Source organism: Bufo bufo, chromosome 1, assembly GCF_905171765.1.
Source record: "Bufo bufo chromosome 1, aBufBuf1.1, whole genome shotgun sequence".
In the NCBI taxonomy this organism is placed as follows: Eukaryota; Metazoa; Chordata; class Amphibia; order Anura; family Bufonidae; genus Bufo; species Bufo bufo.
Genome location: NC_053389.1, coordinates 838305152 through 838449330, shown reverse-complemented (window position 1 = coordinate 838449330; position 144179 = coordinate 838305152). Strand labels below are relative to the sequence as shown.

The 144179-nt window shown below is 48.8% G+C and overlaps 1 protein-coding gene across 2 annotated transcripts; it reads right to left on the bottom strand.

Moving 5' to 3' along the window:
- Window positions 1-44591: 44591 nt before the first annotated feature.
- Window positions 44592-126883, bottom strand: TFR2 (transferrin receptor 2). Of its 2 annotated transcripts, XM_040415350.1 has the most exons (18): window positions 126769-126883; window positions 122255-122429; window positions 119868-120054; window positions 102192-102332; window positions 102001-102109; window positions 88150-88272; window positions 88001-88078; window positions 86417-86556; window positions 77379-77554; window positions 77180-77299; window positions 76990-77072; window positions 76846-76909; window positions 73744-73811; window positions 71127-71203; window positions 70595-70679; window positions 53420-53647; window positions 51982-52122; window positions 44592-45348 (listed from the first exon to the last, which is right to left on the bottom strand). In XM_040415350.1, exons 1-18 carry the CDS (start codon window positions 126832-126834, stop codon window positions 45115-45117), a joined length of 2295 nt encoding a protein of 764 aa, XP_040271284.1. In that variant the 5' UTR covers window positions 126835-126883; the 3' UTR covers window positions 44592-45114. The 2 variants fall into 2 exon arrangements, with proteins under 2 accessions (XP_040271284.1, XP_040271285.1); XM_040415351.1 differs by lacking the exon at window positions 51982-52122.
- Window positions 126884-144179: the final 17296 nt, after the last annotated feature.

Here is a 144179-nt window from a genome sequence, read left to right as displayed (position 1 = left end):
TTCATCCTCCTGCCGCACATCGTCCACTCCTCCATCTATCCGCCACCCTCATACATAATTATCCTCCTGCCGCACATCGTCCACTCCTCCATCTATCTGCCCCCTCATACATAATTATCCTCCTGCCGCACATCGTCCACTCCTCCATCTATCCGCCCCCCTCATACATATTCATCCTCCTGCCGCACATCGTCCACTCCTCCATCTATCCTCCTCCTCATACATAATTATCCTCCTGCCGCACATCGTCCACTCCTCCATCTATCCGCCCCCCTCATACATATTCATCCTCCTGCCGCACATCGTCAACTCCTCCATCTATCCGCCACCCTCATACATAATTATCCTCCTGCCGCACATCGTCCACTCCTCCATCTATCCGCCACCCTCATACATAATCATCCTCCTGCCGCACATCGTCCACTCCTCCATCTATCCTCCTCCTCATACATAATTATCCTCCTGCCGCACATCGTCCACTCCTCCATCTATCCGCCCCCCTCATACATATTCATCCTCCTGCCGCACATCGTCAACTCCTCCATCTATCCGCCCTCTCATACATATTCATCATCCTGCCGCACATCGTCCACTCCTCCATCTATCCGCCCCTCATACATATTCATCCTCCTGCCGCACATCGTCCACTCCTCCATCTATCCGCCCCCTCATACATATTCATCCTCCTGCCGCACATCGTCCACTCCTCCATCTATCCTCCTCCTCATATATATTCATCCTCCTGCCGCACATCGTCCACTCCTCCATCTATCCTCCTCCTCATATATATTCATCCTCCTGCCGCACATCGTCCACTCCTCCATCTATCCTCCTCCTCATGCATATTCATCCTCCTGACGCACATCGTCCACTCCTCCATCTATCTGCCCCCCTCATACATATTCATCCTCCTGCCGCACATCGTCCACTCCTCCATCTATCCTCCTCCTCATATATATTCATCCTCCTGCCGCACATCGTCCACTCCTCCATCTATCCTCCTCCTCATATATATTCATCCTCCTGCCGCACATCGTCCACTCCTCCATCTATCCTCCTCCTCATGCATATTCATCCTCCTGACGCACATCGTCCACTCCTCCATCTATCTGCCCCCCTCATACATATTCATCCTCCTGCCGCACATCGTCCACTCCTCCATCTATCTGCCCCTCATACATATTCATCCTCCTGCCGCACATCGTCCACTCCTCCATCTATCCTCCTCCTCATACATATTCATCCTCCTGCCGCACATTGTCCACTCCTCTATCTATCCGCCCCCCTCATACATATTCATCCTCCTGCCGCACATCGTCCACTCCTCCATCTATCCGCCCCCCTCATACATATTCATCCTCCTGCCGCACATTGTCCACTCCTCTATCTATCCGCCCCCCTCATACATATTCATCCTCCTGCCGCACATCGTCCACTCCTCCATCTATCCGCCCCCTCATACATATTCATCCTCCTGACGCACATCGTCCACTCCTCTATCTATCCGCCCCCCTCATACATATTCATCCTCCTGCCGCACATTGTCCACTCCTCCATCTATCCGCCCCCCTCATACATATTCATCCTCCTGCCGCACATCGTCCACTCCTCCATCTATCCTCCTCCTCATGCATATTCATCCTCCTGACGCACATCGTCATACATATTCATCCTCCTGACGCACATCGTCCACTCCTCCATCTATCCGCCACCCTCATACATAATTATCCTCCTGCCGCACATCGTCCACTCCTCCATCTATCCGCCCCTCATACATATTCATCCTCCTGCCGCACATCGTCCACTCCTCCATCTATCCTCCTCCTCATGCATATTCATCCTCCTGACGCACATCGTCCACTCCTCCATCTATCCGCCCCCCTCATACATATTCATCCTCCTGCCGCACATTGTCCACTCCTCCATCTATCCGCCCCCCTCATACATATTCATCCTCCTGCCGCACATCGTCCACTCCTCCATCTATCCGCCCCCTCATACATATTCATCCTCCTGACGCACATCGTCCACTCCTCCATCTATCCGCCACCCTCATACATAATTATCCTCCTGCCGCACATCGTCCACTCCTCCATCTATCCGCCCCTCATACATATTCATCCTCCTGCCGCACATCGTCCACTCCTCCATCTATCCGCCCCCTCATACATGTTCATCCTCCTGCCGCACATCGTCCACTCCTCCATCTATCCGCCCCTCATACATATTCATCCTCCTGCCGCACATCGTCCACTCCTCCATCTATCCGCCTCCTCATACATATTCATCCTCCTGCCGCACATCGTCCACTCCTCCATCTATCCGCCACCCTCATACATAATTATCCTCCTGCCGCACATCGTCCACTCCTCCATCTATCCGCCCCCCTCATACATATTCATCCTCCTGCCGCACATCGTCCACTCCTCCATCTATCCGCCACCCTCATACATAATTATCCTCCTGCCGCACATCGTCCACTCCTCCATCTATCTGCCCCCTCATACATAATTATCCTCCTGCCGCACATCGTCCACTCCTCCATCTATCCGCCCCCCTCATACATATTCATCCTCCTGCCGCACATCGTCCACTCCTCCATCTATCCTCCTCCTCATACATAATTATCCTCCTGCCGCACATCGTCAACTCCTCCATCTATCCGCCCCCCTCATACATATTCATCATCCTGCCGCACATCGTCCACTCCTCCATCTATCCGCCACCCTCATACATAATTATCCTCCTGCCGCACATCGTCCACTCCTCCATCTATCCGCCACCCTCATACATAATCATCCTCCTGCCGCACATCGTCCACTCCTCCATCTATCCTCCTCCTCATACATAATTATCCTCCTGCCGCACATCGTCCACTCCTCCATCTATCCGCCCCCCTCATACATATTCATCCTCCTGCCGCACATCGTCAACTCCTCCATCTATCCGCCCTCTCATACATATTCATCATCCTGCCGCACATCGTCCACTCCTCCATCTATCCGCCCCTCATACATATTCATCCTCCTGCCGCACATCGTCCACTCCTCCATCTATCCGCCCCCTCATACATATTCATCCTCCTGCCGCACATCGTCCACTCCTCCATCTATCCTCCTCCTCATATATATTCATCCTCCTGCCGCACATCGTCCACTCCTCCATCTATCCTCCTCCTCATATATATTCATCCTCCTGCCGCACATCGTCCACTCCTCCATCTATCCTCCTCCTCATGCATATTCATCCTCCTGACGCACATCGTCCACTCCTCCATCTATCTGCCCCCCTCATACATATTCATCCTCCTGCCGCACATCGTCCACTCCTCCATCTATCTGCCCCTCATACATATTCATCCTCCTGCCGCACATCGTCCACTCCTCCATCTATCCTCCTCCTCATATATATTCATCCTCCTGCCGCACATCGTCCACTCCTCCATCTATCCTCCTCCTCATATATATTCATCCTCCTGCCGCACATCGTCCACTCCTCCATCTATCCGTCTCCTCATACATATTCATCCTCCTGACGCACATCGTCCACTCCTCCATCTATCTGCCCCCCTCATACATATTCATCCTCCTGCTGCACATCGTCCACTCCTCCATCTATTCGCCCCCCCCTCATACATATTTATCCTCCTGCCGCACATCGTCCACTCCTCCATCTATCCGCCCCCTCATATATATTCATCCTCCTGCCGCACATCGTCCACTCCTCCATCTATCCGCCCCCTCATACATATTCATCCTCCTGCCGCACATTGTCCACTCCTCCATCTATCCTCCTCCTCATACATATTCATCCTCCTGCCGCACATCGTCCACTCCTCCATCTATCCGCCCCCTCATATATATTCATCCTCTTGCCGCACATCGTCCACTCCTCCATCTATCCGCCCCTCATACATATTCATCCTCCTGCCGCACATTGTCCACTCCTCCATCTATCCTCCTCCTCATACATATTCATCCTCCTGCCGCACATCGTCCACTCCTCCATCTATCCGCCCCCTCATATATATTCATCCTCCTGCCGCACATCGTCCACTCCTCCATCTATCCGCCCCCTCATACATATTCATCCTCCTGCCGCACATCGTCCACTCCTCCATCTATCCGCCCCCCTCATACATATTCATCCTCCTGCCGCACATCGTCCACTCCTCCATCTATCTGCCCCTCTCATATATATTCATCCTCCAGCCGCACATCGTCCACTCCTCCATCTATCTGCCCTCTCATACATATTCATCCTCCTGCCGCACATCGTCCACTCCTCCATCTATCCGCCCCCCTCATATATATTCATCCTCCTGCCGCATATCGTCCACTCCTCCATCTATCCGCCCCCTCATACATATTCATCCTCCTGCCGCACATTGTCCACTCCTCCATCTATCCTCCTCCTCATACATATTCATCCTCCTGCCGCACATCGTCCACTCCTCCATCTATCCGCCCCCCTCATACATATTCATCCTCCTGCCGCACATCGTCCACTCCTCCATCTATCCGCCCCCTCATACATATTCATCCTCCTGCCGCACATCGTCCACTCCTCCATCTATCCTCCTCCTCATACATATTCATCCTCCTGCCGCACATCGTCCACTCCTCCATCTATCCGCCTCCTCATACATATTCATCCTCCTGCCGCACATCGTCCACTCCTCCATCTATCCGCCCCCCTCATACATATTCATCCTCCTGCCGCACATCGTCCACTCCTCCATCTATCCTCCTCCTCATACATATTCATCCTCCTGCCGCACACATTCCTCCCCCATATTTACGCCCATATTCACGCCTCCTCCTAGCTTTGTCTCTCCCATAGGAGGGGTTTTCTATGCTAAGTAGCATAGTGATCTGCCTCCATTCATTAGAAAGCTCCATGCCCGGTGACGCCACCAGACCGGAGGGACGTGGCTTAGCGCCTAGTTACCGTCCCTCCGTGCGCTCTGCATAATGACTTAGGCTGACGGTGATGTCCCTGCGAAGCGGAAGAAGAGGCTTTGCTCGCCTGCAAGGGACCCGGTACGTCACTGATCTTACAATAATAGTCACTACTGGCCAATAATTTGCTGTATCAAAACGGGGCTTCAGAAATGTGTGGCTCAGGTAGGACATGCATGTGTGAAATATGTATGTCACTCTAGTACTTTTACACCAATGTCCCCAATCCCGGACAACCCCTTTAAATGACCACAATAGCAACACCTGGAGGTTAGAGGTATGGCCAGTATCAGAAACAACACAGACAGGATCCACAAGGAAACCTGTCAGATCAAAGCACGTGTTGCCAGTCTCACCGATTGTCACGGTACCTTCTGTGACAGAGGTTAGAAGATCGGAGAGGCTGCACGTGAGGCTAACAGTCGTGGTTTGGTAATGACCCCACCTCTTGTCAGGTGCAGCCCGTGGTCATTACTGCTTCCCTACTTAGTTTGGTCTCACACTTCATACCATGCGGTTGACATTCTCTGCTTGGATTTGGAGGAGTTGGTGTGTGGACCTTCCTGCTCATCCATTTTCTACAAGATAAGTTGTACTGCTCTTTGTATTTGGTTGTTCCCCTGTGCTTGTTGTTACTAGGCCTCAGGGAGACGCTGCTTCGTTCACCTGGGAAGGAGCCAGTAGTCTCATTCCCTGTCACTACCTCTAGGGCATTTCAGGGCTCCTAGGGTCTAGGTTCCGGCGTATGTATTTTCCCACCTTCTTACTGACAGGAGTCAGGGCCAGGTTTAGGGGCTTCCTAGGAGGTGACCGTACCCCTCTCCCTAGCCTTGAGGCCTAGTTCTGTGTCCCTCCCCTGTATTCGTGACCCACTGTCGCGCGGACGTCCGTATGTCACGGTACATCTGTAACAATACCCTGCTGCAGACCCCAAAATAAAGGGGGCCCCACCCTGTATGATTGCTGACCAACAACACCAGCAGCTTATACTGTGTCAGTCTTCGCACACTCGCATTACATTCTGTAGGTGTTCTACTTTCATTTTCTCATGGTGTACAATTACACACAATGTATACAGTATATGACATCTCCACCTTCACCCGTGTGTCTGGTGTATAACATGTCAGGCTTCACCCGTGTGTCTGGTGTATACCATGGCTATGTTCACCTAAGTGTCCAGTGTATGATATGTCCACCTTCACCCGTATGTCAAGTATTTGACATGTCAAGCTTTACCCGTTTGTCCGGTGTATGACATGACTAGCTTCACCCGTGTGTCCGGTGTAGGACATGACCAGATTCACCCGTGTGTCCGGTGTATGACATGACTAGCTTCACCCGTGTATCTGGTGTATGACATGACCAGTTTCACCCGTGTGTCCGGTGTATGACATGACTAGCTTCACCCGTGTATCTGGTGTATGACATGACCAGTTTCACCCGTGTGTCCGGTGTATGACATGACTAGCTTCACCCGTGTATCTGGTGTATGACATGACCAGTTTCACCCGTGTGTCCGGTGTATGACATGACTAGCTTCACCCGTGTATCTGGTGTATGACATGACTAGCTTCACCCTTGTGTCCGGTGTATGACATGACCAGCTTCACCCGTGTGTCCGGTGTATGACATGACTAGCTTCACCCTTGTGTCCGGTGTATGACATGACTAGCTTCACCCGTGTATCTGGTGTATGACATGACCAGTTTCACCCGTGTGTCCGGTGTATGACATGACTAGCTTCACCCGTGTATCTGGTGTATGACATGACCAGCTTCACCCGTGTGTCTGGTGTATGACATGACCAGTTTCGCCCGTGTGTCCGGTGTATGACATGACTAGCTTCACCCGTGTGTCCGGTGTATAGCGCGTCCAGCTTTACCCGTGTGTCCGGTGTATGACATGACTAGCTTCACCCGTGTGTCCGGTGTATGACATGACCAGCTTCACCCTTGTGTCCAGTGTATGACATGACTAGCTTCACCCGTGTATCTGGTGTATGACATGACCAGCTTCACCCTTGTGTCCGGTGTATGACATGACTAGCTTCACCCTTGTGTCCGGTGTATGACATGACTAGCTTCACCCGTGTGTCCGGTGTATGACATGACTAGCTTCACCCGTGTGTCCGGTGTATGACATGACCAGCTTCACCCGTGTGTCCGGTGTATGACATGACTAGCTTCACCCGTGTATCTGGTGTATGACATGACCAGTTTCGCCCGTGTGTCCGGTGTATGACATGACTAGCTTCACCCGTGTGTCCGGTGTATAGCGCGTCCAGCTTTACCCGTGTGTCCAGTGTATGACATGACTAGCTTCACCCTTGTGTCCGGTGTATGACATGACTAGCTTCACCCGTGTGTCCGGTGTATGACATGACCAGCTTCACCCGTGTGTCCGGTGTATGACATGACTAGCTTCACCCGTGTATCTGGTGTATGACATGACCAGTTTCGCCCGTGTGTCCGGTGTATGACATGACTAGCTTCACCCGTGTGTCCGGTGTATAGCGCGTCCAGCTTCACCCGTGTGTCCGGTGTATGACATGACTAGCTTCACCCGTGTGTCCGGTGTATGACATCTCCACCTTCACCCGTGTGTCTGGTGTATAACATGTCAGGCTTCACCCGTGTGTCTGGTGTATACCATGGCTATGTTCACCTAAGTGTCCAGTGTATGATATGTCCACCTTCACCCGTATGTCCAGTATATGACATGTCAAGCTTTACCCGTTTGTCCAGTGTATGACATGACCAGCTTTACCCGTGTGTCCGGTGTATGACATGACTAGCTTCACCCGTGTATCTGGTGTATGACATGACCAGCTTTACCCTTGTGTCCGGTGTATGACATGACTAGCTTCACCCGTGTGTCCGGTGTATGACATGACCAGATTCACCCGTGTGTCCGGTGTATGACATGACTAGCTTCACCCGTGTATCTGGTGTATGACATGACCAGTTTCACCCGTGTGTCCGGTGTATGACATGACTAGCTTCACCCGTGTATCTGGTGTATGACATGACCAGCTTCACCCGTGTGTCCGGTGTATGACATGACTAGCTTCACCCGTGTATCTGGTGTATGACATGACCAGTTTCGCCCGTGTGTCCGGTGTATGACATGACTAGCTTCAACCGTGTATCTGGTGTATGACATGACCAGTTTCACCCGTGTGTCCGGTGTATAGCGCGTCCAGCTTTACCCGTGTGTCCGGTGTATGACATGACTAGCTTCACCCGTGTGTCCGGTGTATGACATGACCAGCTTCACCCTTGTGTCCAGTGTATGACATGACTAGCTTCACCCGTGTATCTGGTGTATGACATGACCAGCTTCACCCTTGTGTCCGGTGTATGACATGACTAGCTTCACCCTTGTGTCCGGTGTATGACATGACTAGCTTCACCCTTGTGTCCGGTGTATGACATGACCAGCTTCACCCGTGTGTCCGGTGTATGACATGACTAGCTTCACCCGTGTGTCCGGTGTATGACATGACTAGCTTCACCCGTGTATCTGGTGTATGACATGACCAGCTTCACCCTTGTGTCCGGTGTATGACATGACTAGCTTTACCCGTGTGTCCAGTGTATGACATGACTAGCTTCACCCTTGTGTCCGGTGTATGACATGACCAGCTTCACCCTTGTGTCCGGTGTATGACATGACTAGCTTCACCCTTGTGTCCGGTGTATGACATGACTAGCTTCACCCGTGTGTCCGGTGTATGACATGACTAGCTTCACCCGTGTGTCCGGTGTATGACATGACCAGCTTCACCCTTGTGTCCGGTGTATGACATGACTAGCTTCACCCGTGTATCTGGTGTATGACATGACTAGCTTCACCCGTGTGTCCGGTGTATGACATGACTAGCTTCACCCGTGTGTCCGGTGTATGACATGACCAGCTTCACCCGTGTATCTGGTGTATGACATGACCAGCTTTACCCGTGTGTCCGGTGTACGACATGACTAGCTTCACCCGTGTGTCCGGTGTATAGCGCGTCCAGCTTTACCCGTGTGTCCGGTGTATGACATGACTAGCTTCACCCGTGTGTCCGGTGTATGACATGACCAGCTTCACCCTTGTGTCCAGTGTATGACATGACTAGCTTCACCCGTGTATCTGGTGTATGACATGACCAGCTTCACCCTTGTGTCCGGTGTATGACATGACTAGCTTCACCCGTGTGTCCGGTGTATGACATGACTAGCTTCACCCGTGTGTCCGGTGTATGACATCTCCACCTTCACCCGTGTGTCTGGTGTATAACATGTCAGGCTTCACCCGTGTGTCTGGTGTATACCATGGCTATGTTCACCTAAGTGTCCAGTGTATGATATGTCCACCTTCACCCGTATGTCCAGTATATGACATGTCAAGCTTTACCCGTTTGTCCAGTGTATGACATGACCAGCTTTACCCGTGTGTCCGGTGTATGACATGACTAGCTTCACCCGTGTATCTGGTGTATGACATGACCAGCTTTACCCTTGTGTCCGGTGTATGACATGACTAGCTTCACCCGTGTGTCCGGTGTATGACATGACCAGATTCACCCGTGTGTCCGGTGTATGACATGACTAGCTTCACCCGTGTATCTGGTGTATGACATGACCAGTTTCACCCGTGTGTCCGGTGTATGACATGACTAGCTTCACCCGTGTATCTGGTGTATGACATGACCAGCTTCACCCGTGTGTCCGGTGTATGACATGACTAGCTTCACCCGTGTGTCCGGTGTATGACATGACTAGCTTCACCCGTGTGTCCGGTGTATGACATGACTAGCTTCACCCGTGTATCTGGTGTATGACATGACCAGTTTCGCCCGTGTGTCCGGTGTATGACATGACTAGCTTCACCCGTGTATCTGGTGTATGACATGACCAGTTTCACCCGTGTGTCCGGTGTATAGCGCGTCCAGCTTTACCCGTGTGTCCGGTGTATGACATGACTAGCTTCACCCGTGTGTCCGGTGTATGACATGACCAGCTTCACCCTTGTGTCCAGTGTATGACATGACTAGCTTCACCCGTGTATCTGGTGTATGACATGACCAGCTTCACCCTTGTGTCCGGTGTATGACATGACTAGCTTCACCCTTGTGTCCGGTGTATGACATGACTAGCTTCACCCGTGTGTCCGGTGTATGACATGACTAGCTTCACCCGTGTGTCCGGTGTATGACATGACTAGCTTCACCCGTGTATCTGGTGTATGACATGACCAGCTTCACCCTTGTGTGAGGTGTATGACATGACTAGCTTTACCCGTGTGTCCAGTGTATGACATGACTAGCTTCACCCTTGTGTCCGGTGTATGACATGACCAGCTTCACCCTTGTGTCCGGTGTATGACATGACTAGCTTCACCCTTGTGTCCGGTGTATGACATGACTAGCTTCACCCGTGTGTCCGGTGTATGACATGACTAGCTTCACCCGTGTGTCCGGTGTATGACATGACCAGCTTCACCCTTGTGTCCGGTGTATGACATGACTAGCTTCACCCGTGTATCTGGTGTATGACATGACTAGCTTCACCCGTGTGTCCGGTGTATGACATGACTAGCTTCACCCGTGTGTCCGGTGTATGACATGACCAGCTTCACCCGTGTATCTGGTGTATGACATGACCAGCTTTACCCGTGTGTCCGGTGTACGACATGACTAGCTTCACCCTTGTGTCCGGTGTATGACATGACTAGCTTCACCCGTGTGTCTGGTGTATGACATGACTAGCTTCACCCGTGTGTCTGGTGTATGACATGACCAGCTTCACCCTTGTGTCCGGTGTATGACATGACTAGCTTCACCCGTGTATCTGGTGTATGACATGACCAGCTTCACCCTTGTGTCCGGTGTATGACATGACTAGCTTCACCCTTGTGTCCGGTGTATGACATGACCAGCTTCACCCGTGTGTCCGGTGTACGACATGACTAGCTTCACCCTTGTGTCCGGTGTATGACATGACCAGCTTCACCCGTGTGTCTGGTGTATGACATGACCAGCTTCACCCTTGTGTCCGGTGTATGACATGACTAGCTTCACCCGTGTATCTGGTGTATGACATGACCAGCTTCACCCTTGTGTCCGGTGTATGACATGACTAGCTTCACCCTTGTGTCCGGTGTATGACATGACCAGCTTCACCCGTGTGTCCGGTGTACGACATGACTAGCTTCACCCTTGTGTCCGGTGTATGACATGACTAGCTTCACCCGTGTATCTGGTGTATGACATGACCAGCTTCACCCTTGTGTCCGGTGTATGACATGACCAGCTTCACCCTTGTGTCCGGTGTATGACATGACCAGCTTCACCCTTGTGTCCGGTGTATGACATGACCAGCTTCACCCTTGTGTCCGGTGTATGACATGACCAGCTTCACCCTTGTGTCCGGTGTATGACATGACTAGCTTCACCCTTGTGTCCGGTGTATGACATGACTAGCTTCACCCTTGTGTCCGGTGTATGACATGACTAGCTTCACCCTTGTGTCCGGTGTATGACATGACCAGCTTCACCCTTGTGTCCGGTGTATGACATGACTAGCTTTACCCGTGTGTCTGGTGTATGACATGACTAGCTTCACCCTTGTGTCCGGTGTATGACATGACCAGCTTCACCCTTGTGTCCGGTGTATGACATGACCAGCTTCACCCTTGTTTCCGGTGTATGACATGACTAGCTTCACCCTTGTGTCCGGTGTATGACATGACTAGCTTCACCCTTGTGTCCGGTGTATGACATGACTAGCTTCACCCTTGTGTCCGGTGTATGACATGACCAGCTTCACCCTTGTGTCCGGTGTATGACATGACTAGCTTCACCCTTGTGTCCGGTGTATGACATGACCAGCATCACCCTTGTGTCTGGTGTATGACATGACTAGCTTCACCCGTGTATCTGGTGTATGACATGACCAGCTTCACCCGTGTGTCCGGTGTATGACATGACCAGCTTCACCCGTGTGTCCGGTGTATGACATGACTAGCTTCACCCTTGTGTCCGGTGTATGACATGACCAGCTTCACCCGTGTGTCCGGTGTATGACATGACTAGCTTCACCCGTGTGTCCGGTGTATGACATGACTAGCTTCACCCGTGTGTCCGGTGTATGACATGACTAGCTTCACCCGTGTGTCCGGTGTATGACATGACTAGCTTCACCCGTGTGTCCGGTGTATGACATGACTAGCTTCACCCGTGTGTCCGGTGTATGACATGACTAGCTTCACCCGTGTGTCCGGTGTATGACATGACTAGCTTCACCCTTGTGTCCGGTGTATGACATGACTAGCTTCACCCTTGTGTCTGGTGTATGACATGACTAGCTTCACCCTTGTGTCCGGTGTATGACATGACCAGCTTCACCCGTGTGTCCGGTGTATGACATGACCAGCTTCACCCTTGTGTCCGGTGTATGACATGACTAGCTTCACCCTTGTGTCCGGTGTATGACATGACCAGCTTCACCCTTGTGTCCGGTGTATGACATGACTAGCTTCACCCTTGTGTCTGGTGTATGACATGACTAGCTTCACCCTTGTGTACGGTGTATGACATGACTAGCTTCACCCTTGTGTACGGTGTATGACATGACTAGCTTCACCCGTGTGTCCGGTGTATGACATGACCAGCTTCACCCTTGTGTCCGGTGTATGACATGACTAGCTTCACCCTTGTGTCTGGTGTATGACATGACTAGCTTCACCCTTGTGTACGGTGTATGACATGACTAGCTTCACCCTTGTGTACGGTGTATGACATGACTAGCTTCACCCTTGTGTACGGTGTATGACATGACTAGCTTCACCCTTGTGTCCGGTGTATGACATGACCAGCTTCACCCTTGTGTCCGGTGTATGACATGACTAGCTTCACCCTTGTGTCTGGTGTATGACATGACTAGCTTCACCCTTGTGTACGGTGTATGACATGACTAGCTTCACCCTTGTGTCCGGTGTATGACATGACCAGCTTCACCCGTGTGTCCGGTGTATGACATGACCAGCTTCACCCGTGTATCTGGTGTATGACATGACCAGCTTCACCCTTGTGTCCGGTGTATGACATGACCAGCTTCACCCTTGTGTCCGGTGTATGACATGACCAGCTTCACCCTTGTGTCTGGTGTATGACATGACTAGCTTCACCCTTGTGTCCGGTGTATGACATGACTAGCTTTACCCTTGTGTCCGGTGTATGACATGACTAGCTTCACCCTTGTGTCCGGTGTATGACATGACTAGCTTCACCCTTGTGTCCGGTGTATGACATGACTAGCTTCACCCGTTTCATTATGCTGTAATAAAGACTGATTTTATTGTTTTCTGCTCGGATTTGCCTTCTTTTGGTCTGATGATTGAGGGGCACAGTTCCGAGTTGAACTACTTTGCCCTAAATATATTTTTTCTTGTTTTTTACAGGAAACAGTCAAGACTTCTACCCCAAAAGGTACAATCATCTCTGCCATGTATGTGCTATGGTATAGCTGCCCCTATAGCATCTATATAGTGGAGCACATAGGAGCAGTCTCTCAGGTATTCCTGTCAGACCTCTGTTATAGGGTGCGGGGGGTCAGTATATACAGTATAGCTGCCCCTATAGCATCTATATAGTGGAGCACATAGGAGCAGTCTCTCAGGTATTCCTGTCAGCTCTCTGTTATAGGGTGCGGGGGTCAGTATATACAGTATAGCTGCCCCTATAGCATCTATATAGTGGAGCACATAGGAGCAGTCTCTCAGGTATTCCTGTCAGATCTCTGTTATAGGGTGCGGGGGTCAGTATATACAGTATAGCTGCCCCTATAGCATCTATATAGTGGAGCACATAGGAGCAGTCTCTCAGGTGTTCCTGTCAGACCTCTGTTATAGGGTGCGGGGGGTCAGTATATACAGTATAGCTGACCCTATAGCATCTATATAGTGGAGCACATAGGAGCAGTCTCTCAGGTCTTCCTGTCAGACCTCTGTTATAGGGTGCGGGGGGTCAGTATATACAGTATAGCTGCCCCTATAGCATCTATATAGTGGAGCACATAGGAGCAGTCTCTCAGGTATTCCTGTCAGATCTCTGTTATAGGGTGCGGGGGGTCAGTATATACAGTATAGCTGCCCCTATAGCATCTATATAGTGGAGCACATAGGAGCAGTCTCTCAGGTATTCCTGTCAGACCTCTGTTATAGGGTGCAGGGGGTCAGTATATACAGTATAGCTGCCCCTATAGCATCTATATAGTGGAGCACATAGGAGCAGTCTCTCAGGTATTCCTGTCAGACCTCTGTTATAGGGTGCGGGGGGTCAGTATATACAGTATAGCTGCTCCTATAGCATCTATATAGTGGAGCACATAGGAGCAGTCTCTCAGGTATTCCTGTCAGACCTCTGTTATAGGGTGCGGGGGGTCAGTATATACAGTATAGCTGCCCCTATAACATCTATATAGTGGAGCACATAGGAGCAGTCTCTCAGGTATTCCTGTCAGACCTCTGTTATAGGGTGCGGGGGTCAGTATATACAGTATAGCTGCCCCTATAGCATCTATATAGTGGAGCACATAGGAGCAGTCTCTCAGTTATTCCTGTCAGACCTCTGTTATAGGGTGCGGGGGGTCAGTATATACAGTATAGCTGCCCCTATAGCATCTATATAGTGGAGCACATAGGAGCAGTCTCTCAGGTATTCCTGTCAGACCTCTGTTATAGGGTGCGGGGGGTCAGTATATACAGTATAGCTGCCCCTATAACATCTATATAGTGGAGCACATAGGAGCAGTCTCTCAGGTATTCCTGTCAGACATCTGTTATAGGGTGCGGGGGGTCAGTATATACAGTATAGCTGCCCCTATAGCATCTATATAGTGGAGCACATAGGAGCAGTCTCTCAGGTATTCCTGTCAGACCTCTGTTATAGGGTGCGGGGGTCAGTATATACAGTATAGCTGCCCCTATAACATCTATATAGTGGAGCACATAGGAGCAGTCTCTCAGGTCTTCCTGTCAGACCTCTGTTATAGGGTGCGGGGGGTCAGTATATACAGTATAGCTGCCCCTATAGCATCTATATAGTGGAGCACATAGGAGCAGTCTCTCAGGTATTCCTGTCAGACCTCTGTTATAGGGTGCAGGGGGTCAGTATATACAGTATAGCTGCCCCTATAGCATCTATATAGTGGAGCACATAGGAGCAGTCTCTCAGGTATTCCTGTCAGACCTCTGTTATAGGGTGCGGGGGGGTCAGTATATACAGTATAGCTGCCCCTATAGCATCTATATAGTGGAGCACATAGGAGCAGTCTCTCAGGTATTCCTGTCAGATCTCTGTTATAGGGTGCGGGGGGTCAGTATATACAGTATAGCTGCCCCTATAGCATCTATATAGTGGAGCACATAGGAGCAGTCTCTCAGGTATTCCTGTCAGACCTCTGTTATAGGGTGCGGGGGGTCAGTATATACAGTATAGCTGCCCCTATAACATCTATATAGTGGAGCACATAGGAGCAGTCTCTCAGGTATTCCTGTCAGACATCTGTTATAGGGTGCGGGGGGTCAGTATATACAGTATAGCTGCCCCTATAGCATCTATATAGTGGAGCACATAGGAGCAGTCTCTCAGGTATTCCTGTCAGACCTCTGTTATAGGGTGCGGGGGTCAGTATATACAGTATAGCTGCCCCTATAACATCTATATAGTGGAGCACATAGGAGCAGTCTCTCAGGTCTTCCTGTCAGACCTCTGTTATAGGGTGCGGGGGGTCAGTATATACAGTATAGCTGCCCCTATAGCATCTATATAGTGGAGCACATAGGAGCAGTCTCTCAGGTATTCCTGTCAGATCTCTGTTATAGGGTGCGGGGGGTCAGTATATACAGTATAGCTGCCCCTATAGCATCTATATAGTGGAGCACATAGGAGCAGTCTCTCAGGTATTCCTGTCAGACCTCTGTTATAGGGTGCAGGGGGTCAGTATATACAGTATAGCTGCCCCTATAGCATCTATATAGTGGAGCACATAGGAGCAGTCTCTCAGGTATTCCTGTCAGACCTCTGTTATAGGGTGCGGGGGGGTCAGTATATACAGTATAGCTGCCCCTATAGCATCTATATAGTGGAGCACATAGGAGCAGTCTCTCAGGTATTCCTGTCAGACCTCTGTTATAGGGTGCGGGGGGTCAGTGTATACAGTATAGCTGCCCCTATAGCATCTATATAGTGGAGCACATAGGAGCAGTCTCTCAGGTATTCCTGTCAGATCTCTGTTATAGGGTGCGGGGGGTCAGTATATACAGTATAGCTGCCCCTATAGCATCTATATAGTGGAGCACATAGGAGCAGTCTCTCAGGTATTCCTGTCAGATCTCTGTTATAGGGTGCGGGGGGTCAGTATATACAGTATAGCTGCCCCTATAGCATCTATATAGTGGAGCACATAGGAGCAGTCTCTCAGGTATTCCTGTCAGATCTCTGTTATAGGGTGCGGGGGGTCAGTATATACAGTATAGCTGACCCTATAGCATCTATATAGTGGAGCACATAGGAGCAGTCTCTCAGGTATTCCTGTCAGATCTCTGTTATAGGGTGCGGGGGTCAGTATATACAGTATAGCTGCCCCTATAGCATCTATATAGTGGAGCACATAGGAGCAGTCTCTCAGGTATTCCTGTCAGACCTCTGTTATAGGGTGCGGGGGGTCAGTATATACAGTATAGCTGCCCCTATAGCATCTATATAGTGGAGCACATAGGAGCAGTCTCTCAGGTATTCCTGTCAGACCTCTGTTATAGGGTGCGGGGGGTCAGTATATACAGTATAGCTGCTCCTATAGCATCTATATAGTGGAGCACATAGGAGCAGTCTCTCAGGTATTCCTGTCAGACCTCTGTTATAGGGTGCGGGGGGTCAGTATATACAGTATAGCTGCCCCTATAGCATCTATATAGTGGAGCACATAGGAGCAGTCTCTCAGGTATTCCTGTCAGACCTCTGTTATAGGGTGCGGGGGGTCAGTATATACAGTATAGCTGCCCCTATAGCATCTATATAGTGGAGCACATAGGAGCAGTCTCTCAGGTATTCCTGTCAGATCTCTGTTATAGGGTGCGGGGGGTCAGTATATACAGTATAGCTGCCCCTATAACATCTATATAGTGGAGCACATAGGAGCAGTCTCTCAGGTATTCCTGTCAGACCTCTGTTATAGGGTGCGGGGGGGTCAGTATATACAGTATAGCTGCCCCTATAGCATCTATATAGTGGAGCACATAGGAGCAGTCTCTCAGGTATTCCTGTCAGATCTCTGTTATAGGGTGCGGGGGGTCAGTATATACAGTATAGCTGCCCCTATAGCATCTATATAGTGGAGCACATAGGAGCAGTCTCTCAGGTATTCCTGTCAGATCTCTGTTATAGGGTGCGGGGGGTCAGTATATACAGTATAGCTGACCCTATAGCATCTATATAGTGGAGCACATAGGAGCAGTCTCTCAGGTATTCCTGTCAGATCTCTGTTATAGGGTGCGGGGGGTCAGTATATACAGTATAGCTGCCCCTATAACATCTATATAGTGGAGCACATAGGAGCAGTCTCTCAGGTATTTCTGTCAGACCTCTGTTATAGGGTGCGGGGGGTCAGTATATACAGTATAGCTGCCCCTATAACATCTATATAGTGGAGCACATAGGAGCAGTCTCTCAGGTATTCCTGTCAGACCTCTGTTATAGGGTGCGGGGGGGTCAGTATATACAGTATAGCTGCCCCTATAGCATCTATATAGTGGAGCACATAGGAGCAGTCTCTCAGGTATTCCTGTCAGATCTCTGTTATAGGGTGCGGGGGGTCAGTATATACAGTATAGCTGCCCCTATAGCATCTATATAGTGGAGCACATAGGAGCAGTCTCTCAGGTATTCCTGTCAGACCTCTGTTATAGGGTGCGGGGGTCAGTATATACAGTATAGCTGCCCCTATAGCATCTATATAGTGGAGCACATAGGAGCAGTCTCTCAGGTATTCCTGTCAGACCTCTGTTATAGGGTGCGGGGGGTCAGTATATACAGTATAGCTGCCCCTATAGCATCTATATAGTGGAGCACATAGGAGCAGTCTCTCAGGTATTCCTGTCAGACCTCTGTTATAGGGTGCGGGGGGTCAGTATATACAGTATAGCTGCCCCTATAGCATCTATATAGTGGAGCACATAGGAGCAGTCTCTCAGGTATTCCTGTCAGACCTCTGTTATAGGGTGCGGGGGGTCAGTATATACAGTATAGCTGCCCCTATAACATCTATATAGTGGAGCACATAGGAGCAGTCTCTCAGGTATTCCTGTCAGACCTCTGTTATAGGGTGCGGGGGGGCCAGTATATACAGTATAGCTGCCCCTATAGCATCTATATAGTGGAGCACATAGGAGCAGTCTCTCAGGTATTCCTGTCAGACCTCTGTTATAGGGTGCGGGGGGTCAGTATATACAGTATAGCTGCCCCTATAGCATCTATATAGTGGAGCACATAGGAGCAGTCTCTCAGGTATTCCTGTCAGACCTCTGTTATAGGGTGCGGGGGGTCAGTATATACAGTATAGCTGCCCCTATAGCATCTATATAGTGGAGCACATAGGAGCAGTCTCTCAGGTATTCCTGTCAGACCTCTGTTATAGGGTGCGGGGGGGGTCAGTATATACAGTATAGCTGCCCCTATAACATCTATATAGTGGAGCACATAGGAGCCGTCTCTCAGGTATTCCTGTCAGATCTCTGTTATAGGGTGCGGGGGGTCAGTATATACAGTATAGCTGCCCCTATAGCATCTATATAGTGGAGCACATAGGAGCAGTCTCTCAGGTATTCCTGTCATATCTCTGTTATAGGGTGCGGGGGGTCAGTATATACAGTATAGCTGCTCCTATAACATCTATATAGTGGAGCACATAGGAGCAGTCTCTCAGGTATTCCTGTCAGACCTCTGTTATAGGGTGCGGGGGGTCAGTATATACAGTATAGCTGCCCCTATAGCATCTATATAGTGGAGCACATAGGAGCAGTCTCTCAGGTATTCCTGTCAGCTCTCTGTTATAGGGTGCGGGGGTCAGTATATACAGTATAGCTGCCCCTATAGCATCTATATAGTGGAGCACATAGGAGCAGTCTCTCAGGTATTCCTGTCAGACCTCTGTTATAGGGTGCGGGGGGTCAGTATATACAGTATAGCTGCCCCTATAGCATCTATATAGTGGAGCACATAGGAGCAGTCTCTCAGGTATTCCTGTCAGACCTCTGTTATAGGGTGCGGGGGGTCAGTATATACAGTATAGCTGCCCCTATAGCATCTATATAGTGGAGCACATAGGAGCAGTCTCTCAGGTATTCCTGTCAGACCTCTGTTATAGGGTGCGGGGGGTCAGTATATACAGTATAGCTGCCCCTATAGCATCTATATAGTGGAGCACATAGGAGCAGTCTCTCAGGTATTCCTGTCAGATCTCTGTTATAGGGTGCGGGGGGTCAGTATATACAGTATAGCTGCCCCTATAGCATCTATATAGTGGAGCACATAGGAGCAGTCTCTCAGGTCTTCCTGTCAGACCTCTGTTATAGGGTGCGGGGGTCAGTATATACAGTATAGCTGCCCCTATAGCATCTATATAGTGGAGCACATAGGAGCAGTCTCTCAGGTATTCCTGTCAGACCTCTGTTATAGGGTGCGGGGGTCAGTATATACAGTATAGCTGCCCCTATAGCATCTATATAGTGGAGCACATAGGAGCAGTCTCTCAGGTATTCCTGTCAGACCTCTGTTATAGGGTGCGGGGGGTCAGTATATACAGTATAGCTGCCCCTATAGCATCTATATAGTGGAGCACATAGGAGCAGTCTCTCAGGTATTCCTGTCAGACCTCTGTTATAGGGTGCGGGGGTCAGTATATACAGTATAGCTGCCCCTATAGCATCTATATAGTGGAGCACATAGGAGCAGTCTCTCAGGTATTCCTGTCAGATCTCTGTTATAGGGTGCGGGGGGGTCAGTATATACAGTATAGCTGCCCCTATAGCATCTATATAGTGGAGCACATAGGAGCAGTCTCTCAGGTATTCCTGTCAGACCTCTGTTATAGGGTGCGGGGGGGCCAGTATATACAGTATAGCTGCCCCTATAGCATCTATATAGTGGAGCACATAGGAGCAGTCTCTCAGGTATTCCTGTCAGACCTCTGTTATAGGGTGCGGGGGGTCAGTATATACAGTATAGCTGCCCCTATAGCATCTATATAGTGGAGCACATAGGAGCAGTCTCTCAGGTATTCCTGTCAGACCTCTGTTATAGGGTGCGGGGGGGGTCAGTATATACAGTATAGCTGCCCCTATAGCATCTATATAGTGGAGCACATAGGAGCAGTCTCTCAGGTATTCCTGTCAGACCTCTGTTATAGGGTGCGGGGGGTCAGTATATACAGTATAGCTGCCCCTATAGCATCTATATAGTGGAGCACATAGGAGCAGTCTCTCAGGTATTCCTGTCAGATCTCTGTTATAGGGTGCGGGGGGTCAGTATATACAGTATAGCTGCCCCTATAGTATCTATATAGTGGAGCACATAGGAGCAGTCTCTCAGGTATTCCTGTCAGACCTCTGTTATAGGGTGCGGGGGGGTCAGTATATACAGTATAGCTGCCCCTATAGCATCTATATAGTGGAGCACATAGGAGCAGTCTCTCAGGTATTCCTGTCAGACCTCTGTTATAGGGTGCGGGGGGTCAGTATATACAGTATAGCTGCCCCTATAGCATCTATATAGTGGAGCACATAGGAGCAGTCTCTCAGGTATTCCTGTCAGACCTCTGTTATAGGGTGCGGGGGGTCAGTATATACAGTATAGCTGCCCCTATAACATCTATATAGTGGAGCACATAGGAGCAGTCTCTCAGGTATTCCTGTCAGACCTCTGTTATAGGGTGCGGGGGGGCCAGTATATACAGTATAGCTGCCCCTATAGCATCTATATAGTGGAGCACATAGGAGCAGTCTCTCAGGTATTCCTGTCAGACCTCTGTTATAGGGTGCGGGGGGTCAGTATATACAGTATAGCTGCCCCTATAGCATCTATATAGTGGAGCACATAGGAGCAGTCTCTCAGGTATTCCTGTCAGACCTCTGTTATAGGGTGCGGGGGGTCAGTATATACAGTATAGCTGCCCCTATAGCATCTATATAGTGGAGCACATAGGAGCAGTCTCTCAGGTATTCCTGTCAGACCTCTGTTATAGGGTGCGGGGGGGGTCAGTATATACAGTATAGCTGCCCCTATAACATCTATATAGTGGAGCACATAGGAGCCGTCTCTCAGGTATTCCTGTCAGATCTCTGTTATAGGGTGCGGGGGGTCAGTATATACAGTATAGCTGCCCCTATAGCATCTATATAGTGGAGCACATAGGAGCAGTCTCTCAGGTATTCCTGTCATATCTCTGTTATAGGGTGCGGGGGGTCAGTATATACAGTATAGCTGCTCCTATAACATCTATATAGTGGAGCACATAGGAGCAGTCTCTCAGGTATTCCTGTCAGACCTCTGTTATAGGGTGCGGGGGGTCAGTATATACAGTATAGCTGCCCCTATAGCATCTATATAGTGGAGCACATAGGAGCAGTCTCTCAGGTATTCCTGTCAGCTCTCTGTTATAGGGTGCGGGGGTCAGTATATACAGTATAGCTGCCCCTATAGCATCTATATAGTGGAGCACATAGGAGCAGTCTCTCAGGTATTCCTGTCAGACCTCTGTTATAGGGTGCGGGGGGTCAGTATATACAGTATAGCTGCCCCTATAGCATCTATATAGTGGAGCACATAGGAGCAGTCTCTCAGGTCTTCCTGTCAGACCTCTGTTATAGGGTGCGGGGGGTCAGTATATACAGTATAGCTGCCCCTATAGCATCTATATAGTGGAGCACATAGGAGCAGTCTCTCAGGTATTCCTGTCAGACCTCTGTTATAGGGTGCGGGGGGTCAGTATATACAGTATAGCTGCCCCTATAGCATCTATATAGTGGAGCACATAGGAGCAGTCTCTCAGGTATTCCTGTCAGATCTCTGTTATAGGGTGCGGGGGGTCAGTATATACAGTATAGCTGCCCCTATAGCATCTATATAGTGGAGCACATAGGAGCAGTCTCTCAGGTCTTCCTGTCAGACCTCTGTTATAGGGTGCGGGGGTCAGTATATACAGTATAGCTGCCCCTATAGCATCTATATAGTGGAGCACATAGGAGCAGTCTCTCAGGTATTCCTGTCAGACCTCTGTTATAGGGTGCGGGGGTCAGTATATACAGTATAGCTGCCCCTATAGCATCTATATAGTGGAGCACATAGGAGCAGTCTCTCAGGTATTCCTGTCAGACCTCTGTTATAGGGTGCGGGGGGTCAGTATATACAGTATAGCTGCCCCTATAGCATCTATATAGTGGAGCACATAGGAGCAGTCTCTCAGGTATTCCTGTCAGACCTCTGTTATAGGGTGCGGGGGTCAGTATATACAGTATAGCTGCCCCTATAGCATCTATATAGTGGAGCACATAGGAGCAGTCTCTCAGGTATTCCTGTCAGATCTCTGTTATAGGGTGCGGGGGGGTCAGTATATACAGTATAGCTGCCCCTATAGCATCTATATAGTGGAGCACATAGGAGCAGTCTCTCAGGTATTCCTGTCAGACCTCTGTTATAGGGTGCGGGGGGGCCAGTATATACAGTATAGCTGCCCCTATAGCATCTATATAGTGGAGCACATAGGAGCAGTCTCTCAGGTATTCCTGTCAGACCTCTGTTATAGGGTGCGGGGGGTCAGTATATACAGTATAGCTGCCCCTATAGCATCTATATAGTGGAGCACATAGGAGCAGTCTCTCAGGTATTCCTGTCAGACCTCTGTTATAGGGTGCGGGGGGGGTCAGTATATACAGTATAGCTGCCCCTATAGCATCTATATAGTGGAGCACATAGGAGCAGTCTCTCAGGTATTCCTGTCAGACCTCTGTTATAGGGTGCGGGGGGTCAGTATATACAGTATAGCTGCCCCTATAGCATCTATATAGTGGAGCACATAGGAGCAGTCTCTCAGGTATTCCTGTCAGATCTCTGTTATAGGGTGCGGGGGGTCAGTATATACAGTATAGCTGCCCCTATAGTATCTATATAGTGGAGCACATAGGAGCAGTCTCTCAGGTATTCCTGTCAGACCTCTGTTATAGGGTGCGGGGGGGTCAGTATATACAGTATAGCTGCCCCTATAGCATCTATATAGTGGAGCACATAGGAGCAGTCTCTCAGGTATTCCTGTCAGACCTCTGTTATAGGGTGCGGGGGGTCAGTATATACAGTATAGCTGCCCCTATAACATCTATATAGTGGAGCACATAGGAGCAGTCTCTCAGGTATTCCTGTCAGACCTCTGTTATAGGGTGCGGGGGGTCAGTATATACAGTATAGCTGCCCCTATAACATCTATATAGTGGAGCACATAGGAGCAGTCTCTCAGGTATTCCTGTCAGATCTCTGTTATAGGGTGCGGGGGTCAGTATATACAGTATAGCTGCCCCTATAGCATCTATATAGTGGAGCACATAGGAGCAGTCTCTCAGGTATTCCTGTCAGACCTCTGCTATAGGGTGCGGGGGGTCAGTATATACAGTATAGCTGCCCCTATAACATCTATATAGTGGAGCACATAGGAGCAGTCTCTCAGGTATTCCTGTCAGACCTCTGTTATAGGGTGCGGGGGTCAGTATATACAGTATAGCTGCCCCTATAGCATCTATATAGTGGAGCACATAGGAGCAGTCTCTCAGGTATTCCTGTCAGACCTCTGTTATAGGGTGCGGGGGTCAGTATATACAGTATAGCTGCCCCTATAGCATCTATATAGTGGAGCACATAGGAGCAGTCTCTCAGGTCTTCCTGTCAGACCTCTGTTATAGGGTGCGGGGGTCAGTATATACAGTATAGCTGCCCCTATAGCATCTATATAGTGGAGCACATAGGAGCAGTCTCTCAGGTATTCCTGTCAGACCTCTGTTATAGGGTGCGGGGGGTCAGTATATACAGTATAGCTGCCTCTATAGCATCTATATAGTGGAGCACATAGGAGCAGTCTCTCAGGTATTCCTGTCAGACCTCTGTTATAGGGTGCGGGGGGTCAGTATATACAGTATAGCTGCCCCTATAGCATCTATATAGTGGAGCACATAGGAGCAGTCTCTCAGGTATTCCTGTCAGACCTCTGTTATAGGGTGCGGGGGGTCAGTATATACAGTATAGCTGCCCCTATAGCATCTATATAGTGGAGCACATAGGAGCAGTCTCTCAGGTATTCCTGTCATATCTCTGTTATAGGGTGCGGGGGGTCAGTATATACAGTATAGCTGCCCCTATAGCATCTATATAGTGGAGCACATAGGAGCAGTCTCTCAGGTATTCCTGTCAGACCTCTGTTATAGGGTGCGGGGGGTCAGTATATACAGTATAGCTGCCCCTATAGCATCTATATAGTGGAGCACATAGGAGCCGTCTCTCAGGTATTCCTGTCATATCTCTGTTATAGGGTGCGGGGGGTCAGTATATACAGTATAGCTGCCCCTATAACATCTATATAGTGGAGCCCATAGGAGCAGTCTCTCAGGTATTCCTGTCAGATCTCTGTTATAGGGTGCGGGGGGTCAGTATATACAGTATAGCTGCCCCTATAGCATCTATATAGTGGAGCACATAGGAGCAGTCTCTCAGGTATTCCTGTCAGACCTCTGTTATAGGGTGCGGGGGGTCAGTATATACAGTATAGCTGCCCCTATAACATCTATATAGTGGAGCACATAGGAGCAGTCTCTCAGGTATTCCTGTCAGACCTCTGTTATAGGGTGCGGGGGGTCAGTATATACAGTATAGCTGCCCCTATAGCATCTATATAGTGGAGCACATAGGAGCAGTCTCTCAGGTATTCCTGTCAGACCTCTGTTTTAGGGTGCGGGGGGTCAGTATATACAGTATAGCTGCCCCTATAGCATCTATATAGTGGAGCACATAGGAGCAGTCTCTCAGGTATTCCTGTCAGACCTCTGTTATAGGGTGCGGGGGGTCAGTATATACAGTATAGCTGACCCTATAGCATCTATATAGTGGAGCACATAGGAGCAGTCTCTCAGGTATTCCTGTCAGACCTCTGTTATAGGGTGCGGGGGGTCAGTATATACAGTATAGCTGCCTCTATAGCATCTATATAGTGGAGCACATAGGAGCAGTCTCTCAGGTATTCCTGTCAGACCTCTGTTATAGGGTGCGGGGGGTCAGTATATACAGTATAGCTGCCCCTATAGCATCTATATAGTGGAGCACATAGGAGCAGTCTCTCAGGTATTCCTGTCAGATCTCTGTTATAGGGTGCGGGGGGTCAGTATATACAGTATAGCTGCCCCTATAGCATCTATATAGTGGAGCACATAGGAGCAGTCTCTCAGGTATTCCTGTCAGCTCTCTGTTATAGGGTGCGGGGGTCAGTATATACAGTATAGCTGCCCCTATAGCATCTATATAGTGGAGCACATAGGAGCAGTCTCTCAGGTATTCCTGTCAGACCTCTGTTATAGGGTGCGGGGGGTCAGTATATACAGTATAGCTGCCCCTATAGCATCTATATAGTGGAGCACATAGGAGCAGTCTCTCAGGTATTCCTGTCAGACATCTGTTATAGGGTGCGGGGGGTCAGTATATACAGTATAGCTGCCCCTATAACATCTATATAGTGGAGCACATAGGAGCAGTCTCTCAGGTATTCCTGTCAGACATCTGTTATAGGGTGCGGGGGGTCAGTATATACAGTATAGCTGCCCCTATAACATCTATATAGTGGAGCCCATAGGAGCAGTCTCTCAGGTATTCCTGTCAGACCTCTGTTATAGGGTGCGGGGGGTCAGTATATACAGTATAGCTGCCCCTATAGCATCTATATAGTGGAGCACATAGGAGCAGTCTCTCAGGTATTCCTGTCAGACCTCTGTTATAGGGTGCGGGGGGTCAGTATATACAGTATAGCTGCCCCTATAACATCTATATAGTGGAGCACATAGGAGCAGTCTCTCAGGTATTCCTGTCAGCTCTCTGTTATAGGGTGCAGGGGTCAGTATATACAGTATAGCTGCCCCTATAGCATCTATATAGTGGAGCACATAGGAGCAGTCTCTCAGGTATTCCTGTCAGACCTCTGTTATAGGGTGCGGGGGGTCAGTATATACAGTATAACTGCCCCTATAGCATCTATATAGTGGAGCACATAGGAGCAGTCTCTCAGGTATTCCTGTCAGACCTCTGTTATAGGGTGCGGGGGGTCAGTATATACAGTATAGCTGCCTCTATAGCATCTATATAGTGGAGCACATAGGAGCAGTCTCTCAGGTATTCCTGTCAGACCTCTGTTATAGGGTGCGGGGGGTCAGTATATACAGTATAGCTGCCCCTATAGCATCTATATAGTGGAGCACATAGGAGCAGTCTCTCAGGTATTATGTCAGACCTCTGTTATAGGGTGCGGGGGGTCAGTATATACAGTATAGCTGCCCCTATAGCATCTATATAGTGGAGCACATAGGAGCAGTCTGTCAGGTATTCCTGTCAGACCTCTGTTATAGGGTGCGGGAGGTCAGTATATACAGTATAGCTGCCCCTATAGCATCTATATAGTGGAGCACATAGGAGCAGTCTCTCAGGTATTCCTGTCATACCTCTGTTATAGGGTGCGGGGGGTCAGTATATACAGTATAGCTGCCCCTATAGCATCTATATAGTGGAGCACATAGGAGCAGTCTCTCAGGTATTCCTGTCAGACCTCTGTTATAGGGTGCGGGGGGTCAGTATATACAGTATAGCTGCCTCTATAGCATCTATATAGTGGAGCACATAGGAGCAGTCTCTCAGGTATTCCTGTCAGATCTCTGTTATAGGGTGCGGGGGTCAGTATATACAGTATAGCTGCCCCTATAGCATCTATATAGTGGAGCACATAGGAGCAGTCTCTCAGGTATTCATGTCAGACCTCTGTTATAGGGTGCGGGGTGTCAGTATATACAGTATAGCTGCCCCTATAGCATCTATATAGTGGAGCACATAGGAGCAGTCTCTCAGGTATTCCTGTCAGACCTCTGTTATAGGGTGCGGGGGGTCAGTATATACAGTATAGCTGCCCCTATAGCATCTATATAGTGGAGCACATAGGAGCAGTCTCTCAGGTATTCCTGTCAGACCTCTGTTATAGGGTGCGGGGGGTCAGTATATACAGTATAGCTGCCCCTATAGCATCTATATAGTGGAGCACATAGGAGCAGTCTCTCAGGTATTCCTGTCAGATCTCTGTTATAGGGGTGCGGGGGGTCAGTATATACAGTATAGCTGCCCCTATAACATCTATATAGTGGAGCACATAGGAGCAGTCTCTCAGGTATTCCTGTCAGATCTCTGTTATAGGGTGCGGGGGGGGTCAGTATATACAGTATAGCTGCCCCTATAGCATCTATATAGTGGAGCACATAGGAGCAGTCTCTCAGGTCTTCCTGTCAGACCTCTGTTATAGGGTGCGGGGGTCAGTATATACAGTATAGCTGCCCCTATAGCATCTATATAGTGGAGCACATAGGAGCAGTCTCTCAGGTATTCCTGTCAGACCTCTGTTATAGGGTGCGGGGGTCAGTATATACAGTATAGCTGCCCCTATAGCATCTATATAGTGGAGCACATAGGAGCAGTCTCTCAGGTATTCCTGTCAGACCTCTGTTATAGGGTGCGGGGGGTCAGTATATACAGTATAGCTGCCCCTATAGCATCTATATAGTGGAGCACATAGGAGCAGTCTGACAGGTATTCCTGTCAGACCTCTGTTATAGGGTGCGGGGGGCCAGTATATACAGTATAGCTGCCCCTATAGCATCTATATAGTGGAGCACATAGGAGCAGTCTCTCAGGTATTCCTGTCAGACCTCTGTTATAGGGTGCGGGGGGTCAGTATATACAGTATAGCTGCCCCTATAGCATCTATATAGTGGAGCACATAGGAGCAGTCTCTCAGGTATTCCTGTCAGACCTCTGTTATAGGGTGCGGGGGGTCAGTATATACAGTATAGCTGCCCCTATAGCATCTATATAGTGGAGCACATAGGAGCAGTCTCTCAGGTATTCCTGTCAGACATCTGTTATAGGGTGCGGGGGGTCAGTATATACAGTATAGCTGCCCCTATAACATCTATATAGTGGAGCACATAGGAGCAGTCTCTCAGGTATTCCTGTCAGACCTCTGTTATAGGGTGCGGGGGGTCAGTATATACAGTATAGCTGCCCCTATAGCATCTATATAGTGGAGCACATAGGAGCAGTCTCTCAGGTATTCCTGTCAGACCTCTGTTATAGGGTGCGGGGGGTCAGTATATACAGTATAGCTGCCCCTATAGCATCTATATAGTGGAGCACATAGGAGCAGTCTCTCAGGTATTCCTGTCAGACCTCTGTTATAGGGTGCGGGGGGTCAGTATATACAGTATAGCTGCCCCTATAGCATCTATATAGTGGAGCACATAGGAGCAGTCTCTCAGGTATTCCTGTCAGACCTCTGTTATAGGGTGCGGGGGGTCAGTATATACAGTATAGCTGCCCCTATAGCATCTATATAGTGGAGCACATAGGAGCAGTCTCTCAGGTATTCCTGTCAGACCTCTGTTATAGGGTGCGGGGGGTCAGTATATACAGTATAGCTGCCCCTATAGCATCTATATAGTGGAGCACATAGGAGCAGTCTCTCAGGTATTCCTGTCAGACCTCTGTTATAGGGTGCGGGGGGTCAGTATATACAGTATAGCTGCCCCTATAGCATCTATATAGTGGAGCACATAGGAGCAGTCTCTCAGGTATTCCTGTCAGACCTCTGTTTTAGGGTGCGGGGGGTCAGTATATACAGTATAGCTGCCCCTATAGCATCTATATAGTGGAGCACATAGGAGCAGTCTCTCAGGTATTCCTGTCAGACCTCTGTTATAGGGTGCGGGGGGTCAGTATATACAGTATAGCTGCCCCTATAGCATCTATATAGTGGAGCACATAGGAGCAGTCTCTCAGGTATTCCTGTCAGACCTCTGTTATAGGGTGCGGGGGGTCAGTATATACAGTATAGCTGCCCCTATAGCATCTATATAGTGGAGCACATAGGAGCAGTCTCTCAGGTATTCCTGTCAGACCTCTGTTATAGGGTGCGGGGGGTCAGTATATACAGTATAGCTGCCTCTATAGCATCTATATAGTGGAGCACATAGGAGCAGTCTCTCAGGTATTCCTGTCAGATCTCTGTTATAGGGTGCGGGGGGTCAGTATATACAGTATAGCTGCCCCTATAGCATCTATATAGTGGAGCACATAGGAGCAGTCTCTCAGGTATTCATGTCAGACCTCTGTTATAGGGTGCGGGGGGTCAGTATATACAGTATAGCTGCCCCTATAGCATCTATATAGTGGAGCACATAGGAGCAGTCTCTCAGGTATTCCTGTCAGACCTCTGTTATAGGGTGCGGGGGGTCAGTATATACAGTATAGCTGCCCCTATAGCATCTATATAGTGGAGCACATAGGAGCAGTCTCTCAGGTATTCCTGTCAGACCTCTGTTATAGGGTGCGGGGGGTCAGTATATACAGTATAGCTGCCCCTATAGCATCTATATAGTGGAGCACATAGGAGCAGTCTCTCAGGTATTCCTGTCAGATCTCTGTTATAGGGTGCGGGGGGTCAGTATATACAGTATAGCTGCCCCTATAACATCTATATAGTGGAGCACATAGGAGCAGTCTCTCAGGTATTCCTGTCAGATCTCTGTTATAGGGTGCGGGGGGGTCAGTATATACAGTATAGCTGCCCCTATAGCATCTATATAGTGGAGCACATAGGAGCAGTCTCTCAGGTCTTCCTGTCAGACCTCTGTTATAGGGTGCGGGGGTCAGTATATACAGTATAGCTGCCCCTATAGCATCTATATAGTGGAGCACATAGGAGCAGTCTCTCAGGTATTCCTGTCAGACCTCTGTTATAGGGTGCGGGGGTCAGTATATACAGTATAGCTGCCCCTATAACATCTATATAGTGGAGCACATAGGAGCAGTCTCTCAGGTATTCCTGTCAGACCTCTGTTATAGGGTGCGGGGGGTCAGTATATACAGTATAGCTGCCCCTATAACATCTATATAGTGGAGCACATAGGAGCAGTCTCTCAGGTATTCCTGTCAGATCTCTGTTATAGGGTGCGGGGGGGTCAGTATATACAGTATAGCTGCCCCTATAGCATCTATATAGTGGAGCACATAGGAGCAGTCTCTCAGGTCTTCCTGTCAGACCTCTGTTATAGGGTGCGGGGGTCAGTATATACAGTATAGCTGCCCCTATAGCATCTATATAGTGGAGCACATAGGAGCAGTCTCTCAGGTATTCCTGTCAGACCTCTGTTATAGGGTGCGGGGGTCAGTATATACAGTATAGCTGCCCCTATAACATCTATATAGTGGAGCACATAGGAGCAGTCTCTCAGGTATTCCTGTCAGACCTCTGTTATAGGGTGCGGGGGGTCAGTATATACAGTATAGCTGCCCCTATAGCATCTATATAGTGGAGCACATAGGAGCAGTCTCTCAGGTATTCATGTCAGATCTCTGTTATAGGGTGCGGGGGTCAGTATATACAGTATAGCTGCCCCTATAGCATCTATATAGTGGAGCCCATAGGAGCAGTCTCTCAGGTATTCCTGTCAGACCTCTGTTATAGGGTGCGGGGGGTCAGTATATACAGTATAGCTGCCCCTATAGCATCTATATAGTGGAGCACATAGGAGCAGTCTCTCAGGTATTCCTGTCAGACCTCTGTTATAGGGTGCGGGGGGTCAGTATATACAGTATAGCTGCCCCTATAACATCTATATAGTGGAGCACATAGGAGCAGTCTCTCAGGTATTCCTGTCAGCTCTCTGTTATAGGGTGCAGGGGTCAGTATATACAGTATAGCTGCCCCTATAGCATCTATATAGTGGAGCACATAGGAGCAGTCTCTCAGGTATTCCTGTCAGACCTCTGTTATAGGGTGCGGGGGGTCAGTATATACAGTATAACTGCCCCTATAGCATCTATATAGTGGAGCACATAGGAGCAGTCTCTCAGGTATTCCTGTCAGACCTCTGTTATAGGGTGCGGGGGGTCAGTATATACAGTATAGCTGCCTCTATAGCATCTATATAGTGGAGCACATAGGAGCAGTCTCTCAGGTATTCCTGTCAGACCTCTGTTATAGGGTGCGGGGGGTCAGTATATACAGTATAGCTGCCCCTATAGCATCTATATAGTGGAGCACATAGGAGCAGTCTCTCAGGTATTATGTCAGACCTCTGTTATAGGGTGCGGGGGGTCAGTATATACAGTATAGCTGCCCCTATAGCATCTATATAGTGGAGCACATAGGAGCAGTCTGTCAGGTATTCCTGTCAGACCTCTGTTATAGGGTGCGGGAGGTCAGTATATACAGTATAGCTGCCCCTATAGCATCTATATAGTGGAGCACATAGGAGCAGTCTCTCAGGTATTCCTGTCATACCTCTGTTATAGGGTGCGGGGGGTCAGTATATACAGTATAGCTGCCCCTATAGCATCTATATAGTGGAGCACATAGGAGCAGTCTCTCAGGTATTCCTGTCAGACCTCTGTTATAGGGTGCGGGGGGTCAGTATATACAGTATAGCTGCCTCTATAGCATCTATATAGTGGAGCACATAGGAGCAGTCTCTCAGGTATTCCTGTCAGATCTCTGTTATAGGGTGCGGGGGTCAGTATATACAGTATAGCTGCCCCTATAGCATCTATATAGTGGAGCACATAGGAGCAGTCTCTCAGGTATTCATGTCAGACCTCTGTTATAGGGTGCGGGGTGTCAGTATATACAGTATAGCTGCCCCTATAGCATCTATATAGTGGAGCACATAGGAGCAGTCTCTCAGGTATTCCTGTCAGACCTCTGTTATAGGGTGCGGGGGGTCAGTATATACAGTATAGCTGCCCCTATAGCATCTATATAGTGGAGCACATAGGAGCAGTCTCTCAGGTATTCCTGTCAGACCTCTGTTATAGGGTGCGGGGGGTCAGTATATACAGTATAGCTGCCCCTATAGCATCTATATAGTGGAGCACATAGGAGCAGTCTCTCAGGTATTCCTGTCAGATCTCTGTTATAGGGTGCGGGGGGTCAGTATATACAGTATAGCTGCCCCTATAACATCTATATAGTGGAGCACATAGGAGCAGTCTCTCAGGTATTCCTGTCAGATCTCTGTTATAGGGTGCGGGGGGGTCAGTATATACAGTATAGCTGCCCCTATAGCATCTATATAGTGGAGCACATAGGAGCAGTCTCTCAGGTCTTCCTGTCAGACCTCTGTTATAGGGTGCGGGGGTCAGTATATACAGTATAGCTGCCCCTATAGCATCTATATAGTGGAGCACATAGGAGCAGTCTCTCAGGTATTCCTGTCAGACCTCTGTTATAGGGTGCGGGGGTCAGTATATACAGTATAGCTGCCCCTATAACATCTATATAGTGGAGCACATAGGAGCAGTCTCTCAGGTATTCCTGTCAGACCTCTGTTATAGGGTGCGGGGGGTCAGTATATACAGTATAGCTGCCCCTATAGCATCTATATAGTGGAGCACATAGGAGCAGTCTCTCAGGTATTCATGTCAGATCTCTGTTATAGGGTGCGGGGGTCAGTATATACAGTATAGCTGCCCCTATAGCATCTATATAGTGGAGCACATAGGAGCAGTCTCTCAGGTATTCCTGTCAGACCTCTGTTATAGGGTGCGGGGGGTCAGTATATACAGTATAGCTGCCCCTATAGCATCTATATAGTGGAGCACATAGGAGCAGTCTCTCAGGTATTCCTGTCAGATCTCTGTTATAGGGTGCGGGGGTCAGTATATACAGTATAGCTGCCCCTATAGCATCTATATAGTGGAGCACATAGGAGCAGTCTCTCAGGTATTCCTGTCAGACCTCTGTTATAGGGTGCGGGGGTCAGTATATACAGTATAACTGCCCCTATAGCATCTATATAGTGGAGCACATAGGAGCAGTCTCTCAGGTATTCCTGTCAGACCTCTGTTATAGGGTGCGGGGGGTCAGTATATACAGTATAGCTGCCCCTATAGCATCTATATAGTGGAGCACATAGGAGCAGTCTCTCAGGTATTCCTGTCAGCTCTCTGTTATAGGGTGCGGGGGTCAGTATATACAGTATAGCTGCCCCTATAGCATCTATATAGTGGAGCACATAGGAGCAGTCTCTCAGGTATTCCTGTCAGACCTCTGTTATAGGGTGCGGGGGGTCAGTATATACAGTATAGCTGCCCCTATAGCATCTATATAGTGGAGCACATAGGAGCAGTCTCTCAGGTATTCCTGTCAGATCTCTGTTATAGGGTGCGGGGGGGTCAGTATATACAGTATAGCTGCCCCTATAGCATCTATATAGTGGAGCACATAGGAGCCGTCTCTCAGGTATTCCTGTCAGATCTCTGTTATAGGGTGCGGGGGGTCAGTATATACAGTATAGCTGCTCCTATAGCATCTATATAGTGGAGCACATAGGAGCAGTCTCTCAGGTATTCCTGTCAGACCTCTGTTATAGGGTGCGGGGGTCAGTATATACAGTATAGCTGACCCTATAGCATCTATATAGTGGAGCACATAGGAGCAGTCTCTCAGGTATTCCTGTCAGACCTCTGTTATAGGGTGCGGGGGGTCAGTATATACAGTATAGCTGCCCCTATAGCATCTATATAGTGGAGCACATAGGAGCAGTCTCTCAGGTATTCCTGTCAGACCTCTGTTATAGGGTGCGGGGGGTCAGTATATACAGTATAGCTGCCCCTATAGCATCTATATAGTGGAGCACATAGGAGCAGTCTCTCAGGTATTCCTGTCAGACCTCTGTTATAGGGTGCGGGGGGTCAGTATATACAGTATAGCTGCCCCTATAGCATCTATATAGTGGAGCACATAGGAGCAGTCTCTCAGGTATTCCTGTCAGACCTCTGTTATAGGGTGCGGGGGGTCAGTATATACAGTATAGCTGCCCCTATAGCATCTATATAGTGGAGCACATAGGAGCAGTCTCTCAGGTATTCCTGTCAGACCTCTGTTATAGGGTGCGGGGGGGCCAGTATATACAGTATAGCTGCCCCTATAGCATCTATATAGTGGAGCACATAGGAGCAGTCTCTCAGGTATTCCTGTCAGACCTCTGTTATAGGGTGCGGGGGGTCAGTATATACAGTATAGCTGCCCCTATAGCATCTATATAGTGGAGCACATAGGAGCAGTCTCTCAGGTATTCCTGTCAGACCTCTGTTATAGGGTGCGGGGGGTCAGTATATACAGTATAGCTGCCCCTATAGCATCTATATAGTGGAGCACATAGGAGCAGTCTCTCAGGTATTCCTGTCAGACCTCTGTTATAGGGTGCGGGGGGGGACAGTATATACAGTATAGCTGCCCCTATAACATCTATATAGTGGAGCACATAGGAGCCGTCTCTCAGGTATTCCTGTCAGATCTCTGTTATAGGGTGCGGGGGGTCAGTATATACAGTATAGCTGCCCCTATAGCATCTATATAGTGGAGCACATAGGAGCAGTCTCTCAGGTATTCCTGTCATATCTCTGTTATAGGGTGCGGGGGGTCAGTATATACAGTATAGCTGCTCCTATAACATCTATATAGTGGAGCACATAGGAGCAGTCTCTCAGGTATTCCTGTCAGACCTCTGTTATAGGGTGCGGGGGGTCAGTATATACAGTATAGCTGCCCCTATTGCATCTATATAGTGGAGCACATAGGAGCAGTCTCTCAGGTATTCCTGTCAGCTCTCTGTTATAGGGTGCGGGGGTCAGTATATACAGTATAGCTGCCCCTATAGCATCTATATAGTGGAGCACATAGGAGCAGTCTCTCAGGTATTCCTGTCAGACCTCTGTTATAGGGTGCGGGGGGTCAGTATATACAGTATAGCTGCCCCTATAGCATCTATATAGTGGAGCACATAGGAGCAGTCTCTCAGGTATTCCTGTCAGACCTCTGTTATAGGGTGCGGGGGGTCAGTATATACAGTATAGCTGCCCCTATAGCATCTATATAGTGGAGCACATAGGAGCAGTCTCTCAGGTATTCCTGTCAGACCTCTGTTATAGGGTGCGGGGGGTCAGTATATACAGTATAGCTGCCCCTATAACATCTATATAGTGGAGCACATAGGAGCAGTCTCTCAGGTATTCCTGTCAGATCTCTGTTATAGGGTGCGGGGGGTCAGTATATACAGTATAGCTGCCCCTATAGCATCTATATAGTGGAGCACATAGGAGCAGTCTCTCAGGTCTTCCTGTCAGACCTCTGTTATAGGGTGCGGGGGTCAGTATATACAGTATAGCTGCCCCTATAGCATCTATATAGTGGAGCACATAGGAGCAGTCTCTCAGGTATTCCTGTCAGCCCTCTGTTATAGGGTGCGGGGGTCAGTATATACAGTATAGCTGCCCCTATAGCATCTATATAGTGGAGCACATAGGAGCAGTCTCTCAGGTATTCCTGTCAGACCTCTGTTATAGGGTGCGGGGGGTCAGTATATACAGTATAGCTGCCCCTATAGCATCTATATAGTGGAGCACATAGGAGCAGTCTCTCAGGTATTCCTGTCAGACCTCTGTTATAGGGTGCGGGGGTCAGTATATACAGTATAGCTGCCCCTATAGCATCTATATAGTGGAGCACATAGGAGCAGTCTCTCAGGTATTCCTGTCAGATCTCTGTTATAGGGTGCGGGGGGGTCAGTATATACAGTATAGCTGCCCCTATAGCATCTATATAGTGGAGCACATAGGAGCAGTCTCTCAGGTATTCCTGTCAGACCTCTGTTATAGGGTGCGGGGGGGCCAGTATATACAGTATAGCTGCCCCTATAGCATCTATATAGTGGAGCACATAGGAGCAGTCTCTCAGGTATTCCTGTCAGACCTCTGTTATAGGGTGCGGGGGGTCAGTATATACAGTATAGCTGCCCCTATAGCATCTATATAGTGGAGCACATAGGAGCAGTCTCTCAGGTATTCCTGTCAGACCTCTGTTATAGGGTGCGGGGGGGGTCAGTATATACAGTATAGCTGCCCCTATAGCATCTATATAGTGGAGCACATAGGAGCAGTCTCTCAGGTATTCCTGTCAGACCTCTGTTATAGGGTGCGGGGGGTCAGTATATACAGTATAGCTGCCCCTATAGCATCTATATAGTGGAGCACATAGGAGCAGTCTCTCAGGTATTCCTGTCAGATCTCTGTTATAGGGTGCGGGGGGTCAGTATATACAGTATAGCTGCCCCTATAGTATCTATATAGTGGAGCACATAGGAGCAGTCTCTCAGGTATTCCTGTCAGACCTCTGTTATAGGGTGCGGGGGGGTCAGTATATACAGTATAGCTGCCCCTATAGCATCTATATAGTGGAGCACATAGGAGCAGTCTCTCAGGTATTCCTGTCAGACCTCTGTTATAGGGTGCGGGGGGTCAGTATATACAGTATAGCTGCCCCTATAACATCTATATAGTGGAGCACATAGGAGCAGTCTCTCAGGTATTCCTGTCAGACCTCTGTTATAGGGTGCGGGGGGTCAGTATATACAGTATAGCTGCCCCTATAACATCTATATAGTGGAGCACATAGGAGCAGTCTCTCAGGTATTCCTGTCAGATCTCTGTTATAGGGTGCGGGGGTCAGTATATACAGTATAGCTGCCCCTATAGCATCTATATAGTGGAGCACATAGGAGCAGTCTCTCAGGTATTCCTGTCAGACCTCTGCTATAGGGTGCGGGGGGTCAGTATATACAGTATAGCTGCCCCTATAACATCTATATAGTGGAGCACATAGGAGCAGTCTCTCAGGTATTCCTGTCAGACCTCTGTTATAGGGTGCGGGGGTCAGTATATACAGTATAGCTGCCCCTATAGCATCTATATAGTGGAGCACATAGGAGCAGTCTCTCAGGTATTCCTGTCAGACCTCTGTTATAGGGTGCGGGGGTCAGTATATACAGTATAGCTGCCCCTATAGCATCTATATAGTGGAGCACATAGGAGCAGTCTCTCAGGTCTTCCTGTCAGACCTCTGTTATAGGGTGCGGGGGTCAGTATATACAGTATAGCTGCCCCTATAGCATCTATATAGTGGAGCACATAGGAGCAGTCTCTCAGGTATTCCTGTCAGACCTCTGTTATAGGGTGCGGGGGGTCAGTATATACAGTATAGCTGCCTCTATAGCATCTATATAGTGGAGCACATAGGAGCAGTCTCTCAGGTATTCCTGTCAGACCTCTGTTATAGGGTGCGGGGGGTCAGTATATACAGTATAGCTGCCCCTATAGCATCTATATAGTGGAGCACATAGGAGCAGTCTCTCAGGTATTCCTGTCAGACCTCTGTTATAGGGTGCGGGGGGTCAGTATATACAGTATAGCTGCCCCTATAGCATCTATATAGTGGAGCACATAGGAGCAGTCTCTCAGGTATTCCTGTCATATCTCTGTTATAGGGTGCGGGGGGTCAGTATATACAGTATAGCTGCCCCTATAGCATCTATATAGTGGAGCACATAGGAGCAGTCTCTCAGGTATTCCTGTCAGACCTCTGTTATAGGGTGCGGGGGGTCAGTATATACAGTATAGCTGCCCCTATAGCATCTATATAGTGGAGCACATAGGAGCCGTCTCTCAGGTATTCCTGTCATATCTCTGTTATAGGGTGCGGGGGGTCAGTATATACAGTATAGCTGCCCCTATAACATCTATATAGTGGAGCCCATAGGAGCAGTCTCTCAGGTATTCCTGTCAGATCTCTGTTATAGGGTGCGGGGGGTCAGTATATACAGTATAGCTGCCCCTATAGCATCTATATAGTGGAGCACATAGGAGCAGTCTCTCAGGTATTCCTGTCAGACCTCTGTTATAGGGTGCGGGGGGTCAGTATATACAGTATAGCTGCCCCTATAACATCTATATAGTGGAGCACATAGGAGCAGTCTCTCAGGTATTCCTGTCAGACCTCTGTTATAGGGTGCGGGGGGTCAGTATATACAGTATAGCTGCCCCTATAGCATCTATATAGTGGAGCACATAGGAGCAGTCTCTCAGGTATTCCTGTCAGACCTCTGTTTTAGGGTGCGGGGGGTCAGTATATACAGTATAGCTGCCCCTATAGCATCTATATAGTGGAGCACATAGGAGCAGTCTCTCAGGTATTCCTGTCAGACCTCTGTTATAGGGTGCGGGGGGTCAGTATATACAGTATAGCTGACCCTATAGCATCTATATAGTGGAGCACATAGGAGCAGTCTCTCAGGTATTCCTGTCAGACCTCTGTTATAGGGTGCGGGGGGTCAGTATATACAGTATAGCTGCCTCTATAGCATCTATATAGTGGAGCACATAGGAGCAGTCTCTCAGGTATTCCTGTCAGACCTCTGTTATAGGGTGCGGGGGGTCAGTATATACAGTATAGCTGCCCCTATAGCATCTATATAGTGGAGCACATAGGAGCAGTCTCTCAGGTATTCCTGTCAGATCTCTGTTATAGGGTGCGGGGGGTCAGTATATACAGTATAGCTGCCCCTATAGCATCTATATAGTGGAGCACATAGGAGCAGTCTCTCAGGTATTCCTGTCAGCTCTCTGTTATAGGGTGCGGGGGTCAGTATATACAGTATAGCTGCCCCTATAGCATCTATATAGTGGAGCACATAGGAGCAGTCTCTCAGGTATTCCTGTCAGACCTCTGTTATAGGGTGCGGGGGGTCAGTATATACAGTATAGCTGCCCCTATAGCATCTATATAGTGGAGCACATAGGAGCAGTCTCTCAGGTATTCCTGTCAGACATCTGTTATAGGGTGCGGGGGGTCAGTATATACAGTATAGCTGCCCCTATAACATCTATATAGTGGAGCCCATAGGAGCAGTCTCTCAGGTATTCCTGTCAGACCTCTGTTATAGGGTGCGGGGGGTCAGTATATACAGTATAGCTGCCCCTATAGCATCTATATAGTGGAGCACATAGGAGCAGTCTCTCAGGTATTCCTGTCAGACCTCTGTTATAGGGTGCGGGGGGTCAGTATATACAGTATAGCTGCCCCTATAACATCTATATAGTGGAGCACATAGGAGCAGTCTCTCAGGTATTCCTGTCAGCTCTCTGTTATAGGGTGCAGGGGTCAGTATATACAGTATAGCTGCCCCTATAGCATCTATATAGTGGAGCACATAGGAGCAGTCTCTCAGGTATTCCTGTCAGACCTCTGTTATAGGGTGCGGGGGGTCAGTATATACAGTATAACTGCCCCTATAGCATCTATATAGTGGAGCACATAGGAGCAGTCTCTCAGGTATTCCTGTCAGACCTCTGTTATAGGGTGCGGGGGGTCAGTATATACAGTATAGCTGCCTCTATAGCATCTATATAGTGGAGCACATAGGAGCAGTCTCTCAGGTATTCCTGTCAGACCTCTGTTATAGGGTGCGGGGGGTCAGTATATACAGTATAGCTGCCCCTATAGCATCTATATAGTGGAGCACATAGGAGCAGTCTCTCAGGTATTATGTCAGACCTCTGTTATAGGGTGCGGGGGGTCAGTATATACAGTATAGCTGCCCCTATAGCATCTATATAGTGGAGCACATAGGAGCAGTCTGTCAGGTATTCCTGTCAGACCTCTGTTATAGGGTGCGGGAGGTCAGTATATACAGTATAGCTGCCCCTATAGCATCTATATAGTGGAGCACATAGGAGCAGTCTCTCAGGTATTCCTGTCATACCTCTGTTATAGGGTGCGGGGGGTCAGTATATACAGTATAGCTGCCCCTATAGCATCTATATAGTGGAGCACATAGGAGCAGTCTCTCAGGTATTCCTGTCAGACCTCTGTTATAGGGTGCGGGGGGTCAGTATATACAGTATAGCTGCCTCTATAGCATCTATATAGTGGAGCACATAGGAGCAGTCTCTCAGGTATTCCTGTCAGATCTCTGTTATAGGGTGCGGGGGTCAGTATATACAGTATAGCTGCCCCTATAGCATCTATATAGTGGAGCACATAGGAGCAGTCTCTCAGGTATTCATGTCAGACCTCTGTTATAGGGTGCGGGGTGTCAGTATATACAGTATAGCTGCCCCTATAGCATCTATATAGTGGAGCACATAGGAGCAGTCTCTCAGGTATTCCTGTCAGACCTCTGTTATAGGGTGCGGGGGGTCAGTATATACAGTATAGCTGCCCCTATAGCATCTATATAGTGGAGCACATAGGAGCAGTCTCTCAGGTATTCCTGTCAGACCTCTGTTATAGGGTGCGGGGGGTCAGTATATACAGTATAGCTGCCCCTATAGCATCTATATAGTGGAGCACATAGGAGCAGTCTCTCAGGTATTCCTGTCAGATCTCTGTTATAGGGTGCGGGGGGTCAGTATATACAGTATAGCTGCCCCTATAACATCTATATAGTGGAGCACATAGGAGCAGTCTCTCAGGTATTCCTGTCAGATCTCTGTTATAGGGTGCGGGGGGGTCAGTATATACAGTATAGCTGCCCCTATAGCATCTATATAGTGGAGCACATAGGAGCAGTCTCTCAGGTCTTCCTGTCAGACCTCTGTTATAGGGTGCGGGGGTCAGTATATACAGTATAGCTGCCCCTATAGCATCTATATAGTGGAGCACATAGGAGCAGTCTCTCAGGTATTCCTGTCAGACCTCTGTTATAGGGTGCGGGGGTCAGTATATACAGTATAGCTGCCCCTATAACATCTATATAGTGGAGCACATAGGAGCAGTCTCTCAGGTATTCCTGTCAGACCTCTGTTATAGGGTGCGGGGGGTCAGTATATACAGTATAGCTGCCCCTATAGCATCTATATAGTGGAGCACATAGGAGCAGTCTCTCAGGTATTCATGTCAGATCTCTGTTATAGGGTGCGGGGGTCAGTATATACAGTATAGCTGCCCCTATAGCATCTATATAGTGGAGCACATAGGAGCAGTCTCTCAGGTATTCCTGTCAGACCTCTGTTATAGGGTGCGGGGGGTCAGTATATACAGTATAGCTGCCCCTATAGCATCTATATAGTGGAGCACATAGGAGCAGTCTCTCAGGTATTCCTGTCAGATCTCTGTTATAGGGTGCGGGGGTCAGTATATACAGTATAGCTGCCCCTATAGCATCTATATAGTGGAGCACATAGGAGCAGTCTCTCAGGTATTCCTGTCAGACCTCTGTTATAGGGTGCGGGGGTCAGTATATACAGTATAACTGCCCCTATAGCATCTATATAGTGGAGCACATAGGAGCAGTCTCTCAGGTATTCCTGTCAGACCTCTGTTATAGGGTGCGGGGGGTCAGTATATACAGTATAGCTGCCCCTATAGCATCTATATAGTGGAGCACATAGGAGCAGTCTCTCAGGTATTCCTGTCAGCTCTCTGTTATAGGGTGCGGGGGTCAGTATATACAGTATAGCTGCCCCTATAGCATCTATATAGTGGAGCACATAGGAGCAGTCTCTCAGGTATTCCTGTCAGACCTCTGTTATAGGGTGCGGGGGGTCAGTATATACAGTATAGCTGCCCCTATAGCATCTATATAGTGGAGCACATAGGAGCAGTCTCTCAGGTATTCCTGTCAGATCTCTGTTATAGGGTGCGGGGGGGTCAGTATATACAGTATAGCTGCCCCTATAGCATCTATATAGTGGAGCACATAGGAGCCGTCTCTCAGGTATTCCTGTCAGATCTCTGTTATAGGGTGCGGGGGGTCAGTATATACAGTATAGCTGCTCCTATAGCATCTATATAGTGGAGCACATAGGAGCAGTCTCTCAGGTATTCCTGTCAGACCTCTGTTATAGGGTGCGGGGGTCAGTATATACAGTATAGCTGACCCTATAGCATCTATATAGTGGAGCACATAGGAGCAGTCTCTCAGGTATTCCTGTCAGACCTCTGTTATAGGGTGCGGGGGGTCAGTATATACAGTATAGCTGCCCCTATAGCATCTATATAGTGGAGCACATAGGAGCAGTCTCTCAGGTATTCCTGTCAGACCTCTGTTATAGGGTGCGGGGGGTCAGTATATACAGTATAGCTGCCCCTATAACATCTATATAGTGGAGCACATAGGAGCAGTCTCTCAGGTATTCCTGTCAGACCTCTGTTATAGGGTGCGGGGGGTCAGTATATACAGTATAGCTGCCCCTATAACATCTATATAGTGGAGCACATAGGAGCAGTCTCTCAGGTATTCCTGTCAGATCTCTGTTATAGGGTGCGGGGGGTCAGTATATACAGTATAGCTGCCCCTATAGCATCTATATAGTGGAGCACATAGGAGCAGTCTCTCAGGTATTCCTGTCAGACCTCTGTTATAGGGTGCGGGGGGTCAGTATATACAGTATAGCTGCCCCTATAGCATCTATATAGTGGAGCCCATAGGAGCAGTCTCTCAGGTATTCCTGTCAGACCTCTGTTATAGGGTGCGGGGGGTCAGTATATACAGTATAGCTGCCCCTATAGCATCTATATAGTGGAGCACATAGGAGCAGTCTCTCAGGTATTCCTGTCAGACCTCTGTTATAGGGTGCGGGGGGTCAGTATATACAGTATAGCTGCCCCTATAGCATCTATATAGTGGAGCACATAGGAGCAGTCTCTCAGGTATTCCTGTCAGACCTCTGTTATAGGGTGCGGGGGGTCAGTATATACAGTATAGCTGCCCCTATAGCATCTATATAGTGGAGCACATAGGAGCAGTCTCTCAGGTATTCCTGTCAGACCTCTGTTATAGGGTGCGGGGGGTCAGTATATACAGTATAGCTGCTCCTATAGCATCTATATAGTGGAGCACATAGGAGCAGTCTCTCAGGTATTCCTGTCAGACCTCTGTTATAGGGTGCGGGGTGTCAGTATATACAGTATAGCTGCTCCTATAGCATCTATATAGTGGAGCACATAGGAGCAGTCTCTCAGGTATTCCTGTCAGACCTCTGTTATAGGGTGCGGGGGGTCAGTATATACAGTATAGCTGCCCCTATAGCATCTATATAGTGGAGCACATAGGAGCAGTCTCTCAGGTATTCCTGTCAGCCGTCACCTATATCTGGTAAGGAGACGACTGGGATTCCATGATGTGTAACACAGAACTGACGGGGACACATGCGCAGCCAGGATATGTTGTGCCGTAGTCTAGCGCAGTGCATTGTGCGGCGTCACCCTGGGACCTGTGCGTAATGTCTCTCCTCTTTTATCAGCCAGTAGGAGACTCATAAAACGTAAAAATGTCACCTGTTCCTGCTGTGACACCGAGCGTCACCACAGCAATCTGAAGAGAAACGTATACAAAAGATGACTCCATATTGATGCCGACGGGTGAGTAGTGGGGTCAACGTGGCTGCCTGACCACCCACTGGAGCATTATCTGGAGAGGGCACCCTGTGCTGGATATCTGACTCTCCTCTTTCTTATCTCCCAGATCGTCAGGAGCTGTGGAAGATGAAGGAAGGCGCAGGAGGAGCAGACCGCTGTGCAGCAGAGGCCTTCCTATTGTTTAGGTTACCACTCATGTTCATGTAGTGTAATACAGAGGGTTTTCCCACCGTTGTATTCTGTTTAGTGGTGAATGGTCTGGTCACTGACACTTTCCTCCAGTCATTAAAGAGCAGCTCTGCTGGGTGACCATCTAGTGCCGCTCTTCCATGGTCTGCTCCGGAGCCCCCTGGACCTTTAGGATGGTCACTGAGGAGCAATTACGGGAAGGTGAAAATAGAAACCAATGGGGTCATTTATTTATCTTAATAACCCTGGTGTTTGACGCGCCTAGATTATGAAGAGGCGCCGGCCTCTACAACACGTCGGCGCATCCACCACCGGCCTAAATCTTTACCAGCTCCTTTGTTAATGTAAATTTAATTCATGTTCTATGCCTTTAACAGGCCTAGAAAATGAGACGATCTGGCCGGCTTTATATAACAAAGTATCTTGTGGTCGGATCTTCAGACCAAATCTCAAGTAGAATATGCTGCCGGGCACGTAGGTTTGAGAGTCAGAAAACCTGTTAATCTCCAGGGAGTCACCAAGTCGAACTGTGTAGTGGAGGCTACAGAAGACAATACTCCTTAAGAACATGACATGAGGTTGTGGAGGCACCAACACGAGACATCTGAAGGGTGGAATTCCTGGACCCATCCTGCCTTCTGTCCGTGATTGAGTCTGCTGTAACTCCTCTCAGTGACCACTTCAGCCATCCTTTAATGGTCACGTCCTCTCTAGCTGGTTCCATCAGTGTCTTCTGCACAGAGCCAGGTACCTTGTGGATCCAGGACAAGAACAGTTCAGGAGGTCCAGTCTCGGTGCTGGAGCAGTAGATTAAATGGTCCCAGAGGTTGTCGATGGACGCCTACATAGAAATAAGGGTCTCAAGTCATGTAATCGAAGCACTCAAGCTTTAATGGAAAACGTGAGGACATAATAACATTAGAAATCTCAGTTCTACTGAGCACTGTCAGTGATAAACCGTGATAACGAGATCAGCAAGGCGAAAGCAGTGGCCACATTCACCAACAGAAGCAGCAAGTTTATCTTAAAGGGGAATCCCTCCTCCTCACATGCCATATAGACATGTCAGAACACCTTGGTGGGCGTCCATAAGACTGAACGTTCACCATCTCCCACATCTATGGGCTAGGGATCTAGGCAGAGAGCTCAGACCCTTCAGCTGCTGTTTGGAGAAATTGCTACGAATCAATGGGTGTGGAGAAGATTCCCCTTTACATGGCGTCAGACAATGAAGTGGTAACAGTAATTTATAGCGAGCCCTGTCGCTGATAGGAATTACTTCATCATTTCTGGCACCTGCTATAGCCAGAGCAAGAACATTTATGGTGTGCCCCGTAACTCATTAACACAACGAGGCTGAAGAGTCATCATTAATGGTCACATCTTGGGATCTAGAAACTTCTCTGGACCTCCCACACCTCCCCACTTAGAGCATTTGCAGCCCCCTCCAGGGTCCAGGTAAAGAGGGCGATTTGCTTGTGCAGCTCATTGTCATCAATATCATTCTGGGCCCGGTTGAGGTGCTCCAGCAAAGCCTCAAGGGTGTGCTCCCCCCGGCCAAGGAGGATGTGGCGATATGGAGAATTGACAGCGGATACGTACTGCGACAGGAAGTAAAACTCCACCTACAGAAGGCGAAAAGACAGAGAATATCAGATATGGAGCAGAAAAGAGCAACAAATCGTAGCCAAGAAGTAGAATATACCCAGACAGAGGTCATTCATAATCCCTCCACAGAAGTCACCCACCCTCATAAATCTCCAGAGAAGTCACTCATCCTAATAATGTCCTCAGAGATGTCACTCACCCTCATAATGCCTCCACAGAAGTCACCCACCCTCATAAATCTCCAGAGTCATTATCATAATGCCCCCACGGAACTCACCCTCATAATGCCTCCAAGGAAGTCACTCACCTTCATATTGTCCTCACAGAAGTCACTCACTCTTATAATGTTCCCACAGAAGTTACTCACCCTCAATGTACTCACAGAAGTTACTCGCCCTCATAATGTTCCCACAGAAGTTACTCCCCCACATAATGTACTCACAGAAGTCACTCACCCTCATAATGTCCCCAGAGAAGTCACTCCCCCACATAATGTACTCACAGAAGTCACTCACCCTCATAATGTCCCCACAGAGGTTGCCAACCCTCAAAATCACCCCAGATAAGTCACTCACCATCATAATGTCCCCAGAGAAGTCACTCAGCCCCAATAATATCCTCACAAAAGTTACCCACCCTCATAATGCCCCCACAGAAATGACTCACCCTCATAATGTCCTCACAGAAGTCACTCACCCTCATAATGTTCCCACAGAAGTTACTCACCCTCATAATGTTCCCACAGAAGTTACTCATCCTCATAATGTCCCCACAGAGGTTGCCAACCCTCAAAATCACCCAAGATAAGTCACTCACCCCCATAATGTCCCCAGAGAAGTCACTCAGCCCCAATAATATCCTCACAGAAGTCACCCACCCTCATAATGCCCCCAGAGAAGTCACTCAGCCCCAATAATATCCTCACAGAAGTCACCCACCCTCATAATGCCCCCACAAAAATGACTCACCCTCATAATGTCCTCACAGAAGTCACCCACCCTCATAATGCCCCCACAGAAATGACTCACCCTCATAATGTCCTCACAGAAGTCACTCAATCTGACAATGTTTCCACAGAAGTCACTTACCTTCATACTGTCCCCACAGAAGTCATTCACCCTCATAATGTCCCCATATAAGTTACTCACCTTCATAATATCCCCAGAGAAGTTAACTGACCTTTATACTGTCCCCATAAAAGTGATTCACCCTTATAATGTCCCAACAGAGTTACTAACCCTCATATTGTCCCCAGAGAAGTCAATTTGCCTTCATACTGTCCCCAAAGAAGTCACGAACCCTCATAATGTACCCACATAAGTTACTCACCTTCATACTGTCCTTACAGAAGTGACACATCCTCATACTTTCCCCACAGAAGTTACTGAGCTTCATAATGCCGCCACAGAGGTTACTCACTCTCATAATGTCCTTCGAGAAGTCACTCACCCTCACAATGTCTCCAAAGATGTTGCTTACCCTCATAATGTCTGTGAAGGTTCTCATTTATTCAGGTCATGGTATATCTGTAAAGAATAAATCAAGGCAACTGGACTTACTGTAGATTTCTTGAAAACGTTTCACTCGTTCTTCCAACGAGCTTTCTAAATTCTGAGTGACTGTACAAGAATTCTCTGGCCATAAATATGTAACTGAATCAACAACTGGTAATTATACCCAGCATGGGGTCAGAGGTCATTATACCCAGCATGGGGTCAAAGGTGTTGATTCCATTATCCTAATTGGAGTCAGTAGGTGATAATGACCTCCCAGAAAAAGGTGTCAAGACAGCATTGTATGTGGCAGACAATAGATATCTAACCCCCGCAAACCCCCCCCCCCCCCGCCTCTATTCAAGCTTGGCTCCTCCATTTTTACGTAGATGGACTCCATGGACTCCTTCACACCTCGTTTGTACCAATCAGCCTCCTTATCCAAAACACGTTCCTGACTGTCTTCAAAAGGTGTGACCTGTTTCTTTTAAATGTAAGTACACGGCTGAATCTTGACCAGAGGTTTTGGCTCTTCTATGCTGAGCCATACGCTGATGTAGTTGTTGTTTTGTTTCGTCGATATACAGTTCTGAGCATTCCTCATTGCACTCGACTGCGTACACAATGTTGTCCATCTTGTGTTTAGGCGTTGGGTCTTTTGGGTGAACCAGTTGTTGCCTCAGTGTGTTGCTTGAATAGAGGCGGGGGGGGGGGGGGGGTGGACATCTATTGTCTGCCACATACAATGCTGTCTTGACACCTTTTTCTGGGAGGTCATTATCACCTACTGACTCCAATTAGGATAATGGAATCAACACCTTTGACCCCATGCTGGGTATAATGACCTCTGACCCCATGCTGGGTATAATTACCAGATGTTGATTCAGTTACATATTTATTCCTAGAGAATTCTTGTACAGTCACTCAGAATTGAGAAAGCTCGTTGGAAGAACGAGTGAAATGTTTTCAAGAAATCTACAGTAAGTCCAGTTGCCTTGATTTATTCTATACAGAAATACCCTCATAATGCCCCTACAGTGGTTACTCACCCTCATAATGTCCTCACAGAAGTCACTCATCCTCACAATGTCCCCAGAGAAGTTAGTCACGCATATAATGTCCCCAGAGATGTTACTCACCCTCGTAAGGTCCCCACAGAAGTTACTCACCCTCATAATGTCCGCACAGAAGTAATTCCCCCTTATAATGTCCTCACAGAAGTCACTTCCCCTCATAATGTCCTAACAGAAGTCACTCACCCTCATAATATCCCCACAGAAGTTACTCACCCTCATAATCTCCCCAGAGAAGTCACTCACCTTCCTAATATCCCCATAGAAGTTACTCACCTTCATAATGTCCACATAGAAGTCACTCACCCTTATAATGACCCCATAGAAGTTACTTATCCTCATAATGACCCCTCAGAAATTAATCAACCTCATAATGTCCCCACAGAGGTTACCCACCCTCATAATGTACCCATAAAAGTCACTGGCCTTATAATGTCTCCAGAGAAGTCACTCCCTCTCATAATGTCCTAACAGAAGTTACTCACCCTCATTATGTCCCGACAGAAGTCACTCACCCTCATATTGTCCCCTGAGAAGTCACTCACCCTCATATTGTCCCCTGAGAAGTCACTCACCTTCGTAATATCTCCACAGAAGTTACTCACCTTCATAATATCCACACAAAAGTCACTCACCATCATAAAGACCCCACAGAAATTACTCATCCTCATAATGTCCCCACAGAGGTTACCCAGCCTCAAAATGTCTCCACAGAAGTCATTCACCCTTATAATGTCTCCAGAGAAGTCACCCACCTTCATAATGTCCCCAGAGAAGTCCCCCACCTTCATACTTTCCCCACGGAAATTACTCACTGTGATAATGCCCCCAAAGAGGTTACACACCCTCATCATGGCCCACAGAAGTTATTTATCCTCTATATATGTCCAAAGAACTCACTCACCCTAATAATATCCCCAGAGAAGTCACTCAGCCTCATAATGTCCTCAGAGAAGTTACTCACCCTTTTAATGTCCTCACAGAAGTCACTCACCTTCATGATGCCCCCACAGAAGTTACTTACCCTAATAATGTCCTAACAGAAGTCACTTATCCTCATGTCCGCAGAGAATTCACTCACTCTTATAATGTCCCCAGAGACGTTACTTGCCAACATAATGCTGCCACAGAGCTTAAAAACCCTCACAATGTTTCAAGAGAAGTCACCCACCCTCATAATGTCCCCAGAGAAGTCACTCACCTTCATAATGTCCTCAGAGAAGTTACTAACTCTCATAATGTCCCCAGAGACATTACCAACATAATGCTCCCACAGGTTACACACCCTCATAATGTCCTCACAGAAGTCACTTACCCTCATAATGTCCACACAGAAGTTACTTACCCTCATAATGTCCTCACAGAAGTCACTTACCCTCATAATGTCCTCACAGAAGTCACTTACCCTCATAATGTCCTCAAAGAAGTCACTTACCCTCATAATGCCCCCACAGAAGTTACTCACCCTAATAATGTCCTAACAGAAGTCATTCACCCTCATAATGTCCTAACAGAAGTCATTCACCCTCATAATGTCCTAACAAAAGTAATTTACCCTCCCCAGAGAAGTCACTGACTCTCATAATATCCACAGAGAAGTTACTCACTGTAACGGACCGTTTCAGCAGACAAGGGGTTAAAATCCGTTTAGGCGATATGCCCCTTTCTGAGAGACAGGCACAGCTACTGCAGGACACCAAATTCCCGAACTGGATACAAAATAGCACTCCAAACTGGAACCTCACGAATAGCTGCTAGCAGACGAACAGGAAAAGCATACAATCCTGGCAATCGGTCTTCTAACAGCATACAGTGAATCCCCCCAATAACGAGACAAGGCTCCGTGTTGAGGGTCAAGCAGTGGTCTGACTGTACTTCACGTACAGCCTCTTTTATTCATAAACCACAAACATAGTACTGCCCACAGGGGTTTGAAATACAACCAATCAGTAATTAACAACACATACAATGTAACTACAGCAACCAATCGTTCACGCCCCCAGAGGACCAGAATGAAGACTGTGACATAGGACAACATATCCCCACAATGCATCATGGTCTCCTCCTCTCTGTCCGGAGACAACCTGAGGAGCAATCCAATTATCTCTGAGGACAAAGGGAGATCGCCAATACACATGTGAGGACAATAGGACAGACATCACCCTTTAAACACACAATGGGACAATGGCACAATAGAAACACACCCGCATATTCCTCCCAAGCTGACAAGTTACACTTATTATAAATTGTTACAACTTTGTGAGTTTACATTGGCCATACATATAACTTACATCAATTTAAACAGTATAACTTGGGGACAAACCTATCCAAAATTCACTTGAATCGGTTCAGGGGTTTAAAAGTTAGTATATGGCCCATAATCCAGGGGCAAGAGGCCAGTAGCCAGTCCTCTCCAAAACCCAGTGGCGAGGTTGGTTTCGCCACACTCACCCTCATAATGTCCGCACTGAAGTCACTCACCTTCATAATGTCTGCACTGAAGTCACTCACCTTCATAATGTCTGCACTGAAGTCACTCACCCTCATAATGTCCCCAGAGAAGTTTCTCACCCTCATAATGTCCCCACTGAAGTCACTCACCTTCATAATGTCCGCACTGAAGTCACTCACCCTCATAATGTCCGCACTGAAGTCACTCACCTTCATAATGTCCGCACTGAAGTCACTCACCCTCATAATGTCCGCACTGAAGTCACTCACCCTCATAATGTCCGCACTGAAGTCACTCACCTTCATAATGTCCGCACTGAAGTCACTCACCCTCATAATGTCCGCACTGAAGTCACTCACCCTCATAATGTCCCCAGAGAAGTTTCTCACACTCATAATGTCCCCACTGAAGTCACTCACCCTCATAATGTCCCCAGAGAAGTTTCTCACACTCATAATGTCCCCACTGAAGTCACTCACCCTCATAATGTCCGCACTGAAGTCACTCACCCTCATAATGTCCCCAGAGAAGTCACTCACCCTCATAATGTCCTAACAAAAGTAATTTACCCTCCCAGAGAAGTCACTGACTCTCATAATATCCACAGAGAAGTTACTCACCCTCATAATGTCCTCACAGACGTTTCTCACCCTCATAATGTCCGCACTGAAGTCACTCACCCTCATAATGTCCCCAGAGAAGTCACTCACCCTCATAATGTACTAACAAAAGTAATTTACCCTCCCCAGAGAAGTCACTGACTCTCATAATATCCACAGAGAAGTTACTCACCCTCATAATGTCCTCACAGACGTTTCTCACCCTCATAATGTCCCCACTGAAGTCACTCACCCACATAATGTCCCCACTGAAGTCACTCACCCTCATAATGTCTGCACTGAAGTCACACACCCTCATAATGTCCCCACTGAAGTCACTCACCCTCATAATGTCCCCAGAGAAGTCACTCACCTTCATAATGTCCCCACTGAAGTCACTCACCTTCATAATGTCCGCACTGAAGTCACACACCCTCATAATGTCCCCACTGAAGTCACTCACCCTCATAATGTCCCCACTGAAGTCACTCACCTTCATAATGTCCCCACTGAAGTCACTCACCCTCATAATGTCCCCACTGAAGTCACTCACCTTCATAATGTCCCCACTGAAGTCACTCACCTTCATAATGTCCCCACTGAAGTCACACACCCTCATAATGTCCGCACTGAAGTCACACACCCTCATAATGTCCGCACTGAAGTCACTCACCCTCATAATGTCCGCACTGAAGTCACTCACCCTCATAATGTCCCCAGAGAAGTTTCTCACCCTCATAATGTCCGCACTGAAGTCACTCACCCTCATAATGTCCCCAGAGAAGTTTCTCACACTCATAATGTCCCCACTGAAGTCACTCACCCTCATAATGTCCGCACTGAAGTCACTCACCCTCATAATGTCCCCACTGAAGTCACTCACCTTCATAATGTCCCCACTGAAGTCACTCACCTTCATAATGTCCCCACTGAAGTCACTCACCTTCATAATGTCCGCACTGAAGTCACACACCCTCATAATGTCCGCACTGAAGTCACACACCCTCATAATGTCCGCACTGAAGTCACTCACCCTCATAATGCGCACGTTGAAGAACTGGATGACCTTCTCATTGTGGAGATCCGACTGGCTGATGGCTTTCTTCAGTCTTTGTGTGGCTCGCATGTAATCGCCCCGGGCAGAATACAGCCACTCAAGAGAGAGACCCCGAGACTGCAAGAGAGAAGTCCCCACTACATGATGGAAATGGCACTGACGCTCGAACAACTACATTCTTCAGAACTACAAGTGAGGGCTCTTCCACACGAACAGGTTTTTGGTCCGCATTTCGCAGATCCGCAAAACACGGATCTCGGCCGAGCGCATGCCATCACTTATTTTTTAACATCTGTAGAAATGTCCTATCCTTGTCAGCATAACAGACGAGGATAGGACATGTTCTACTGTATTCATGGCCATATAACAGACGAAAATAGGACATGTTCTACTGTATTCATGGCCGTATAACAGACGAGGATAGGACATGTTCTACTGTATTCATGGCCGTATAACAGACGAGGATGGGACATGTTCTACTGTATTCATGGCCGTATAACAGACGAGGATAGGACATGTTCTACTGTGTTCATGGCCGTATAACGGACGAGGATAGGACATGTTCTACTGTGTTCATGGCCGTATAACAGACTAGGATAGGACATGTTCTACTGTGTTCATGGCCGTATAACAGACGAGGATAGGACATGTTCTACTGTGTTCATGACCGTATAACAGACGAGGATAGGACATGTTCTACTGTATTCATGGCCGTATAACAGAAGAGGATAGGACATGTTCTACTGTATTCATGGCCGTAGAACAGACGAGGATAGGACATGTTCTACTGTGTTCATGGCCGTATAACAGACGAGGATAGGACATGTTCTACTGTATTCATGGCCGTAGAACGGACGAGGATGGGACATGTTCTACTGTATTCATGGCCGTAGAACGGACGAGGATGGGACATGTTCTACTGTGTTCACGGCCGTATAACAGACGAGGATAGGACATGTTCTACTGTGTTCATGGCCGTATAACAGACGAGGATAGGACATGTTCTACTGTGTTCATGGCCGTATAACAGACGAGGATAGGCCATGTTCTACTGTGTTCATGGCCGTAGAACAGACGAGGATAGGACATGTTCTACTGTATTCATGGCTGTAGAACAGACGAGGATAGGACATGTTCTACTGTATTCATGGCCGTAGAACGGACGTGCGGATGCGGATCGGATGCAGACAGAAATTGTGGTCGCATTCATGAGGCCTAAATGTAATGTGAGCCCAGACGGAGGAGGCCGGAGGCACATGTGGTCAGATATTCTGTGGCCTCCTCAGTGGGACGTCAGTAGGGACACTTATGGTAGGAACGGGGAGGACAGAACGGAGGGGTGATGCCCTTCTGCCCCACCACCCCTGACAATCTGCCCTCACTTTTGGCTAAATTGTGGCCTCGTGAAACCCACCTTCAGCTTCTTCTCATGTGTCTGCAGGGTTATCAGGTGCTTCAGCAGGACATCCTTATACGCGGTGTAATCCAGGGGGAGAATGTGATCATGGGAGAGTTTAATCAGAGAAAGTCCAGCCACCTGTGCCACGCAAAGAGCCACCGACGGAAGCCGACCGTACATGACCTGGTTCAGACTGTCATATGTGTCCTGCTTCGTGTCCAGGAATTTATATGGCTGCGAGTTCTAGTGGACACGAGAAGAAAACCTAATATACTGCAGTGCTGTGTGTGCGTGAGGACTGTGCAAGAATAGTAAATACAGGATAGGATGGAGGTGTAGAGTAGAGGAGTGTGTGTGAGGACGGTACAGGAATAGTAGATACAGGAGGAGGTGTAGTGTAGAGGAGTGTGTGTGAGGACAGTACAGGAATAGTAGATACAGGAGGAGGTGTAGAGTAGAGGAGTGTGTGTGAGGACGGTACAGGAATAGTAGATACAGGAGGAGGTGTAGTGTAGAGGAGTGTGTGTGAGGACGGTACAGGAATAGTAGATACAGGAGGAGGTGTAGTGTAGAGGAGTGTGTGTGAGGACAGTACAGGAATAGTAGATACAGGAGGAGGTGTAGAGTAGAGGAGTGTGTGTGAGGACGGTACAGGAATAGTAGATACAGGAGGAGGTGTAGTGTAGAGGAGTGTGTGTGAGGACGGTACAGGAATAGTAGATACAGGAGGAGGTGTAGTGTAGAGGAGTGTGTGTGAGGACGGTACAGGAGTAGTAGATACAGGAGGAGGTGTAGTGTAGAGGAGTGTGTGTGAGGACGGTACAGGAATAGTAGATACAGGAGGCGGTGTAGTGTAGAGGAGTGTGTGTGAGGACGGTACAGGAATAGTAGATACAGGAGGTGTAGTGTAGAGGAGTGTGTGTGAGGACGGTACAGGAATAGTAGATACAGGAGGAGGTGTAGTGTAGAGGAGTGTGTGTGAGGACGGTACAGGAATAGTAGATACAGGAGGAGGTGTAGTGTAGAGGAGTGTGTGTGAGGACGGTACAGGAATAGTAGATACAGGAGGAGGTGTAGTGTAGAGGAGTGTGTGTGAGGACGGTACAGGAATAGTAGATACAGGAGGTGTAGTGTAGAGGAGTGTGTGTGAGGACGGTACAGGAATAGTAGATACAGGAGGAGGTGTAGTGTAGAGGAGTGTGTGTGAGGACGGTACAGGAATAGTAGATACAGGCGGAGGTGTAGTGTAGAGGAGTGTGTGTGAGGACAGTACAGGGATAGTAGATACAGGAGGAGGTGTAGTGTAGAGGAGTGTGTGTGAGGACAGTACAGGAATAGTAGATACAGGAGGTGTAGTGTAGAGGAGTGTGTGTGAGGACAGTACAGGAATAGTAGATACAGGAGGAGGTGTAGTGTAGAGGAGTGTGTGAGAGGACGGTACAGGAATAGTAGATACAGGAGGAGGTGTAGTGTAGAGGAGTGTGTGTGAGGACAGTACAGGAATAGTAGATACAGGAGGAGGTGTAGTGTAGAGGAGTGTGTGTGAGGACGGTACAGGAATAGTAGATACAGGAGGAGGTGTAGTGTAGAGGAGTGTGTGTGAGGACAGTACAGGAATAGTAGATACAGGAGGTGTAGTGTAGAGGAGTGTGTGTGAGGACGGTACAGGAATAGTAGATACAGGAGGTGTAGTGTAGAGGAGTGTGTGTGAGGACAGTACAGGAATAGTAGATACAGGCGGAGGTGTAGTGTAGAGGAGTGTGTGTGAGGACAGTACAGGAATAGTAGATACAGGAGGAGGTGTAGTGTAGAGGAGTGTGTGTGAGGACAGTACAGGAATAGTAGATACAGGAGGAGGTGTAGTGTAGAGGAGTGTGTGTGAGGACGGTACAGGAATAGTAGATACAGGAGGAGGTGTAGTGTAGAGGAGTGTGTGTGAGGACGGTACAGGAATAGTAGATACAGGAGGTGTAGTGTAGAGGAGTGTGTGTGAGGACGGTACAGGAATAGTAGATACAGGAGGTGTAGTGTAGAGGAGTGTGTGTGAGGACGGTACAGGAATAGTAGATACAGGAGGAGGTGTAGTGTAGAGGAGTGTGTGTGAGGACGGTACAGGAATAGTAGATACAGGAGGAGGTGTAGTGTAGAGGAGTGTGTGTGAGGACGGTACAGGAATAGTAGATACAGGAGGAGGTGTAGTGTAGAGGAGTGTGTGTGAGGACGGTACAGGAATAGTAGATACAGGAGGAGGTGTAGTGTAGAGGAGTGTGTGTGAGGACTGTACAGGAATAGTAGATACAGGAGGTGTAGTGTAGAGGAGTGTGTGTGAGGACGGTACAGGAATAGTAGATACAGGAGGAGGTGTAGTGTAGAGGAGTGTGTGTGAGGACGGTACAGGAATAGTAGATACAGGAGGAGGTGTAGTGTAGAGGAGTGTGTGTGAGGACAGTACAGGAATAGTAGATACAGGAGGTGTAGTGTAGAGGAGTGTGTGTGAGGACGGTACAGGAATAGTAGATACAGGAGGTGTAGTGTAGAGGAGTGTGTGTGAGGACGGTACAGAAATAGTAGATACAGGAGGTGTAGTGTAGAGGAGTGTGTGTGAGGACGGTACAGGAATAGTAGATACAGGAGGTGTAGTGTAGAGGAGTGTGTGTGAGGACGGTACAGGAATAGTAGATACAGGAGGTGTAGTGTAGAGGAGTGTGTGTGAGGACGGTACAGGAATAGTAGATACAGGAGGTGTAGTGTAGAGGAGTGTGTGTGAGGACGGTACAGGAATAGTAGATACAGGAGGAGGTGTAGTGTAGAGGAGTGTGTGTGAGGACGGTACAGGAATAGTAGATACAGGAGGAGGTGTAGTGTAGAGGAGTGTGTGTGAGGACAGTACAGGAATAGTAGATACAGGAGGAGGTGTAGTGTAGAGGAGTGTGTGTGAGGACGGTACAGGAATAGTAGATACAGGAGGAGGTGTAGTGTAGAGGAGTGTGTGTGAGGACGGTACAGGAATAGTAGATACAGGAGGAGGTGTAGTGTAGAGGAGTGTGTGTGAGGACGGTACAGGAATAGTAGATACAGGAGGTGTAGTGTAGAGGAGTGTGTGTGAGGACGGTACAGGAATAGTAGATACAGGAGGTGTAGTGTAGAGGAGTGTGTGTGAGGACGGTACAGGAATAGTAGATACAGGAGGAGGTGTAGTGTAGAGGAGTGTGTGTGAGGACAGTACAGGAATAGTAGATACAGGAGGAGGTGTAGTGTAGAGGAGTGTGTGTGAGGACGGTACAGGAATAGTAGATAGAGGAGGAGGTGTAGTGTAGAGGAGTGTGTGTGAGGACAGTACAGGAGTAGTAGATACAGGAGGTGTAGTGTAGAGGAGTGTGTGTGAGGACAGTACAGGAATAGTAGATACAGGAGGTGTAGTGTAGAGGAGTGTGTGTGAGGACGGTACAGGAATAGTAGATACAGGAGGTGTAGTGTAGAGGAGTGTGTGTGAGGACGGTACAGGAATAGTAGATACAGGAGGTGTAGTGTAGAGGAGTGTGTGTGAGGACGGTACAGGAATAGTAGATACAGGAGGTGTAGTGTAGAGGAGTGTGTGTGAGGACGGTACAGGAATAGTAGATACAGGAGGAGGTGTAGTGTAGAGGAGTGTGTGTGAGGACGGTACAGGAATAGTAGATACAGGAGGAGGTGTAGTGTAGAGGAGTGTGTGAGGACAGTAAGAGGATACAGGAGGAGGTGTAGTGTAGAGGAGTGTGTGTGAGGACGGTACAGGAATAGTAGATACAGGAGGAGGTGTAGTGTAGAGGAGTGTGTGTGAGGACGGTACAGGAATAGTAGATACAGGAGGAGGTGTAGTGTAGAGGAGTGTGTGTGAGGACAGTACAGGAATAGTAGATACAGGAGGAGGTGTAGTGTAGAGGAGTGTGTGTGAGGACGGTACAGGAATAGTAGATACAGGAGGTGTAGTGTAGAGGAGTGTGTGTGAGGACGGTACAGGAATAGTAGATACAGGAGGAGGTGTAGTGTAGAGGAGTGTGTGTGAGGACGGTACAGGAATAGTAGATACAGGAGGTGGTGTAGTGTAGAGGAGTGTGTGTGAGGACGGTACAGGAATAGTAGATACAGGAGGTGTAGTGTAGAGGAGTGTGTGTGAGGACGGTACAGGAATAGTAGATACAGGAGGTGTAGTGTAGAGGAGTGTGTGTGAGGACGGTACAGGAATAGTAGATACAGGAGGAGGTGTAGTGTAGAGGAGTGTGTGTGAGGACGGTACAGGAATAGTAGATACAGGAGGAGGTGTAGTGTAGAGGAGTGTGTGTGAGGACGGTACAGGAATAGTAGATACAGGAGGAGGTGTAGTGTAGAGGAGTGTGTGTGAGGACGGTACAGGAATAGTAGATAGAGGAGGAGGTGTAGTGTAGAGGAGTGTGTGTGAGGACAGTACAGGAGTAGTAGATACAGGAGGAGGTGTAGTGTAGAGGAGTGTGTGTGAGGACGGTACAGGAGTAGTAGATACAGGAGGAGGTGTAGTGTAGAGGAGTGTGTGTGAGGACAGTACAGGAATAGTAGATACAGGAGGAGGTGTAGTGTAGAGGAGTGTGTGTGAGGACGGTACAGGAATAGTAGATACAGGAGGAGGTGTAGTGTAGAGGAGTGTGTGTGAGGACGGTACAGGAATAGTAGATACAGGAGGAGGTGTAGTGTAGAGGAGTGTGTGTGAGGACGGTACAGGAATAGTAGATACAGGAGGAGGTGTAGTGTAGAGGAGTGTGTGTGAGGACGGTACAGGAATAGTAGATAGAGGAGGAGGTGTAGTGTAGAGGAGTGTGTGTGAGGACGGTACAGGAATAGTAGATACAGGAGGAGGTGTAGTGTAGAGGAGTGTGTGTGAGGACGGTACAGGAATAGTAGATACAGGAGGAGGTGTAGTGTAGAGGAGTGTGTGTGAGGACAGTACAGGAATAGTAGATACAGGAGGAGGTGTAGTGTAGAGGAGTGTGTGTGAGGACGGTACAGGAATAGTAGATACAGGAGGAGGTGTAGTGTAGAGGAGTGTGTGTGAGGACAGTACAGGAATAGTAGATACAGGAGGAGGTGTAGTGTAGAGGAGTGTGTGTGAGGACGGTACAGGAATAGTAGATACAGGAGGAGGTGTAGTGTAGAGGAGTGTGTGTGAGGACGGTACAGGAGTAGTAGATACAGGAGGAGGTGTAGTGTAGAGGAGTGTGTGTGAGGACAGTACAGGAATAGTAGATACAGGAGGAGGTGTAGTGTAGAGGAGTGTGTGTGAGGACGGTACAGGAATAGTAGATACAGGAGGAGGTGTAGTGTAGAGGAGTGTGTGTGAGGACAGTACAGGAATAGTAGATACAGGAGGAGGTGTAGTGTAGAGGAGTGTGTGTGAGGACGGTACAGGAATAGTAGATACAGGAGGAGGTGTAGTGTAGAGGAGTGTGTGTGAGGACGGTACAGGAGTAGTAGATACAGGAGGAGGTGTAGTGTAGAGGAGTGTGTGTGAGGACGGTACAGGAATAGTAGATACAGGAGGTGTAGTGTAGAGGAGTGTGTGTGAGGACGGTACAGGAATAGTAGATACAGGAGGAGGTGTAGTGTAGAGGAGTGTGTGTGAGGACGGTACAGGAGTAGTAGATACAGGAGGAGGTGTAGTGTAGAGGAGTGTGTGTGAGGACGGTACAGGAATAGTAGATACAGGAGGTGTAGTGTAGAGGAGTGTGTGTGAGGACAGTACAGGAATAGTAGATACAGGAGGAGGTGTAGTGTAGAGGAGTGTGTGTGAGGACGGTACAGGAGTAGTAGATACAGGAGGAGGTGTAGTGTAGAGGAGTGTGTGTGAGGACGGTACAGGAGTAGTAGATACAGGAGGAGGTGTAGTGTAGAGGAGTGTGTGTGAGGACGGTACAGGAGTAGTAGATACAGGAGGAGGTGTAGTGTAGAGGAGTGTGTGTGAGGACAGTACAGGAATAGTAGATACAGGAGGTGTAGTGTAGAGGAGTGTGTGTGAGGACGGTACAGGAATAGTAGATACAGGAGGTGTAGTGTAGAGGAGTGTGTGTGAGGACGGTACAGGAATAGTAGATACAGGAGGAGGTGTAGTGTAGAGGAGTGTGTGTGAGGACGGTACAGGAATAGTAGATAGAGGAGGAGGTGTAGTGTAGAGGAGTGTGTGTGAGGACGGTACAGGAATAGTAGATACAGGAGGAGGTGTAGTGTAGAGGAGTGTGTGTGAGGACGGTACAGGAATAGTAGATACAGGAGGTGTAGTGTAGAGGAGTGTGTGTGAGGACGGTACAGGAATAGTAGATACAGGAGGAGGTGTAGTGTAGAGGAGTGTGTGTGAGGACAGTACAGGAATAGTAGATACAGGAGGAGGTGTAGTGTAGAGGAGTGTGTGTGAGGACGGTACAGGAATAGTAGATACAGGAGGAGGTGTAGTGTAGAGGAGTGTGTGTGAGGACGGTACAGGAATAGTAGATACAGGAGGAGGTGTAGTGTAGAGGAGTGTGTGTGAGGACGGTACAGGAATAGTAGATACAGGAGGAGGTGTAGTGTAGAGGAGTGTGTGTGAGGACGGTACAGGAATAGTAGATACAGGAGGAGGTGTAGTGTAGAGGAGTGTGTGTGAGGACGGTACAGGAATAGTAGATACAGGAGGAGGTGTAGTGTAGAGGAGTGTGTGTGAGGACTGTACAGGAATAGTAGATACAGGAGGTGTAGTGTAGAGGAGTGTGTGTGAGGACGGTACAGGAATAGTAGATACAGGAGGTGTAGTGTAGAGGAGTGTGTGTGAGGACGATACAGGAATAGTAGATACAGGAGGAGGTGTAGTGTAGAGGAGTGTGTGTGAGGACGGTACAGGAATAATAGATACAGGAGGAGGTGTAGTGTAGAGGAGTGTGTGTGAGGACGGTACAGGAATAGTAGATACAGGAGGAGGTGTAGTGTAGAGGAGTGTGTGTGAGGACGGTACAGGAATAGTAGATACAGGAGATGTAGTGTAGAGGAGTGTGTGTGAGGACGGTACAGGAATAGTAGATACAGGAGGAGGTGTAGTGTAGAGGAGTGTGTGTGAGGACAGTACAGGAATAGTAGATACAGGAGGAGGTGTAGTGTAGAGGAGTGTGTGTGAGGACGGTACAGGAATAGTAGATACAGGAGGAGGTGTAGTGTAGAGGAGTGTGTGTGAGGACGGTACAGGAATAGTAGATACAGGAGGAGGTGTAGTGTAGAGGAGTGTGTGTGAGGACGGTACAGGAATAGTAGATACAGGAGGTGTAGTGTAGAGGAGTGTGTGTGAGGACGGTACAGGAATAGTAGATACAGGAGGAGGTGTAGTGTAGAGGAGTGTGTGTGAGGACTGTACAGGAATAGTAGATACAGGAGGTGTAGTGTAGAGGAGTGTGTGTGAGGACGGTACAGGAATAGTAGATACAGGAGGTGTAGTGTAGAGGAGTGTGTGTGAGGACGGTACAGGAATAGTAGATACAGGAGGAGGTGTAGTGTAGAGGAGTGTGTGTGAGGACGGTACAGGAATAGTAGATACAGGAGGAGGTGTAGTGTAGAGGAGTGTGTGTGAGGACGGTACAGGAATAGTAGATACAGGAGGAGGTGTAGTGTAGAGGAGTGTGTGTGAGGACGGTACAGGAATAGTAGATACAGGAGGTGTAGTGTAGAGGAGTGTGTGTGAGGACGGTACAGGAATAGTAGATACAGGAGGAGGTGTAGTGTAGAGGAGTGTGTGTGAGGACGGTACAGGAATAGTAGATACAGGAGGTGTAGTGTAGAGGAGTGTGTGTGAGGACGGTACAGGAATAGTAGGTACAGGAGGAGGTGTAGTGTAGAGGAGTGTGTGTGAGGACGGTACAGGAATAGTAGATACAGGAGGAGGTGTAGTGTAGAGGAGTGTGTGTGAGGACTGTACAGGAATAGTAGATACAGGAGGAGGTGTAGTGTAGAGGAGTGTGTGTGAGGACGGTACAGGAATAGTAGATACAGGAGGAGGTGTAGTGTAGAGGAGTGTGTGTGAGGACGGTACAGGAATAGTAGATACAGGAGGAGGTGTAGTGTAGAGGAGTGTGTGTGAGGACGGTACAGGAATAGTAGATACAGGAGGTGTAGTGTAGAGGAGTGTGTGTGAGGACGGTACAGGAATAGTAGATACAGGAGGTGTAGTGTAGAGGAGTGTGTGTGAGGACAGTACAGGAATAGTAGATACAGGAGGTGTAGTGTAGAGGAGTGTGTGTGAGGACAGTACAGGAATAGTAGATACAGGAGGTGTAGTGTAGAGGAGTGTGTGTGAGGACGGTACAGGAATAGTAGATACAGGAGGTGTAGTGTAGAGGAGTGTGTGTGAGGACGGTACAGGAATAGTAGATACAGGAGGAGGTGTAGTGTAGAGGAGTGTGTGTGAGGACGGTACAGGAATAGTAGATACAGGAGGAGGTGTAGTGTAGAGGAGTGTGTGTGAGGACGGTACAGGAATAGTAGATACAGGAGGAGGTGTAGTGTAGAGGAGTGTGTGTGAGGACAGTACAGGAATAGTAGATACAGGAGCAGGTGTAGTGTAGAGGAGTGTGTGTGAGGACGGTACAGGAATAGTAGATACAGGAGGAGGTGTAGTGTAGAGGAGTGTGTGTGAGGACAGTACAGGAATAGTAGATACAGGAGGTGTAGTGTAGAGGAGTGTGTGTGAGGACGGTACAGGAATAGTAGATACAGAAGGAGGTGTAGTGTAGAGGAGTGTGTGTGAGGACGGTACAGGAATAGTAGATACAGGAGGAGGTGTAGTGTAGAGGAGTGTGTGTGAGGACGGTACAGGAATAGTAGATACAGGAGGAGGTGTAGTGTAGAGGAGTGTGTGTGAGGACGGTACAGGAATAGTAGATACAGGAGGAGGTGTAGTGTAGAGGAGTGTGTGTGAGGACGGTACAGGAATAGTAGATACAGGAGGAGGTGTAGTGTAGAGGAGTGTGTGTGAGGACGGTACAGGAATAGTAGATACAGGAGGAGGTGTAGTGTAGAGGAGTGTGTGTGAGGACGGTACAGGAATAGTAGATACAGGAGGAGGTGTAGTGTAGAGGAGTGTGTGTGAGGACGGTACAGGAATAGTAGATACAGGAGGAGGTGTAGTGTAGAGGAGTGTGTGTGAGGACGGTACAGGAATAGTAGATACAGGAGGAGGTGTAGTGTAGAGGAGTGTGTGTGAGGACGGTACAGGAATAGTAGATACAGGAGATGTAGTGTAGAGGAGTGTGTGTGAGGACGGTACAGGAATAGTAGATACAGGAGGAGGTGTAGTGTAGAGGAGTGTGTGTGAGGACGGTACAGGAATAGTAGATACAGGAGGTGTAGTGTAGAGGAGTGTGTGTGAGGACGGTACAGGAATAGTAGATACAGGAGAAGGTGTAGTGTAGAGGAGTGTGTGTGAGGACGGTACAGGAATAGTAGATACAGGAGGAGGTGTAGTGTAGAGGAGTGTGTGTGAGGACGGTACAGGAATAGTAGATACAGGAGGTGTAGTGTAGAGGAGTGTGTGTGAGGACGGTACAGGAATAGTAGATACAGGAGGAGGTGTAGTGTAGAGGAGTGTGTGTGAGGACGGTACAGGAATAGTAGATACAGGAGGAGGTGTAGTGTAGAGGAGTGTGTGTGAGGAGGGTACAGGAATAGTAGATACAGGAGGTGGTGTAGTGTAGAGGAGTGTGTGTGAGGACGGTACAGGAATAGTAGATACAGGAGGAGGTGTAGTGTAGAGGAGTGTGTGTGAGGAGGGTACAGGAATAGTAGATACAGGAGAAGGTGTAGTGTAGAGGAGTGTGTGTGAGGACGGTACAGGAATAGTAGATACAGGAGGAGGTGTAGTGTAGAGGAGTGTGTGTGAGGACGGTACAGGAATAGTAGATACAGGAGGAGGTGTAGTGTAGAGGAGTGTGTGTGAGGACGGTACAGGAATAGTAGATACAGGAGGAGGTGTAGTGTAGAGGAGTGTGTGTGAGGACGGTACAGGAATAGTAGATACAGGAGGTGTAGTGTAGAGGAGTGTGTGTGAGGACGGTACAGGAATAGTAGATACAGGAGGAGGTGTAGTGTAGAGGAGTGTGTGTGAGGACAGTACAGGAATAGTAGATACAGGAGGAGGTGTAGTGTAGAGGAGTGTGTGTGAGGACAGTACAGGAATAGTAGATACAGGAGGTGTAGTGTAGAGGAGTGTGTGTGAGGACGGTACAGGAATAGTAGATACAGGAGGAGGTGTAGTGTAGAGGAGTGTGTGTGAGGACGGTACAGGAATAGTAGATACAGGAGGTGTAGTGTAGAGGAGTGTGTGTGAGGACGGTACAGGAATAGTAGATACAGGAGGTGTAGTGTAGAGGAGTGTGTGTGAGGACGGTACAGGAATAGTAGATACAGGAGGAGGTGTAGTGTAGAGGAGTGTGTGTGAGGACGGTACAGGAATAGTAGATACAGGAGGAGGTGTAGTGTAGAGGAGTGTGTGTGAGGACGGTACAGGAATAGTAGATACAGGAGGAGGTGTAGTGTAGAGGAGTGTGTGTGAGGACGGTACAGGAATAGTAGATACAGGAGGTGTAGTGTAGAGGAGTGTGTGTGAGGACGGTACAGGAATAGTAGATACAGGAGGAGGTGTAGTGTAGAGGAGTGTGTGTGAGGACAGTACAGGAATAGTAGATACAGGAGGTGTAGTGTAGAGGAGTGTGTGGGAGGACGGTACAGGAATAGTAGATACAGGAGGTGTAGTGTAGAGGAGTGTGTGTGAGGACGGTACAGGAATAGTAGATACAGGAGGAGGTGTAGTGTAGAGGAGTGTGTGTGAGGACAGTACAGGAATAGTAGATACAGGAGGAGTAGTGTAGTGTAGAGGAGTGTGTGTGAGGACGGTACAGGAATAGTAGATACAGGAGGTGTAGTGTAGAGGAGTGTGTGTGAGGACAGTACAGGAATAGTAGATACAGGAGGAGGTGTAGTGTAGAGGAGTGTGTGTGAGGACGGTACAGGAATAGTAGATACAGGAGGTGTAGTGTAGAGGAGTGTGTGTGAGGACGGTACAGGAATAGTAGATACAGGAGGAGGTGTAGTGTAGAGGAGTGTGTGTGAGGACAGTACAGGAATAGTAGATACAGGAGGTGTAGTGTAGAGGAGTGTGTGTGAGGACAGTACAGGAATAGTAGATACAGGAGGAGGTGTAGTGTAGAGGAGTGTGTGTGAGGACGGTACAGGAATAGTAGATACAGGAGGAGGTGTAGTGTAGAGGAGTGTGTGTGAGGACAGTACAGGAATAGTAGATACAGGAGGTGTAGTGTAGAGGAGTGTGTGTGAGGACGGTACAGGAATAGTAGATACAGGAGGAGGTGTAGTGTAGAGGAGTGTGTGTGAGGACGGTACAGGAATAGTAGATACAGGAGGTGTAGTGTAGAGGAGTGTGTGTGAGGACAGTACAGGAATAGTAGATACAGGAGGAGGTGTAGTGTAGAGGAGTGTGTGTGAGGACGGTACAGGAATAGTAGATACAGGAGGAGGTGTAGTGTAGAGGAGTGTGTGTGAGGACGGTACAGGAATAGTAGATACAGGAGGTGTAGTGTAGAGGAGTGTGTGTGAGGACGGTACAGGAATAGTAGATACAGGAGAAGGTGTAGTGTAGAGGAGTGTGTGTGAGGACGGTACAGGAATAGTAGATACAGGAGGAGGTGTAGTGTAGAGGAGTGTGTGTGAGGACAGTACAGGAATAGTAGATACAGGAGGTGTAGTGTAGAGGAGTGTGTGTGAGGACGGTACAGGAATAGTAGATACAGGAGGTGTAGTGTAGAGGAGTGTGTGTGAGGACAGTACAGGAATAGTAGATACAGGAGGTGTAGTGTAGAGGAGTGTGTGTGAGGACGGTACAGGAATAGTAGATACAGGAGGAGGTGTAGTGTAGAGGAGTGTGTGTGAGGACGGTACAGGAATAGTAGATACAGGAGGAGGTGTAGTGTAGAGGAGTGTGTGTGAGGACGGTACAGGAATAGTAGATACAGGAGGTGTAGTGTAGAGGAGTGTGTGTGAGGACAGTACAGGAATAGTAGATACAGGAGGTGTAGTGTAGAGGAGTGTGTGTGAGGACGGTACAGGAATAGTAGATACAGGAGGAGGTGTAGTGTAGAGGAGTGTGTGTGAGGACGGTACAGGAATAGTAGATACAGGAGGTGTAGTGTAGAGGAGTGTGTGTGAGGACGGTACAGGAATAGTAGATACAGGAGGAGGTGTAGTGTAGAGGAGTGTGTGTGAGGACGGTACAGGAATAGTAGATACAGGAGGTGTAGTGTAGAGGAGTGTGTGTGAGGACGGTACAGGAATAGTAGATACAGGAGAAGGTGTAGTGTAGAGGAGTGTGTGTGAGGACGGTACAGGAATAGTAGATACAGGAGGAGGTGTAGTGTAGAGGAGTGTGTGTGAGGACAGTACAGGAATAGTAGATACAGGAGGTGTAGTGTAGAGGAGTGTGTGTGAGGACGGTACAGGAATAGTAGATACAGGAGGAGGTGTAGTGTAGAGGAGTGTGTGTGAGGACGGTACAGGAATAGTAGATACAGGAGGAGGTGTAGTGTAGAGGAGTGTGTGTGAGGACGGTACAGGAATAGTAGATACAGGAGGTGTAGTGTAGAGGAGTGTGTGTGAGGACGGTACAGGAATAGTAGATACAGGAGGAGGTGTAGTGTAGAGGAGTGTGTGTGAGGACGGTACAGGAATAGTAGATACAGGAGGTGTAGTGTAGAGGAGTGTGTGTGAGGACGGTACAGGAATAGTAGATACAGGAGGAGGTGTAGTGTAGAGGAGTGTGTGTGAGGACGGTACAGGAATAGTAGATACAGGAGGAGGTGTAGTGTAGAGGAGTGTGTGTGAGGACGGTACAGGAATAGTAGATACAGGAGGAGGTGTAGTGTAGAGGAGTGTGTGTGAGGACGGTACAGGAATAGTAGATACAGGAGGTGTAGTGTAGAGGAGTGTGTGTGAGGACGGTACAGGAATAGTAGATACAGGAGGAGGTGTAGTGTAGAGGAGTGTGTGTGAGGACGGTACAGGAATAGTAGATACAGGAGGTGTAGTGTAGAGGAGTGTGTGTGAGGACGGTACAGGAATAGTAGATACAGGAGAAGGTGTAGTGTAGAGGAGTGTGTGTGAGGACGGTACAGGAATAGTAGATACAGGAGGAGGTGTAGTGTAGAGGAGTGTGTGTGAGGACAGTACAGGAATAGTAGATACAGGAGGTGTAGTGTAGAGGAGTGTGTGTGAGGACGGTACAGGAATAGTAGATACAGGAGGAGGTGTAGTGTAGAGGAGTGTGTGTGAGGACGGTACAGGAATAGTAGATACAGGAGGAGGTGTAGTGTAGAGGAGTGTGTGTGAGGACGGTACAGGAATAGTAGATACAGGAGAAGGTGTAGTGTAGAGGAGTGTGTGTGAGGACGGTACAGGAATAGTAGATACAGGAGGAGGTGTAGTGTAGAGGAGTGTGTGTGAGGACAGTACAGGAATAGTAGATACAGGAGGTGTAGTGTAGAGGAGTGTGTGTGAGGACGGTACAGGAATAGTAGATACAGGAGGAGGTGTAGTGTAGAGGAGTGTGTGTGAGGACGGTACAGGAATAGTAGATACAGGAGGAGGTGTAGTGTAGAGGAGTGTGTGTGAGGACGGTACAGGAATAGTAGATACAGGAGGTGTAGTGTAGAGGAGTGTGTGTGAGGACGGTACAGGAATAGTAGATACAGGAGGAGGTGTAGTGTAGAGGAGTGTGTGTGAGGACGGTACAGGAATAGTAGATACAGGAGGAGGTGTAGTGTAGAGGAGTGTGTGTGAGGACAGTACAGGAATAGTAGATACAGGAGGAGGTGTAGTGTAGAGGAGTGTGTGTGAGGACGGTACAGGAATAGTAGATACAGGAGGAGGTGTAGTGTAGAGGAGTGTGTGTGAGGACGGTACAGGAATAGTAGATACAGGAGGAGGTGTAGTGTAGAGGAGTGTGTGTGAGGACAGTACAGGAATAGTAGATACAGGAGGAGGTGTAGTGTAGAGGAGTGTGTGTGAGGACGGTACAGGAATAGTAGATACAGGAGGAGGTGTAGTGTAGAGGAGTGTGTGTGAGGACGGTACAGGAATAGTAGATACAGGAGGTGTAGTGTAGAGGAGTGTGTGTGAGGACAGTACAGGAATAGTAGATACAGGAGGTGTAGTGTAGAGGAGTGTGTGTGAGGACGGTACAGGAATAGTAGATACAGGAGGAGGTGTAGTGTAGAGGAGTGTGTGTGAGGACGGTACAGGAATAGTAGATACAGGAGGAGGTGTAGTGTAGAGGAGTGTGTGTGAGGACGGTACAGGAATAGTAGATACAGGAGGAGGTGTAGTGTAGAGGAGTGTGTGTGAGGACGGTACAGGAATAGTAGATACAGGAGGTGTAGTGTAGAGGAGTGTGTGTGAGGACGGTACAGGAATAGTAGATACAGGAGGAGGTGTAGTGTAGAGGAGTGTGTGTGAGGACAGTACAGGAATAGTAGATACAGGAGGAGGTGTAGTGTAGAGGAGTGTGTGTGAGGACGGTACAGGAATAGTAGATACAGGAGGAGGTGTAGTGTAGAGGAGTGTGTGTGAGGACGGTACAGGAATAGTAGATACAGGAGGAGGTGTAGTGTAGAGGAGTGTGTGTGAGGACGGTACAGGAATAGTAGATACAGGAGGAGGTGTAGTGTAGAGGAGTGTGTGTGAGGACGGTACAGGAATAGTAGATACAGGAGGAGGTGTAGTGTAGAGGAGTGTGTGTGAGGACGGTACAGGAATAGTAGATACAGGAGGTGTAGTGTAGAGGAGTGTGTGTGAGGACAGTACAGGAATAGTAGATACAGGAGGTGTAGTGTAGAGGAGTGTGTGTGAGGACGGTACAGGAATAGTAGATACAGGAGGAGGTGTAGTGTAGAGGAGTGTGTGTGAGGACGGTACAGGAATAGTAGATACAGGAGGTGTAGTGTAGAGGAGTGTGTGTGAGGACGGTACAGGAATAGTAGATACAGGAGGAGGTGTAGTGTAGAGGAGTGTGTGTGAGGACGGTACAGGAATAGTAGATACAGGAGGAGGTGTAGTGTAGAGGAGTGTGTGTGAGGACGGTACAGGAGTAGTAGATACAGGAGGAGGTGTAGTGTAGAGGAGTGTGTGTGAGGACAGTACAGGAATAGTAGATACAGGAGGAGGTGTAGTGTAGAGGAGTGTGTGTGAGGACGGTACAGGAATAGTAGATACAGGAGGAGGTGTAGTGTAGAGGAGTGTGTGTGAGGACGGTACAGGAATAGTAGATACAGGAGGAGGTGTAGTGTAGAGGAGTGTGTGTGAGGACGGTACAGGAATAGTAGATACAGGAGGAGGTGTAGTGTAGAGGAGTGTGTGTGAGGACGGTACAGAAATAGTAGATACAGGAGGAGGTGTAGTGTAGAGGAGTGTGTGTGAGGACGGTACAGGAATAGTAGATACAGGAGGTGTAGTGTAGAGGAGTGTGTGTGAGGACAGTACAGGAATAGTAGATACAGGAGGTGTAGTGTAGAGGAGTGTGTGTGAGGACAGTACAGGAATAGTAGATACAGGAGGTGTAGTGTAGAGGAGTGTGTGTGAGGACGGTACAGGAATAGTAGATACAGGAGGAGGTGTAGTGTAGAGGAGTGTGTGTGAGGACGGTACAGGAATAGTAGATACAGGAGGAGGTGTAGTGTAGAGGAGTGTGTGTGAGGACGGTACAGGAATAGTAGATACAGGAGGAGGTGTAGTGTAGAGGAGTGTGTGTGAGGACGGTACAGGAATAGTAGATACAGGAGGAGGTGTAGTGTAGAGGAGTGTGTGTGAGGACGGTACAGGAATAGTAGATACAGGAGGAGGTGTAGTGTAGAGGAGTGTGTGTGAGGACGGTACAGGAATAGTAGATACAGGAGGTGTAGTGTAGAGGAGTGTGTGTGAGGACGGTACAGGAATAGTAGATACAGGAGGTGTAGTGTAGAGGAGTGTGTGTGAGGACAGTACAGGAATAGTAGATACAGGAGGTGTAGTGTAGAGGAGTGTGTGTGAGGACAGTACAGGAATAGTAGATACAGGAGGTGTAGTGTAGAGGAGTGTGTGTGAGGACAGTACAGGAATAGTAGATACAGGAGGTGTAGTGTAGAGGAGTGTGTGTGAGGACGGTACAGGAATAGTAGATACAGGAGGAGGTGTAGTGTAGAGGAGTGTGTGTGAGGACGGTACAGGAATAGTAGATACAGGAGGAGGTGTAGTGTAGAGGAGTGTGTGTGAGGACGGTACAGGAATAGTAGATACAGGAGGAGGTGTAGTGTAGAGGAGTGTGTGTGAGGACGGTACAGGAATAGTAGATACAGGAGGAGGTGTAGTGTAGAGGAGTGTGTGTGAGGACGGTACAGGAATAGTAGATACAGGAGGAGGTGTAGTGTAGAGGAGTGTGTGTGAGGACTGTACAGGAATAGTAGATACAGGAGGAGGTGTAGTGTAGAGGAGTGTGTGTGAGGACAGTACAGGAATAGTAGATACAGGAGGTGTAGTGTAGAGGAGTGTGTGTGAGGACGGTACAGGAATAGTAGATACAGGAGGTGTAGTGTAGAGGAGTGTGTGTGAGGACGGTACAGGAATAGTAGATACAGGAGGAGGTGTAGTGTAGAGGAGTGTGTGTGAGGACGGTACAGGAATAGTAGATACAGGAGGAGGTGTAGTGTAGAGGAGTGTGTGTGAGGACAGTACAGGAATAGTAGATACAGGAGGAGGTGTTGTGTAGAGGAGTGTGTGTGAGGACGGTACAGGAATAGTAGATACAGGAGGAGGTGTAGTGTAGAGGAGTGTGTGTGAGGACGGTACAGGAATAGTAGATACAGGAGGAGGTGTAGTGTAGAGGAGTGTGTGTGAGGACGGTACAGGAATAGTAGATACAGGAGGAGGTGTAGTGTAGAGGAGTGTGTGTGAGGACGGTACAGGAATAGTAGATACAGGAGGTGTAGTGTAGAGGAGTGTGTGTGAGGACGGTACAGGAATAGTAGATACAGGAGGAGGTGTAGTGTAGAGGAGTGTGTGTGAGGACGGTACAGGAATAGTAGATACAGGAGGAGGTGTAGTGTAGAGGAGTGTGTGTGAGGACGGTCTTACCTCTATAAATGAGAACTCCAGTGCAGGAACTCCAGCAAACGCAGTAAAGGCGAAGGCGCTGCTGTCCTTCTTCAGGGGCGCGGTGCTGCAGATAAGGAAGCTCGTTATTACTATACTAATTGCCGACAGATGGAGCAGCTCAGTCTCCTACTTCTGGCCCTGACGCACATCCACTGCAGCCAACATCAGGGAGACTATACGAGGCTCCTAGGGATGATGACCAGTGTTGGTCTCCAGAGTGGCCATTCATGGACAGATTTCCCCTCTGACCGGTCAGTAGACATTCTGTAACTTATTAGGGTTTCCCTAGTTCATAATAGAGATTGGTTGAGTACTCTTTATGGGAAGCTCCAGGATCCGGCCAGTTAGGCCTTGAGCGCCATGTATAATACCTATGTAGGAGAGCACAGCGTGGTACAGTCTGCAGTCAGCAGGCCACGGACGTTCCACTTCTGGTGACGGCCCTGGTGTTTGGTGAGAGGATGTCTGTGGTCGGCTGCAATGACTTTACATGTGATACAGGCTTACTTACACTTCTGCTTTCCAGTTACTTCCTTTCATCTTCATGTAATCATAGATCGATTGCTTACTCTGGCGAGGATTATCAACCTGAAAGAGAGCAGAAGGACGGGTAAAGAGAAGAGGAGATGTATACAGAGTGCAGGGACACAGAGAAGAGGAGATGTATACAGAGTACAGGGACAGAGAGAAGAGGAGATGTATACAGAGTACAGGGACACAGAGAAGAGGAGATGTATACAGAGACACAGAGAAGAGGAGATGTATACAGAGACACAGAGAAGAGGAGATGTATACAGGGACACAGAGAAGAGGAGATGTATACAGAGACACAGAGAAGAGGAGATGTATACAGACTGCAGGGACACAGAGAGAAGAGGAGATGTATACAGAGTACAGGGACAGAGAGAAGAGGAGATGTATACAGAGTGCAGGGACACAGAGAAGAGGAGATGTATACAGAGTACAGGGACACAGAGAAGAAGAGATGTATACAGAGACACAGAGAAGAGGAGATGTATACAGACTGCAGGGACACAGAGAGAAGAGGAGATGTATACAGAGTGCAGGGACACAGAGAGAAGAGGAGATGTATACAGAGTACAGGGACAGAGAGAAGAGGAGATGTATACAGAGTACAGGGACAGAGAGAAGAGGAGATGTATACAGAGTACAGGGACAAAGAGAAGAGGAGATGTATACAGAGTACAGGGACAGAGAGAAGAGGAGATGTATACAGAGTACAGGGACACAGAGAGAAGAGGAGATGTATACAGAGTACAGGGACACAGAGAAGAAGAGATGTATACAGAGACACAGAGAAGAGGAGATGTATACAGACTGCTGGGACACAGAGAGAAGAGGAGATGTATACAGAGTACAGAGACACAGAGAGAAGAGGAGATGTATACAGAGTACAGGGACACAGAGAGAAGAGGAGATGTATACAGAGTACAGGGACAAAGAGAAGAGGAGATGTATACAGAGCACAGGGACAGAGAGAAGAGGAGATGTATACAGAGTACAGGGACACAGAGAGAAGAGGAGATGTATACAGAGTACAGGGACACAGAGAAGAAGAGATGTATACAGAGACACAGAGAAGAGGAGATGTATACAGACTGCAGGGACACAGAGAGAAGAGGAGATGCATACAGAGTACAGGGACACAGAGAGAAGAGGAGATGTATACAGAGTACAGGGACACAGAGAGAAGAGGAGATGTATACAGAGTACAGGGACACAGAGAAGAAGAGATGTATACAGAGACACAGAGAAGAGGAGATGTATACAGACTGCAGGGACACAGAGAGAAGAGGACATGTATACAGAGTGCAGGGACACAGAGAGAAGAGGAGATGTATACAGAGTACAGGGACACAGAAAGAAGAGGATATGTATACAGAGTACAGGGACACATAGAGAAGAGGAGATGTATACAGAGTACAGGGACACAGAGAAGAGGAGATGTATACAGAGTGCAGGGACACAGAGAGAAGAGGAGATGTATACAGAGTGCAGGGACAGAGAGAAGAGGAGATGTATACAGAGTACAGGGACAGAGAGAAGAGGAGATGTATACAGAGTACAGGGACAGAGAGAAGAGGAGATGTATACAGAGTACAGGGACAAAGAGAAGAGGAGATGTATACAGAGTACAGGGACAGAGAGAAGAGATGTATACAGAGTACAGGGACACAGAGAGAAGAGGAGATGTATACAGAGTACAGGGACACAGAGAGAAGAGGAGATGTATACAGAGTGCAGGGACACAGAGAGAAGAGGAGATGTATACAGAGTACAGGGACACAGAGAGAAGAGGAGATGTATACAGAGTGCAGGGACAGAGAGAGAAGAGGAGATGTATACAGAGTGCAGAGACACAGAGAGAAGAGGAGATGTATACAGAGTACAGGGACACAGAGAGAAGAGGAGATGTATACAGAGTGCAGAGACACAGAGAAGAGGAGATGTATACAGAGTGCAGGGTCACAGAGAGAAGAGGAGATGTATACAGAGTGCAGGGACACAGAGAGAAGAGGAGATGTATACAGAGTACAGGAGCACAGAGAGAAGAGGAGATGTATACAGAGTGCGGGGACACAGAGAGAAGAGGAGATGTATACAGAGTGCAGAGACACAGAGAGAAGAGGAGATGTATACAGAGTGCAGAGACACAGAGAAGAGGAGATGTATACAGAGTGCAGGGTCACAGAGAGAAGAGGAGATGTATACAGAGTGCAGGGTCACAGAGAGAAGAGGAGATGTATACAGAGTGCAGGGACACAGAGAGAAGAGGAGATGTATACAGAGTACAGGGACACAGAGAGAAGAGGAGATGTATACAGAGCACAGGGACATGTACAGATGAGGCAGTTGGAGGATGGCAGACCACCCTGTCTAGCTGTACTCTAATAGAGCAGGGCTGCAGAGTAAATCATGGAGGAGTATAGGGAAGTGAAGGATCTCAGTCATTCTTATAGACATTGCTGGTAGGCTACAGTCAGTGTTTTAGAGCTGCAGTGTAAAGTATGGGGCATTTAGACTTAATGATCAGGTTGGTTAGGGAGCGACCCCATTCCCCCCGGTAGCAGGGTCACCGTGGCGAGGATGGTGCAGTGCACACCTACCTGCTTGATTATGTTCTCTATCAGGTTAATGAACAGCGGACTGGTTTTCGCAAGAAAGTTTTCATCACCTAAAAATGTACAAAATAAAACATCTTGATTGTCACAAAAAGGTCTGTAGGAAATCATGATAGTGCTTCGATCTCTGCTTGCTTTCAGTGAATGCTCACACGCATTGCTTACATTGAATGCCTGAGAACCCAACCTGACCTAATACTTCTCACAGCTGAAGGTTTGTTACAGTGTATTAGTATGAAGTAAAGAACAATTCTCCTTACAATTTAGATATTTTGCTACAATGTATAGTCATGTGAAAAAGTAAGTACCCCCTGTAATGTACAGTTGACTTTGTAATAATTCATTAAACCACAACATTTCAACCCCCTGCTTTACACTGCTGATAGTAGCTTGTTCTGCTAAAATGCTCTATGTGGTTCTCAGATGTCTTGTGGTTCTGTAGCCACATAGTTATCTCCACCATGCTTTATACTGCAGGTTTCAGTTTAGTCTGGTGAAACTATGTCTGCAATTCTCACGTCTTCTATTTCTGTGGCCACATACAGTAACTATCTCCTCCACCATGCTTTATACTGCAGGTATCAGCTTCTACTGATGCATTGCTGTATGTGGTTCTACAGTTATCAGGTTCTCCTGGTCCTCTGGTCACATTACAGCCTCATCTGTACACTGCACGGTGTTGTGCCGTCTTGCTGTGTCCTAGGTGTTCATCGGTAATCTTTCATCTATCCCTTAATTTCCTCCTGGCTGGCGGTGGTCTCCTCCTGGAACCCCCATGTAGATGTCATGTGTTGCCTCAGTAGTGCTGAGATTTTCCTGGAGGTCTAGGATGAAGTTCTGGGCTTCTCAGGTATGTCTTTCAGTATCTTGGGTTCTCCAGCTGACCCTTCTGGACAGTGGTGGTCTCCTCCTGCTTGTGCCCCTCAAGGAGATCTTATGTATGCTCCTCTCTCTAATGGTCATCTCCTGCACTGTGACCTCACTAGTGTTAAGAGCTTCCTGTAGGTCCAGTGATTAAGTTTTTTGCTTTTTAGAGGTGCCTTCCTGCATGCTGTGTTCTCCAACAGACCCTTCTGAACAGTGGTTGTCTCTTTATGCTGGCTCCCGCCATGTAGATGGCATGTATGAGAGCTCTCTATAATGGTGTCCTCCTGCACTGTGACCTCAGTAGTGGTGAGAGCTTCCTGTAGATCCCAGGTGAAGTATCCAGTTTATTAGAGACGTCCTCCAGAATCTTGTGTTCTCTGTTTGACTCTGTTGAATAGTGGTGTCCTTCTCCTGGTGCCCCTATGTAGATGACATGTACGAGACCTCTCTCTAATGGTGTCCTCCTGCACTGTGACCTCAGTAGTGGTGAGTGCTTCCTGTAGATCCCAGGTGAAGTGTTTGGTTTCTTGACGTCCTCCAGCATCTTGTGTTCTCTGTCTGACTCTCTTGGACAGTGGTGTCCTTCTCCTGGTGCTCCCTTTGTAGATGACATGTATGAGACCTATCTCTAATGGTGTCCTCCTGCACTGTGACCTCAGTAGTGGTGAGAGCTTCCTGTAGATCCCAGGTGAAGTCTTTGGTTTATTGACGTCCTCCAGCATCTTGTGTTCTCTGTCTGACTCTCTTGGACAGTGGTGTCCTCCTCCTGGTGCCCCTATGTAGATGACATGTATGAGACCTCTCTCTAATGGTGTCCTCCTGCACTGTGACCTCAGTAGTGGTGAGAGCTTCCTTTACATCCGAGGTGAAGTCTTTGGTTTCTTAGAGACGTCCTCCAGCATCTTGTGTTCTCTGTCTGACTCTTTTGGACAGTGGTGTCCTTCTCCTGGTGCTCCCTTTGTAGATGACATGTATGAGACCTATCTCTAATGGTGTCCTCCTGCACTGTGACCTCAGTAGTGGTGAGAGCTTCCTGTAGATCCCAGGTGAAGTCTTTGGTTTCTTGACGTCCTCCAGCATCTTGTGTTCTCTGTCTGACTCTCTTGGACAGTGGTGTCCTCCTCCTGGTGCCCCTATGTAGATGACATGTATGAGACCTCTCTCTAATGGTGTCCTCCTGCACTGTGACTTCAGTAGTGGTGAGAGCTTCCTGTAGATCCCAGGTGAAGTCTTTGGTTTCTTAGAGACGTCCTCCAGCATCGTGTTCTCTGTCTGACTCTCTTGGACAGTGGTGTCCTCCTCCTGGTGCTCCCTTTGTAGATGACATGTATGAGACCTATCTCTAATGGTGTCCTCCTGCACTGTGACCTCAGTAGTGGTTAGAGCTTCCTGTAGATCCGAGGTGAAGTCTTTGGTTTCTTAGAGACGTCCTCCAGCATCTTGTGTTCTCTGTCTGACTCTCTTGGACAGTGGTGTCCTCCTCCTGGTGCTCCCTTTGTAGATGACATGTATGAGACCTATCTCTAATGGTGTCCTCCTGCACTGTGACCTCAGTAGTGGTTAGAGCTTCCTGTAGATCCGAGGTGAAGTCTTTGGTTTCTTAGAGACGTCCTCCAGCATCTTGTGTTCTCTGTCTGACTCTCTTGGACAGTGGTGTCCTTCTCCTGGTGCTCCCTTTGTAGATGACATGTATGAGACCTATCTCTAATGGTGTCCTCCTGCACTGTGACCTCAGTAGTGGTGAGAGCTTCCTGTAGATCCCAGGTGAAGTCTTTGGTTTATTGACGTCCTCCAGCATCTTGTGTTCTCTGTCTGACTCTCTTGGACAGTGGTGTCCTTCTCCTGGTGCCCCTATGTAGATGACATGTATGAGACCTCTCTCTAATGGTGTCCTCCTGCACCGTGACCTCAGTAGTGGTGAGAGCTTTCTGTAGATCCGAGGTGAAGTCTCCAGTTTGTTAGAGACGTCTTCCAACATCTTGTGTTCTCCGGGTAGTCTTGCAAGGATAGCCTGCTGTGGAGTCTTCTGCTCCTGTAGATGATGGTCTGGACACCTGTGAGCAGGGTTAGGTCAGGATGGATTTTTAGACTCTGGACGTAAGCAATTAATGTACCCATTTGCTAACAGCAAGCAGAGATCTTGAAAACAGTGAGAAATAAAACCCAAATTAGATTTACTGACAAAAGACAGGAGGACTCTTCTCGGAGTCACAGCATTACCTAATACCGGGGTGTCCAGGCTCATGTAGGCAGCGGCTTTGAGGTGCAGCATGCTGAGGTACCCCTGAAATATAAAGCCATGGTGACGGTTACTGGCCTCTACCTGATGAGGCGGAGGCCGAGTCCCCTATAATAATATAATACCTCCAGCCACTCCGTAGCTCCGATGCTGCCAAAGTCTCCTCCGTCCCAGCTGACAAACAGGATGGTGCGGCGGGGCTGGAAGCCTGGAACACACAGACGCGTCACGTTGGATGTCGCCCTCTGCAGCTCTACTACAAGGTCAGCTCTGCTATTCTGACCCCACACACAGCCTTATCCTTCCCTCACTCACCATTGTGCACCATCATGGTCATAGTACGGGCCAGCTCTAGTAAGATGGCAGTGCCCACTCCAGACTTGGCAGCACCTGGGCCCCAGGAATCCCGCTGGGCTCCTACCACAATGTAGTGCTCTAGGGACACACATAATATACATGAGTTAGTGTGGGCACGGGCGTAGATGCCAGGGGGCGGGGGGTGTAATGTACTCACCAGGCTCAGAACGCCCAGTGATGCTCCCAAACACATTGTGCAGCTCCACGCTCACAGGCTCGTTGCTCACCTTGAGCTGAACCTTGTGACTCGAAGTGGTCATTGTGGGGCCCACGCCGTGAGACAGGAAGTCCGCAGCCCTCCAGGAATCGGGGATAGTAGGGCCCGATAGTCTCCTGCACAAATGTCAGAAACTTCTCAAATGGGCTTACACTCCACTCACATCCAGAGCTGCATTTACATTTGCTTTTTTTTTTTTTCATGTATTGTTCTCCAGTCACATTTAAAGCTGCATTTACATTTTTTGTTTATTTTTTTGATATTATATTCCAGTCACATCCAGAGCTGCATTTACATTTTGTTTTTGTTATTTTTTATATATTATATTCCAGTCACATCCAGAGCTGCACATACAACCTGTTTTGTGTTATTTCATGTATTACACTTGTTCATTGCTCTCAGTAAAAGAAACACAATCAGAGACTTACAGGTCGGAGACCTTCTAATGGTAAACAGAAGAATGATCCCTGACAACTCCGCTCTCTGTATCAGGCGTAATCCAAGAGTGTCAGAAGAGAGAGCAACATGTGTACAGAGCGGAGGAATAGATCAGAGGGAGCTCAGGAAGTTGTTGGACGCAGTCATGTCTCGTTGGGGGTCTCCATGTAGTCATGTCCTGTTGGGGGTCTCTGTGTAGTCATGTCCTGTTGGGGGTCTCTATGTAGTCATGTCCTGTTGGGGGTCTCTATGTAGTCATGTCCTGTTGGGGGTCTCTATGTAGTCATGTCCTGTTGGGGGTCTCAGTGTAGTCATGTCCTGTTGGGGGTCTCTATGTAGTCATGTCCTCTTGGGGGTCTCTATGTAGTCCTGTTGGGGTCTCTATGTAGTCATTTCCTGTTGGGTGTCTCAGTGTAGTCATGACCTGTTGGGGGTCTCAGTGTAGTCATGACCTGTTGGGGCTCTCTATGTAGTCCTGTTGGGGGTCTCTATGTAGTCATGACCTGTTGGGGGTCTCAGTGTAATCATATCCTGTTGGGGGTCTCTATGTAGTCATGTCCTGTTGGGGGTCTCAGTGTAGTCATGTCCTGTTGGGGGTCTCTATGTAGTCATATCCTGTTGGGGGTCTCTATGTAGTCATGTCCTGGTGGGGGTCTCTATGTAGTCATGTCCTGGTGGGGGTCTCTATGTAGTCATGACCTGTTGGGGGTCTCAGTGTAGTCATGTCCTGTTGGGGGTCTCAGTGTAGTCATGTCCTGTTGGGAGTCTCAGTGTAGTCATATCCTGTTGGGGGGTCTCTATGTAGTCATGTCCTGTTGGGGGTCTCTATGTAGTCATGTCCTGTTGGGGGTCTCTATGTAGTCATATCCTGTTGGGGGTCTCTATGTAGTCATATCCTGTTGGGGGTCTCTATGTAGTCATATCCTGTTGGGGGTCTCTATGTAGTCATGTCCTGGTGGGGGTCTTTATGTAGTCATGTCCTGTTGGGGGTCTCTATGTAGTCATGTCCTGTTTGGGGTCTCTATGTAGTCATGTCCTGTTGGGGGTCTCTATGTATTCATGTCCTGTTGGGGGTCTCTATGTATTCATGTCCTGTTGGGGGTCTCTGTGTAGTCCTGTTGGGGTCTCTATATAGTCATGTCCTGTTGGGGGTCTCAGTGTAGTCGTGTCCTGTTGGGGGTCTCAGTGTAGTCATGACCTGTTGGGGGTCTCAGTGTAGTCACATCCTGTTGGGGGTCACTATGTAGTCATGACCTGTTGGGTGTCTCTATGTAGTCATGTCCTGTTTAGGGTCTCTATGTAGTCATGTCCTGTTGGGGGTCTCTATGTATTCATGTCCTGTTGGGGGTCTCTATGTAGTCCTGTTGGGGTCTCTATATAGTCATGTCCTGTTGGGGGTCTCAGTGTAGTCATGTCCTGTTGGGAGTCTCAGTGTAGTCATGACCTGTTGGAGGTCTCAGTGTAGTCACATCCTGTTGGGGGTCTCTATGTAGTCATGACCTGTTGGGTGTCTCTATGTAGTCATATCCTGTTGGGTGTCTCTATGTAGTCATATCCGGTTGGGGTCTCTATGTAGTCATATCCGGTTGGGGTCTCTATGTAGTCATGTCCTGTTGGGGGTCTCTATGTAGTCATGTCCTGTTGGAGGTCTCTATGTAGTCATGTCCTGTTGGGGGTCTCTATGTAGTCATATCATGTTGGGGGTCTCTATGTATTCATGTCCTGTTGGGGGTCTCTATGTAGTCATGTCCTGTTGTGGGTCTCTATGTAGTCATATCCTGTTGGGGTCTCTATGTAGTCATGACCTGTTGGGTGTCTCTATGTAGTCATATCCGGTTGGGGTCTCTATGTAGTCATGTCCTGTTGGGTGTCTCTATGTAGTCATATCCTGTTGGGGTCTCTATGTAGTCATGACCTGTTGGGGGTCTCAGTGTAATCATATCCTGTTGGGGGTCTCTATGTAGTCATGTCCTGTTGGGGGTCTCAGTGTAGTTATGACCTGTTGGGGGTCTCAGTGTAGTCATGACCTGTTGGGGGTCTCTATGTAGTCATGACCTGTTGGGTGTCTCTATGTAGTCATATCCTGTTGGGTGTCTCTATGTAGTCATATCCGGTTGGGGTCTCTATGTAGTCATATCCGGTTGGGGTCTCTATGTAGTCATGTCCTGTTGGGGGTCTCTATGTAGTCATGTCCTGTTGGGGGTCTCTATGTAGTCATGTCCTGTTGGGGGTCTCTATGTAGTCATATCCTGTTGGGGGTCTCTATGTATTCATGTCCTGTTGGGGGTCTCTATGTAGTCATGTCCTGTTGGGGGTCTCTATGTAGTCATATCCTGTTGGGGTCTCTATGTAGTCATGACCTGTTGGGTGTCTCTATGTAGTCATATCCGGTTGGGGTCTCTATGTAGTCATGTCCTGTTGGGTGTCTCTATGTAGTCATATCCTGTTGGGGTCTCTATGTAGTCATGACCTGTTGGGGGTCTCAGTGTAATCATATCCTGTTGGGGGTCTCTATGTAGTCATGTCCTGTTGGGGGTCTCAGTGTAGTTATGACCTGTTGGGGGTCTCAGTGTAGTCATGACCTGTTGGGGGCCGCTATGTAGTCATGTCCTGTTGGGGGTCTCTATGTAGTCAGGTCCTGTTGGGGGTCTCTATGTAGTCATATCCTGTTGGGGGTCTCTATGTAGTCAGGTCCTGTTGGGGGTCTTTATGTAGTCATGTCCTGTTGGGGGTCTCTATGTATTCATGTCCTGTTGGGGGTCTCAGTGTAGTCATATCCTGTTGGGGGGTCTCTATGTAGTCACGTCCTCTCGGGGGTCTCTATGTAGTCATATCCTGTTGGGGGTCTCTATGTAGTCATGTCCTGTTGGGGGTCTCTATGTAGTCATATCCTGTTGGGGGTCTCTATGTAGTCATGTCCTGGTGGGGGTCTTTATGTAGTCATGTCCTGTTGGGGGTCTCTATGTAGTCATGTCCTGTTTGGGGTCTCTATGTAGTCATGTCCTGTTGGGGGTCTCTATGTATTCATGTCCTGTTGGGGGTCTCTATGTATTCATGTCCTGTTGGGGGTCTCTGTGTAGTCCTGTTGGGGTCTCTATATAGTCATGTCCTGTTGGGGGTCTCAGTGTAGTCATGACCTGTTGGGGGTCTCAGTGTAGTCACATCCTGTTGGGGGTCACTATGTAGTCATGACCTGTTGGGTGTCTCTATGTAGTCATGTCCTGTTTAGGGTCTCTATGTAGTCATGTCCTGTTGGGGGTCTCTATGTATTCATGTCCTGTTGGGGGTCTCTATGTAGTCCTGTTGGGGTCTCTATATAGTCATGTCCTGTTGGGGGTCTCAGTGTAGTCATGTCCTGTTGGGAGTCTCAGTGTAGTCATGACCTGTTGGAGGTCTCAGTGTAGTCACATCCTGTTGGGGGTCTCTATGTAGTCATGACCTGTTGGGTGTCTCTATGTAGTCATATCCTGTTGGGTGTCTCTATGTAGTCATGTCCTGTTGGGGGTCTCTATGTAGTCATGTCCTGTTGGGGGTCTCTATGTAGTCATGTCCTGTTGGGGGTCTCTATGTAGTCATATCCTGTTGGGGGTCTCTATGTATTCATGTCCTGTTGGGGGTCTCTATGTAGTCATGTCCTGTTGTGGGTCTCTATGTAGTCATATCCTGTTGGGGTCTCTATGTAGTCATGACCTGTTGGGTGTCTCTATGTAGTCATATCCGGTTGGGGTCTCTATGTAGTCATGTCCTGTTGGGTGTCTCTATGTAGTCATATCCTGTTGGGGTCTCTATGTAGTCATGACCTGTTGGGGGTCTCAGTGTAATCATATCCTGTTGGGGGTCTCTATGTAGTCATGTCCTGTTGGGGGTCTCAGTGTAGTTATGACCTGTTGGGGGTCTCAGTGTAGTCATGACCTGTTGGGGGTCTCTATGTAGTCATGACCTGTTGGGTGTCTCTATGTAGGCACCCGGAATAAATTCCACCTTCTGCACCTTTTTTGGACGTGCTGTCTCCATTTTTTATTTTTCTGGATCTCTTCAAATTGCTGTACTAGGGGCTTTTTACCACCCCTCCTGGAGACGAGCACCCGACACATCACCACTTAGGAGTGCTGTCCACCCACATTTTTGCTATTGGGTGTCTCTATGTAGTCATATCCTGTTGGGTGTCTCTATGTAGTCATATCCGGTTGGGGTCTCTATGTAGTCATATCCGGTTGGGGTCTCTATGTAGTCATGTCCTGTTGGGGGTCTCTATGTAGTCATGTCCTGTTGGGGGTCTCTATGTAGTCATGTCCTGTTGGGGGTCTTTATGTAGTCATGTCCTGTTGGGGGTCTCTATGTATTCATGTCCTGTTGGGGGTCTCAGTGTAGTCATATCCTGTTGGGGGGTCTCTATGTAGTCACGTCCTCTCGGGGGTCTCTATGTAGTCAGGTCCTCTCGGGGGTCTCTATGTAGTCAGGTCCTGTTGGGGGTCTCTATGTAGTCATATCCTGTTGGGGGTCTCTATGTAGTCAGGTCCTGTTGGGGGTCTTTATGTAGTCATGTCCTGTTGGGGGTCTCTATGTATTCATGTCCTGTTTGGGGTCTCAGTGTAGTCATATCCTGTTGGGGGGTCTCTATGTAGTCACGTCCTCTCGGGGGTCTCTATGTAGTCAGGTCCTGTTGGGGGTCTCTATGTAGTCATATCCTGTTGGGGGTCTCTATGTAGTCAGGTCCTGTTGGGGGTTTTTATGTAGTCATGTCCTGTTGGGGGTCTCTATGTATTCATGTCCTGTTGGGGGTCTCCGTGTAGTCATATCCTGTTGGGGGGTCTCTATGTAGTCACGTCCTCTCGGGGGTCTCATTGTAGTCATACTGCTTAGCATTGTTTGTCCAGGACTCAATAAAGAACATGAAAGTGAAAAGGGAATTGCACCTCATAAAGAGCCCGAAGAAATAGTGACTCCAAGATCAGAACTGAATGTGTCCCAAGGATCTAAAGAGTCTTCTCCAGAGATAGTGGGTGGGCACCAGAGATAGTGGGCGGCTCCAGAGATGGTGGGCGGCTCCAGAGATAGTGGGCGGCTCCAGGGATAGTGGGCGGCTCCAGAGATAGTGAGTAGACACCAGAGATAGTGGGTGGGCACCAGAGATAGTGGGCGGCTCCAGAGATAGTGGGTAGACACCAGAGATAGTGGGCGGCTCCAGAGATAGTGGGGCGGCTCCAGAGATAGTGGGCGGCTCCAGAGATAGTGGGCGGCTCCAGAGATAGTGGGCGGCTCTAGAGATAGTGGGCGGCTCCAGAGATAGTGGGCGGCTCCAGAGATAGTGGGCGGCTCCAGAGATAGTGGCCGGCTCCAGAGATAGTGGGCGGCTCCAGAGATAGTGGGCGGCTCCAGAGATAGTGGGCGGCTCCAGAGATAGTGGGTGGCTCCAGAGATAGTGGCCGGCTCCAGAGATAGTGGGCGGCTCCAGAGATAGTGGGTGGGCACAAGTTGTCTGAGATAAGATCAGTTTAGGGACATAAAAAAAATAATCTTCCCACTCATTATCTGTGAGATAAATAAAGATTACCTGAGTTTTCAAGAAAAGGTTGCATAATGGCCGTGCTTCTTTGTTCAATCATTACTGGGAAGGCTTCCCTAATGTCTCACTCAGCCATATCATTACCTGTTTCAGATGCACAGCTAGATGCATTTCACTCAGAAGCTTACATAGAAACATAGAAACATAGAATGTGTCGGCAGATAAGAACCATTTGGCCCATCTAGTCTGCCCAATATACTGAATACTATGGATAGCCCCCGGCCCTATCTTATATGAAGGATGGCCTTATGCCTATCCCATGCATGCTTAAACCCCTTCACTGTATTTGCAGCTACCACTTCTGCAGGAAGGCTATTCCATGCATCCACTACTCTCTCAGTAAAGTAATACTTCCTTATATTACTTTTAAACCTTTGCCCCTCTAATTTAAAACTGTGTCCTCTTGTGGTAGTTTTTCTTCTTTTAAATATGCTCTCTTCCTTTACCGAGTTGATTCCCTTTATGTATTTAAAAGTTTCTATCATATCCCCTCTGTCTCTTCTTTCTTCCAAGCTATACATATTAAGGTCCTTTAACCTTTCCTGGTAAGTTTTATCCTGCAATCCATGTACCAGTTTAGTAGCTCTTCTCTGAACTCTCTCTAGAGTATCTATATCCTTCTGGAGATATGGCCTCCAGTACTGAGCACAATACTCCAAGTGAGGTCTCACCAGTGTTCTGTACAGCGGCATAAGCACTTCACTCTTTCTACTGCTTATACCTCTCCCTATACATCCAAGCATTCTGCTGGCATTTCGTGCTGCTCTATTACATTGTCTTCCCACCTTTAAGTCTTCTGAAATAATTACTCCTAAATCCCTTTCCTCAGATACTGAGGTCAGGACTGTGTCAAATATTCTATATTCTGCCCTTGGGTTTTTACGCCCCAGGTGCATTATCTTGCACTTATCCACATTAAATTTCAGTTTCCAGAGTTCTGACCATTCTTCTAGTTTTCCTAAATCCTTTTCCATTTGGCGTTTCCCTCCAGGAACATCAACCCTGTTACATATCTTTGTGTCATCAGCAAAAAGACAAACCTTACCAGCGAGGCCTTTTGCAATATCACTTATGAAGATATTAAACAAAATCGGTCCCAGTACAGATCCCTGTGGAACCCCACTGGTAACATGACCTTGTTTTGAATGTTCTCCATTGACTACAACCCTCTGTTGTCTGTCACTCAGCCACTGCCTAATCCACTCAACAATATGGGAGTCCATGCTCAATGACTGCACTTTATTGATAAGTCTTCTGCCAGTACTGTGTGCAGTGACTTCACTTCCCACTATGGGTTTTTTTTCTACTAGGGAGCCCAGAAAGCTGATAAGGACGGATAATTCACACTTATAATCTTCAAAAGCCAGGATCACAGGACCTGAGCTAGCTCTGACACGCCCGCACTTTCTCTTTCTCTGTTATCAGGGATGGATATTGCCTGACAACAGACAGTGGACTGCAAATTAGATGGAAGGGAGCCCCCTGGTGGCCACGACTTCACACACATCCATGCGCTGTCTGCATTTGTGCAGCCCCATATAAATCTATGGGTCAGTGTTCAATCCGCAAAAAATACAGTGTGGCTGTGTGCACGAGGCCTTAATGAGGGCAATTAACCAGTTATCTGCTGGCTAACACGGTACTAGTCTTTTTTCTTTATAGTCCAGTCACATCCAGAGCTGCAGTCGCAGTTCTGCTGGTGTCCAGTTACCAGATTATTGCTCACAGCTAAGTTATAATTTACAGGTGTTTTCCTAAAGATGTGAACAGTAGAATTATGAATGCAGCTCTGGATGTGAGTGGAGAACGTATCATGATTAAGGACGAGCGAATCGACTTTGGATGAAACATTCGTATAAAACTTCGTTCTAATACTGTACGGAGCAGGAGCTCCGTACAGTATTAGAATGTATTGGCTCCGATGAGGTACCACTTGGAACCGAACCCGAGTTCGGGAAATGGTTTTTTACAGTACAAATTAATTTATGAAATTATTACCCGAAGTCTCACGAGACTTTGCGAAGCAATAACTTCGGCTCATCGGAGCCAATACATTCTAATACCGTACCGAGCTCCTGCTCCGAACAGTATTAGAACGAAGTTTTGTGCGAATCGACTTCGGATGTTTCCTCCAAATTCGATTCGCTCATCCCTATTCATGATGTAAGAGTAGAATTCTATATGCAGCTCTTAATGTGACTGAATGTACATAATGAAAGAGCAGAATTATGAATGCAGCTCTGGATGTGTGGAGTATACATGATGATGAAAGAGCAGAATTATGAATGCAGCTCTGGAGGTGACTGAATGTACATAATGAAAGAGCAGAATTATGAATGCAGCTCTGGATGTGTGGAGTATACATGATGATGAAATAGCAGAATTGTGAATGCAGCTCTGGATGTGACTGGAGTATACATGATGATGAAAGAGCAGAATTATGAATGCAGCTCTGGATGTGACTGAATGTACATAATGAAAGAGCAGAATTATGAATGCAGCTCTGGATGTGTGGAGTATACATGATGATGAAATAGCAGAATTGTGAATGCAGCTCTGGATGTGACTGGAGTATACATGATGATGAAAGAGCAGAATTATGAATGCAGCTCTGGATGTGACTGAATGTACATAATGAAAGAGCAGAATTATGAATGTAGCTCTGGATGTGTGGAGTATACATGATGAAATAGCAGAATTATGAATGCAGCTCTGGATGTGACTGGAGTATACATGATGATGAAAGAGTAGAATTATGATTGCAGCTCTGGATGTGACTGAATGTACATAATGAAAGAGCAGAATTGTGAATGCAGCTCTGAATGTGACTGGAGTATACATGATGATGAAATAGCAGAATTATGAATGCAGCTCTGGATGTGACTGGAGTAGATTTGTGAAGATAGCTGTGGAGTGAAGCAGGTGATACGGAACATTTACGTTACATGCAGCTTTATAGAAACATATCGCCTACCCCAGCAGTGACCTCGCAGCGGATAAACTGATCGGCTGAGCCGGGATGTTGGGAAGTCCTGAGGATTTGAAGGGAGGAAATTGGGTGTGATTGAAGGACGGGAAACCGGGAGTATTGGGATCTCCAGTGCCAAAGTGAACCTGAAAGAAGAGACAGGGGGTCAGATACGGCCAGAAAGTGCCCCATCAGAAGAGGAGATACAGGAGAGATGCTCTGCAGCGTCTATCAGAAGAGGAGATACAGGAGAGATGCTTTGCAGCGTCTATCAGAAGAGATACAAGAGATGCTCTGCAGCGTCTATCAGAAGAGATACAAGAAAGATGCTCTGCAGCATCTATCAGAAGAGATACAAGAGAGATGCTCTGCAGCGTCTATCAGAAGAGATACAAGAAAGATGCTCTGCAGCATCTATCAGAAGAGATACAAGAGAGATGCTCTGCAGCGTCTATCAGAAGAGATACAAGAGAGATGCTCTGTAGAGTCTATGAGGAGATACAGGAGAGATACTCTGCAGCGTCTATGAGAAGAGGAGATACAGAAGAGATGCTCTGCAGTGTCTATCAAAAGAAATACAAGAGAGATACTCTGCAGCGTCTATGAGAAGAGGAAATACAGAAGAGATGCTCTGCAGGGTCTATGAGGAGATACAGGAAAGATACTCTGCAGAGTCTATGAGGAGATACAGGAGAGATGCTCTGCAGGGTCTATGAGGAGAGTAGATACAGGAGAGATGCTCTGCAGGGTCTATAAGAAGAGGAGATACAGGAGAGATGCTCTGCAGGGTCTATGAGAAGAGGATATACAGGAGAGATTCTTTGCAGGATCTATGAGGAGATACAGGAGAGATGCTCTGCAGGGTCTATGAGGAGATACAGGAGAGATGCTCTGCAGGTTCTATGAGAAGATGAGATACTCTGCAGGGTCTACAAGAAGAGATACAGGAACGATGCTCTGCAGGGTCTATGGGGAGATACTCTACAGGGCCTATAAGAAGAGGAGATAAAGGAGTGATGCTCTGCAGGGTTTATGAGGAGAGTAGATACAGAAGAGATGCTCTGCAGGGTCTATAAGAAATGGAGATACAGGAGAGATGTTTTGCAGGATCTATGAGGAGATACAGGAGAGATACTCTGCAGGGTCTATGAGGAGAGTAGATACAGGAGAGATGCTCTGCAGTGTCTATGAGAAGAGGATATACAGGAGGGATGCTCTGCAGGATCTATGAGGAGATACTCTGCAGGGTCTATGAGGTGATACAGGAGAGATGCTCTGCAGAGTCTATGAGGAGATACAGGAGAGATGCCCTGCAGGGTCTATAAGAAGAGTAGATAAAGGAGAGATGCTCTGCAGGGTCTTTGAGGAGAGGAGATACAGGAGAGATGCTCTGCAGGGTCTATAAGAGGAGATCCAGGAACGATGCTCTGTAGGGTCTATGAGGAGATACAGGAGAGATACTCTGCAGGGTCTATGAGGAGAGGAGATATAGGTGAGATACTCTGCAGAGTCTTTCAGGATAGGAGCTGTGGGAGAGAGGAGAGATGCTCTGCAGGGCAGTTTTCAGGGGGCCCTGTCCCCATTACTCACATGTCCATATACTGAGGTCTCTGCATAGTCTGGAAATATTAAGACCCCCAGAGCTCCGGCCCGCTCAGCATTGTAGACCTGCAGGGGAGGAATGATGCACAGTGACAGTGGTTATGTGTGGCCCCGGGCCCCCATGTTGTGCTGCTCACCTTCTCTGCGAAGCTTAATAATCCTGTGCGCACGATGACCAGGGAGTCCGTCACCTGGACGCCCCAAACCTTCAGCTTCTGGAAATCTTCCTGTCGTCCATAGTTCACATATATCAGTCCTCCCTGTAAATAGAGACCTGGATGACCGGGACATGTATGGATCATAAGGAATGGACCGGGACATGTATGGATCATAAGGAATGGACCGGGACATGTATGGATCATAAGGAATGGACCGGGACATGTATGGATCATAAGGAATGGACCGGGACATGTATGGATCATAAGGAATGGACCGGGACATGTATGGATCATAAGGAATGGACCGGGACATGTATGGATCATAAGGAATGGACCGGGACATGTATAGATTATAAGGAATGGACCGGGACATGTATGGATCATAAGGAATGGACCGGGACATGTATGGATCATAAGGAATGGACCGGGACATGTATGGATCATAAGGAATGGACCGGGACATGTATGGATCATAAGGAATGGACCGGGACATGTATGGATCATAAGGAATGGACCGGGACATGTATGGATCATAAGGAATGGACCGGGACATGTATAGATCATAAGGAATGGACCAAGACGTGTATGAATCATAAGGAATGGACCGGGACATGTATGGATCATAAGGAATGGACCGGGACATGTATAGATTATAAGGAATGGACCGGGACATGTGTGGATCATAAGGAATGGACCGGGACATGTATGGATCATAAGGAATGGACCGGGACATGTATGGATCATAAGGAATGGACCGGGACATGTATGGATCATAAGGAATGGACCGGGACATGTATGGATCATAAGGAATGGACCGGGACATGTATGGATCATAAGGAATGGACCGGGACATGCATGGATCATAAGGAATGGACCGGGACATGTATGGATCATAAGGAATGCATCGGGACATGTATGGACTATAAGGAATGGACCGGGACATGTATGGACTATAAGGAATGGACCGGGACATGTATAGATCATAAGGAATGCATCAGGACATGTATGGATCATAAGGAATGGACCGGGACATGTATGGATCATAAGGAATGGACCGGAACATGTATGGATCATAAGGAATGGACCGGGACATGTATGGATCATAAGGAATGGACCGGGACATGTATGGATCATAAGGAATGGACCGGGACATGCATGGATCATAAGGAATGGACCGGGACATGTATGGATCATAAGGAATGCATCGGGACATGTATGGACTATAAGGAATGGACCGGGACATGTATGGACTATAAGGAATGGACCGGGACATGTATAGATCATAAGGAATGCATCAGGACATGTATGGATCATAAGGAATGGACCGGGACATGTATGGATCATAAGGAATGGACCGGAACATGTATGGATCATAAGGAATGGACCGGGACATGTATGGATCATAAGGAATGGACCGGGACATGCATGGATCATAAGGAATGGACCGGGACATGTATGGATCATAAGGAATGGACTGGGACATGTATGGATCATAAGGAATGGACCGGGACATGCATGGATCATAAGGAATGGACCGGGACATGTATGGACTATAAGGAATGGACCGGGACATCTATGGACTATAAGGAATGGACCGGGACATGTATGGATCATAAGGAATGGACCGGGACATGTATGGATCATAAGGAATGGACCGGGACATGTATGGATCATAAGGAATGGACCGGGACATGTATGGATCATAAGGAATGGACCGGGACATGTATGGATCATAAGGAATGGACCGGGACATGTATGGATCATAAGGAATGGACCGGGACATGTATGGATCATAAGGAATGGACCGGGACATGTATAGATTATAAGGAATGGACCGGGACATGTATGGATCATAAGGAATGGACCGGGACATGTATGGATCATAAGGAATGGACCGGGACATGTATGGATCATAAGGAATGGACCGGGACATGTATGGATCATAAGGAATGGACCGGGACATGTATGGATCATAAGGAATGGACCGGGACATGTATGGATCATAAGGAATGGACCGGGACATGTATAGATCATAAGGAATGGACCAAGACGTGTATGAATCATAAGGAATGGACCGGGACATGTATGGATCATAAGGAATGGACCGGGACATGTATAGATTATAAGGAATGGACCGGGACATGTATGGATCATAAGGAATGGACCGGGACATGTATGGATCATAAGGAATGGACCGGGACATGTATGGATCATAAGGAATGGACCGGGACATGTATGGATCATAAGGAATGGACCGGGACATGTATGGATCATAAGGAATGGACCGGGACATGTATGGATCATAAGGAATGGACCGGGACATGCATGGATCATAAGGAATGGACCGGGACATGTATGGATCATAAGGAATGCATCGGGACATGTATGGACTATAAGGAATGGACCGGGACATGTATGGACTATAAGGAATGGACCGGGACATGTATAGATCATAAGGAATGCATCAGGACATGTATGGATCATAAGGAATGGACCGGGACATGTATGGATCATAAGGAATGGACCGGAACATGTATGGATCATAAGGAATGGACCGGGACATGTATGGATCATAAGGAATGGACCGGGACATGTATGGATCATAAGGAATGGACCGGGACATGCATGGATCATAAGGAATGGACCGGGACATGTATGGATCATAAGGAATGCATCGGGACATGTATGGACTATAAGGAATGGACCGGGACATGTATGGACTATAAGGAATGGACCGGGACATGTATAGATCATAAGGAATGCATCAGGACATGTATGGATCATAAGGAATGGACCGGGACATGTATGGATCATAAGGAATGGACCGGAACATGTATGGATCATAAGGAATGGACCGGGACATGTATGGATCATAAGGAATGGACCGGGACATGCATGGATCATAAGGAATGGACCGGGACATGTATGGATCATAAGGAATGGACTGGGACATGTATGGATCATAAGGAATGGACCGGGACATGCATGGATCATAAGGAATGGACCGGGACATGTATGGACTATAAGGAATGGACCGGGACATCTATGGACTATAAGGAATGGACCGGGACATGTATGGATCATAAGGAATGGACCGGGACATGTATGGATCATAAGGAATGGACCGGGACATGTATGGATCATAAGGAATGGACTGGGACATGTATGGATCATAAGGAATGGACCGGGACATGCATGGATCATAAGGAATGGACCGGGACATGTATGGATCATAAGGAATGGACCGGGACATCTATGGATTATAAGGAATGGACCGGGACATGTATGGACTATAAGGAATGGACCGGGACATGTATGGACTATAAGGAATGGACCGGGACATGTATGGACTATAAGGAATGGACCGGGACTTGTATGGATTATAAGGAATGGACCGGGACAGGCATGGATTATAAGGAATGGACCGGAACATGTATGGATCATAGGGAATGGACCGGAACATGTATGGATCATAAGGAATGCACCGTAACATGTATGGATCATAAGGAATGCACCGTAACATGTATGGATCATAAGGAATGGACCGGAACATGTATGGATCATAAGGAATGGACCGGAACATGTATGGATCATAAGGAATGGACCGGAACATGTATGGATCATAGGGAATGGACCGGAACATGTATGGATCATAAGGAATGGACCGGAACATGTATGGATCATAGGGAATGGACCGGAACATGTATGGATCATAAGGAATGCACCGTAACATGTATTGATCATTAGGAATGGACCGGAACATGTATGGATCATAAGGAATGCACCGTAACATGTATTGATCATTAGGAATGGACCGGGACATGTATGGATCATAAGGAATGGACCGGGACATGTATGGATCATAAGGAATGGACCGGGACATGTATAGATTATAAGGAATGGACCGGGACATGTATGGATCATAAGGAATGGACCGGGACATGTATGGATCATAAGGAATGGACCGGGACATGTATGGATCATAAGGAATGGACCGGGACATGTATGGATCATAAGGAATGGACCGGGACATGTATGGATCATAAGGAATGGACCGGGACATGTATGGATCATAAGGAATGGACCGGGACATGTATAGATCATAAGGAATGGACCAAGACGTGTATGAATCATAAGGAATGGACCGGGACATGTATGGATCATAAGGAATGGACCGGGACATGTATAGATTATAAGGAATGGACCGGGACATGTATGGATCATAAGGAATGGACCGGGACATGTATGGATCATAAGGAATGGACCGGGACATGTATGGATCATAAGGAATGGACCGGGACATGTATGGATCATAAGGAATGGACCGGGACATGTATGGATCATAAGGAATGGACCGGGACATGTATGGATCATAAGGAATGGACCGGGACATGCATGGATCATAAGGAATGGACCGGGACATGTATGGATCATAAGGAATGGACCGGGACATGTATGGACTATAAGGAATGGACCGGGACATGTATGGACTATAAGGAATGGACCGGGACATGTATAGATCATAAGGAATGCATCAGGACATGTATGGATCATAAGGAATGGACCGGGACATGTATGGATCATAAGGAATGGACCGGAACATGTATGGATCATAAGGAATGGACCGGGACATGTATGGATCATAAGGAATGGACCGGGACATGCATGGATCATAAGGAATGGACCGGGACATGTATGGATCATAAGGAATGGACTGGGACATGTATGGATCATAAGGAATGGACCGGGACATGCATGGATCATAAGGAATGGACCGGGACATGTATGGACTATAAGGAATGGACCGGGACATCTATGGACTATAAGGAATGGACCGGGACATGTATGGATCATAAGGAATGGACCGGGACATGTATGGATCATAAGGAATGGACCGGGACATGTATGGATCATAAGGAATGGACTGGGACATGTATGGATCATAAGGAATGGACCGGGACATGCATGGATCATAAGGAATGGACCGGGACATGTATGGATCATAAGGAATGGACTGGGACATCTATGGATTATAAGGAATGGACCGGGACATGTATGGACTATAAGGAATGGACCGGGACATGTATGGACTATAAGGAATGGACCGGGACATGTATGGACTATAAGGAATGGACCGGGACTTGTATGGATTATAAGGAATGGACCGGGACAGGCATGGATTATAAGGAATGGACCGGAACATGTATGGATCATAGGGAATGGACCGGAACATGTATGGATCATAAGGAATGCACCGTAACATGTATGGATCATAAGGAATGGACCGGAACATGTATGGATCATAAGGAATGGACCGGAACATGTATGGATCATAAGGAATGGACCGGAACATGTATGGATCATAGGGAATGGACCGGAACATGTATGGATCATAAGGAATGGACCGGAACATGTATGGATCATAGGGAATGGACCGGAACATGTATGGATCATAAGGAATGCACCGTAACATGTATTGATCATTAGGAATGGACCGGAACATGTATGGATCATAAGGAATGGACCGGAACATGTATTCATCATAAGGAATAGACCGGAACATGTATGGATCATAAGGAATGGACCGGGACATGTATGGATCATAGGGAATGGACCGGAACATGTATGGATCATAAGGAATGCACCGTAACATGTATTGATCATTAGGAATGGACCGGAACATGTATTGATCATTAGGAATGGACCGGAACATGTATGGATCATAAGGAATGCACCGTAACATGTATTGATCATTAGGAATGGACCGGAACATGTATGGATCATAAGGAATGGACCGGAACATGTATTCATCATAAGGAATAGACCGGAACATGTATGGATCAAAAGAAATGGACTGGACAGGGCCCCGAATGTTTTGTTCCCAGCCCCGAATGTCCTGCCTGCCAGATAAATACAACTGTAAGGGTCCATTCACACGTCTGCAAAATGGGTCCGCATCCAATCCGCAATTTTGCGGAACAGGTGCGGGCCCATTCGTTTTCAATGGGGCCGAATGTGTTGTCTGCATCCGCATTTGCAGATCCGCACTTCTGTCCCCCAAAAAAATAGAATATGTTCTATTCTTGTCCGCAATTGCGGACAAGAAAAGGCATTTTCTATGAGACTGTCGGAGATGTGCGGTCTGCAAAATGCGGAATGCACATTGTCGGTGTCCGTGTTTTGTGGATCCCCAATTTGCGGATCCGCAAAACACATAAAGAAGTGTGAATGGACCCTAAGTCTTCAGGACAGGAATACAATTGAATCTAATGCACTGGAAGAGCTGAAGGACCTGTGGTGACATCACAGTCATGTGACCAGTGCTAGAGGCAGTGGTTGAGAAGGACCTGCGATGATGTCACCATCATGTGACCAGTGCTGGGGAAGCAGCTGTGGTGAGGTCTGCTACATGAGGAGAGGGAAGTGAAAGGAGAGGCAGAGCAATGCTGGGAGTTGTGGTTATTTACATGGGACTGTATCTTAGAGCTGAAGGGAGGGATGTTATTTACATAGCATTGTAGTTTAGGGCTGTATGTTGGAGGGGCAGGGTATGTTATTTACATGGGACTGAATGTTGAATGTGGTTGTGGGAGGGACTGATGTTTACATGGGACTGAATGTTGAGGGGGCAGAAGTTATTTACATGGGACTTTATTTTGGAGGGGACAGAAGAGATGGTGTGATGTTATTTGCATGGGACTGTATTTTGGAGGGGGCAGGAGAGATGGTGTGATGTTATTTACATGGGACTGTACGGCGGAGGGGCTGAGGAATTATAATTTCTGATGGCACTAAAGGTAGGAATATAACTACAAGGGGCACTGCAGGGGGCACTATCAATAATATGGGCAATTTAAATACTGGGGGCACTTCAGGGGCCATTATAACAGTAGGGGACATTATAAGTACTGGGGGCACTTCAGGGTGAGCATTATAACAGAAGGAGGCATTATAAGTACTGGGGGCACTTCAGGGCGAGATTTATAACAGTAAGGGGCAGTATAAATACTGGGGGCACTTCAGGGTGAGCATTATAACAGAAGGAGGCATTATAAGTACTGGGGGCACTTCAGGGCGAGATTTATAACAGTAAGGGGCAGTATAAATACTGGGGGCACTTCAGGGGCCATTATAACAGTAGGGGACATTATAAGTACTGGGGGCACTTCAGGGTGAGCATTATAACAGAAGGAGGCATTATAAGTACTGGGGGCACTTCAGGGCGAGATTTATAACAGTAAGGGGCAGTATAAATACTGGGGGCACTTCAGGGTGAGCATTATAACAGAAGGAGGCATTATAAGTACTGGGGGCACTTCAGGGCGAGATTTATAACAGTAAGGGGCAGTATAAATACTGGGGGCACTTCAGGGGCCATTATAACAGTAGGGGGCAGTATAAATACTGGGGGCACTTCAGGGTGAGCATTATAACAGAAGGAGGCATTATAAGTACTGGGGGCACTTCAGGGCGAGATTTATAACAGTAGGGGGCAGTATAAATACTGGGGGCACTTCAGGGTGAGCATTATAACAGAATGAGGCATTCTAAATACTGGAGGCACTTCAGTTAGAGCATTATAACAGCAGTGGGCGATATAAATACTGGGGGCACTGTGGGGGTCTCCAGGTTGGGGGATGATGATGGAACAGTGAGGAAGCTGAGACGTCCGTGTGTCACACTCTGCAGAGACGAGGAGCGGCTGAGAGAAGTGTCCGGACCGAATGGAGAAGATGATGAGAAGATCTACATCGGAGGAGACGTCACCTGGAGGCCCTGATTGGGGGGGTACCTGCTGTGTATAGCGAGTACGGGAAAGTGTAGTGTGGGGGAGGGGGGGGCGACTTAAAGAACGGGGCCATACTCACTGGGCTTGGGCCCCGGACCTTTTGAAACCCTGGCAACGCCCCTGGGACTGGAACATATATGGATCAAAAGGAATGGTCTAAGGCTACTTTCACACTCGCGTTTTGTGCGGATCCGTTCAGATAATACAACCGTCTGCATCCGCTCAGAACTGATCCGTTTTGGACGCTTGTGAGAGCCCTGAACGGATCTCATTACCGGAAACCGAAACAACGCCAGTGAGAGAGAGTGGACGAAACGTGTGCGGCTGAACCACGGATCCACGGGCACAGCCGCAGCTGCACCCCCAGTCTATATTACTGCTGGTGTTTTTACCCCCAGTGTATATTACTGCTGGTGTTTTTACCCCCAGTCTATATTACTGCTGGTGTTTTTACCCCCAGTCTATATTACTGCTGGTGTTTTTACCCCCAGTGTATATTACTGCTGGTGTTTTTACCCCAAATGTATATTACTGCTGGTGTTTTTACCCCCAGTCTATATTACTGCTGGTGTTTTTACCCCCAGTGTATATTACTGCTGGTGTTTTACCCCCAGTGTATATTACTGCTGGTGTTTCACCCCCAGTCTATATTACTGCTGGTGTCTTTACCCCCAGTCTATATTACTGCTGGTGTTTTACCCCCAGTCTATATTACTGCTGGTGTTTTTACCCCCAGTCTATATTACTGCTGGTGTTTTTACCCCCAGTCTATATTACTGCTGGTGTTTTTACCCCCAGTCTATATTACTGCTGGTGTTTTTACCCCCAGTGTATATTACTGCTGGTGTTTTTACCCCAAATGTATATTACTGCTGGTGTTTTTACCCCCAGTCTATATTACTGCTGGTGTTTTTACCCCCAGTGTATATTACTGCTGGTGTTTTACCCCCAGTGTATATTACTGCTGGTGTTTCACCCCCAGTCTATATTACTGCTGGTGTCTTTACCCCCAGTCTATATTACTGCTGGTGTTTTTACCCCCAGTCTATATTACTGCTGGTGTTTTACCCCCAGTGTATATTACTGCTGGTGTTTTTACCCCCAGTCTATATTACTGCTGGTGTTTTTACCCCCAGTCTATATTACTGCTGGTGTTTTTACCCCCCAGTGTATATTACTGCTGGTGTTTTTACCCCAAATGTATATTACTGCTGGTGTTTTTACCCCCAGTCTATATTACTGCTGGTGTTTTTACCCCCAGTGTATATTACTGCTGGTGTTTTACCCCCAGTGTATATTACTGCTGGTGTTTTACCCCCAGTCTATATTACTGCTGGTGTTTTTACCCCCAGTCTATATTACTGCTGGTGTTTTTACTCCCAGTCTATATTACTGCTGGTGTTTTTACCCCCAGTCTATATTACTGCTGGTGTTTTTACCCCCAGTCTATATCACTGCTGGTGTTTTTACCCCCAGTGTATATTACTGCTGGTGTTTTTACCCCAAATGTATATTACTGCTGGTGTTTTTACCCCCAGTCTATATTACTGCTGGTGTTTTTACCCCCAGTGTATATTACTGCTGGTGTTTTACCCCCAGTGTATATTACTGCTGGTGTTTCACCCCCAGTCTATATTACTGCTGGTGTCTTTACCCCCAGTCTATATTACTGCTGGTGTTTTTACCCCCAGTCTATATTACTGCTGGTGTTTTACCCCCAGTGTATATTACTGCTGGTGTTTTTACCCCCAGTCTATATTACTGCTGGTGTTTTTACCCCCAGTCTATATTACTGCTGGTGTTTTTACCCCCCAGTGTATATTACTGCTGGTGTTTTTACCCCAAATGTATATTACTGCTGGTGTTTTTACCCCCAGTCTATATTACTGCTGGCGTTTTTACCCCCAGTGTATATTACTGCTGGTGTTTTACCCCCAGTGTATATTACTGCTGGTGTTTCACCCCCAGTGTATATTACTGCTGGTGTCTTTACCCCCAGTCTATATTACTGCCGGTGTTTTTACCCCCAGTCTATATTACTGCTGGTGTTTTACCCCCAGTGTATATTACTGCTGGTGTTTTTACCCCCAGTCTATATTACTGCTGGTGTTTTTACCCCCAGTCTATATTACTGCTGGTGTTTTTACCCCCAGTCTATATTACTGCTGGTGTTTTTCCCCCCAGTCTATATTACTGCTGGTGTTTTTCCCCCAAGTCTATATTACTGCTGGTGTTTTTACCCCCAGTCTATATTACTGCTGGTGTTTTTACCCCCAGTCTATATTACTGCTGGTGTTTTACCCCCAGTGTATATTACTGCTGGTGTTTTTACCCCCAGTCTATATTACTGCTGGTGTTTTTACCCCCAGTCTATATTACTGCTGGTGTTTTTACCCCCAGTCTATATTAGTGCTGGTGTTTTTACCCCCAGTGTATATTACTGCTGGTGTTTTTACCCCCAGTGTATATTACTGCTGGTGTTTTTACCCCCAGTCTATATTACTGCTAGTGTTTTTACCCCCAGTCTATATTACTGCTGGTGTTTTTACCCCCGGTGTATATTACTGCTGGTGTTTTTACCCCCGGTGTATATTACTGCTGTTTTTTTTTTACCCCCAGTCTATATTACTGCTGGTGTTTTTACCCCCAGTCTATATTACTGCTGGTGTTTTTACCCCCAGTCTATATTACTGCTGGTGTTTTTACCCCCAGTCTATATTACTGCTGGTGTTTTTACCCCCAGTCTATATTACTGCTGGTGTTTTTACCCCCAGTCTATATTACTGCTGGTGTTTTACCCCCAGTCTATATTACTGCTGGTGTTTTTACCCCCAGTCTATATTACTGCTGGTGTTTTTACCCCCAGTGTATATTACTGCTGGTGTTTTTCCCCCCAGTCTATATTACTGCTGGTGTTTTTACCCCCAGTGTATATTACTGCTGGTGTTTTTACCCCCAGTGTATATTACTGCTGGTGTTTTTACCCCCAGTCTATATTACTGCTAGTGTTTTTACCCCCAGTCTATATTACTGATGGTGTTTTTACCCCCGGTGTATATTACTGCTGGTGTTTTTACCCCCGGTGTATATTACTGCTGTTTTTTTTTACCCCCAGTCTATATTACTGCTGGTGTTTTTACCCCCAGTCTATATTACTGCTGGTGTTTTTACCCCCAGTCTATATTACTGCTGGTGTTTTTACCCCCCAGTGTATATTACTGCTGGTGTTTTTACCCCAAATGTATATTACTGCTGGTGTTTTTACCCCCAGTCTATATTACTGCTGGTGTTTTTACCCCCAGTGTATATTACTGCTGGTGTTTTACCCCCAGTGTATATTACTGCTGGTGTTTTACCCCCAGTCTATATTACTGCTGGTGTTTTTACCCCCAGTCTATATTACTGCTGGTGTTTTTACTCCCAGTCTATATTACTGCTGGTGTTTTTACCCCCAGTCTATATTACTGCTGGTGTTTTTACCCCCAGTCTATATCACTGCTGGTGTTTTTACCCCCAGTGTATATTACTGCTGGTGTTTTTACCCCAAATGTATATTACTGCTGGTGTTTTTACCCCCAGTCTATATTACTGCTGGTGTTTTTACCCCCAGTGTATATTACTGCTGGTGTTTTACCCCCAGTGTATATTACTGCTGGTGTTTCACCCCCAGTCTATATTACTGCTGGTGTCTTTACCCCCAGTCTATATTACTGCTGGTGTTTTTACCCCCAGTCTATATTACTGCTGGTGTTTTACCCCCAGTGTATATTACTGCTGGTGTTTTTACCCCCAGTCTATATTACTGCTGGTGTTTTTACCCCCAGTCTATATTACTGCTGGTGTTTTTACCCCCCAGTGTATATTACTGCTGGTGTTTTTACCCCAAATGTATATTACTGCTGGTGTTTTTACCCCCAGTCTATATTACTGCTGGCGTTTTTACCCCCAGTGTATATTACTGCTGGTGTTTTACCCCCAGTGTATATTACTGCTGGTGTTTCACCCCCAGTGTATATTACTGCTGGTGTCTTTACCCCCAGTCTATATTACTGCCGGTGTTTTTACCCCCAGTCTATATTACTGCTGGTGTTTTACCCCCAGTGTATATTACTGCTGGTGTTTTTACCCCCAGTCTATATTACTGCTGGTGTTTTTACCCCCAGTCTATATTACTGCTGGTGTTTTTACCCCCAGTCTATATTACTGCTGGTGTTTTTCCCCCCAGTCTATATTACTGCTGGTGTTTTTCCCCCCAGTCTATATTACTGCTGGTGTTTTTACCCCCAGTCTATATTACTGCTGGTGTTTTTACCCCCAGTCTATATTACTGCTGGTGTTTTACCCCCAGTGTATATTACTGCTGGTGTTTTTACCCCCAGTCTATATTACTGCTGGTGTTTTTACCCCCAGTCTATATTACTGCTGGTGTTTTTACCCCCAGTCTATATTAGTGCTGGTGTTTTTACCCCCAGTGTATATTACTGCTGGTGTTTTTACCCCCAGTGTATATTACTGCTGGTGTTTTTACCCCCAGTCTATATTACTGCTAGTGTTTTTACCCCCAGTCTATATTACTGCTGGTGTTTTTACCCCCGGTGTATATTACTGCTGGTGTTTTTACCCCCGGTGTATATTACTGCTGTTTTTTTTTTACCCCCAGTCTATATTACTGCTGGTGTTTTTACCCCCAGTCTATATTACTGCTGGTGTTTTTACCCCCAGTCTATATTACTGCTGGTGTTTTTACCCCCAGTGTATATTACTGCTGGTGTTTTTACCCCCAGTCTATATTACTGCTGGTGTTTTTACCCCCAGTCTATATTACTGCTGGTGTTTTACCCCCAGTCTATATTACTGCTGGTGTTTTTACCCCCAGTCTATATTACTGCTGGTGTTTTTACCCCCAGTGTATATTACTGCTGGTGTTTTTCCCCCCAGTCTATATTACTGCTGGTGTTTTTACCCCCAGTGTATATTACTGCTGGTGTTTTTACCCCCAGTGTATATTACTGCTGGTGTTTTTACCCCCAGTCTATATTACTGCTAGTGTTTTTACCCCCAGTCTATATTACTGATGGTGTTTTTACCCCCGGTGTATATTACTGCTGGTGTTTTTACCCCCGGTGTATATTACTGCTGTTTTTTTTTACCCCCAGTCTATATTACTGCTGGTGTTTTTACCCCCAGTCTATATTACTGCTGGTGTTTTTACCCCCAGTCTATATTACTGCTGGTGTTTTTACCCCCAGTCTATATTACTGCTGGTGTTTTTACCCCCAGTCTATATTACTGCTGGTGTTTTTACCCCCAGTCTATATTACTGCTGGTGTTTTTACCCCCAGTCTATATTACTGCTGGTGTTTTTACTCCCAGTCTATATTACCTCTGGTGTTTTTACCCCCAGTTTATATTACTGCTGGTGTTTTCACCCCCAGTCTATATTACTGCTGGTGTTTTTACCCCCAGTCTATATTACTGCTGGTGTTTTTACTCCCAGTCTATATTACCTCTGGTGTTTTTACCCCCAGTTTATATTACTGCTGGTGTTTTTACCCCCAGTGTATATTACTGCTGGTGTTTTTACCCCCAGTGTATATTACTGCTGGTGTTTTTAGCCCCAGTGTATATTACTGCTGGTGTTTTTACCCCGGAGTATATTACTGCTGGTGTTTTTACCCCCGGTGTATATTACTGCTGGTGTTTTTACCCCCGGTGTATATTACTGCTGGTGTTTTTACCCCCAGTGTATATTACTGCTGGTGTTTTTACCCCCGGTGTATATTACTGCTGGTGTTTTTACCCCCGGTGTATATTACTGCTGGTGTTTTTACCCCCGGTGTATATTACTGCTGGTGTTTTTACCCCCAGTGTATATTACTGCTGGTGTTTATTACCACTGACTCTCCCATTAACCCCTTTACAACCAGAAATATTAGTTTTTAACCTCTTCCTTTCAGGAATACATTGATCAGCCCCTTAACCCCTAAAATTAAACCTCTGATGCCGTATGTGTAAAAAGGTGAGAGTGATGGGGGCGTCACCTCCGCGGTTTTGGAGGCGCTGTACGGACAGTACACATCCGGGTCACCGATAGGAATCCGCTCCACAATCTCACTGCCATTCACTATGTTCAGGGAATTCGGTTGAGACCTGTAGGGGACAATAGGTCTGATTAGGAGACCTGCACAGGGCGGGCGATGGGCAAGGACGGGTCACTGCCAAATCTGCTCACCTGTTAGGAAACTGCAGCTCAGCAAAGTGACTGTCCACCCAGGTGTGATCCATGTTATAGCCCCGAAACGTCTGCAGCAGGGAGTCAGCCAGGTCACTGTTCTCCTGGGAGCCCGACGGGTGAGGGGCCCGGGAGAACTTCCTGCACAACACAAAGACAACACATCATACACCCTGCAGGGGGAGGGGCAGGCTCAGAGCTCTCTTCTGTCTGTATCACCCTGCAGGGGGAGGGGCAGGCTCATAGCTCTCTTCTGTCTGTATCACCCTGCAGGAGGAGGGGCAGGCTCATAGCTCTCTTCTGTCTGTATCACCCTGCAGGAGGAGGGGCAGGCTCATAGCTCTCTTCTGTCTGTATCACCCTGCAGGAGGAGGGGCAGGCTCATAGCTCTCCTCTGTCTGTATCAGCCTGCAGGAGGAGGGGCAGGCTCATAGCTCTCTTCTGTCTGTATCACCCTGCAGGAGGAGGGGCAGGCTCATAGCTCTCTTCTGTCTGTATCAGCCTGCAGGAGGAGGGGCAGGCTCATAGCTCTCTTCTGTCTGTATCACCCTGCAGGAGGAGGGGCAGGCTCATAGCTCTCTTCTGTCTGTATCACCCTGCAGGAGGAGGGGCAGGCTCATAGCTCTCTTCTGTCTGTATCACCCTGCAGGAGGAGGGGCAGGCTCAGAGCTCTCTTCTGTCTGTATCACCCTGCAGGAGGAGGGGCAGGCTCATAGCTCTCTTCTGTCTGTATCACCCTGCAGGAGGAGGGGCAGGCTCATAGCTCTCTTCTGTCTGTATCACCCTGCAGGGGGAGGGGCAGGCTCAGAGCTCTCTTCTGTCTGTATCACCCTGCAGGAGGAGGGGCAGGCTCATAGCTCTCCTCTGTCTGTATCACCCTGCAGGAGGAGGGGCAGGCTCATAGCTCTCTTCTGTCTGTATCACCCTGCAGGAGGAGGGGCAGGCTCATAGCTCTCTTCTGTCTGTATCACCCTGCAGGAGGAGGGGCAGGCTCATAGCTCTCTCTTCTGTCTGTATCACCCTGCAGGAGGAGGGGCAGGCTCAGAGCTCTCTTCTGTCTGTATCACCCTGCAGGAGGAGGGGCAGGCTCATAGCTCTCTTCTGTCTGTATCACCCTGCAGGGGGAGGGGCAGTCTCATAGCTCTCTTCTGTCTGTATCACCCTGCAGGAGGAGGGGCAGGCTCATAGCTCTCTTCTGTCTGTATCACCCTGCAGGGGGAGGGGCAGGCTCATAGCTCTCTTCTGTCTGTATCACCCTGCAGGGGGAGGGGCAGTCTCATAGCTCTCTTCTGTCTATATCACCCTGCAGGAGGAGGGGCAGGCTCATAGCTCTCTTCTGTCTGTATCACCCTGCAGGAGGAGGGGCAGGCTCATAGCTCTCTTCTGTCTGTATCACCCTGCAGGAGGAGGGGCAGGCTCATAGCTCTCTTCTGTCTGTATCACCCTGCAGGAGGAGGGGCAGGCTCATAGCTCTCTTCTGTCTGTATCACCCTGCAGGAGGAGGGGCAGGCTCATAGCTCTCCTCTGTCTGTATCAGCCTGCAGGAGGAGGGGCAGGCTCATAGCTCTCTTCTGTCTGTATCACCCTGCAGGAGGAGGGGCAGGCTCATAGCTCTCTTCTGTCTGTATCACCCTGCAGGGGGAGGGGCAGGCTCAGAGCTCTCTTCTGTCTGTATCACCCTGCAGGAGGAGGGGCAGGCTCATAGCTCTCCTCTGTCTGTATCACCCTGCAGGAGGAGGGGCAGGCTCATAGCTCTCTTCTGTCTGTATCACCCTGCAGGAGGAGGGGCAGGCTCATAGCTCTCTTCTGTCTGTATCACCCTGCAGGAGGAGGGGCAGGCTCATAGCTCTCTCTTCTGTCTGTATCACCCTGCAGGAGGAGGGGCAGGCTCAGAGCTCTCTTCTGTCTGTATCACCCTGCAGGAGGAGGGGCAGGCTCATAGCTCTCTTCTGTCTGTATCACCCTGCAGGGGGAGGGGCAGTCTCATAGCTCTCTTCTGTCTGTATCACCCTGCAGGAGGAGGGGCAGGCTCATAGCTCTCTTCTGTCTGTATCACCCTGCAGGGGGAGGGGCAGGCTCATAGCTCTCTTCTGTCTGTATCACCCTGCAGGGGGAGGGGCAGTCTCATAGCTCTCTTCTGTCTATATCACCCTGCAGGGGGAGGGGCAGGCTCATAGCTCTCTTCTGTCTGTATCACCCTGCAGGAGGAGGGGCAGGCTCATAGCTCTCTTCTGTCTGTATCACCCTGCAGGAGGAGGGGCAGGCTCAGAGCTCTCTTCTGTCTGTATCACCCTGCAGGGGGAGGGGCAGGCTCATAGCTCTCTTCTGTCTGTATCACCCTACAGGAGGAGGGGCAGGCTCATAGCTCTCTTCTGTCTGTATCACCCTGCAGGGGGAGGGGCAGGCTCATAGCTCTCCTCTGTATCACCCTGCAGGGGGAGGGGCAGGCTCATAGCTCTCTTCTGTCTGTATCACCCTGCAGTGGGAGGGGCAGGCTCATAGCTCTCTTCTGTCTGTATCACCCTGCAGGGGGCAGGCTCATAGCTCTCTTCTGTCTGTATCACCCTGCAGGGGGAGGGGCAGGCTCATAGCTCTCTTCTGTCTGTATCACCCTGCAGGAGGAGGGGCAGGCTCATAGCTCTCCTCTGTCTGTATCACCCTGCAGGAGGAGGGGCAGGCTCATAGCTCTCTTCTGTCTGTATCACCCTGCAGGAGGAGGGGCAGACTCATAGCTCTCCTCTGTCTGTATCACCCTGCAGGAGGAGGGGCAGGCTCATAGCTCTCTTCTGTCTGTATCACCCTGCAGGAGGAGGGGCAGGCTCATAGCTCTCTTCTGTCTGTATCACCCTGCAGGAGGAGGGGCAGGCTCATAGCTCTCTTCTGTCTGTATCACCCTGCAGGAGGAGGGGCAGGCTCATTGCTCTCTTCTGTCTGTATCACCCTGCAGGAGGAGGGGCAGGCTCATAGCTCTCTTCTGTCTGTATCACCCTGCAGGAGGAGGGGCAGGCTCATAGCTCTCTTCTGTCTGTATCACCCTGCAGGGGGCGGGGCAGGCTCATAGCTCTCTTCTGTCTGTATCACCCTGCAGGAGGAGGGGCAGGCTCATAGCTCTCTTCTGTCTGTATCACCCTGCAGGGGGAGGGGCAGGCTCATAGCTCTCTTCTGTCTGTATCACCCTGCAGGGGGAGGGGCAGGCTCATAGCTCTCTTCTGTCTGTATCACCCTGCAGGGGGAGGGGCAGGCTCATAGCTCTCTTCTGTCTGTATCACCCTGCAGGGGGCGGGGCAGGCTCATAGCTCTCTTCTGTCTGTATCACCCTGCAGGAGGAGGGGCAGGCTCATAGCTCTCTTCTGTCTGTATCACCCTGCAGGAGGAGGGGCAGGCTCATAGCTCTCTTCTGTCTGAATCACCCTGCAGCAGGAAGGGCAGGCTCATAGCTCTCTTCTGTCTGTATCACCCTGCAGTGGGAGGAGCAGGCTCATAGCTCTCTTCTGTCTGTATCACCCTGCAGGAGGAGGGGCAGGCCCATAGCTCTCCTCTGTCTGTATCACCCTGCAGGAGGAGGGGCAGGCTCATAGCTCTCCTCTGTCTGTATCACCCTGCAGGAGGGGGGGCAGGCTCATAGCTCTCTTCTGTCTGTATCACCCTCCAGGAGGAGGGGCAGGCTCATAGCTCTCTTCTGTCTGTATCACCCTGCAGGGGGAGGGGCAGGCTCATAGCTCTCTTCTGTCTATATCACCCTGCAGGAGGAGGGGCAGGCTCATAGCTGTCCTCTGTCTGTATCACCCTGCAGGGGGAGGGGCAGGCTCACAGCTCTCTTCTGTCTATATCACCCTGCAGGAGGAGGGGCAGGCTCATAGCTCTCTTCTGTCTGTATCACCCTGCAGGAGGAGGGGCAGGCTCATAGCTCTCTTCTGTCTGTATCACCCTGCAGGAGGAGGGGCAGGCTCAGAGCTCTCTTCTGTCTGTATCACCCTGCAGGAGGAGGGGCAGGCTCAGAGCTCTCTTCTGTCTGTATCACCCTGCAGGAGGAGGGGCAGGCTCATAGCTCTCTTCTGTCTGTATCACCCTGCAGGGGGAGGGGCAGGCTCATAGCTCTCTTCTGTCTGTATCACCCTGCAGGGGGAGGGGCAGTCTCATAGCTCTCTTCTGTCTATATCACCCTGCAGGGGGAGGGGCAGGCTCATAGCTCTCTTCTGTCTGTATCACCCTGCAGGAGGAGGGGCAGGCTCATAGCTCTCTTCTGTCTGTATCACCCTACAGGAGGAGGGGCAGGCTCATAGCTCTCTTCTGTCTGTATCACCCTGCAGGGGGAGGGGCAGGCTCATAGCTCTCCTCTGTATCACCCTGCAGGGGGAGGGGCAGGCTCATAGCTCTCTTCTGTCTGTATCACCCTGCAGGAGGAGGGGCAGGCTCATAGCTCTCCTCTGTCTGTATCACCCTGCAGGAGGAGGGGCAGGCTCATAGCTCTCCTCTGTCTGTATCACCCTGCAGGAGGAGGGGCAGGCTCATAGCTCTCTTCTGTCTGTATCACCCTGCAGGAGGAGGGGCAGGCTCATAGCTCTCTTCTGTCTGTATCACCCTGCAGGGGGAGGGGCAGGCTCATAGCTCTCTTCTGTCTGTATCACCCTGCAGGAGGAGGGGCAGGCTCATAGCTCTCTTCTGTCTGTATCACCCTGCAGGGGGAGGGGCAGGCTCATAGCTCTCTTCTGTCTGTATCACCCTGCAGGAGGAGGGGCAGGCTCATAGCTCTCTTCTGTCTGTATCACCCTGCAGGAGGAGGGGCAGGCTCATTGCTCTCTTCTGTCTGTATCACCCTGCAGGAGGAGGGGCAGGCTCATAGCTCTCTTCTGTCTGTATCACCCTGCAGGGGGAGGGGCAGGCTCATAGCTCTCTTCTGTCTGTATCACCCTGCAGGGGGAGGGGCAGTCTCATAGCTCTCTTCTGTCTATATCACCCTGCAGGGGGAGGGGCAGGCTCATAGCTCTCTTCTGTCTGTATCACCCTGCAGGAGGAGGGGCAGGCTCATAGCTCTCTTCTGTCTGTATCACCCTAAAGGAGGAGGGGCAGGCTCATAGCTCTCTTCTGTCTGTATCACCCTGCAGGGGGAGGGGCAGGCTCATAGCTCTCCTCTGTATCACCCTGCAGGGGGAGGGGCAGGCTCATAGCTCTCTTCTGTCTGTATCACCCTGCAGGAGGAGGGGCAGGCTCATAGCTCTCCTCTGTCTGTATCACCCTGCAGGAGGAGGGGCAGGCTCATAGCTCTCTTCTGTCTGTATCACCCTGCAGGAGGAGGGGCAGGCTCATAGCTCTCTTCTGTCTGTATCACCCTGCAGGAGGAGGGGCAGGCTCATAGCTCTCTTCTGTCTGTATCACCCTGCAGGGGGAGGGGCAGGCTCATAGCTCTCTTCTGTCTGTATCACCCTGCAGGAGGAGGGGCAGGCCCATAGCTCTCCTCTGTCTGTATCACCCTGCAGGAGGAGGGGCAGGCTCATAGCTCTCCTCTGTCTGTATCACCCTGCAGGAGGAGGGGCAGGCTCATAGCTCTCTTCTGTCTGTATCACCCTGCAGAAGGAGGGGCAGGCTCATAGCTCTCTTCTGTCTGTATCACCCTGCAGGGGGAGGGGCAGGCTCATAGCTCTCTTCTGTCTATATCACCCTGCAGGAGGAGGGGCAGGCTCATAGCTGTCCTCTGTCTGTATCACCCTGCAGGGGGAGGGGCAGGCTCACAGCTCTCTTCTGTCTATATCACCCTGCAGGAGGAGGGGCAGGCTCATAGCTCTCTTCTGTCTGTATCACCCTGCAGGAGGAGGGGCAGGCGCATAGCTCTCTTCTGTCTGTATCACCCTGCAGGAGGAGGGGCAGGCTCATAGCTCTCTTCTGTCTGTATCACCCTGCAGGGGGCGGGGCAGGCTCATAGCTCTCTTCTGTCTGTATCACCCTGCAGGGGGAGAGGCAGGCTCATAGCTCTCTTCTGTCTGTATCACCCTGCAGGAGGAGGGGCAGGCTCATAGCTCTCCTATGTCTGTATCACCCTGCAGGAGGAGGGGCAAGCTCATAGCTCTCCTCTGTCTGTATCACCCTGCAGGAGGAGGGGCAGGCTCATAGCTCTCCTCTGTCTGTATCACCCTGCAGGAGGAGGGGCAGGCTCATAGCTCTCCTCTGTCTGTATCACCCTGCAGGAGGAGGGGCAGGCTCATAGTTCTCCTCTGTCTGTATCACCCTGCAGGAGGAGGGGCAGGCTCATAGCTCTCTTCTGTCTGTATCACCCTGCAGGGGGCGGGGCAGGCTCATAGCTCTCTTCTGTATCACCCTGCAGGAGGAGGGGCAGGCTCATAGTTCTCTTCTGTCTGTATCACCCGCAGGAGGAGGGGCAGGCTCATAGCTCTCTTCTGTCTGTATCACCCTGCAGGAGGAGGGGCAGGCTCATAGCTCTCTTCTGTCTGTATCACCCTGCAGGAGGAGGGGCAGGCTCATAGCTCTCTTCTGTATGTATCACCCTGCGGGGGGAGGGGCAGGCTCATAGCTCTCCTCTGTATGTATCACCCTACAGGGGGAGGGGCAGGCTCATAGCTCTCTTCTGTCTGTATCACCCTGCAGGAGGAGGGGCAGGCTCATAGCTCTCTTCTGTCTGTATCACCCTGCAGGGGGAGGGGCAGGCTCATAGCTCTCTTCTGTCTGTATCACCCTGCAGGAGGAGGGGCAGGCTCATAGCTCTCTTCTGTCTGTATCACCCTGCAGGAGGAGGGGCAGGCTCATAGCTCTCTTCTGTCTGTATCACCCTGCAGGAGGAGGGGCAGGCTCATAGCTCTCTTCTGTCTGTATCACCCTGCAGGAGGAGGGGCAGGCTCATAGCTCTCTTCTGTCTGTATCACCCTGCAGGAGGAGGGGCAGGCTCATAGCTCTCTTCTGTCTGTATCACCCTGCAGGGGGAGGGGCAGGCTCATAGCTCTCTTCTGTCTGTATCACCCTGCAGGGGGAGGGGCAGGCGCATAGCTCTCTTCTGTCTGTATCACCCTGCAGGAGGAGGGGCAGGCTCATAGCTCTCTTCTGTCTATCACCCTGCAGGAGGAGGGGCAGGCTCATAGCTCTCTTCTGTCTGTATCACCCTGCAGGAGCAGGGGCAGGCTCATAGCTCTCTTCTGTCTGTATCACCCTGCGGGGGGAGGGGCAGGCTCATAGCTCTCTTCTGTCTGTATCACCCTGCAGGGGGAGGGGCAGGCTCATAGCTCTCTTCTGTCTGTATCACCCTGCAGGAGGAGGGGCAGGCTCATAGCTCTCTTCTGTCTGTATCATCCTGCAGGAGGAGGGGCAGGCTCATAGCTCTCTTCTGTCTGTATCACCCTGCAGGGGGAGGGGCAGGCTCATAGCTCTCTTCTATATCACCCTGCAGGAGGAGGGGCAGGCTCATAGCTCTCTTCTGTCTGTATCACCCTGCAGGAGGAAGGGGCAGGCTCATAGCTCTCCTCTGTCTGTATCATCCTGCAGGAGGAGGGGCAGGCTCATAGCTCTCCTCTGTCTGTATCACCCTGCAGGGGGAGGGGCAGGCTCATAGCTCTCTTCTGTCTGTATTACCCTGCAGGGGGAGGGGCAGGCTCATAGCTCTCTTCTGTCTGTATTACCCTGCAGGGGGAGGGGCAGGCTCATAGCTCTCTTCTGTCTGTATCACCCTGCAGGAGGAGGGGCAGGCTCATAGCTCTCTTCTGTCTGTATCACCCTGCAGGAGGAGGGGCAGGCTCATAGCTCTCTTCTGTCTGTATCACCCTGCAGGGGGAGGGGCAGGCTCATAGCTCTCTTCTGTCTGTATATCACCCTGCAGGAGGAAGGGCAGGCTCATAGCTCTCTTCTGTCTGTATCACCCTGCAGGAGGAGGGGCAGGCTCATAGCTCTCTTCTGTCTGTATCATCCTGCAGGAGGAGGGGCAGGCTCATAGCTCTCTTCTGTCTGTATCACCCTGCAGGGGGAGGGGCAGGCTCATAGCTCTCTTCTATATCACCCTACAGGAGGAGGGGCAGGCTCATATCTCTCTTCTGTCTGTATCACCCTGCAGGAGGAGGGGCAGGCTCATAGCTCTCTTCTGTCTGTATCACCCTGCAGGAGGAGGGGCAGGCTCATAGCTCTCTTCTGTCTGTATCACTCTGCAGGGGGAGGGGCAGGCTCATAGCTCTCTTCTGTCTGTATCACCCTGCAGGAGGAGGGGCAGGCTCATAGCTCTCTTCTGTCTGTATCTCCCTGCAGGGGGAGGGGCAGGCTCATAGCTCTCTTCTGTCTGTATCACCCTGCAGGAGGAGGGGCAGGCTCATAGCTCTCCTCTGTCTGTATCACCCTGCAGGAGGAGGGGCAGGCTCATAGCTCTCCTGTCTGTATCGCCCTGCAGGGGGAGGGGCAGGCTCATAGCTCTCTTCTGTCTGTATCACCCTGCAGGAGGAGGGGCAGGCTCATAGCTCTCTTCTGTCTGTATCACCCTGCAGGGGTAGGGGCAGGCTCATAGCTCTCTTCTGTCTATATCACCCTGCAGGAGGAGGGGCAGGCTCATAGCTGTCCTCTGTCTGTATCACCCTGCAGGGGGAGGGGCAGGCTCACAGCTCTCTTCTGTCTATATCACCCTGCAGGAGGAGGGGCAGGCTCATAGCTCTCTTCTGTCTGTATCACCCTGCAGGAGGAGGGGCAGGCTCATAGCTCTCTTCTGTCTGTATCACCCTGCAGGAGGAGGGGCAGGCGCATAGCTCTCTTCTGTCTGTATCACCCTACAGGAGGAGGGGCAGGCTCATAGCTCTCTTCTGTCTGTATCACCCTGCAGGGGGCGGGGCAGGCTCATAGCTCTCTTCTGTCTGTATCACCCTGCAGGGGGAGAGGCAGGCTCATAGCTCTCTTCTGTCTGTATCACCCTGCAGGAGGAGGGGCAGGCTCATAGCTCTCCTATGTCTGTATCACCCTGCAGGAGGAGGGGCAAGCTCATAGCTCTCCTCTGTCTGTATCACCCTGCAGGAGGAGGGGCAGGCTCATAGCTCTCCTCTGTCTGTATCACCCTGCAGGAGGAGGGGCAGGCTCATAGCTCTCCTCTGTCTGTATCACCCTGCAGGAGGAGGGGCAGGCTCATAGTTCTCCTCTGTCTGTATCACCCTGCAGGAGGAGGGGCAGGCTCATAGCTCTCTTCTGTCTGTATCACCCTGCAGGGGGCGGGGCAGGCTCATAGCTCTCTTCTGTATCACCCTGCAGGAGGAGGGGCAGGCTCATAGTTCTCTTCTGTCTGTATCACCCTGCAGGAGGAGGGGCAGGCTCATAGCTCTCTTCTGTCTGTATCACCCTGCAGGGGGAGGGGCAGGCTCATAGCTCTCTTCTGTCTGTATCACCCGCAGGAGGAGGGGCAGGCTCATAGCTCTCTTCTGTCTGTATCACCCTGCAGGAGGAGGGGCAGGCTCATAGCTCTCTTCTGTCTGTATCACCCTGCAGGAGGAGGGGCAGGCTCATAGCTCTCTTCTGTATGTATCACCCTGCGGGGGGAGGGGCAGGCTCATAGCTCTCCTCTGTATGTATCACCCTACAGGGGGAGGGGCAGGCTCATAGCTCTCTTCTGTCTGTATCACCCTGCAGGAGGAGGGGCAGGCTCATAGCTCTCTTCTGTCTGTATCACCCTGCAGGGGGAGGGGCAGGCTCATAGCTCTCTTCTGTCTGTATCACCCTGCAGGAGGAGGGGCAGGCTCATAGCTCTCTTCTGTCTGTATCACCCTGCAGGAGGAGGGGCAGGCTCATAGCTCTCTTCTGTCTGTATCACCCTGCAGGAGGAGGGGCAGGCTCATAGCTCTCTTCTGTCTGTATATCACCCTGCAGGAGGAGGGGCAGGCTCATAGCTCTCTTCTGTCTGTATCACCCTGCAGGGGGAGGGGCAGGCTCATAGCTCTCTTCTGTCTGTATCACCCTGCAGGAGGAGGGGCAGGCTCATAGCTCTCTTCTGTCTGTATCACCCTGCAGGGGGAGGGGCAGGCTCATAGCTCTCTTCTGTCTGTATCACCCTGCAGGGGGAGGGGCAGGCGCATAGCTCTCTTCTGTCTGTATCACCCTGCAGGAGGAGGGGCAGGCTCATAGCTCTCTTCTGTCTATCACCCTGCAGGAGGAGGGGCAGGCTCATAGCTCTCTTCTGTCTGTATCACCCTGCAGGAGGAGGGGCAGGCTCATAGCTCTCTTCTGTCTGTATCACCCTGCGGGGGGAGGGGCAGGCTCATAGCTCTCTTCTGTCTGTATCACCCTGCAGGGGGAGGGGCAGGCTCATAGCTCTCTTCTGTCTGTATCACCCTGCAGGAGGAGGGGCAGGCTCATAGCTCTCTTCTGTCTGTATCATCCTGCAGGAGGAGGGGCAGGCTCATAGCTCTCTTCTGTCTGTATCACCCTGCAGGGGGAGGGGCAGGCTCATAGCTCTCTTCTATATCACCCTGCAGGAGGAGGGGCAGGCTCATAGCTCTCTTCTGTCTGTATCACCCTGCAGGAGGAAGGGGCAGGCTCATAGCTCTCTTCTGTCTGTATCACCCCACAGGTGGAGGGGCAGGCTCATAGCTCTCCTCTGTCTGTATCATCCTGCAGGAGGAGGGGCAGGCTCATAGCTCTCTTCTGTCTGTATCACCCTGCAGCAGGAGGGGCAGGCTCATAGCTCTCTTCTGTCTGTATCACCCTGCAGGAGGAGGGGCAGGCTCATAGCTCTCTTCTGTCTGTATCACCCTGCAGGAGGAGGGGCAGGCTCATAGCTCTCTTCTGTCTGTATCATCCTGCAGGAGGAGGGGCAGGCTCATAGCTCTCTTCTGTCTGTATCACCCTGCAGGGGGAGGGGCAGGCTCATAGCTCTCTTCTATATCACCCTGCAGGAGGAGGGGCAGGCTCATAGCTCTCTTCTGTCTGTATCACCCTGCAGGAGGAGGGGCAGGCTCATAGCTCTCTTCTGTCTGTATCACCCTGCAGGAGGAGGGGCAGGCTCATAGCTCTCTTCTGTCTGTATCACTCTGCAGGGGGAGGGGCAGGCTCACAGCTCTCTTCTGTCTGTATCACCCTGCAGGAGGAGGGGCAGGCTCATAGCTCTCTTCTGTCTGTATCAACCTGCAGTAGGAGGGGCAGGCTCATAGCTCTCCTCTGTCTGTATCACCCTGCAGGAGGAGGGGCAGGCTCATAGCTTTCCTGTCTGTATCGCCCTGCAGGGGGAGGGGCAGGCTCATAGCTCTCTTCTGTCTGTATCACCCTGCAGGAGGAGGGGCAGGCTCATAGATCTCTTCTGTCTGTATCACCCTGCAGGAGGAGGGGCAGGCTCATAGCTCTCTTCTGTCTATATCACCCTGCAGGAGGAGGGGCAGGCTCATAGCTCTCTTCTGTCTGTATCACCCTGCAGGGGGAGGGGCAGGCTCATAGCTCTCTTCTGTCTGTATCACCCTGCAGGAGGAGGGGCAGGCTCATAGCTCTCTTCTGTCTGTATCACCCTGCAGGAGGAGGGGCAGGCTCATAGCTCTCTTCTGTCTGTATCACCCTGCTGGAGGAGGGGCAGGCTCATAGCTCTCTTCTGTCTGTATCACCCTGCAGGAGGAGGGGCAGGCTCATAGCTCTCTTCTGTCTGTATCACCCTGCAGGAGGAAGGGGCAGGCTCATAGCTCTCTTCTGTCTGTATCACCCTGCAGGAGGAGGGGCAGGCTCATAGCTCACTTCTGTCTATATCACCCTGCAGGAGGAGGGGCAGGTTCATAGCTCTCCTCTGTCTGTATCACCCTGCAGGGGGAGGGGCAGGGTCATAGCTCTCTTCTGTCTGTATCACCCTGCAGGAGGAGGGGCAGGCTCATAGCTCTCTTCTGTCTGTATCACCCTGCAGGAGGAGGGGCAGGCTCATAGCTCTCTTCTGTCTGTATCACCCTGCAGGAGGAGGGGCAGGCTCCTAGCTCTCTTCTGTCTGTATCACCCTGCAGGGGGAGGGGCAGTCTCATAGCTCTCTTCTGTCTGTATCACCCTGCAGGGGGAGGGGCAGGCTCATAGCTCTCCTCTGTCTGTATCACCCTGCAGGAGGAGGGGCAGGCTCATAGCTCTCTTCTGTCTGTATCACCCTGCAGGAGGAGGGGCAGGGTCATGGCTCTCTTCTGTCTGTATCACCTTGCAGGAGGAGGGGCAGGCTCATAGCCCTCTTCTATATCACCCTGCAGGGGGCGGGGCAGGCTCATAGCCCTCTTCTATATCACCCTGCAGGGGGCAGGGCAGGCTCATAGCTCTCTTCTGTCTGTATCACCCTGCAGGGGGAGGGGCAGTCTCATAGCTCTCCTCTGTCTGTATCACCCTGCAGGGGGAGCGGCAGGCTCATAGCTCTCTTCTGTCTGTATCACCCCACAGGGGGAGGGGCAGGCTCATAGCTCTCTTCTGTCTGTATCACCCTGCAGGAGGAGGGGCAGGCTCATAGCTCTCCTCTGTCTGTATCACCCTGCAGGGGGAGGGGCAGGCTCATAGCTCTCTTCAGTCTGTATCACCCTGCAGGGGGAGGGGCAGGCTCATAGCTCTCTTCTGTCTGTATCACCCTGCAGGGGGAGGGGCAGGCTCATAGCTCTCTTCTGTCTGTATCACCCTGCAGGGGGAGGGGCAGGCTCATAGCTCTCTTCTGTCTGTATCACCCCGCAGGGGGAGGGGCAGGCTCATAGCTCTCTTCTATATCACCCTGCAGGGGGAGGGGCAGGCTCATAGCTCTCTTCTGTCTGTATCACCCTGCAGAGGGAGGGGCAGGCTCATAGCTCTCTTCTGTCTGTATCACCCTGCAGGAGGAGGGGCAGGCTCATAGCTCTCTTCTGTCTGTATCACCCTGCTGGAGGAGGGGCAGGCTCATAGCTCTCTTCTGTCTGTATCACCCTGCAGGAGGAGGGGCAGGCTCATAGCTCTTCTGTCTGTATCACCCTGCAGGAGGAGGGGCAGGCTCATAGCTCTCTTCTGTCTGTATCACCCTGCAGGAGGAGGGGCAGGCTCATAGCTCACTTCTGTCTATATCACCCTGCAGGAGGAGGGGCAGGTTCATAGCTCTCCTCTGTCTGTATCACCCTGCAGGGGGAGGGGCAGGGTCATAGCTCTCTTCTGTCTGTATCACCCTGCAGGAGGAGGGGCAGGCTCATAGCTCTCTTCTGTCTGTATCACCCTGCAGGAGGAGGGGCAGGCTCATAGCTCTCCTCTGTCTGTATCACCCTGCAGGAGGAGGGGCAGGCTCATAGCTCTCTTCTGTCTGTATCACCCTGCAGGAGGAGGGGCAGGCTCATAGCTCTCTTCTGTCTGTATCACCCTGCAGGGGGAGGGGCAGGCTCATAGCTCTCTTCTGTCTGTATCACCCTGCAGGGGGAGGGGCAGGCTCATAGCTCTCTTCTGTCTGTATCACCCTGCAGGAGGAGGGGCAGGCTCATAGCTCTCTTCTGTCTGTATCACCCTGCAGGAGGAGGGGCAGGCTCCTAGCTCTCTTCTGTCTGTATCACCCTGCAGGGGGAGGGGCAGTCTCATAGCTCTCTTCTGTCTGTATCACCCTGCAGGGGGAGGGGCAGGCTCATAGCTCTCCTCTGTCTGTATTACCCTGCAGGAGGAGGGGCAGGCTCATAGCTCTCTTCTGTCTGTATCACCCTGCAGGAGGAGGGGCAGGGTCATGGCTCTCTTCTGTCTGTATCACCCTGCAGGAGGAGGGGCAGGCTCATAGCCCTCTTCTATATCACCCTGCAGGGGGCGGGGCAGGCTCATAGCCCTCTTCTATATCACCCTGCAGGGGGCAGGGCAGGCTCATAGCTCTCTTCTGTCTGTATCACCCTGCAGGGGGAGGGGCAGTCTCATAGCTCTCCTCTGTCTGTATCACCCTGCAGGGGGAGGGGCAGGCTCATAGCTCTCTTCTGTCTGTATCACCCCACAGGGGGAGGGGCAGGCTCATAGCTCTCTTCTGTCTGTATCACCCTGCAGGAGGAGGGGCAGGCTCATAGCTCTCCTCTGTCTGTATCACCCTGCAGGGGGAGGGGCAGGCTCATAGCTCTCTTCTGTCTGTATCACCCCGCAGGGGGAGGGGCAGGCTCATAGCTCTCTTCTGTCTGTATCACCCTGCAGGGGGAGGGGCAGGCTCATAGCTCTCTTCTGTCTGTATCACCCCGCAGGGGGAGGGGCAGGCTCATAGCTCTCTTCTATATCACCCTGCAGGGGGAGGGGCAGGCTCATAGCTCTCTTCTGTCTGTATCACCCTGCAGAGGGAGGGGCAGGCTCATAGCTCTCTTCTGTCTGTATCAACATGCAGGGGGAGGGGCAGGCTCATAGCTCTCTTCTGTCTGTATCACCCTGCAGGAGGAGGGGCAGGCTCATAGCTCTCTTCTGTCTGTATCACCCTGCAGGAGGAGGGGCAGGCTCATAGCTCTCTTCTGTCTGTATCACCCTGCAGGGGGAGGGGCAGGCTCATAGCTCTCCTCTGTCTGTATCACCCTGCAGGAGGAGGGGCAGGCTCATAGCTCTCTTCTGTCTGTATCACCCTGCAGGAGGAGGGGCAGGCTCTTAGCTCTCCTGTCTGTATCGCCCTGCAGGGGGAGGGGCAGGCTCATAGCTCTCTTCTGTCTGTATCGCCCTGCAGGGGGAGGGGCAGGCTCATAGCTCTCTTCTGTCTGTATCACCCTGCAGGAGGAGGGGCAGGCTCATAGATCTCTTCTGTCTGTATCACCCTGCAGGAGGAGGGGCAGGCTCATAGCTCTCTTCTGTCTATATCACCCTGCAGGAGGAGGGGCAGGCTCATAGCTCTCTTCTGTCTGTATCACCCTGCAGGAGGAGGGGCAGGCTCATAGCTCTCTTCTGTCTGTATCACCCTGCAGGAGGAAGGGGCAGGCTCATAGCTCTCTTCTGTCTGTATAACCCTGCAGGAGGAGGGGCAGGCTCATAGCTCACTTCTGTCTATATCACCCTGCAGGAGGAGGGGCAGGTTCATAGCTCTCCTCTGTCTGTATCACCCTGCAGGGGGAGGGGCAGGGTCATAGCTCTCTTCTGTCTGTATCACCCTGCAGGAGGAGGGGCAGGCTCATAGCTCTCTTCTGTCTGTATCACCCTGCAGGAGGAGGGGCAGGCTCATAGCTCTCTTCTGTCTGTATCACCCTGCAGGAGGAGGGGCAGGCTCCTAGCTCTCTTCTGTCTGTATCACCCTGCAGGGGGAGGGGCAGTCTCATAGCTCTCTTCTGTCTGTATCACCCTGCAGGGGGAGGGGCAGGCTCATAGCTCTCCTCTGTCTGTATCACCCTGCAGGAGGAGGGGCAGGCTCATAGCTCTCTTCTGTCTGTATCACCCTGCAGGAGGAGGGGCAGGGTCATGGCTCTCTTCTGTCTGTATCACCCTGCAGGAGGAGGGGCAGGCTCATAGCCCTCTTCTATATCACCCTGCAGGGGGCGGGGCAGGCTCATAGCCCTCTTCTATATCACCCTGCAGGGGGCAGGGCAGGCTCATAGCTCTCTTCTGTCTGTATCACCCTGCAGGGGGAGGGGCAGTCTCATAGCTCTCCTCTGTCTGTATCACCCTGCAGGGGGAGGGGCAGGCTCATAGCTCTCTTCTGTCTGTATCACCCCACAGGGGGAGGGGCAGGCTCATAGCTCTCTTCTGTCTGTATCACCCTGCAGGAGGAGGGGCAGGCTCATAGCTCTCTTCTGTCTGTATCACCCTGCAGGAGGAGGGGCGGGCTCATAGCTCTCTTCTGTTTGTATCACCCTGCAGGAGGAGGGGCAGGCTCATAGCTCTCCTCTGTCTGTATCACCCTGCAGGGGGAGGGGCAGGCTCATAGCTCTCTTCTGTCTGTATCACCCCGCAGGGGGAGGGGCAGGCTCATAGCTCTCTTCTGTCTGTATCACCCTGCAGGGGGAGGGGCAGGCTCATAGCTCTCTTCTGTCTGTATCACCCCGCAGGGGGAGGGGCAGGCTCATAGCTCTCTTCTGTCTGTATCACCCTGCAGGGGGAGGGGCAGGCTTATAGCTCTCTTCTATATCACCCTGCAGGGGGAGGGGCAGGCTCATAGCTCTCTTCTGTCTGTATCACCCTGCAGAGGGAGGGGCAGGCTCATAGCTCTCTTCTGTCTGTATCACCATGCAGGGGGATGGGCAGGCTCATAGCTCTCTTCTGTCTGTATCACCCTGCAGGAGGAGGGGCAGGCTCATAGCTCTCTTCTGTCTGTATCACCCTGCAGGGGGAGGGGCAGGCTCATAGCTCTCTTCTGTCTGTATCACCCTGCAGGAGGAGGGGCAGGCTCATAGCTCTCTTCTGTCTGTATCACCCTGCAGGGGGAGGGGCAGGCTCATAGCTCTCCTCTGTCTGTATCACCCTGCAGGAGGAGGGGCAGGCTCATAGCTCTCTTCTGTCTGTATCACCCTGCAGGAGGAGGGGCAGGCTCATAGCTCTCTTCTGTCTGTATCACCCTGCAGGGGGAGGGGCAGGCTCATAGCTCTCTTCTGTCTGTATCACCCTGCAGGAGGAGGGGCAGGCTCATAGCTCTCTTCTGTCTGTATCACCCTGCAGGAGGAGGGGCAGGCTCATAGCTCTCTTCTGTATCACCCTGCAGGAGGAGGGGCAGGCTCATAGCTCTCTTCTGTCTGTATCACCCTGCAGGAGGAGGGGCAGGCTCATAGCTCTCCTCTGTCTGTATCACCCTGCAGGAGGAGGGGCAGGCTCATAGCTCTCTTCTGTCTGTATCACCCTGCAGGGGGAGGGGCAGGCTCATAGCTCTCTTCTGTCTGTATCACCCTGCAGGAGGAGGGGCAGGCTCATAGCTCTCTTCTGTCTGTATCACCCTGCAGGGGGAGGGGCAGGCTCATAGCTCTCTTCTGTCTGTATCACCCTGCAGGAGGAGGGGCAGGCTCATAGCTCTCTTCTGTCTGTATCACCCTGCAGGAGGAGGGGCAGGCTCATAGCTCTCTTCTGTCTGTATCACCCTGCAGGGGGAGGGGCAGGCTCATAGCTCTCTTCTCTCTGTATCACCCTGCAGGAGGAGGGGCAGGCTCATAGCTCTCTTCTGTCTGTATCACCCTGCAGGAGGAGGGGCAGGCTCATAGCTCTCTTCTGTCTGTATCACCCTGCAGGAGGAGGGGCAGGCTCATAGCTCTCTTCTGTCTGTATCACCCTGCAGGGGGCGGGGCAGGCTCATAGCTCTCTTCTGTCTGTATCACCCTGCAGGGGGAGGGGCAGGCTCATAGCTCTCCTCTGTCTGTATCACCCTGCAGGGGGAGGGGCAGGCTCATAGCTCTCTTCTGTCTGTATCACCCTGCAGGGGGAGGGGCAGGCTCATAGCTCTCTTCTGTCTGTATCACCCTGCAGGAGGAGGGGCAGGCTCATAGCTCTCCTGTCTGTATCACCCTGCAGGAGGAGGGGCAGGCTCATAGCTCTCTTCTGTCTGTATCACCCTGCAGGGGGCGGGGCAGGCTCATAGCTCTCCTGTCTGTATCACCCTGCAGGAGGAGGGGCAGGCTCATAGCTCTCTTCTGTCTGTATCACCCTGCAGGAGGAGGGGCAGGCTCATAGCTCTCTTCTGTCTGTATCACCCTGCAGGAGGAGGGGCAGGCTCATAGCTCTCTTCTGTCTGTATCACCCTGCAGGAGGAGGGGCAGGCTCATAGCTCTCTTCTGTCTGTATCACCCTGCAGGGGGCGGGGCAGGCTTATACTGTACATCATATGATGCTCGGGGTTCTTCTTACCTTATGTTTTCCTCCATGTGCTCTCCGTCGGTCAGATACTTGGTGAACAGATCCTTCAGCTCTGACCAGTCCATTGTTACGGGTTCAGAACGTCCTTGCTCATAAGACTCGTCCGATGTGAAGTCTCCGTCGCTGCTGTCGCATGTTGTGCACGGACGGCGAGTGCTGATATATCCCAGTAGAAAAGCTGCAGATAAGGAATGGACAGATGAGGGGTACGACCCAACAGGTAATATCTATCTATCTAGTCTGTCCATCTGTCCGTCAGCCTGTCTGTCTGTCTATCCCATAGCTACTAAAGTGCTCCCTGATGAGCTCATATGAATGTAGCAGTGAAATTCGTCGGGGCGAGGGGTTTGCTCTACATCCGGCATAGGGCATTAGCCGACCCGCCAGCGCACAGTATATGGGTGACCTCAGCAGAGGCCTCCTGCCTGGAGCTCTCTGTATGTTCCATGCTTCTGTTCTAACATTAGTAAAGGTCATGTATTAGGGCTCATGCACACGACCGCACCGTGTTTTGCGGTCTGCAAATTGTGGATCCGCAAAACACGGATGCCGTCCGTGTTTTCTGCAATTTGCAGAACAGAACAGGAGGCCCATGATAGAAATGCCTATTATTGTCCTCAAAATGGACAAGAATAAGACATGTTCTATTTGTTTTGCGGAGCCACGGAACGGAGCAATGGATGCGGACAGCACATCTTTTGCAGCCCCATTGAAGTAAATGGGTCCGCTTCCGAGCCGCAAAAAAATGCAGCTCTGATGCAGACCTAAACAACGGTCGTGTGCATGAGCCCTTAGAGTGTCTCCCCTCTCTACACTGACCTGGTATTGCTGGAAGGTGAGAATAGCCAGGGTGAGAATAGCCTGGGTGAGAGAATAGCCTGGGTGAGAGAATAGCCTGGTTGAGAGAATAGCCTGGGTGAGAGAATAGCCTGGGTGAGGAGAATAGCCTGGGTGAGGAGAATAGCCTGGGTGAGGAGAATAGCCTGGGTGAGGAGAATAGCCTGGGTGAGGAGAATAGCCTGGGTGAGGAGAATAGCCTGGGTGAGGAGAATAGCCTGGGTGAGGAGAGTAGCCTTGGTGAGAGAATAGCCCGGGTGAGAAGAGTAGCCTGGGTGAGAGAGTAGCCAGGGTGAGAGAATAGCCTGGGTGAGGAGAATAGCCTGGGTGAGGAGAATAGCCTGGGTGAGGAGAATAGCCTGGGTGAGGAGAATAGCCTGGGTGAGGAGAATAGCCTGGGTGAGGAGAATAGCCTGGGTGAGGAGAGTAGCCTGGGTGAGGAGAATAGCCTGGGTGAGGAGAATAGCCTGGGTGAGGAGAGTAGCCTTGGTGAGAGAATAGCCCGGGTGAGAAGAGTAGCCCGGGTGAGAAGAGTAGCCTGGGTGAGAAGAGTAGCCAGGGTGAGAGAGTAGCCAGGGTGAGAGAGTAGCCAGGGTGAGAGAGTAGCCAGGGTGAGAGAGTAGCCTGGGTGAGAGAGTAGCCTGGGTGAGAGAGTAGCCTGGGTGAGAGAGTAGCCTGGGTGAGAGAGTTGCCTGGGTGAGAGAGTAGCCTGGGTGAGAGAGTTGCCTGGGTGAGAGAGTAGCCTGGGTGAGAGAGTAGCCTGGGTGAGAGAGTAGCCTGGGTGAGAGAGAGAGAGTAACCTGGGTGAGAGAGTAACCTGGGTGAGAGTAGCCTGGGAGAGAATAGTCAGGGGTGAGAATAGCCTGGGTGAGAATAGCCTGGGTGAGAGAGTAGCCTGGGTGAGAGAGTAGCCTGGGTGAGAGAGTAGCCTGGGTGAGAGAGTAGCCTGGGTGAGAGAGTAGCCTGGGTGAGAGAGTAGCCTGGGTGAGAGAGTAGCCTGGATGAGCGTAGCCTGGGTGAGAATAGCCTGGGTGAGAGAGTAGCCTGGGTGAGAGAGTAGCCTGGGTGAGAGAGTAGCCTGGGTGAGAGAGTAGCCTGGGTGAGAGAGTAGCCTGGGTGAGAGAGTAGCCTGGGTGAGAGAGTAGCCTGGGTGAGAAAGTAGCCTGGGTGAGAAAGTAGCCTGGGTGAAAGTAGCCTGGGAGAGAATAGCCAGGGTTAGAATAGCCTGGGTGAGCATAGCCTGGGTGAGAATAGCCTGGGTGAGAATAGCCTGGGTGAGAGAGTAGCCTGGGTGAGAGAGTAGCCTGGGTGAGAGAGTAGCCTGGATGAGAGAGTAGCCTGGGTAAGAGAGTAGTCTGGGTGAGAGAGTAGCCTGGATGAGAGAGTAGCCTGGGTAAGAGAGTAGTCTGGGTGAGAAAGTAGCCTTGGTGAGAGTAGCCTGGGGTGAGAATAGCCGCCCACAGACTGAGGTTTCTCCGGGCAGGGGCAGCATAAGACTGCACGTGTGCTGCATGCATTACTGGACGTATACAGGCACTGACCGATGAATCCTGTCACTATCACGGCGATGATAAGTTTTTGGTACTGGGGTGAGATGCTGAATCTGGAGGCCTTTGGACTGGACCTCTGGTCGGTACGTGGAAAATCCTCAATGTGGAGCTCAGCCTCATCTTCCTCTTCTACCCCACGATAAATGGAAAATGACTGAGATGGCATCTGTACAGTATGATACAAGGGGCACATGTTATATACGGACTGCCTGCACAGTCCAAAGACACAGAGAGCATTGCAAAAGTATCTGCACCCTAAATCAAATCCTATGTACACACTTCACTGGATGATAGTGATACATGTATCATATAGAGAGCAGGATATGAACCAACATAATATACAGGGAATATGTAGTATGATCCTAGAGACGGGGTCATTACATACATGTATCATATAGAGAGCTGGATATGGACATATATAATATATACAGTCAGGTCCATAAATATTGGGACATGGACACAATCCTGACATTTCTGGCTCTATACATCACCACAATGGATTTGAAATGAAACGGACAAGATGTGCTTTACCTGCAGACTGTCAGCTGTAATCTGAGGGATTTACATCCAAATCAGGTGAACGGTGCAGGAATTACAGCAGTTACATATGTGCCTCCCACTTGTTAAGGGACCAAAAGTAATGGGACATAATAATAATCATTAAACTTCCACTTTTTAATACTTGGTTGTAAATCCTTTGCAGTCAATTACAGCCTGAAGTCTGGAACGCATAGACATCACCAGACGCTGGTTTCATCCCTGGTGATGCTCGGCCAGGCCTCTACTGCAACTGTCTTCAGTTCCTGCTTGTTCTTGGGGCATTTTCCCTTCAGTTTTGTCTTCAGCAAGTGAAATGCTCAATCGGATTCAGGTCCGGTGATTGACTCGGCCATTGCAGAACATTCCACTTCTTTCCCTTAGAAAACTCTTTGGTTGCTTTTGCAGTTTGCTTTGGGTCATTGTCCATCTGCACTGTGAAGCGCCGTCCAATGAGTTCTGAAGCATTTGGCTGAATATGAGCAGATAATATTGCCCGAAACACTTCAGAATTCATCCTGCTGCTTTTGTCAGCAGTCACATCATCAATAAATACAAGAGAAGCAGTTACATTGGCAGCCATACATGTCCACGCCATGACACTACCACCACCATGCTTCACTGATGAGGTGGTATGCTTAGGATCATGAGCAGCTCCTTTCCTTCTCCATACTCTTCTCTTCCCATCACTCTGGTACAAGTTGATCTTGGTCTCATCTGTCCATAGGATGTTGTTCCAGAACTGTGAAGGCTTTTTTAGATGTCGTTTGGCAAACTCTAATCTGACCTTCCTGTTTTTGAGGCTCACCAATGGTTTACATCTTGTGGTGAACCCTCTGTATTCACTCTGGTGGAGTCTTCTCTTGATTGTAGGCTTTGACACACATACACCTACCTCCTGGAGAGTGTTCTTGATCTGGCCAACTGTTGTGAAGGGTGTTTTCTTCACCAGGGAAAGAATTCTTCGGTCATCCACCACAGTTGTTTTCCGTGATCTTCCGTGTCTTTTGGTGTTGCTGAGCTCACCGGTGCGTTCCTTCTTTTTAAGAATGTTCCAAACAGTTGTTTTGGCCAGGCCTAATGTTTTTGCTATCTCTCTGATGGGTTTGTTGTGTTTTTTTCAGCCTAATGATGGCTTCACTGATAGTGACAGCTCTTTGGATCTCATCTTGAGAGCTGACGGCAACAGATTCCAAATGCAAACAGCAGACTGGAAATGACCTCTGGACCTTGTATCTGCTCATTGTAATTGGGATAATGAGGGAATAACACACACCTGGCCATGGAACAGCTGAGAAGACAATTGTCCCATTACTTCTGGTCCCTTAACAAGTGGGAGGCACAGATGTAACTGCTGTAATTCCTGCACTGTTCACCTGATCTGGATGTAAATCCCCTCAGATTACAGCTGACAGTCTGCAGGTAAAGCACATCTTGTCCGCTTCATTTCACATCCATTGTGGTGGTGTATAGAGCCAAAAATGTTAGAATTGTGTCCATGTCCCAATATTTATGGACCTGGCTGTAGGTAGTAAGTAGTATGATCCTAGTGACAGGGGTCATTACATACATGTATCATATAGAGAGCAGGATATGGACACATATATTATATAGGTAGTAAGTAGTATGATCCTAGTAACGGGTCATTACATATACAGTGGGATGTGAAAGTTTGGGCCACCTTGTTAATCGTCATGATTTTCCTGTATAAATCGTTGGTTGTTACAATAAATATATCATATAGGAGACGCACACAGTGATATCTGAGAAGTGAAATGACGTTTATTGGATTTACAGAAAGTGCTATAATTGTTTATACAGAATTCGTCAGGTGCAGACATTTGTTGTCATTTTATTGATTCCAAAACCTTTAGAACTAATTATTGGAACTCAGATTGGCTTGGTAAGCTCAGTGACCCCTGACCTACATACACAGGGGAATCCAATTATGAGAAAGAGTATTTAAGGGGGTCAATTGTAAGTTTCCCTCCTCTTTTAATTTTCTCTGAAGAGTACCAACATGGGGGTCTCAAAACAACTCTCTAATGACCTGAAGACAAAGATTGTTCACCATCATGGTTTAGGGGAAGGATACAGATGTCTCAGAGATTTCCGCTTCTGTTTCCACAGTTAGGAACATATTGAGGAGATGGAAGACCACAGGCTCAGTTCAAGTTAAGGCTCGAAGTGGCAGACCAAGAAAAATCGCGGATAGACAGAAGTGACGAATGGTGAGAACAGTCAGAGTCAACCCACAGACCAGCACCAAAGACCTACAACATCATCTTGCTGCAGATGGAGTCGCTGTGCATCGTTCAGCCATTCGGCGCACTTTACACAAGGAGAAGCTGGATGCGAGAGCGATGCAGAGGAAGCCTTTTCTCCCCTTGAGGTGGGCTAAAGCACATTGGGACAAGCCAGCTTCATTCTGGAATAAGGTGCTGTGGACGGATGAAACTAACATTGAGTTATTTGGCCATAACAAGGGGCGTTATGGATGGAGGAAGAAGAGCACAGCATTCCAAGAAAAACACCTGCTCCCTACAGTAGAATATGGTGGTGGTTCCATTATGCTGTGGGGCCAGTGCAGGGACTGGGAATCTTGTCAGAGTTGAGGGACGCATGGATTCCACTCAGTATCAGCAGATTCTGGAGACCAATGTCCAGGAATCAGTGACAAAGCTGAAGCTGCGCCGGGGCTGGATCTTTCACCAAGACAACGACCCTAAACACTGCTCAAAATCCACTAAGGCATTTATACAGAGGAACAAGTACAATGTTCTGGAATGGCCTCTCAGTCCCCAGACCTGAATATAAAGAGAGCTGTCCATGCTCGGAAGCCATCCAACCTGAATGAACTAAAGATGTTCTGTAAAGAGGAAAGGTCCAAAATACCTTCAACCAGAATCCAGACTCTCATTGGAACCTACAGGCAGCATTTAGAGGCTGGAATTTCTGCAAAAGGAGGATCTACTAAATATTGATTTCATTTCTTTTTTGTGGTGCCCAAATTTATGCACCTGCCTAATTCTGTATAAACAATTATAGCACTTTCTGTAAATCCAATAAACGTCATTTCACTTCTCAGATATCACTGTGTGTGTCTCCGATATCAGTGTTTCCCAACCAGTGTGCCTCCAGCTGTTGCAAAACTACACCTCCCAGCATGCCCGCACAGCCAAATGCAGTCCGGGCATGCTGGGAGTTGTAGTTTTGCAACAGTTGGAGGCACACTGGTTGGGAAACACTGTCCTATATGATAGATTTATCGTAACAACCAACGATTTATACAGGAAAATCATGACGATTAACAAGGTTGCCCAAACTTTCGCATCCCACTGTATGTATCATATAGAGCTTGATATGGACATTGTCTGTAAAGCGCTGAGGAATATAGTAGCGCTATATAAGTGCATAAAATAAATAGGTAGTAACATCCTAGTGACAGGGGTCATTACATACATGTATCATATATAGCAGGATATGGACACATATAATATACAGGTAATACAGGGGTCATTACATACATGTATCATATATAGCAGGATATGGACACATATAATATACAGGTAGTACAGGGGTCATTACATACATGTATCATATATAGCAGGATATGGACACATATAATATACAGGTAGTACAGGGGTCATTGCATACATGTATCATATATAGCAGGATATGGACACGTAATACAGGGGTCATTACATACATGTATTATATATGGCAGGATATGGACACATATAATATACAGGTAGTACAGGGGTCATTACATACATGTATCATATATAGCAGGATATGGACACATATAATATACAGGTAGTACAGGGGTCATTACATACATGTATCATATATAGCAGGATATGGACACGTAATACAGGGGTCATTACATACATGTATTATATATGGCAGGATATGGACACATATAATATACAGGAAATATTAATGAAGGATATACATAGTGCACTCACCGCAGCATGGAATATCTTTCGCACTGATTCCATATCATGTCCTGCAGAGAGAAATGAATAACACATATCTCAGTGTCCCACATGTAGGAACGCCCAGCAGAGGGCAACTCCCAACCACCATCACATATGTAACATGGTGCAACCACAGAATATGAACCAAGTAAGATGCATTGCCAATACATGTGAACTCGCAGCCCCCACCACCTCTCCCAGATACCCACTACTCCAGCTCCAGAGGTGGGAGAAGAGACAGGGTCACATCTGAAAAGTGCAAAATAATTCCAGCCACTGCTCAGAAATTAGATGTCGCTCCTACCATGGTGCCACTGGTGGTAGCTTTTAACATGGTGGCTGCTATCATGGTGGTGCCAGTGGTGGTAGATGCTATCATGGTGGTGCCAGTGGTGGTAGATGCTATCATGGTGGTGCCAGTTGTGGTAGATGCTATCATGGTGGTGCCAGTGGTGGTCGATGCTATCATGGTGGTGCCGGTGGTGGTCGATGCTATCATGGTGGTGCCAGTTGTGGTAGATGCTATCATGGTGGTGTGAGTGGTGGTAGATGCTATCATGGTGGTGCCAGTTGTGGTAGATGCTATCATGGTGGTGCCAGTTGTGGTAGATGCTATCATGGTGGTGCCAGTTGTGGTAGATGCTATCATGGTGGTGCCAGTGGTGGTAGATGCTATCATGGTGGTGTGAGTGGTGGTAGATGCTATCATGGTGGTGCCAGTGGTGGTAGATCCTATCATGGTGGTGCCAGTGGTGGTAGATGCTATCATGGTGGTGCCAGTTGTGGTAGATGCTATCATGGTGGTGCCAGTGGTGGTAGATGCTATCATGGTGGTGCCAGTGGTGGTAGATGCTATCATGATGGTGCCAGTGGTGGTAGATGCTATCATGATGGTGCCAGTTGTGGTAGATGCTATCATAGTGGTGGCAATCTAAGAGGGTTTGCTATGGTGGCTTCTAGGTCCAGGAATCTTGTGTGGCATTTATTGAGGCACGTCCTCAGTTTGTTCCACACAGTATTTTGGGGCACTGCACTGGCCCCTGGTGCCCCCGTGTTTGACATGTTGGAATTTTGTCCCTTGATGCTTTATATTCACCCTGCTGATGATCTACATGCACAGTGCTGAGCAGATCCTAACGTGAGGATGTTCAGAAGGACCGGTGACACCATTGTCCCATCCACCGCTCCCATTACATAGAGAGGGCAGCCGCCTCTATAGATAGCACAGTGAATGACCCCCATCCTACTGTATATGAGACATAGGTGACTACAGGGTGACACTTCTCTGGGGGGCGCGCTCAGCAGTAGATCTATGGGTGGCAGCTTCAATATTCAACAGGCATTTTCTGGCATGAGCTCATCGCTGGTGACACGCCTGTGATAAGACAATCTGTCCTTCAACATATGCTTAATGTGGAACCGTAATGGGGTCACACCCACACCCCGAACAGAACGCCGGCAGCACATCAGGTCACTGAATTACAGGAGGGAATGTGAGCAAGGGCGAGGCGGGAGGCGCAGGAGACCTCATCTCATCCTCACCAGACTGTCAGTACAGGGGCACCCAAAATAATCCACATGTCAGGAGCAAAACTTCTACTGCACCTCAACCCTAATCACAGAGACCTCCGCAGTGTGAGCGCTCTTACAGTACAGACCTCCGCAGTGTGACCGCTCTTACGGTACAGACCTCCGCAGTGTGAGCGCTCTTACAGTACAGACCTCCGCAGTGTGAGCGCTCTTACAGTACAGACCTCCGCAGTGTGACCGCTCTTACAGTACAGACCTCCGCAGTGTGACCGCTCTTACAGTACAGACCTCTGCAGTGTGACCGCTCTTACAGTACAGACCTCCGCAGTGTGACCGCTCTTACAGTACAGACCTCCGCAGTGTGACCGCTCTTACAGTACAGACCTCCGCAGTGTGAGCGCTCTTACAGTACAGACCTCCGCAGTGTGACCGCTCTTACAGTACAGACCTCCGCAGTGTGACCGCTCTTACAGTAGAGACCTCCGCAGTGTGACCGCTCTTACAGTACAGACCTCCGCAGTGTGACCGCTCTTACGGTACAGACCTCCGCAGTGTGACCGCTCTTACGGTACAGACCTCCGCAGTGTGAGCGCTCTTACGGTACAGACCTCCGCAGTGTGACCGCTCTTACAGTACAGACCTCCGCAGTGTGAGCGCTCTTACAGTACAGACCTCCGCAGTGTGACCGCTCTTACAGTACAGACCTCTGCAGTGTGACCGCTCTTACAGTACGGACCTCCGCAGTGTGACCGCTCTTACAGTACAGACCTCCGCAGTGTGAGCGCTCTTACAGTACAGACCTCCGCAGTGTGACCGCTCTTACAGTACAGACCTCCGCAGTGTGACCGCTCTTACAGTACAGACCTCCGCAGTGTGACCGCTCTTACGGTACAGACCTCCGCAGTGTGAGCGCTCTTACAGTACAGACCTCCGCAGTGTGAGCGCTCTTACAGTACAGACCTCCGCAGTGTGACCGCTCTTACAGTACAGACCTCCGCAGTGTGACCGCTCTTACAGTACAGACCTCCGCAGTGTGACCGCTCTTACAGTACAGACCTCCGCAGTGTGACCGCTCTTACAGTACAGACCTCCGCAGTGTGACCGCTCTTACAGTAGAGACCTCCGCAGTGTGACCGCTCTTACAGTACAGACCTCCGCAGTGTGAGCGCTCTTACAGTACAGACCTCTGCAGTGTGACCGCTCTTACAGTACAGACCTCCGCAGTGTGACCGCTCTTACAGTACAGACCTCCGCAGTGTGACCGCTCTTACAGTAGAGACCTCCGCAGTGTGAGCGCTCTTACAGTACAGACCTCCGCAGTGTGACCGCTCTTACAGTACAGACCTCCGCAGTGTGACCGCTCTTACAGTAAAGACCTCCGCAGTGTGACTGCTCTTACAGTAAAGACCTCCGCAGTGTGACTGCTCTTACAGTACAGACCTCCGCAGTGTGACCGCTCTTACAGTAAAGACCTCCGCAGTGTGACTGCTCTTACAGTACAGACCTCCGCAGTGTGACCGCTCTTACAGTACAGACCTCCGCAGTGTAACCGCTCTTACAGTACAGACCTCCGCAGTGTGACCGCTCTTACAGTACAGACCTCCGCAGTGTGACCGCTCTTACAGTACAGACCTCCGCAGTGTGACCGCTCTTACAGTGCAGACCTCCGCAGTGTGACCGCTCTTACAGTACAGACCTCCGCAGTGTGACCGCTCTTACAGTACAGACCTCCGCAGTGTGACCGCTCTTACAGTACAGACCTCCGCAGTGTGACCGCTCTTACATTACAGACCTCCGCAGTGTGACCGCTCTTACAGTACAGACCTCCGCAGTGTGACCGCTCTTACAGTACAGACCTCCGCAGTGTGACCGCTCTTACAGTACAGACCTCCGCAGTGTGAGCGCTCTTACAGTAGAGACCTCCGCAGTGTGACCGCTCTTACAGTACAGACCTCCGCAGTGTGAGCGCTCTTACAGCACAGACCTCCGCAGTGTGACCGCTCTTACAGTACAGACCTCCGCAGTGTGACCGCTCTTACAGTACAGACCTCCGCAGTGTGACCGCTCTTACAGTACAGACCTCCGCAGTGTGACCGCTCTTACAGTACAGACCTCCGCAGTGTGACCGCTCTTACAGTACAGACCTCCGCAGTGTGACCGCTCTTACAGTACAGACCTCCGCAGTGTGACCGCTCTTACAGTACAGTCCTCCGCAGTGTGAGCGCTCTTACAGTACAGACCTCCGCAGTGTGACCGCTCTTACAGTACAGACCTCCGCAGTGTGACCGCTCTTACAGTACAGTCCTCCGCAGTGTGACCGCTCTTACAGTACAGACCTCCGCAGTGTGAGCGCTCTTACAGTACAGACCTCCGCAGTGTGAGCGCTCTTACAGTACAGACCTCCGCAGTGTGACCGCTCTTACAGTACAGACCTCCGCAGTGTGAGCGCTCTTACAGTACAGACCTCCGCAGTGTGACCGCTCTTACAGTACAGACCTCCGCAGTGTGACCGCTCTTACGGTACAGACCTCCGCAGTGTGAGCGCTCTTACGGTACAGACCTCCGCAGTGTGAGCGCTCTTACAGTACAGACCTCCGCAGTGTGACCGCTCTTACGGTACAGACCTCCGCAGTGTGAGCGCTCTTACGGTACAGACCTCCGCAGTGTGAGCGCTCTTACAGTACAGACCTCCGCAGTGTGACCGCTCTTACAGTACAGACCTCCGCAGTGTGAGCGCTCTTACAGTACAGACCTCTGCAGTGTGACCGCTCTTACAGTACAGACCTCCGCAGTGTGACCGCTCTTACAGTACAGACCTCCGCAGTGTGACCGCTCTTACAGTACAGACCTCCGCAGTGTGACCGCTCTTACAGTACAGACCTCCGCAGTGTGAGCGCTCTTACAGTACAGACCTCTGCAGTGTGACCGCTCTTACAGTAGAGACCTCCGCAGTGTGACCGCTCTTACAGTACAGACCTCCGCAGTGTGAGCGCTCTTACGGTACAGACCTCCGCAGTGTGACCGCTCTTACAGTACAGACCTCCGCAGTGTGACCGCTCTTACAGTACAGACCTCCGCAGTGTGACCGCTCTTACAGTACAGACCTCCGCAGTGTGACCGCTCTTACAGTACAGACCTCCTCAGTGTGACCGCTCTTACAGTACAGACCTCCGCAGTGTGAGCGCTCTTACAGTAGAGACCTCCGCAGTGTGAGCGCTCTTACAGTACAGACCTCCGCAGTGTGACCGCTCTTACAGTACAGACCTCCGCAGTGTGACCGCTCTTACAGTACAGACCTCCGCAGTGTGAGCGCTCTTACAGTAGAGACCTCCGCAGTGTGACCGCTCTTACAGTACAGACCTCCGCAGTGTGAGCGCTCTTACAGCACAGACCTCCGCAGTGTGACCGCTCTTACAGTACAGACCTCCGCAGTGTGACCGCTCTTACAGTACAGACCTCCGCAGTGTGACCGCTCTTACAGTACAGACCTCCGCAGTGTGACCGCTCTTACAGTAGAGACCTCCGCAGTGTGACCGCTCTTACAGTAGAGACCTCCGCAGTGTGACCGCTCTTACAGTACAGACCTCCGCAGTGTGACCGCTCTTACAGTACAGACCTCCGCAGTGTGAGCGCTCTTACAGTACAGACCTCCGCAGTGTGACCGCTCTTACAGTACAGACCTCCGCAGTGTGACCGCTCTTACAGTACAGACCTCCGCAGTGTGACCGCTCTTACAGTACAGACCTCCGCAGTGTGACCGCTCTTACAGTACAGTCCTCCGCAGTGTGAGCGCTCTTACAGTACAGACCTCCGCAGTGTGACCGCTCTTACAGTACGGACCTCCGCAGTGTGACCGCTCTTACAGTACAGTCCTCCGCAGTGTGAGCGCTCTTACAGTACAGACCTCCGCAGTGTGACCGCTCTTACAGTACAGACCTCCGCAGTGTGACCGCTCTTACAGTACAGACCTCCGCAGTGTGACCGCTCTTACAGTACAGACCTCCGCAGTGTGAGCGCTCTTACAGTACAGACCTCCGCAGTGTGACCGCTCTTACAGTACAGACCTCCGCAGTGTGACCGCTCTTACAGTACAGACCTCCGCAGTGTGACCGCTCTTACAGTACAGACTGCCGCAGTGTGACCGCTCTTACAGTACAGACCTCCGCAGTGTGACCGCTCTTACAGTACAGACCTCCGCAGTGTGACCGCTCTTACAGTACAAACCTCCGCAGTGTGAGCGCTCTTACAGTACAGACCTCCGCAGTGTGACCGCTCTTACAGTAGACCTCCGCAGTGTGACCGCTCTTACAGTACAGACCTCCGCAGTGTGACCGCTCTTACAGTACAGACCTCCGCAGTGTGACCGCTCTTACGGTACAGACCTCCGCAGTGTGAGCGCTCTTACAGTACAGACCTCCGCAGTGTGACCGCTCTTACAGTACAGACCTCCGCAGTGTGAGCGCTCTTACAGTACAGACCTCCGCAGTGTGACCGCTCTTACAGTACAGACCTCCGCAGTGTGAGCGCTCTTACAGTACAGACCTCCGCAGTGTGAGCGCTCTTACAGTAGAGACCTCCGCAGTGTGAGCACTCTTACAGTACAGACCTCCGCAGTGTGACCGCTCTTACAGTACAGACCTCCACAGTGTGACCGCTCTTACAGTACAGACCTCCGCAGTGTGACCGCTCTTACAGTACAGACCTCCTCAGTGTGACCGCTCTTACAGTACAGACCTCCGCAGTGTGACCGCTCTTACAGTACAGACCTCCACAGTGTGACCGCTCTTACAGTACAGACCTCCGCAGTGTGAGCGCTCTTACAGTACAGACCTCCGCAGTGTGACCGCTCTTACAGTACAGACCTCCGCAGTGTGACCGCTCTTACAGTACAGACCTCCGCAGTGTGACCGCTCTTACAGTACAGACCTCCGCAGTGTGAGCGCTCTTACAGTACAGACCTCCGCAGTGTGACCGCTCTTACAGTACAGACCTCCGCAGTGTGACCGCTCTTACAGTACAGACCTCCGCAGTGTGACCGCTCTTACAGTACAGACTGCCGCAGTGTGACCGCTCTTACAGTACAGACCTCCGCAGTGTGACCGCTCTTACAGTACAGACCTCCGCAGTGTGACCGCTCTTACAGTACAAACCTCCGCAGTGTGAGCGCTCTTACAGTACAGACCTCCGCAGTGTGACCGCTCTTACAGTAGACCTCCGCAGTGTGACCGCTCTTACAGTACAGACCTCCGCAGTGTGACCGCTCTTACAGTACAGACCTCCGCAGTGTGACCGCTCTTACGGTACAGACCTCCGCAGTGTGAGCGCTCTTACAGTACAGACCTCCGCAGTGTGACCGCTCTTACAGTACAGACCTCCGCAGTGTGAGCGCTCTTACAGTACAGACCTCCGCAGTGTGACCGCTCTTACAGTACAGACCTCCGCAGTGTGAGCGCTCTTACAGTAGAGACCTCCGCAGTGTGAGCGCTCTTACAGTAGAGACCTCCGCAGTGTGAGCACTCTTACAGTACAGACCTCCGCAGTGTGACCGCTCTTACAGTAGAGACCTCCGCAGTGTGACCGCTCTTACAGTACAGACCTCCGCAGTGTGACCGCTCTTACAGTACAGACCTCCGCAGTGTGACCGCTCTTACAGTACAGACCTCCGCAGTGTGACCGCTCTTACAGTACAGACCTCCGCAGTGTGACCGCTCTTACAGTACAGACCTCCGCAGTGTGACCGCTCTTACAGTACAGTCCCCTCGGATCTTGATTTTGGGGTTCTTTGAAGTGCTTTGAAGGTGAGTGTTTCAGATATCCTTTTCTGATATTAGAAACGTGTTCGGATATCCTCACCTTCAAAGTTCTCTTCGTTCTTCCAATGTACTGCCTGGAACATGGGCACTGGACCAGATATATCACGCTGGTTGAGTTACAAGTCAGAAAGTGTTTAATCTCCCATGAGAAATTGTTTTGGGTCGAGTCAATCTTTTTAGTACTTTTTGGGGCTTTTGTCACTTTACAGCCGGCACATTGGCCGCATCTGTAAAACCCCTTTAGGCTCATCCAATTTCCAGTATTTGGGGATTTTCTCAATTCATTTTTAACTGACGGGGCTATTTTTATTCCCAGGTTTGGTGCCCTTGTAAAGGTGATCTGTGGTCTCACTGGAATGAGTGTGCCCAAAATGTTATCTTGCAGTAAGTGAGGCCAATGTTTTCTGACTATCTCTTTAATGCTCCTATATTGTGCAGTATAAGGGAGTATTATACGGAATTGGGATTCTTGTTGTGATTCTTGAGGAGGTTTCTCTATCAGTAGACTGCTTCTGGGTATTCTCCAGTGCGTCCTCTAGTATCGCACTTGGATATTGCTTAGAAACGAATCTATTCCTCATGTCCAGTGCTTCCATTTCAAATTGGGAGTCTTCGGTGCAGTTCCGTTTCAATCGCCGGAACTGTCCGAATGGAACGTTTAATAACCAATTTGGTAGATGACAGCTGGACTGTAGGATAAAAGCATTTCTGGCTGAGGGTTTTTGGTATGTCTGACATATATATTTGTTGTCCCTCTTAGTTATTAACAAATCCAGGAACTCCGTACCCTCGAATCCAATTTTGGTAGTAAACACTAAATTAAAAACATTGTCGTTCAATATGGATATAAACGAACGTAAAACTTCTTCCTTTCCTTTCCAAATTAAAATTACGTCGTCTATATATCGCTGCCAGAGCACCAGGTCGCCCCCACGATATGGGTCAATCGCAGCCTGCTCCCATTGAGCTAGGAACAGGTTTGCATAACTGGGGGCGAACCTGGTGCCCATGGCAGTCCCTCTAGTCTGTAGATAAAAATCCTTCTCAAAATAAAAATAGTTGTGCTGTAAAATATGTCCGATTCCTTCTAGTATATATTCTATTTGTTCCAACTTCATTCGGCTATCTTCCTGTAATTGTCTACTAATGGCATCTACCCCTTGTTCATGGTTTATAACCGTATACAGCGACTGGATATCAAGTGTAGCCATGATCCAGTCTGGTTCAACGGTAAGTCCTTCTAATATATCAATAATTTGTGTTGTATCTCTTAGATAGGACGATGTGGTTTTCACCAAGGGTTGTAGCCAGGTGTCTATATATCTCGAAAGATTAGATGTCAGGGAGCCTATACCGGATACTATGGGGCGGCCCGGAGGGCTCTCCATATCCTTATGTACCTTGGGAAGGCAATACAAGACTGGGAGCCGTCCGGGCGTCCCCATAATAAAATTGTATTCTTGGTTGGATAGGATCCCCATCTGTGACCCCTTATCACAATATTTGTGTAGATTCTCACAAAATTTTAAAGTTGGATCACATTCCAGTTTTTTATATGTTGAAACATCGGAGAGTTGTCTTAGGCATTCTTCTATGTATTTAGTTGTCTCCAAGATTACGATTGCTCCGTCTTTATCTGCGGGGCGAATCGTTATGTCCTCATTTTTCTGCAGTTCTTTTATGGCCACTATCTCTCTATTTGATAGATTTTTTCTATGGAATGTCTTTTCTTTTATTCTTCTAAGGTCTATTTCAACATTCTTCTGAAAACGGCTAATTTCAGGGCCTATCTCATTCCGAGGGAATCTTTTAGACTTATTTTTTAACGTAGTATGTCTAAATCCATCTGTTTCTTGGGAACTCATCGTTATTGGGTTTTTAATAAAATATTTTCTCAGACAAATATTTTTAATAAATTTCTGGATCCCTATATAAGTATTAAATTTGTCCAACTGGGCACTAGGAGCAAATTTCAACCCTTTATTTAGCAGGGAAATTTGGGATGGTGTCAAAATTGTGTTACTCAAATTAATGATATTGTTATGGTGATCAGTGTCTCATGTTGTTATCGGTGGTTCCTTCTTCTTTCTTCCCCTTCGTGTCTTCTTATTCCTGTTTGGTGACTGTGATATGACGGGCTCTGGGTTTCTCTCGATTTGTGCGTTAACGGAGTTGTTTGGTAATTCTTCTGTCTTAGAGGACGTGTTCGTGTGGGGGAGTGTCGCTGATGTGTCTCTTGACTGCTTTGTGGGTGTCTCAGATTGTACGGGTGTCGTTGTGGGGTTTGTGCTCTCCTGTTGTGGTTTGGGGACCGTGATTGTCTGTGTTTGACTCGTGGTGAGTGATGTGGGGAAGTCCTGTCTAAAAAAGGTTGCTGTGCAAGTGTTTAGAATCTATTTCTAACGGTTATATTGGATCCTATATATTCTATAGGGGTCTCAGTAAATACCTCATTTCTCTCTAGATGGTTTTCGTTTCTATTATATATTTTAATTGCGTTAGTATGTTTATTACTCTTCTTTGAGATTATTTCTGATTCAGTTTTATCAAGGCTCTTGCATATTCGCTCTTGCCATAAATTAAATATACTATCCTTGGGTAGTTTCTCTATTTTAATTTTCATTTGGGTAATATTTTCTGTTAGGGATCCCAGAATTTGTGTTCTTCTCTTGATGATGAGTTCCATAAGGGTGCGGGACTGTGTGTGGAGAAGGTTTTCCCATTCCAGGTTGAACTCTTCTCCATACAGGTCCTGTGCAGGTGTTTTATATAATTTAAGGCCCTTAGGGATTTTATTCTGTGCCAAATACTGGCGTAACAATCTAATCTCCCTTTTAATACAAGGTTTTCTAATTGAATAGCTCATTAGTCGAGCTGGCCTCGGTAGTAGACATCTCCGATGATTCAAATATAAAGGAATCCACTTCAATATGATTCCACATATCCATATTGGAAGAAGGAGGAGCTAGATCCAGAGGTGGGTGATAGCGAAAAAATACGTGACACAGTAGTGGATATGTCACCACCTCTCCCAAACGGAACTGGTTTTCTAGCCTGAAAACTGATCACCCAATCAGTCAAGGAATAATGTAGTAAAACAAAGGTATAAGGCTGGCACTGAAATATGTGATACTATTGAAGTGACAATTTATTTAAACATTGAATTAAAACCAGTATAATATGCACAATAAAAATACAATCAATTAAAATATGTGGAAATATAAATGGAATGTAACAACCGCAGGATTAATGCACACTGTAGATTGCCGCTGTCACGATCAATGGGTATTTGCAGATATCCCTTAGAAGACTCAAAATATGTCCCCTAGTTGGATCTGCAAAGAAATCCTTTAGAGCAGTTACTCTATAATATAAGGTTATGTCCTCCTCGAGATGTTCCGGGGTCGGCACTGTGGCCGGGTGGTGCTATCAATTCAAGGAGAAGATATAGAGTTCCAACTGGTGTGAATACACCGCAAGGTAAGTATAAGGCTGCAGGTGAGCGGTAAAGCGGGACCGTTCTCCTTACCCTTCTAGTTCGGGGCCGGTCACTGCTTGCCGCTACTCACCACACTGCGCCAGCTTCTTCTCACGCTGTTTGGCGTCCTCGCTCGAGACTTCCGTACCACGTGATGGTTGTCTCGCGGGATTTGCCTGTCAGTTTGTTCGGTCTTATTTTTTCTCCGGAGTAATTTCGAGTCGAAGTTCTGTGGAGCGCTCCAGCATCCGAAAAGTTTGCAAACTTTCTTAATAACTCCGGGTCCTTCTTTGTGGGGGTGAACTACTCCAGACGCGTTTCGGGGACGTCTCTCCCCTTCCTCAGTGGCTCTACCCCCATTGTAGTGTCACTTCCTTTTATAGTCCACTCGGTATCATCGAAAATCCAGGTCAAAAATCCGGTTTTAACTACTTGCGGCATCAGTGCGTTTTTCATGCGGTATTTCTAAGACATATGCGTTTTTTCTTATATTCTCTCCTTTTTATTATAATGATGTTATATAATGAAGCAGATACTTCCACGACGTTGCTATTAGCAGCAAATGTCATAAAAACATATGTGACACTAAAATATATACATATAGATATACAGTCTTGTGAAAAAATTAGGACACCCTTTGAAAGCATGTGGTTTTTTGTAACATTTTTAATAAATGGTTATTTCATCTCCGTTTCAACAATACAGAGAGATTAAAGTAATCCGACTAAACAAAGAAAACTGAAGAAAAGTCTTTTCAAGATCTTCTGTAAATGTCATTCTACAAAAATGCCTATTCTAACTGAGGAAAAAGATAGGACACCCTTGCCCCTAATAGCGAGTGTTACCTCCTTTGGCTGAAATAACTGCAGTGAGACGGTTCTTGTAGCCATCTACCAGTCTTCGACATCGGTCTGAGGAAATTTTACCCCACTCCTCAATGCAGAACTTTTTCAGCTGTGAGATGTTTGAGGGGTTTCTTGCACGTACAGCCCTTTTCAAGTCACCCCACAGCATCTCAATGGGATTCAAATCTGGACTTTGACTTGGCCATTCCAGGACTCTCCATTTCTTCTTTTTCAGCCAATCTTTGGTTGATTTACTAGTATGTTTTGGGTCATTGTCATGTTGCATGGTCCAGTTCCGCTTCAGCTTTAATTTTCTAACTGATGGTCTCACATGTTCTTCAAGCACCTTCTGATACACAGTAGAATTCATTGTGGATTCTATGATGGTGAGCTGACCAGGTCCTGCTGCAGCAAAGCAGCCCCAAACCATGACACTTCCACCTCCATGCTTCACAGTTGGTATGAGGTTCTTTTCTTGGAATGCTGTGTTTGGTTTACGCCAAACATGTCCTCTGCTGTTGTGTCCAAATAATTCAATTTTGGACTCATCTGTCCAAAGAACATTATTCCAGAAGTCCTGGTCTTTGTCAACTTTATCGCTGGCAAATGTCAGTCTGGCCTCGATGTTTCTCTTGGAAAGCAAAGGTTTCCTCCTTGCACACCTCCCATGCAAGTTAAACTTGTACAGTCTCTTTCTGATTGTAGAGGCATGTACTTCTACATCAACAGTAGCCAGAGCCTGCTGTAGTTCTCGAGATGACACTTTAGGGTTTTTGGATACCTCTTTTAGCATCTTGCGGTCTGCTCTTGGGGTGAACTTGCTGGGGCGACCAGTCCTGGGCATGTTGGCAGTTGTTTTGAAAGCCCTCCACTTGTAGACTATCTTCCGGACAGTGGAATGGCTGATTTCAAAATCTTTTGAGATCTTTTTAAATCCCTTCCCAGACTCATAGGCTGCTACAATCTTTTTTCTGAAGTCCTCTGACAGCTCTTTTGCTCTCACCATGGTGCTCACTCTCACTTCAACAGTCAGGAGCACACCAAACTAAATGTCTGAGGTTTAAATAGGGCAAGCCTCATTCAACATGCAGAGTAACGATCTACTAATTATGTGCACCTGGTGTGATATACCTGTGTGAGATCTGAGCCAATTTAAGAGGGAATACATGTGAGGGTGTCCTATCTTTTTCCTCAGTTAGAATAGGCATTTTTGTAGAATGACATTTACAGAAGATCTTGAAAAGACTTTTCTTCAGTTTTCTTTGTTTAGTTGGATTACTTTAATCTCTCTGTATTGTTGAAACGGAGATGAAATAACCATTTATTAAAAATGTTACAAAAAAACACATGCTTTCAAAGGGTGTCCTAATTTTTTCACATGACTGTACATGTATATTGCCATCTTCATTTAGTTAGGAAAACAATATTCCTGCGGTCTTATGCGTGCATATAGCCACAAAATAAATATGTTACAATAAATAAATATAAAAACATGTAAAAAATGTCAGAAGGATAGTAAGACAATGTCTAAAACAGTGATAAGGAATAACATCATATGGGGGAGGGGACACAGTTCCTGGATTTTCAACAAGTGTAATATTTAGTTGCCCAAAGTCCAATAGAAATATTCCCATTCATGTCTTTTGTTATTTATTGATGTGGTAGTGGGTATCACTAAGCATATATCTTAGAAATACCGCATGAAAAACGCACTGATGCCGCAAGTAGTTAAAACCGGATTTTTAACCCGGATTTTCGATGATACCGAGTGGACTATAAAAGGAAGTGACACTACAATGGGGGTAGAGCCACTGAGGAAGGGGAGAGACGTCCCCGAAACGCGTCTGGCGTAGTTCACCCCCACAAAGAAGGACCCGGAGTTATTAAGAAAGTTTGCAAACTTTTCGGATGCTGGAGCGCTCCACAGAACTTCGACTCGAAATTACTCCGGAGAAAAAATAAGACCGAACAAACTGACAGGCAAATCCCGCGAGACAACCATCACGTGGTACGGAAGTCTCGAGCGAGGACGCCAAACAGCGTGAGTAGAAGCTGGCGCAGTGTGGTGAGTAGCGGCAAGCAGTGACCGGCCCCGAACTAGAAGGTAAGGAGAAGGGTCCCGCTTTACCTCTCACCTGCAGCCTTAAACTTACCTTGCGGTGTATTCACACCAGTTGGAACTCTATATCTTCTCCTTGAATTGATAGCACCACCCGGCCACAGTGCCGACCCCGGAACATCTCGAGGAGGACATAACCTTATATTATAGAGTAACTGCTCTGAAGGATTTTTTTGCAGATCCAACTAGGGGACATATTTTGAGTCTTCTAAGGGATATCTGCAAATACCCATTGATCGTGACAGCGGCAATCTACAGTGTGCATTCATCCTGCGGTTTGTACATTCCATTTATATTTCCACATATTTTAATTGATTGTATTTTTATTGTGCATATTATACTGGTTTTAATTCAATGTTTAAAAAAAATTGTCACTTCAATAGTATCACATATTTCAGTGCCAGCCTTATACCTTTGTTTTACTACATTATTCCTTGACTGATTGGGTGATCAGTTTTCAGGCTAGAAAACCAGTTCCGTTTGGGAGAGGTGGTGAGCTATCCACTACTGTGTCACGTATACTGATACATATCCACAGGCCATACACTGACATATACTGATACATGTACACAGGCCATACACTGACATATACTGATACATGTACACAGGCCATACACTGACATATACTGATACATATCCACAGGCCATACACTGACATATACTGACACATATCCACAGGCCATACACTGACACATACTGATACATGTACACAGGCCATACACTGACATATACTGATACATATCCACAGGCCATACACTGACATATACTGATACATATCCACAGGCCATACACTGACATATACTGACACATGTACACAGGCCATACACTGACATATGCTGATACATGTCCACAGGCCATACACTGACACATACTGACACATATCCACAGGCCATACACTGACATATACTGATACATGTACACAGGCCATACACTGACATATACTGATACATGTACACAGGCCATACACTGACATATACTGATACATATCCACAGGCCATACACTGACATATACTGACACATGTACACAGGCCATACACTGACACATACTGATACATATCCACAGGCCATACACTGACATATACTGATACATATCCACAGGCCATACACTGACATATACTGATACATGTACACAGGCCATACACTGACATATACTGATACATGTACACAGGCCATACACTGACATATACTGATACATGTACACAGGCCATACACTGACATATACTGATACATGTCCACAGGCCATACACTGACATATACTGATACATGTACACAGGCCATACACTGACATATACTGATACATATCCACAGGCCATACACTGACATATACTGATACATGTACACAGGCCATACACTGACATATACTGATACATGTACACAGGCCATACACTGACATATACTGATACATATCCACAGGCCATACACTGACATATACTGACACATATCCACAGGCCATACACTGACACATACTGATACATGTACACAGGCCATACACTGACATATACTGATACATATCCACAGGCCATACACTGACATATACTGATACATATCCACAGGCCATACACTGACATATACTGACACATGTACACAGGCCATACACTGACATATGCTGATACATATCCACAGGCCATACACTGACACATACTGATACATGTCCACAGGCCATACACTGACACATACTGACACATATCCACAGGCCATACACTGACATATACTGATACATGTACACAGGCCATACACTGACATATACTGATACATGTACACAGGCCATACACTGACATATACTGATACATATCCACAGGCCATACACTGACATATACTGACACATGTACACAGGCCATACACTGACACATACTGATACATATCCACAGGCCATACACTGACATATACTGATACATATCCACAGGCCATACACTGACATATACTGATACATGTACACAGGCCATACACTGACATATACTGATACATGTACACAGGCCATACACTGACATATACTGATACATGTACACAGGCCATACACTGACATATACTGATACATGTCCACAGGCCATACACTGACATATACTGATACATGTACACAGGCCATACACTGACATATACTGATACATGTACACAGGCCATACACTGACATATACTGATACATGTACACAGGCCATACACTGACATATACTGATACATGTCCACAGGCCATACACTGACATATACTGATACATGTACACAGGCCATACACTGACACATACTGATACATATCCACAGGCCATACACTGACATATACTGATACATATCCACAGGCCATACACTGACATGTACACAGGCCATACACTGACATATACTGACACATGTACACAGGACATATACTGATACATGTACACAGGCCATACACTGACATATACTGACACATGTACACAGGCCATACACTGACATATACTGATACATATCCACAGGCCATACACTGACATATACTGACACATATTCACAGGCCATACACTGACATATACTGATACATGTCCACAGGCCATACACTGACATATACTGACACATATCCACAGGCCATACACTGACATATACTGATACATGTACACAGGCCATACACTGACATATACTGACACATATTCACAGGCCATACACTGACATATACTGATACATATCCACAGGCCATACACTGACATATACTGATACATATCCACAGGCCATACACTGACATATACTGATACATATCCACAGGCCATACACTGACATATACTGACACATGTACACAGGCCATACACTGACATATACTGATACATATCCACAGGCCATACACTGACATATACTGACACATATTCACAGGCCATACACTGACATATACTGACACATATTCACAGGCCATACACTGACATATACTGATACATGTACACAGGCCATACACTGACATATACTGACACATATCCACAGGCCATACACTGACATATACTGATACATGTACACAGGCCATACACTGACATATACTGATACATATCCACAGGCCATACACTGACATATACTGATACATGTCCACAGGCCATACACTGACACATACTGATACATATCCACAGGCCATACACTGACATATACTGATACATATCCACAGGCCATACACTGACATATACTGATACATATCCACAGGCCATACACTGACATATACTGATACATATCCACAGGCCATACACTGACATATACTGACACATATTCACAGGCCATACACTGACACATACTGATACATATCCACAGGCCATACACTGACATATACTGATACATATCCACAGGCCATACACTGACATATACTGATACATATCCACAGGCCATACACTGACATATACTGATACATGTCCACAGGCCATACACTGACACATACTGATACATATCCACAGGCCATACACTGACATATACTGATACATATCCACAGGCCATACACTGACATATACTGATACATATCCACAGGCCATACACTGACATATACAGTATGTACACAGGCCATACAATGACATATACTGATACATGTACACAGGCCATACACTGACATATACTGATACATGTACACAGGCCATACACTGACATATACTGATACATGTACACAGGCCATACACTGACATATACTG

Excerpts from the sequence above, each read along its gene's own strand:
- TFR2 (XM_040415350.1), bottom strand. The coding sequence starts at position 126,834 with ATGTGTTATTCATTTCTCTCTGCAGGACATGATATGGAATCAGTGCGA. Across the intron at positions 71,204-73,743 it reads TAGAGAACATAATCAAGCAG|GTTGATAATCCTCGCCAGAG; the intron begins GTAGGTGTGCAC and ends GCTCTCTTTCAG. Across the intron at positions 45,349-51,981 it reads TCAACGTGCGCATTATGAGG|GTGGAGTTTTACTTCCTGTC; the intron begins GTGAGTGACTTC and ends CGCCTTCTGTAG.